At 45.4% G+C, this 144,179-nt stretch overlaps 3 protein-coding genes across 3 annotated transcripts; all 3 read right to left on the bottom strand.

Annotated features, from left to right (window-relative positions):
- Positions 1-20,229: 20,229 nt before the first annotated feature.
- LOC309553084 (uncharacterized protein) lies at positions 20,230-24,805 on the bottom strand (the record flags this gene model as incomplete). The annotated part of the gene is made up of 3 exons (XM_082253983.1): positions 20,230-20,309; positions 20,816-21,540; positions 24,738-24,805. The coding sequence occupies 3 exons, from the start codon at positions 24,803-24,805 to the stop codon at positions 20,230-20,232; spliced, it is 873 nt and encodes a 290-aa protein (XP_082110109.1).
- A 4,111-nt stretch (positions 24,806-28,916) lies between these two features.
- Positions 28,917-107,683, bottom strand: LOC309553083 (uncharacterized protein; the record flags this gene model as incomplete). Its single annotated transcript, XM_082253982.1, is given in 5 exon segments — positions 28,917-30,547; positions 30,550-30,584; positions 33,096-33,164; positions 105,885-105,995; positions 105,997-107,683. Coding segments are annotated over 5 exon segments (3,396 nt in total). The 5' UTR covers positions 107,547-107,683.
- On the bottom strand, positions 63,206-64,779 carry LOC309554207 (E3 ubiquitin-protein ligase TRIM21-like; the record flags this gene model as incomplete). Its single annotated transcript, XM_082255841.1, has 1 exon — positions 63,206-64,779. One exon carries the CDS (start codon positions 64,777-64,779, stop codon positions 63,208-63,210), a length of 1,572 nt encoding a protein of 523 aa, XP_082111967.1. The 3' UTR covers positions 63,206-63,207.
- Positions 107,684-144,179: the final 36,496 nt, after the last annotated feature.

The raw sequence follows: 144,179 nt of genomic DNA, 5'->3' as shown, positions 1-144,179 counted from the left end.
TAAAAAAGGAAAAGGATAAACTTTGGTGTACAAATACGTGTGGCATTCCACACGAAGCAAAATAGGAAACAATATGCAGATTACAATACTTCCTAACTGACTAACTGACTGTCAGTACATCCTACAGTTATATAAGGCAACACCATACTCACCAAAGGCACTGTCTCACCTCAGCCGAGAGAGAACGCTGTGGGTATGAAAAATTAGCAACATACTCATAATATCAACTACTATACTATAGACACATATACATCTGAAATGTTGTTTAACCTCAGCCGAGGGAAAACAAGATTTTAATAAGCAAACACATATTATCACATCCTAATACTCTACTCAATTTACCATGAATATATACAAAATATTGCATGTCAGAGGGAAGGTGCCTATCCCGAGGGGTTAGGAAGAGGTGCAAACCCCCAGATGAGGGCACATCCCCTGAAACATAACAATACATCAGAGAAAATGATCCACTTTAAACGATTATAACGGTAGCATAGAATTTTACTGCTCACTAGAATAGACACTCTCACGCCATCTAGTGGAGAAAACAGAAAACACCTTGCATCATCAAAAAAAACTTTTCAGTCCATGAGTTCCAAAAATGCAGGTAAAAGACTTGCCGGTTTCCTACCTGACTAACTAACTATTTTACAAGGTCTCTGTGACCCCAGAGTCCCAATAGTCTGTGCGGATTACAATAGATATGCGCAGTCACATTGTCCTTGCTAGCGAAGATTATTTCTTGCTGGCTCTGTCACACCAAAGTCCAGCAGGCACTTAACTTATTGCATTTGTTTCAAAAATAGGAAAACACACTCCTTTCTAGGAAAATTTGAGTTCAGTAGTTGTACCAAACTGACGGTAGTGTTGCAAACAGGCAACACCAATAACTGAAAGATAGCATCAACCATTTTCTCCAGGAGGCTGAGGCTAGATTTCTTCACACCTGGATGAGAAGCATGCTGGCCATTCAAAAGCATAAGCCAGCAGGTACTTAAATTGAGCTTGTTTGCATGGCTACTTCCGGAAGCAACACAGCCACTCAAAAATGCAGAGGACTGTAATCATAATGAACTTTGCTGATTCACTTTTCCAGAGCAAACACTGCATATGTAATTACATCTCACCTTTTCCATAAGCAAGACACACTGACAATGATGAGCGACAGCTCAGCATGTCTCTTTTCAGGGCACCTCCTGTAGCTGCTGGCAATTTAGATCACAGCCCAGCAGTAACATAGCACAGACAGGAGTGTCCCCAAACAGCTTTTTTTCAAAAGAGAAGCAACTTCCGGTGAGACAGATACAGCTGAAAACTTGACATCATATAGCTGTATTCCATAGGATTTTGACACAGAAATTCAAGCTTTATACATCACCAGTAGTATCGTGGATCAGGCAGTTGAATAGGCTTCCCAGAAGATCCAATAGTGGTGATGTAATGCCTTGCATCAGCTTGATTGGGTCTCCTTATAATGACACAATCCGGGTATATATGCCGACCATAGTCCCAGGTTTTCAGAACTTTAGTGTACTGCTCTGCTTGTCTGGATGATAACTCAGAGATTTTTCGGTATACAGGAATTCTCAGGTAATCTCTGATGGCACTGTCAATCCATTGAGCCCGCTTGTCTTGAATTTCAGCTACAAGAGACTCTGGCACATAAGGATACAAATAGCCATATTCCTCAGCTATTTTCTTCATCACAATTCGCTGAAACTTAGACAATTTTGACAAGATTCTAGGGTCTCCATAGCCAGGCAACACAGGTGTATCTGGAGCACACTTGACAGGATACCCTGCAACTGTATCTGGTCTTGGAGGGACACTTGCAGGACCAGATTCATGACTTGCAGGCAAAGACAAGGTAGGCCTAATACTGGAGGTAATATTGTGTGAATGGACATCCTCCTTTGTAGGCTCAACTTGCGGTTCAGTCTCACTATCAGACCAATTTTCACAAAATGACACAGTGTCAGAGAACAGTTCTGAGATTCGGTCAGACATTATATCAGAGTCTGACCCTGCGGAGAACTCTTCAGCTGGGAGCAGGTTAGGGCGGGAAATTATAGCAACAGACTCTCCTGACTCTGCTCCCAAGGAAGACACTGGTTTCACAGTCCCCACAGGTACGCCACCCTCACCCACATCAGGCTTACCAGGTTCAGGCGATTTCTTTTCCGGTTATCCCATCATTAAAGCAAGCAGGTGACCTCGACCGCGGCCACGGCGGGAGGTCACTGGGATGTCCGGCATTGCAGCGGTCACTGTAGCTGAAGAAGTAGAAAGAACAGGAGCTTCAGCAGGTAGAGCAACAGTAGTGGTGACCACTGGAGCCGGTCCGGAATCGGCAGTTGCAACACATTTGAGCCAGTCCACCTGCAGCACCCGGGGTGATAGGGCCGGTGAGACTACCTCCAACAGCAATTCCCCGCAACTTCCGCAGGTGATCCAGGGCCGAACACTAGTAGCCAGTCCAGAACACTTCACACATGTCAGCCCGATCGCTTCGTAGCCTCCAGCCGTGTACAGCACCAGGCTCTCTTTAGGTGGGTTCCGCACCCCGGTGTCAGTGACGACTTCTTTCAGCCCAGCGGGACTAGAGCCGAGGCCTGGCACAAACACTCTCAGGTCAGAAGAAGGAATTCCAAAGTGCGCCATCTTCACACTCTTACAACACGTGCAGCCAGGTAACTGCGCACACAAGCGCGGTTTAATTACCTCCACGTGGGAACAGCGACCCCTCCCCCTGCCAAGGGATTGGTCCAGCCGCTCAGCAGGATCTTCAGCCCCCGCCTCTTTTCCTTTGCGGCGCCAAAAATCTTCTGGAGTCTGCCTTAACCCCTTCAGCCCTGGCGTAAAGTGACAAAAGAACAGGCTGACACTCTCCCCAGAGCAAAGAGACAGTTAGGTTCTTCCCACGTTGTTAAAAGGACAAAACACAGTCTTTGAGGTAAAAAAGATGTTACTTGCCACTCTCCCACGGAGCCAAACGGTGATTCCTGCGCGGTTGCTATAGGCGACCACCACAAAAATACCGCTTCGCCCCACGTTGGGCGCCAGATGTAGCGGACCCCCAGAACCCCCTAGGGCCTAGTGATGACTTTTAGAGGCAGGACAATCCACACCCTGTGGGTGTGGATTGTCAGGCATGGTGGGTAGTGATGCAGGTAAAATAAATGATGGGCGCCAGTCACTTTTATGCTGAAGGAACAGGATAGTTTATTTCTTCTCAACAGGTCAAAAATAAACTGAGGGAGAGAGGGGTAGGGTCCAGGACACCCTTTAAGAACAGTCTATTAGGCAGACTCTCATTGCAAAAGACAGGCATTCAGACAGCGGTACAGGATAGCAGACCTTGAGACTTATTAGGTATCCATGAGCTTCAGATTGATCTGGGAGACATCTTCTCTCCACTAGACACAATCCCTTTTTGTGGTCTGTACTGTCTGGACAGCTGTCCTCCATGAGAAACAAGCAGGTTACTCACACAGGTTACTGGATGTCTGTGGATGGTCTTTCCCAGGTGGGTCGCTGGCTCTCCTCAGCAGAATCCCAGGCATGTGACCAGGCCTCAGACTTCAGGCCTAGTCAGCAGCAGCACAGCAATACACACCCTCCCCCAAGGGGGTCCGGGCGGGAAGAGACCGATTATTGGACCTCCCCCCTCTTAAATAAGATCTCCCAGTATGCCGTAGTGACACTGTAATTGGCTGAGAGACACATGGACATTAACAGTTTGTTTAACTGTAATCCTCACACCAGTGCCAGAGGCAACAGTGCCACCTACTGACGGAAGGGAGAAACGCAGTCAAACCAGATTAAGAGGGGAAGTTCAATGACCACAGAATAATTACAGCCAAGGCCCAGCAAACTAAATTTAACAGCAACCTTGCATTAAGACAAGGGTGCTACAATTAGAACTCTCGAAATGTGCAATAAACAAAACCCATCATGTTGAACTACACAACTTAGATCCAACCTAAGGTCCTCTTTGTCCAACAATTACGGTTTTCACCTGAGAAGACTTAAGCTCAGCTGGTACTCTCAAGGTAACAAGGCAGGAAAGTTGTCAGCACAACAGTAAAATCGAAAAATAGCACAGGCCAAAATCCCCTACCTCACAGACCCCCAAGGCAAAATTATCCACAACCCCAAGGACATAGCCAACTGTTTTGGCTCTTTCTTTTCCAAGCTGTACAACCTCAACCTATCCCCCACAGAACCTAAACCTGATCACACATCGATTCAGAGCTTTCTTTCCCCCATGTATCTCCCCTCCCTAACAGCCAATCAACTAGCAGAACTCGCTGAACCATTCTGATAGAGGATGTCCACACAGCTTAAAACCCTCCCAATAAACAAAGCCCCAGGACCACGTGGCTTTAATAATGATTACTACAAAACTTCCAATGAGCAGTTAGCTCCCCATCTATGTGACTCTTTCAATAGATTCCTAGGGAGAGGAGACATTTCACCCGAATCACTAGAAGCTACCATAACGACTATACATAAACCAGGCAAATCCCCACATGACCCCGTTAATTACTGCCCTATCTCCCTACTCAACACTGACCTCAAGTTATACATCAAATCACTTGCCACTCACCTAGCCCACCGTATGCCTCATCTCATACATACAGACCAGGTGGGATTCATCCCCTGACGACAAGCCTCAGACGGTACTCGGCGCTTCATGGCCCTAATCCACTGGGCTGAGCACCACCAGACGCTTTCTCTGCTGATCTCATTATTGGTGGAGAAGGCATTTTATAGAGTGCATTGGGGCTACTTGGAGGCTGTCTTGAGGAAATTTGGATTAGCAGGAAAATTTCTGCGGGCAATCTTAGGTCTCTATTCCAACCCAAGTGCTAGTGTCAGGGAAATGGCCGTAGGAGAACTGGAAACAATTCCAGTAATAGCAATGGATGCTCCTGGTTCAATCGACACAGCCCTCTGCTGGCCCGTCAGGGAAATGGCAGTAGGAGAACTGGCAACATTGCAGTAATAGCAATGGTCGTTCCTGCCTCAATTGACACTGCCCTCTGCTGGCCTATAAAAGGTGGCCATAGGATCAGACTCATTGCTGGATTATCTCTCAGCTTCCTGTGTTCCTGTGCTTCCTGTTTGGACTTCCTGTTGTGACCTCGGCTTGTTCCTGATTCCGTTTGATTTCCTGCTCCTGGTTTAACCCTTGGCTTCTTCCACTGACTGTGCTTCTATTACCTACCGTGTATTACCCCGGCTTGCTTCAAGACCTCGGCTATTCTGGCTATTCTCCTGTGCATGACCTCGCCTTGTACCACGGTTCCCGCTGCCTGCTCCAGTCCCAGACCTCAGCCAGTTCCTGTCTCCGCTACCAGAGACTATTCCTTGGCACAAGGTAGCCAGTCTGCTCTAGAGCCCTTGAAGACTCCTACCCTGCTGTGGTTCCAGCCTGTTCCAGTTCACCCTTGGATTGCTTCTGGTTCTACCTACCTGCCTGCAGCTGGTAACCCGTGCCACTTGGGGCACTACACCCTCTGTACCATCTCCAGGGGTGTGCCGCACTGAGCCGCAAGGGGAGCCCTCTCAGCACCTCGGCCTTGGATGAGGTAACCCTGACAGCTAGAGTCCAGATGTCAGGCATGCTTTCCGACCCATTCTGAATTTCAACTGGTGATAGAACCCCTAGCTCATGCAATCCGCTACAACCCCCTCATATCGGGAATATCACTTGGAGGCACCACCCATAAAATAATTATATACACGGTTGACATCATAATTGCACTCACCAATCCCCTGAAATCCCTACCCTCTTTATGCCAGGTACTCGCTGACTTCAGCTCGATCTCCCTATACAAATCGAACCACTCCAAATTCTCCATGCTTGGTATTGCGCTCCCACCTCTAACTAAATTGTAAATTTCAAAAATTTCTCCTGGGCTCCCTCTTCTACCATGACATACCTGGGCATTCAACCTACATCTCTCTCCTCAGTGCTACTCTGCCTGAACCTCTATTCTCTACTTCAAAAACTTCAATCCACAAACTCATCAATGCCCTATGGCAAAGCATCCTGGGCAGAACGCATTGCCATGGCCAAGATGTTCCTTCTCCCGCATATCCTCTATGTCTTTAAGACTCTGCCGCTTCCACTACTACCAGCTGACCTTGCCAAAATCCAACAAGTCATCAACTCATTTATCTGGGCAGCCCACAGACCTCGACTAAAGGCCACTCTATTAAGTACACCCAAAGCTTTTGCTGGTCTAGGAGCACCTGATATCAAGAAATACTATAAGGCAGTCCTGTTGGATCAAGCAAAGCAATGGTGGTCAACCAACCCCACCACCTCATGGTACCAAATCAAATCAACAGCAATCTCGTGTGCTCCACACCACCTATTAGCAGCTATCTCGATGGACTTTCGAACCCCACGCTCCTTTCTACTCACAGTCAACGCAACAACATCAGTCTGGAAGGCCATATATCAAACTCATAATGGAATACACCGGGACAACGGCTCCTCCCACTACTCTCTCTACAACTACTCTCACCAGACCTGGTTTTCCAACACTGGACTAAAGTGGGCATCACCACAATTGGGGACCTTTTCTGTCATCAAAACCTCAAAAGCTTTCAACAACTTTCCAGGGCCTATGGCCTGTCCAGTAAAGACTTGTACATCTTTCTCAGGGAACGGCACATCCCATCCTCACCCCCCATTAATTCAGGAATGATTACCAAGGAACTGTTCTTACTTTACATCCTCTCAAACGTTAAAACCAAAGGAATCACCTTCATTAATGACCTTTTATCTAGACCGACTGCCGCAGACAAACCCACCAGCATAAAATACAGGAAGAAATACTACAAATCTCCAGATCACCAGAAATATCGTACCGGGCCCGCCACCATCTCTATCACATTGGGAAATTATTATGAAAATCTTCTATAAATGGTATTACACACCTGATAGACTAGCTGGTATATCCCCAACACACTCTTCAAAATGCTGGAGGAATTGTGACTCAACCAGAGACATATTTCATATATGGTGGAACTGTCCTCAAATAGCTCCCTTCTGGGAGAAAGTATCAGATTTAATTATGGACACGACCCACGTGCCTAGGCACCTCTCTCCACAGACGGCTCTCTTTGGTTTAGACTGCCAATACTGGCCCACAGCCTACATCCCAATCCTACAACACATTCTGATTGCAGCACGTATTGTACTAGCACGTGCCTGGAACAACCCTCTCCCCCCCATCTATCGCTACTCTAAATAAACACTGCCAATTGGAATATCTATTCTCCAAGTCGCACCTCCTAAGTGACAAATTCCCTTGGCAATGGACCCCCTGGCTATGTTTTCACCACTATAAAACTGGAAATGCTTACTTGACCTGACACTTTCGTGTTGTCTAGACCAGACAGAGTTGGTTGCAAAACCCATATAACAAGTGTCTAAAATATAATCCTAACTCTTGACTCTCTTTACGCCCTCTATTTTCTCTCCACTACCCCCTACATACCTTTTAGCCCATTCACCACTTTAGCCTCGGAGGATTTGGCTGCTCAATGACCAGGCCCTATTTTGCGATGAATTTAATGGACAATTGCGCATTTGTGCGATGCTGTACCTAAACAAAATTGGCGTCCTTTTTTCCCCACAAACAGAGCTTTCTTTTGGTGGTATTTGATCACCTGTGCGATTTTTATTTTTTGCGCTATAAACAAAAAAAGAGTGACAATTTTGAAAAAATATTTTCAAAATTTTTTATATGAAATTCTCAAAAAAAATGTAATAATCTAATTTTTTTAACATTTTAGGGCAATTTGTTTTCTGCTACATATTTTGGTAAAAAAAATCGCAATAAGCGTATTCTGATTGGTTTGCACAAAAGTTATTGCGTTTACTAACCACGGGAAAGATTTATGTAATTTAAATTTTTATTTTTTTTTTACTAGTAATGGCGGCGATCTGCGATTTTTTTTTGCAGGACTGCGACATTGTGGCGGACAGATTGGACCCTTAACTGACATTTTTGACACTTTTGGGGGTACCAGTGACATTACTACAGTAATCAGTGCTATAAATATGCACTGTCACTGTAATAATGACACTGGCAGGGAAGGGGTTAACTGTACTGGTGATCAAGGGGTTAAATGTGTCCCTAGGGGCGTGATTTTAACTGTCAGGGGGCGTGGCTTGTGAAGTAATCACAGAGACATGCGATCCCATATAGCAGGATCGCATAGCCTCTGTCATTACTTCTGGGAGAATGACGGAGGGCTGTGTTTACATCACCGGTCCATCCTTCTCTCTCTGCTTCGGGAGATCGCGAGTGGCCGGCGGCCATCATAGCCGCCGGTCACATACACTGGCTCCCCAACCAATGACCGGGGGTGGGAGCGCGCCGCCGGTGGCGCGCCCTCGCCTCCTAGAGTCTCCTGAGCGAGCGACGTAGTACTACGTCACTTTGCCCAGTAGCGCCTGCCTGCCGCAGTTAATATATGAACCTTGAGTCCTCCTGGGTTATTTTGGTAAGAGAGAGCAAAAGGGTCAGAGAGAACGTGAGGAGCAGACAAGAAGGAAAAAAAGGGGGAAAGATTCTAGGGAATATAGGTAGGAAACCAGGGTGGAATGAACTAGTTTAAGGAAATGGTGGGACGATGGTTCTACAAGAGGAGCAGTATTTTCATATACTTTGCCCATGGTTCCCAGGTCACCTTAAACTTCTCTGAGGAGTCTAAGAGCTTGCTAACCATCTTCTCCTGGGCTATAATCCAGGAGATATTTCTCTTAGCTCTAGTAAAGGAAACATATGGTTATGGAAGAAGATAACAGTATATATCATATTTTCTAAACGTTATATTTATATAAAATAATCAATGTGGGGGGCTTTTTGTTGGGTGTAAGTTTTTTTTTTTTGGGGGGGGCAGCATTTTCTTCTTGGCCCCAGGCAGCACAATGTCTTCGGCAAGCCCTGAAGCCACCAGTATTTTATGTCCTTCTAAATAAGAGCAGCCAGCAATAGTTTATATATATCCACCGTCTCTGGATTGTGGAAGGAGATAGGTCAGTGAAAATTTGGACAAGTTGACCTTCGAAAGGATAGATGAGGCGGTGATTGAGCTCTCCACATTACTTCCTCCCTAATGGCATAAAATTGTGGTTTACCAATCACATCCCGTGGCAGGCCGTCTGTGCATGGAGGCGTAGGAGCTCTGTGGGCACGATCAAGCTCCAGCCTGTGAGGTTGTATGTCTGGGATAAGTTCCTTGATAAAAGATCGAAGAGCATCAGGAACATGTTTAATAGATTCTGGTATACCCCTGATTCTGAAATTGTATCTCCTGCTTCTGTTTTCAAGATCATCGATTTTCAACAGAGCAGCGTCCAGTTGGTTCTGGAGATCTTGTATGAGTTTTGGTTGGTTCTAGCTACTGTATGGAGTTTCTGCTTGATAGCTTCCATGAGGGACCCTATGTTTTGTAGATTAGTTTTAATGTCACCTGTGATCTTGGAGGCAATGTTATGAGGCTGCCATCTAGCAGTTCAGCAAATTTAGTAACCATTGCTGAGACATGATCTTGGTTGTTAGGTGAGAGTCCTGCAGATTGGGACAGAAAGTGGGTCTGGAAAACGCCTGCTTCCATAGGGGAACTTGGGCGGTCTTCCAATGTATGCCCAATGAGTGACTCAGTGGAGGCCAGGGACATGGGGCCTATGAGAGGAGTACTCACAGATGATCAAGGGGCTGGCCTCATCATAGGAGACGCCACCTGCGGAAGCTGTAGGAGAGTCTGTGATTGTGAGTGCCGTCCGCCATCTTGGGACCCACGGCCCAGTACTCACTCCCGGAAAAATGGCTCAAGAGATCCCGGCGTGCAGTCCCTGCTAGCATAGGGGACACCGGTGGGTTCTCCCCTAGGTCTGGCTGCTGTTGACACTGTGTTCGAGGGGTTATGTCCATCACGAGAGGCTTCAGTCAGTCAGGGGCGGGACGGAGCTCCTGAATCAAGCGGCCATATCAGGAGCCGCTGCGCATGCGCCTGGTTTTTAGTGGTTTTTGAAAAAATAAAACATTTTTACTTTCTGCTATAAAAAATATCCTATAAAAAAATGTAAAAATCTAATTTCTTAGTCAATTTAGAACAATATGTATTCTGCTACATATTTTTGGTAAAAAAAATAAAAAATAAAAAAAAAATTGCAAAAAGAGTATATTGATTGGTTTGCGCAAAGGTTATTGTGGCTGCAAACTATGCGATGTAGAGTGGAATTTTTATTTATTTATTTATTTTTTTAGTTGCTCTATAAACAAAAAAAGACATACAATTTTGAGTAAAAAAAAAAAAACATTTTTTTAACTTTCTGCTATAAAACATATATATATATATATATATATTTATATATATACACACATTTAAAAAAAATATATATAATTTCTTCATCAAAGTTTTTTATGGCTACAAACTATGCGATACAGTATAGGCTGATATTTTTATTTATTTATTTATTTTATCTTTTTTTTTTTGCTCTATAAACAAAAAAAGACCAACAATTTTGAAAATAAAATGTTTTTTTTACTTTCTGCTATAAAACGGAAAATTGTATCATACTTACCGTAATTTTCCTTTCCTGGTGCCTATCCATGGCAGCATACCAATGATAGAGCTCCGCCTCGACTCCTCCCTCAGGACTAGTGCATAGCATAAAAGACAAGAAGGTCCCTTCCCCCAGCATTCTCCTGTAATTTAGAATACCGAGGGTGGGAGCGTATGCTGCCATGGATAGGCACCAGGAAAGGAAAATTACGGTAAGTATGATACAATTTTCCGTTTTCCTGGTGCCTCCATGGCAGCATACCAATGATAAATAAATAGCTGACACGGGTGGTATAATGCACACAAAAAAGAAATTTTATTCAGACAGAGGACATGGCCGAGTTTAGTGCCTTCCTTCCAAAGTTTACAGTTGTAAGGGATCCTGGGTCAATTCTGTAATGCCTGATAAAAGTATGGCGAGAAGACCAGGATGCTGCCCTGCATACCGTCTCCAAAGAGACGTTGGCCCTAGCTGCCCAAGATACTGCTACAGCCCTTGTGGAATGAGCCTTCACCTGTGTTGGAGGCACCAACTTCTTGGATATGTACATCTTTTTGATTAGTTTTACTACCCAGGAGGCTAGAGTTCTGTTAGTGGCATCTTTCCCTCTATTTTTCCCGTGGGGAATGATGAACAATCTTTCCGATATCCTAAAAGATTCGGTGGCAGCCAAGTAGGCCTTCAGCACTCTGGGGATGTCTAATTCGTGGCACGTATCGGAATCCATGTCAGTAAAAACTGGCAATGCCCAGGGTTCTCTTAGGAAGACTGATGACGCCACCTTGGGGATAAAGCCATGAATCGGACGGAGTTCCACCCTATCCAGGAAAAAGGAAATGTGTTCCTCACCAATTCCTAGTGAGTGAAGTTCCGAAATCCTCTTCCCAGATGTTATGGCTAAGAGGAAGACTGTTTTTAAGGTAAGATTCCAAATTGAAATTTGCTCTACTGGGGCAAACGGCTGATTTGAGAGGACCTCCAAAACTAATGAAAGATCCCATTTTGGAAAGGAGCGCCTAGCCGGAGGGCGGATCTTTAATACTCCTCTCAGAAAGGTCACTAATAAGGGGTCTTCTGCCCATCTTCTATTGGATGCGGCCGATATTGCTGCTACCTGAACCTTTAGGGAGCTCAGACCAAGACCCAAATCTAGACCCGTCTGTAAAAAACTGAGAACGTCAATCGTAGAAGGAGAGATCGGGTTGAATCCTTTCCCGGAAGCAAAGGTTTGAAACTTGTTCCAAATTTTGTTGTAAACTGCATTTGTGGAAGGCTTTCTCGCTTTTGGAAGGGTAGAGATGACCTCTGCGGAGCAGCCTAAGGTCTCAAACCTCTGCCTAGCAACTTCCAAACCCGAAGGTCCAGCTTGTGGGGATTCGGGTGAAACATCCTGCCTTGGGATAACAGGTGAGGAAAGTAGGGGATCCTCGTCGGCGGTTCCAGGCTGAGATACATGGCTAGAGGGAACCATGGTCTCTTCGGCCAATAGGGCAGTATTGCTAAGACTTGGACTTTTTCCCTCAGAAGCCTCGAGAGAAAGCTCGCAATTAGTGGGCGAGGTGGGAAGGCATAAGCCGTCTTGAAGACCCATGGGCATACCAGAGCGTCCACTGCTTCGGCCGATGGGTGAGGAAAGCGGGAGAAGAAACGGGTCAGCTTGTTGTTGTTCGGAGAGGCAAACAAATCCACCTGAGGATAGTCCCAGAGATTGACTATCTGCTGGAAGATGTGGGTGTGTAGAGACCACTCGTTGCTGTCCGTGAAGTTCCTGGGCAGCATATCTGCTTCCATATTTAAAGTGCCTGGAAGATACACAGCTTTCAGGCCGAGGAGATTCTTCTCTGCCCATAAGAGTATTGGCTCCACTTCCCTGAGAAGGGATCTGCTGTGTTTGCCCCCTTGTCTCCGAAGATAAGACACTGCTGCTCTGTTGTCCAGATGCAGCAACACCCTCTGACCTTTGATGATGGAAGTCAAGGCTAACAATGCTTGAAAAGCCGCTCTGATTTCCAGGATATTCGACACAATCCCGTTGGTAGGGAAAGGCCACCTTCCCTGTACCCTTATCTCCCCACAATGGGCTCCCTAGCCCTGTCTGCTGGCATCGGACGTAATTGTGATCCATGAGGGAGAGCCTAGGTGATGTGATTTGGAAAGATTCATTGTGTCTGTCCACCAGTGTAGACTTCTGATTGTTGACGCTGACAGAATGATCTTTTGGGAAAGATGTAGTCTCTTTCACTTGGCCAGAAATGCTACTTGGAAATGCCTCAGATGCCAATGAGACCAGGGGACTAAAGGGATGCAGGCCGACATTGTGCCTATCAGACTCATACACTGAGATGCTGTCAGGAAGGAACACCGCCGAACTCGGATCATTTTCTGTATAATGGCTTCCCTCTTCTGAGGAGGTAAAGAAACTGAACCTTGTTTCGTGTTGAATAAGGCACCCAGATATATCATCTCTTGAGTAGGTATTAACTGGCTCTTCTGTAGGTTTATCAACCATCCCATTTCCGCTAGTGCCTGCATTAACATTTCTTTGTGGACTATGAGCTGGTTTGGGTTGGAGGCCAGAAGCAAGATGTCATCTAAATAGTGGTAGACTCTTAGACCTCTTTCTCGAAGTGGGGCCAAGGATGAGATTAGTATCTTCGTGAAAATCATTAACTGGACAAAAAACGAAGGAATGGACCAGATGAACAGTTTTTCGGTTAGTGTATGGCCAGCATAAGTCCCTCTGATTGTATTGCAGTTTACAGAACTATTGATAGAAGTACCGTATTTTTCGCTCCATAAGACGCACTTTTCTCCCCCCAAAAAATGGGGGGAAATGTCTGTGCATTTTACGGAGCGAATACTGACGAAATCCCTACCAGGCGGTCTGCCGACACTAATCCTGAGTCTCCCCGCGGTGTCCCCGAATCTCCCTGCAGTGTCCCCGAGTCTCCCCGCGGTGTCCCTGAGTCTCCCCGTGGTGTCCCCGAGTCTCCCCGCGATCCCGAGTCTCCCCGCAATGTCCCCGAGTCTCCCCGCGATGTCCCCGAATCTCCCCGCGGTGTCCCCGAGTCTCCCCGCAGTGTCCCTGAGTCTCCCCGCGGTGTCCCCGAGTCTCCCCGCAGTGTCCCTGAGTCTCCCCGCAGTGTCCCCGAGTCTCCCCGCGGTTTTCCCGAATCTCCCCGCGGTGTCCCGACTCAGCTGTCATTTACTAGAACGGAGCCGCTACTTCCTGTATAGGGCCGGCTCACAGGCAGAGTGATATCAGATGCACTCCGCCTGTGACAGGAGGACCCATACACAGGAAACAGCGGCTTTGCTCTATACTGCAGCCGCATGCTTCCTCCTGGGCTCAGCCACAGACAGAAAGACCGTGCCTACTACAAGCAAATATTTCCAAGTACCCACTACTATTAGGTTAATATGATAAGGTTTGTGGGCATGTCGATGTTCTATCTGACCACTAGATGGCGCTGTCTCGGGACTGTGCATGTGTGTCTATTACAGACATATATTACTAATTCTGGCCAAATGTTTATTGTCACTAATATGGTCACTCCGGAATTTATTATTCCCCCTTTGTTTCCGCATTCTAATTCAATTTAGTAGGCCTGCTGGTTACTGCCGAGTTTTGTAACATCGTTTCCGGGTGGTGGAGCGCATAGCTCCCTATTTCCGGTTACGGCTTACAGCCGTATTAGCCAATCCGCCTCGTCTGGTCCTTATTTATAGTGCGTCCCTCCGCCGTGTGGCCACGCCCCTGACGACGTCACTCTGTATGACGAAACGTACGTCGGGCGGTCCCATTGGTGGAGGCGGGCGCATGCGCGGTGGACGACGACGGCGGCCATCTTTATGGTTAGAAACATCTCGACATGCACGCTTCCAAACGCTGCTGTTACTCTGCCAAAATGTGAGTGTAATACAGTTTGATTTTGTTTAATAAATTTAATTCAAACGTACTGCACTATGAGAAGTTTCTCTTATATATTTTGGAGCATGATTACAAGAGGACTCCGGTATTTGTGATATAGTGTGCCCTGGATATCCATCGTGATTGATCCTATGTCCTGGAGGTCCATATTCTTTCATTGCCTATTATATGGTGATTTCTGGTAAGGGTATTTATAATACATATCTTGGTGGTTGTCTGTGTCACGTGGCCTTTGAAAGAAGGAAGGATTGCTTACAATAAGTTTCCATCTGCACGTGGTTATCCAGCACTTGGATTGATCTTAAAGACTTCTTTATATATATGGACCTTTTTAATATCAAGTTTTAGCGCTACAATTTTACTTGTTTTTATGTCTTGTGATTTTATCAGGGTCATTTTTTGTGTAGCTGCTTTCTATACTCATGCATTTGATTGATGTCATATAACGAGTGCTAGCTAAAATTTTAGTTAAGTGGTGCATAGCGCAGCTATTTTACACTATTTATTCTTTTTACTGATTTTCTTTGAGTTGCTGCTGTGTATTTTACAGAAATGGATATTTTTGACTATCGTACATCTTTGTCCATTAATACTGAAGGGGTGTTTTCCCCTATTGAGGAGACACCAGATACCGTTGGAGGCTTGTTTTTGAGGCTTAAAAACCTCTTGACCACTGAACTCCATGTCAACTGGGATGTGGCCTTCTTCGAAAGGTACGTCGCAGATGGCATGGTGCCTAGAAGCCTCCGATGGGAAGTGTACCCACAAAGTGATTTGGTTGACATTACTGAGTGGTATCAGTTTTTTAACAATTCGGGATTAAATCTTATGAATTTTATGTTAGCCAAAAAGAGACAAAATTTTTTAAAATTGGACGGAGAGATTAGTGCTATTAAAGAGAAGCTTAGTACTTTTAAAAATGGAGATGATTACAAAAAGAAATCGGAAGTATTAAGAAAGCATCTGGAGAAGGAAGCGTTGGAGCAAAAAAATAAGAAAAAGAAAAAGTTTTCCAGAGATGTTGGAGATTATAAGCGGGGTGAGGTTTTCAAATGGCGATCTACAATAGTTTCTAGTGCAGCGTCTGGTGAGGTGGTCACGGCGGATGCTCCAGAGGAGATGGAGATCCCCGCTGCCCAACCATCAGCAATACCAGGACCCGTTCCTATTGTTACCGGTGCCTCTGCCCCTAGGCCTCCACCAGCACAGTGGATCCAGAGGGGTAGGGGTAGAGGAAGGGGGAGAGGTAGAGGGGCGGCTAAACAACTTCCCAATAACAACTATACTGTTTATCATCAGAATAGATTTGAACCCCTGTCAGAACGGTTCGATGATCCAGATTGTTTTGTAACTTCACATCCACGGGAACAATCTGGATTTGATCGATATGATGACCGTGCTCAGCCTGGTCAGGATAGAGGATATCAGAGACCCCAGTTTTTCCATCAGGATCAATATGGTTATGATTATGGGAGTCCATATTCTGGAGCCCAGGTATATGGTGGACATAACAACCGACATAAAGGTTTTTTTCAGGAAACACCGAAAGGCAAAAGGTTAAAAAACCTAAAAGAGGGTCCAGAGGGGGGAGAAGGATCCGAAAGAAAAAGGAGGCGATTTTGAAGGATGTGGGCCTTTTCAATCTGAGTTCAGCGTCTATCTCTAATGCAGAGAAACACGTTCTGAACCATGGCCTTAAATATGCACCTCCAAAGTCTCTGAGCAAATTCGATACTTTTATCGATTTGCAAAAGTTTGTCCGGAAAATGAGCATTAAACGCCATTTTCTTATGAATCCGATTCAATCTAGGACGGACTATGTGATGGGTGTTAAAACCACCACTTTGTTGGGGTGGTTTTTTAGAGATATAGAAGCTAAGATGCATGTGTTGCCATCATCCCTGTAATAATTCAAAAAAGGAGTTTGGTTCCTCAAGCCAAAAAGAAAGCAAATGGGATTTTTTAGGCAAAATAAATATTATTCATTTATTAAGAAAATTACATATAAAGGTAGAAGACAAAGAAAAAAATCATCAAACAACAAAGTTGGTTGTATAAATGATGCATGTTACACTAATAACAATTCATGAGCCATTTTACTTATTCGATGGTGATTCCTGGTTGTAGTTCCGACGCGTTTCGGCATATATTGCCTTTATCAAGGAAAAAGAAAAATCACCATATTCTATAAAGTGAAAAGTGAAAAATGCAGAAAATTAGTGACTTATTGTGAAAAGTATATCAAAAACAAGCAAATAAACATCGTCTTTTCTGTTTGTGTACCTAGACTTCTGGAATATCTGTGCCCATAAAGGAGTGGGGGGGAGAGGGTTTCAGGTCCTATGCCCACCAGGCTTGTTACTGGATCCTGGGCCGACTGATCTGAAGAAGGGGAAAATGAGGGTTGGTTTGAAGCGGGCATGTGTTGTTAGGTGCCCTATTTTGGCTGAATAGAGTAAATTTACAAAATCGCCTCAAGTATACAAATAATACCTCTTAGAGATGAGTAGGATCCTGGGGTGTGTAGCAAGCCCCAAGCTCTTGTGTGTCACCACAACGCTCCTGGTTTCCCTGGAGAGTGGATAATAATTCAAATATAGGGTTGGCGTATATGGAGATGAGGCTTAGAAGTAAGGTGGGTGAAAAACAACACTTACGTTTGAAAAAGAGGGGGATATAAGGCACTGTGATCCTCCGATTAGTCCCAAAAGGTGTAAGCCTTTGATCCTGTGTGAGATTAATTAGAGATAAGGGGGGAGTTTTTGGCAGGTTGTAGAATGATGATGCTATAATGGAGTATGTTGACTTACTGAAGATTTAGGTAAGAGGTCCTTAGGATTGGCAGATTTTCAAGATCAATAGAGGAAGGAGAGGGGGTTTTTTGGGGGGGGCCCAGGCCCTGACCCTCTTTAGAGGATATGGGGTCCCTGGATCTTTATCTGGTGAGATAAAATTGCATTGTTTTAGTGTGGTATAAATGGTATTGAAGTTGGTCAACAGGTGGCGCTGTGCCGCAACTTACTTTTGTTTGTCCTCTGCCGAAGATGTATGAGTCTCTGTCTGACAAGAGGAAAAAAGTTTGTTGCATAATTCTAATGTGGTTAAATAATGTTAAAGTTGGCCAGTAGGTGGCGCTGTACCGCAACTTACTGTGTAGCAGATGCTTGTCCTCTGCCACAGATGCAAAGATATTTGTCTAATAGGAGTAAAGAAAGTATCTGGTTTCAGTGTGTGAAAAGGTATTAGAGTGGCCAAAAAGTGGCGCTGTAGCAAGGCTTACTTGGTATCCTGAGGGGGCTGTGGGAGGCTGAATTGTCTGGGTAGATGCAGACCGCTGGCTCCGGACGTTCACTCCTCGCTGGTTGGAGCGGAGTGAGGTCCTGTGGATCCCCGGCCTCTTTATATGTAAGTCGCGCATGCGCAGAGAGACGCCGGGCGACGCCGATGTTGAGTCATCAGCTGAGGCCGCACGTATTGCGTGCGTGTCACAGGCTGCGCGCGCAGCCTGTCAGTGAGCTGATGCGGGAATACATATTCAGATGCCGCCGACACGGGGGTGGAGTCGGACTGTCCCGGCGTGTGCTGGGTGGATGCGAGAGCATCAGATCTTGTTTGACTCCTAATGAGGCCCCCCCTGGGGTGAAGAGGGGGGGCTTTCCGTGTCGGGTACAAGGGGCTGGATGGGCAGTAAGGACCCGGTCTTCCTCCCACAGGAATGGGTCACAGAGTCACTGAGATTCTAGGGCACAATGACATTAAACATGTTTACATACATTTTGAAAGGTATTAATGTATTTATTCCAGTCAGCAAAATAATTTTGACTAAAGTATGAAGGAGAATCCTCCTAGGTAGTAAGAAGCAATCAGGCACTGAAAGGAAATGGGGGAGAAAAGAATATAATATGGTACGGAGCAGAATGGATTTGACCCAAGAGAAAGGGAATGGTTGTAAGTCCCCGCAGTGTGTGGAGTGCGGGAAAAGGAGAAGGCGGAATAGGAAAAGGCTGACAATATATAAAAAAATATGGAAAAAATAAAAAATAAAAATGAAAAAGAAAAGAAGAAAATATAAAAAATATAAAAAATGAAAAAATAAAAAAAATATGTATATGAAAGGTAAAATAGTAAGTGTTTTTTTAGTCAGTTTTTCCTGATGAAAAGCCTTCCAGGAATGCCCGGGAGCTTTCATTTTCATTTAGTCCCGGGAAGGAGGTGGCATGCAAACGTTGGATCCACCGCATTTCTCGTTGTAATAGGATTTTATTCCAGTCTCCCCCACGAGGGGGGATATGGACTCTGTCTAATGCAAAAAAGGAAATTTTGGGCATTTTATTGCCGTGCATTTGGGTCATGTGTCTTCCAAGAGGGAGATGAAAATTGCCCATGGACATGGTTTGGACATGCTTGTTAACCCGACGGCCAAATTCTTGCCGTGTTTTACCTATATAAAAGGCTCCACACTGGCAGTTCATCATATATACCACTCCTTTGGTTCGACAGTTAGCGAAATGCCTTGGCTCAAAGATTTCCCCGTTGGGGAGAACCTTTGAGACACTTCTGGGTATTACTTTGCACTGCATGCAGCTTCCACAAGGGAAGGTGCCTTTTTATCTGCACGGGTCTTGGTGGTAGCACTCTTTAAATTCGCTGTGTACGAGCGAGTTATGGATAGATCCTGCTTTCCTAAAGGTTACAAGAGGTTTGGGTGACACCAAGGTCTTAAGGAGATCATCTTCCCTGAGTATGGACCAGTTTTTTTCAAGTATTCTTCTCACTTGTTGGTGTTGGTTCGAGAAGGTGAGGATAACTCTCGTCTCATTAGCATTCTGTTGTTTGAGTTGGGTTGAGGGTTTGTATAAAAGGTCTTGTCGGTCCAACGTTCTGACTCGGTTGAATGCCCGTTTCAGGCAGGATTTAGTATAGCCTCTTTTTAGTAGGCGTGTTGTTAGGGCGTCTGCGTCTTTTTGAAAGTCTTCATACTTAGTGCTGTTTCGTTTGATACGTAAAAATTGGCTATAGGGGATAGATTGTTTGAGAGAAGTCGGGTGGAAACTCTCCGCATGCAGTATGGTATTACCGGCGGTTGTTTTCCTGAATAATTTCGTGTGGAGTTGGCCATCTGTATCCTTCATTATTGTGGTGTCCAAGAAAGTGACCTCCTGGTTGCTGTGTGAGCTAGTGAAGTATAAATTGTAGGTGTTGGTATTCATCTTGTATAGACATTCCTCGATGAGAATTTCCGGACCGTCCCACACGATGAACAGGTCATCTATGTATCTCAGCCAAAGCGAGATATATTTGCAGAGATGTGCGTTGTTTTCAGAAGCCAAAAACTCCTGCTCCCACATGCCCAGATATAGGTTTGCGTACGATGGGGCACAACTCGTCCCCATCGCAACGCCACATATCTGTAAGTAATGCGAATTGTCAAAGGAAAAGTAATTACGGGTGAGTATATACTCAAGCATTTTGATTATGAAATTTTGGAACGGTATGTCGTGCAGGCTTTCTTGGCACAGAACATGTTGTACTGCAGAGAGTCCTTTGTCATGGGGTATGTTGTTATACAACGACTCTACGTCTATGGTTAGGAGATATGCGTTGGTGGGAACGACCATTCCTTCCAGGGTTTGCAATAAGTGAATGGTATCCTTTGTGTAGGATGCCAAATTGAGGACGTGCGGTTTCAGGTATGCGTCAATTACTTGACTGACTGCCTCAGTGATGTTGCCATTTCCTGACACGATCGGTCGGCCAGATATAACTTCTCAAAAATTAATTCTAAAATGAAAGAGAGAAACAAAGGAAGGATTTGATCAAAGAAAATAAAGAGGATATACAAATGTGCTCTTAGTCATAGTAATAATATATTCACATAGTCTAGTTCAACAATATAATTGATCACAATTGTCTCCCTGGGCGGGTGACTGGCTGAACGTGTGTAGCCTGATGGGCTATTGAACCCCCAAAAAATATAAGTAAAGAAATTAACGTTCAGTCATTCAGCCAACATCACCCCCCGACATCCACATCCCAGTAATGTCTCCCTGAGGAGAAACTCTGACTGCTCATCACCTGAGGAATCCAATCCTGGAATCTCTCTGGTGTTTCTGGGTGATTCTGGTCTATATCTGACCTGGATACAGTTTTCCTGTCATCTGATATCTGTACAGAAATTGCAGCTGTGTTTCCATCCAGTAATATGTCTGCAGCTCCCTGCATATAGAAGTATACATTTACCTCTGTTATTATATCAGATAAACCTGTGTGTAAGACCCCCGCCACACCCAGACCCCCTCCATCATGGAGGAGTTCCTCATGTCTCTCTCTGTCCTCATTATCTCCATCCTCAGTATCACACAAGTCACCTGTGTCTGATTCCTGTAAGACAGTCAGTGGATCCGTCATGTTACACAGCTCCTCAATGTCCACCATCTTCCTGGACAGCTCCTCCTTCTTTATTTCCAGATCCCGGATGGAGATGGAGATCCGCTCTGCCCTTCCGGAGATCTCCCTCAGGGCTCTCTTCTCCAGGTCTTCCAGACGTCTCCTGAGATCTCTAAACAGGGCAGTGACTCTCTCGGTGTCACCAGCTGCTTCTTCTTCTACTTTCCTCCTGTGCTCCTCCAGACTCTGGACTCTTTCCTCCGTCTCCTCTCTCTTTGTCAGAAGTTTCTGCAGAACATTCCTCAGTGTCTTCTTCTTCTTCTCAGAAGCCTCATCCAGTGACTCCATCTCATGTCCTTTATGTCCTCCAATCATAGAACAAGATATACAGACACAGGTCTCATCCTCAGTGCAGTAATACTCCAGGATCTTCTTATGGACGGAGCATTTCCTGCTCTCCATGGACAAGGTGGGGTCACATAAGATGTGTTCTGGGGACTTTCTGTGGACTCTCAGGTGTTTGTCACAGAGAGAAACCTCACAGTGTAGACAGGATCTAACAGCAGGTACAGGAGAGTCCACACAGTGAGTACTAAGTAATAAGTACAGACGATCCCAAACTCCTCTTGAGCAGACAGGAAAGTCTCTGCTATGTTACGTAGTTTCATGTTCATGTGCAATAACTTGGATGTTCTATGTGATAACTATCGCAGTGTCCTATAATGGTTTCTTTACTGTTTAACCACTTTAGCCCCGGAGGATTTTCCTGCTTTACATCCAGGTCACTTTTTGCAACTTGGCACTGCGTGACTTTAACTGACAATTGCGCGGTCATGCAACGCCGTACCCAAACGAAATTTACATCTTTTTTTCCCTACAAACAGAGCTTTCTTTTGGTGGTATTTGATCACCTCTGCGCTTTTCATTTATTGCAATATTAATAAAAAATAGCGACAATTTTGCGAAAAAATTGACATTTTCTACTTTGACAGGTAAAAAATATCCAATATATTCAATTTTTGTCATATATTTAGGCCAAAATGTATTTAGCTACATGTCTTTGACAAATAAATTCTCGATGAGCGTATTTTTATCCACTTTAAGACCGGAAGATTTTACCCCCTTCCTGACCAGGCCATATTTTGCGATTCGACGCTGCGTTATTTTAACGGACAATTGCGCAGTCATGCAACGCTGTACCCAAATAAAATTGATGTCCTTTTTTTTCCCACAAACAGAGATTTCTTTTGCTGGTATTTGATCACCTGTGCGATTTTTATTTTTTGCGCTATAAACAAAAAAAGAGCGACAATTTTAAAAAAATAACAATATTTTTCACATTTTTTATATGAAATGAAAAAAAAAATTAAAAATCTAAATTTTTTAACATTTTACGCAAATTTGTTTTCTGCTACATATGTTTGGTAAAAAAAAAAAATCACAATACGCGTATTTTGATTGGTTTTCACAAAAGTTATTGTGTTAACTAACTACGGGAAAGATTTGTCATTTTTATTGTTTTTTTTTTTTCTACTACTAATGGCGGCGATCTGCGATTTTTAGCAGAACTGCGACATTACGGCGGACAGATCGGACCCCCAACTGACATTTTTGACACTTTTGGAGGACCAGTGACATTACTACAGTAATCAGTGCTAAAAATATGCACTGTTACTGTAATAATGATACTGGCAGGGAAGGGGTTAACGTTGTGGGTGATCAAGGGGTTAAATGTGAGCCTAGGAGAGTGATTCTAACTGTGGGGGGCGTGGCTTGTTAGATAACCATAGAGACATGCGATCCTACATAGAAGGATCACATGATTTCTGTGGTCATTGCAGGCAGAAGAACGGTCAGCTGTGTTTACAACATCCGACCGTCCTTCTCTCTTAGCGGGGAACGATCGCGGGTGTCAGGCAGCAATCGGAGCCGCCTGCACGCTGCATCGGCTTCCCCGCTGCCGAGTGGGGGTGGAAGCGTGCCGGCGGCGGGGCGCATGCTCGCCCCCTAGCTGCCTGCTCGCGACCGATGTAGACCTATTTGCGCAGCAGAGCCACATTGCCGCAGTAAATAGGCGGCGGCCGGTCGGGAACCAGTTAAGGGCCAATTCACACCACATGCAGTCCAGTGCGTTTGTTTCTGCATCAAAAACGCATGGAAAGTAGGCTGTATGGTTTTCAGCGGCATAGTTCACACTTCTGCTTGCAGTTCCAGAAAAAAAAGTAGAACATGCTGCATTTTTCCTGAACTTGAACACTTTAAAACACATAAAAAAGGCACCTAAACACACCAAAAACGCACTGGAACGCACCAAAAACGCACTGGAACGCACGCGTCCTTATTTAACCACTTCCGGAGCGCCCACCGTTGATTTATGCCAGTACTTTGACATTAAATCCCGGGGTTATGGCAGCAGATAGCAGATAGCTGCCATAACCCCGGTATTTTTTGAACCGGCGGGCGGTCTTCTTTCACATCAGGGTGGTGTCAGCGGTGGATTCACCGCGGGATCATCCTTACAGTGCGGCGGAAGAGGTGCCCCCCCCCCCCAGAGCGCTTCCCAGTCACTTTCCCCACTTACTGGACCCGCCGGAAGCAGGGAAAACAATCCGGTCCGCACTCCACACAGGCAGGAAGTTGAGTGAGGGCAAGATGGCCCCCACTCCACTCTATGGTCTAGGAGGACCGGAGCGACGTCCAACGTCATCTCCTAGCAACCGATTTAAAGAGCCGATTGGTGTAGATGTGAGGTGTGAGGTCTTTATGACCCCCAGATCTCACAATAAAGAGGACCTGTCCTGATTATTTCTGTTACAAGGAATGTTTACATTCCTCATAATAGGAATAAAAGTGATCAACATTTTTTTTTTTAAACTGTAAAAATAAAAAATTATAGATAAAATAAATAGGAAAAAAAAATTAGAGCGCCCCGTCCCCGTTAGTTCGCACGCAGAAGCGAATGTATACGCAAGTCCCGCCCACATATGTAAACGGTGTTCAAACCACACATGTGAGGTATCCCCGCGATCGTTGGAGCGAGAGAAATAATTTGAGCCCTAGACCTCCTCTGTAACTCTAAACTGGTAACCTGTAGACATTTTTAAAGTGTCACCTATGGAGATTTTTAAGTACCAATGTTTGTCACCATTCCGTGAGCGGGCGCCATTTTTCTACCAGACTCATCCACCTTACCAACCGCTCAGTGTCTGCTACCCCTCTCTGCCAACCCCTCCACTGGCTGCCACTCACCCAACAAATTCAATTCAAAATACTAACAATAAAACTTACAAAGCCACCCGCAACTCTTCCCCCAGTTACATCACTAATCTGGTCCCAAAATACCAACCAAATCCTTCTCTTCCTTCCTCCCAGGACCTCCTGTAGCTCTCTCTTCACCTCTTCCCATGCTCACCTCCAAGACTCCTCCAGAGTCTCTCCCATCCTCTGGAATGCTCTACCCCAATCTGTCCAACTATCTCCTACTCTGTTAACTTTCAGACGATCCCTGAAAACGAATCTCTTCAGAGATACCTCTCATGCCCCCACCTAACAAGTGTACTTTTATTTTCTCCAGCAGCCCATCCCCCACAGTTATTACCTCTTGTATCTCCTGACCCTCCCTCTTAGATTGTAAGCTCTAAAGAGCAGGGCCCTCTGATATCTCCTGTATTATACTGTAATTGTAATGTCTGCCCTCAACTTGTAAAGTGCTGTGTAAACTGACGGCGCTTTATAAATCCTGAATAATAATAATAATAATAACAATAATAATAATAATAATAATAATAACAATGGTTTCATAGAGAAGAATCTTTATTTCACATTAACATTTCCTCTCCTAATTCCTCCTCCATCACCAGGACACATATAGTGATTATAAGATACAACATCACAATGATACGTTATATTAGGATCCATTATAAAAGTAATCCCTTAGAATTATATTGGTGATCCATTCTATGGAGACACGTTATATAAGGATCCATTCTAAAAGTGATCCAATAGAATTCGATGGGTGATCCATTCTATGAGGACACATTATATTAGGATCCATTATAAAAGTAATCCCTTAGAATTATATTGGTGATCCATTCTATGGAGACACGTTATATTAGCATCCATTATAAAAGTGATCCAATAGAATTATATTGGTGATCCATTCTATGAGGACACATTATATTAGGATCCATTATAAAAGTAATCCAATATAATTCTATTGGAGATCTATTCCATGGGGACACATTATATTAGGATCCTTTATAAAAGTGATCCCACAGAATTCTATTGGTGATCCATTCTACGGGGACACATTTTATTAGGATCCATTATAAAAGTGAACCAATACAATTTTATTGGTGATCCATTCTATGGAGACACGTTATATTAGGATCCATTATAAAAGTGATCCAATAGAATTCTGTTGGTGATCCATTCTATGGAGACACATTATATTAGGATCCATTATAAAAGAGATCCAATAGAATTCGATGGGTGATCCATTCTATGGAGACACGTTATATTAGCATCCATTATAAAAGTGATCCAATAGAATTATATTGTGATCCATTCTATGGAGACACGTTATATTAGGATCCATTATAAAAGTAATCCAATATAATTCTATTGGAGATCTATTCCATGGGGACACGTTATATTAGGATCCTTTGTGAAAGTGATCCCACAGAATTCTATTGGTGATCCATTCTATGGGGACACATTTTATCAGGATCCATTATAAAAGTGATCCCTTAGAATTGTATGGAGACACATTTTATTAGAATCCATTATAAAAGTGAACCAATACAATTCTATTGGTGATCCATTCTATGGAGACACGTTATATTAGGATCCATTATAAAAGTGATCCAATAGAATTCTGTTGGTGATCCAGTCTATGGGGACACATTGTATTAGGATCCATTATAAAAGTGATCCCTTAGAAATCTATTAGTGATCCATTCTATGGGGACACATTATATTGGGGACACATTCTAGTTCTAGTAATCATACATTATTATAGTGATATCATTATATAAGTTATAAATCCCATTTTTTTCTTTCATTAGTAAATCTCGGGATCATTTCTTCATATGTTTCCTCTGAGATTTTTCCTTTGATTTTCATCTCTTTCTATCTATTTGTAGATCTATTATTCATTTCTATTTCTTCACACAATAAAATCATCAATAGAATAAACTCATTGTAAATGTATCAATAATAAGGAATCAGACCGTTTACAAATTATAATCCGATAGATAGATAGATAGATAGATAGATAGATAGATAGATAGATAGATAGATAGATAGATAGATAGATAGATAGATAGATAGATAGATAGATAGATAGATAGATAGATAGATAGATAGATAGATAGATAGATAGATAGATAGATAGAACATAACCCACCATGTATCTTACCCGGGTGAGGACTCAGGGCTCTGATATGGATTGATGGGGGAGCTATGAAAGTGGATAGAAGTGGGTTGGGGGGGAGGGGCTGTGACTGCTCTAAGTCAGTAAATGACGAGGTCTCTTTAAGGTCTCTGAATTTTGGGACACTAAAATAGTGTGACACATATAGGTTTCCATAGTAATGGGACATACTTGGGGCCGCAGACAAGGTTATATTATCCAGATTCCTGGCAATGTGACCAATTTGTGTGCTAAACAAACAAAAAAAAAAAAAGAGAGCACTGATTAGCAGCACTGATTGGCATTAATAGATGGCACTGGAGGGCACTGATTAGCAGTACTGATGGGCACTGATAGGTGGCAATGATGGGCACTACATAGCAGCACTGATGGGCACTGATAGATGGCACTGGAGGGCATTAAGGGGACTGATCTCCCGCTAACAGAAGCCTTGTAATGGCTTTTTACTGGCTACTGATTAGCAGTACTGATGGGCACCGATAGATGGCACTGGAGGGCACTGATTACCAGCACTGAAAGATGGCACTAATTGGCACTGATTAGCAGTACTGATGGGCACTGATAGATGGCACTGGAGGGCACTGATTAGCAGCACTGATAGATGGCACTAATTGGCACTGATTAGCAGTACTGATGGGCACTAATAGATAACACTGGAGGGCACTGATTGGCAGCACTGATGGGCACTGATAGATGGCACTGGAGAAAACTGATTACCAGCACTGGAGGGCACTGATTGGCACAGATAGGTGGCACTAAGGGGCACTGCATAGCAGCACTGATGGGCACTGATAGATGGCACTGGAGGGCATTAAGGGGACCGATGTCCTTCTAACAGAAGCCGGGTAATGGCTTTCTTCTTTTCTCATGCTGACAGGGTGATGAAATAAAAAGCCAGTGACCGCCTCCTGTTTACTCCTGTGATCAGCTGTCATTGGCCCATGTGGTAAAGGACTCGCTGTGATTGGCCCTTTACCCAATCAGTGATCAGCTGGGACGCATGGCCAGCGTGAGAATGGGAGGACGTCCATGTACGCCCTCCCGGTATTTTAAGCCAACACTGTAGCCCACTTTCTGTAGCCGCCTAGTGCGGGCAACAAGTGGTTAAATCTGCCCAACAACAAATTTTCAAAAAAAAAAAGAAAAAAAAAAAGGCAAAAACCACTGCAGAAACTCTCAAAAGCGAACTGCATAGATGTGGATGGAGCCTCAGGCTCAGTCACACTCATGCGATGCGAGAACCAGCGCCATTCCTATGCGGGTTCCCACATCACACCTGAATCACCAGCACTTCTCACTGACATCTGTGAACCGCTGCGGGTGTCAATGTAAAGTTAATGACCCCCCCGATCTGTGAACGCTGAGATGGTGCAGGAATCGGATTGCATTCCAGTGCGGACTAAAAAGGGTCCTGCACTATTTTGGTGTGAATGCGATTTCAGACACACAGTTTGTATTGCTGAATTCGCATCGCACAGACATGGCTGTGATCTGCACAGCACTGATCACACAAGTATGAACCCAGCCTTAGAGAGATTTCCTCTCACTTCCTGTCCTGGTGACAACGGGACAAGGATGGAGGGGAATCTATAACAGGGACACAGACATATAAAATCTGACAGGGGCTCCAATCCTTCCCCTTCCTTACTATACTAAACATAGAATTCTTATTTCAGTCTGTCTTCCTGTTGGAGAGTTCTCCTCATTTCCTGTCTAGATAAATGTTGTCACCGGGACAGGAAGTGAGAAGAAATCTCTCTAATGGAGTCTCGGATAGAAGAAAAACCTGACAGGGGATCTAATCCTCACCCACTCCTCCTAAAAACAGTCTGGGCTCTCTGATCACATTTCTTCTTTCAGTAGTAAATCTCTAGAAGACTTCTTCATATATTTCCTCTCAGATTGTTACATTTATTACCATCTCTTTGTAGTATAGATTGTATGGAGGAGGAGAGAGGAGATAGAGGAAGGGGAGGGGCAGAAAAGAGGGGGAGGGGCAGAGAGGATGGAGGAGGCAGAGGAGAGGGGACCTCATCCTATCCCACCACAGTGATTGCACCCCCCCTCTATGTCTGATCATGGTGCCCCCCAAACAGAGGGACCACATGTGGGGGAGGAGCAGAGAGGAAGGGGAGGGGCAGGAGGAGGAGGAGATGGCTGATGTCACACACTGTGATAACCTTCTGCTTAAAAATGACAGAAAAAGTATTATATAAGATGATAGATAGATAGATAGATAGATAGATAGATAGATAGATAGATAGATAGATAGATAGATAGATAGATAGATAGATAGATAGATAGATAGATAGATAGATAGATAGATAGATAGATAGATAGATAGATAGATAGATAGATAGATTTCTCACTGACCAATAGGAACATGTTCCTGGTACTCCACTATTTGGACAGATATTCTGTCCAATCACAGCGATCGGTAAGAAATCTCACATTTATTTACAGTAGAAAAACTTGCAGGAAGCCACACCCACTTCTATATACTATTGGATGAATATTAAATGAATTCCACTTCTTCGTCTGACATCACCAGACTGTGGGCGGAGTTCTCAAATCTCCCGCCTCCCCCCACATATCTTTATACAACCTCTCCTCCATACACATAACCCAGCATGGAGGGGCTCAGTGAAGGTGGTGGTGAAGGTGTGGAGGTGTCGGATCGGGTCACACAGATCATAAAAGGAGATCCGCCCGGCCTCATAATCCAGATCTATCCTGACTCTGTTACTGGAGAAATTGGTGGGTAAGGGGGTCCAATCACTGTCATGTATCACCCAATACTGATTATTATACCTGTGCAATCCCCAGGACTTCTTATTCCTTCCAATCCGTGACTCCCCCCCTTTCCTGTCTATACTGGGGTAACACATCCCGACTCTCCAGCTCTCTGACCCCCCGACATCCACATCCCAGTAATGTCTCCCTGAGGAGAAACTCTGACTGCTCATCACCTGAGAATAACCCTGGAATCTCTCTGGTGTTTCTGGGTGATTCTGGTTCCTATCTGACCTGGATACAGTTTTCCTGTCATCTGATATCTGTAGATTATTACCAGCTGTGTTTCCATCCAGTAATATGTCTGCAGCTCCCTGTATATAGAAGTATACATTTACCTCTCTTATTATATCAGATAAACCTGTGTGTAAGACCCCCGCCACACCCAGACCCCCTCCATCATGGAGGAGTTCCTCATGTCTCTCTCTGTCCTCATTATCTCCATCCTCAGTGTCACACAAGTCACCTGTGTCTGATTCCTGTAAGACAGTCAGTGGATCCGTCATGTTACACAGCTCCTCAATGTCCACCATCTTCCTGGACAGCTCCTCCTTCTTTATTTCCAGATCCCGGATGGAGATGGAGATCCGCTCTGCCCGCCTGGAGATCTCCCTCAGGACTCTCTTCTCCAGGTCTTCCAGACGTCTCCTGAGATCTCTAAACAGGGCAGTGACTCTCTCGGTGTCACCAGCTGCTTCTTCTTCTACTTTCCTCCTGTGCTCCTCCAGACTCTGGACTCTTTCCTCCGTCTCCTCTCTCTTTGTCAGAAGTTTCTGCAGAACATTCCTCAGCGTCTTCTTCTTCTTCTCAGAAGCCTCATCCAACATCTCCACCTGGTGTCCCCGATGTTCTCCAGCCAAACTGCAGGAAACACAGACACAGGTCTCATCCTCAGTGCAGTAATACTCCAGGATCTTCTTATGGACGGAGCATTTCCTGCTCTCCATGGACAAGGTGGGGTCACATAAGATGTGTTCTGGGGACTTTTTGTGGACTCTCAGGTGTTTCTCACACAGATAGGCCTCACAGTGTAGACAGGATCTAACAGCAGGTACAGGAGAGTCCACACAGTAAGTACAGACGACCCCAGTTTTCTCCTGACCTGGCTGAGCAGACAGGAAAGTCTCTGCTATGTTACGTAGTTTCATGTTCTTCTGCAGTGCAGGACGATCCGGAAACTTCTCTCTGCATTCAGGACAGGAATATCCTCCAGACCCCCCCTGTGTATCCAGCACACCATCAATACAGACCCGGCAGAAGTTGTGTCCACATCTCAGGGTTACAGGATCTGTATAAATGTTCAGACAGACGGAACATTCCAGCTCAGCTCTCAGATCTGCAGACGCCATCGCTGACAGCAGAAGAGAAACGAAACTGAAAGTCTCTGACACCGGAGAGGAATGCAGTGGGGGAGGGGTGACCTCCTCCTACACAGGGTGAGGCTGGATGAGTAATATAGGACACGGAGATCAGAGAACAGATGGAAGAAGATTATTTTTCAGTATAGACGGGAAGTTTGGATCTTTTATGTGAATCGGTTCATTTGGAACTACTCATTGAAATGAACGGATTCATGAATGGATTCTTCGGTTCTCTTGCTGAGTCGGCTGACAAGTAAGAGACCCAAAACTCTGGATCTGACTCCACCTTATTATAGGATGTGATCAGAAGACTGCGATTCACAGAAGGTTGGCAGATCCTTGTTAGGTAAAAAAAAAGAAAAAAGTGATAACAAAAACTAAAAGGATCCCCACTGACCCCGATATCTGCATGTGAATAAGCGTGCGTAGGGCGTGCACGTGTACATAAGCGATGATTGCGTCACATGTTAGGTGTCACCACAAACGTCAGAGTGAGAGCGACAATTCTAGAAATACAATTCATTGTTAACCACTTCAATACCGGGCACTTTCACCTCTTCCTGCCCAGGCCAATTTTCAGCTTTTAGCTCTGTTGCATTTTGAATGACAATTGCGCGGTCATGCAACACTGTACCTAAACCAAATTTACGTCATTTTCCCCCCACAAATAGAGCTTTCTTTTGGTGGTATTTGATCACCGCAAGTTTTTTTCTTTTTTGCTAAACAAATAAAAAAAAAGATTGAAAAGTTTGAAAAAAAAAAGTTATTTTGTTTATGTTATACAATTTTGTAAATAAATACATTTTTTCCTGCACTGACAGGCATTTATGAGGCTGCACTGATGGGGTGGCACTGGTGGGGTGGCCCTGATGGGATGGTAGTGATATGCGGCACTGATAGGCGGCACTGCTGGGCACTGATAGGTGGCATTGATAGGCGGCACTGATGGACACTGATAGATGGCACTGGTGGGCACTGATGGTCACTGATAGGCGGCACTGGTGGGCACTGATTGGCACTGACGGGCAGCACTGATGGTCACTGATAGGCGGCACTGGTGGGCACTGATTGGCACTGACGGGCAGCACTGATGGGCACTGATAGGCGGCACTGGTGGGCAATAATGGGCACTGGTGGGCGGCACTGATAGATGGCAATGATGGGCACTGGTGGGCAGCACTGTTGGAGAGGGCACTGGTGGGCAGCACTGATGGTGAGGGCACTGGGGGCTCCCTGAGCCCTGATTGCCATCCCTGGTAGCCATAGTGGGCATCCCTGGGGTCATGGGTGGGCATCCCTGGGGTCATGGGTGGGCATCCCTGGTGGTTCTAGTGGCACACCCCTCCCCCTCCCGAGTGTCTGCACTGGTAATCAATTATCTGATTACCAGTGCCTACCCCCCCTGTCAGGAGAGCCGCAGATAGGCGCTCCTTTACTCGTGCCTGTCAGGCACGTACTGAGGAAAGCCGATCAACGGCTCTTCCTGTGTACTATGTGACCAGCCGTGACAGCCGAGATCGGAGATGGGGTGTGTCAGTGTGACACGCCGCATCACCGATCGTCGCTCTTCACGCGCCCCGGGGGCGCGCAGAGCACATTATCCTGCCGCCGTCATATAACGTCCAGTCAGGATAATGCAACCACATTCCCGCCGTCATTTGCTAATAGGGCGGGCGGGAGGTGGTTAATTCTAAACTGATGTCCTGTACTGGATTTTTAAATCATCACCTATGGAGTATTTAACCATTTCCTTCCTTTTTAATCATTATGATTGGGGTTGTAATCAATTGGATGCTCTGTGTGATAACTATTGCAGTGTCCCATAATGGTTTCTTTACTGTTTAATTAACAAAAAAAAAAAACAATAACTCGCTTTTTAAGGGCCAATTCACACCACATGCAGTCCAGTGTTTTTGTTTCTGCATCAAAAAACGCATGGAAAGTAGGCTGTATGGTTTTCAGCGGTATAGTTCACACCAGTGCGTTCCAGTTCCAGAAAAAAAAGTAGAAGATGCTGGATTTTTCCTGAACTTGATCGCTTTAAAACACATCAAAGATGCACTGGAACGCACCTAAACACACCAAAAACGCACTGGAACGCACATGTCCTTATTTAAGGTTAAGAAAAAAGAGGGGGAAAAAAGGAACTGGACTGCATTTCTATGGTGTGAACTAATAGGCTGTCTGTACCTTATCACTGCTGCTACCTGATCATTCATTTACTGTATTGTTCTACTGGTGGTGACTCGTGATTCTTTGGTTCTTTCAGTGTACTGTGTTCTAACTGAGGCTCATGATTCTGTGACTCAGTAACTGTTCAGGAGACTCATATGATTCTGTGACTCTGAGCCTAATTCACTAATCTCACAGCCTAGCTCCTCAGCTTCCAAGCCACTTCTGATGTGCTAGGGTGTTCATGTTGGCGATCAAGGCCAGTTCTGGCCTTGTGCCTCCAAAAATATCCACTTGCCACAAATGAAGATGAGTGGAGGTCATGAAGTTGGGTTTCTACCAGCTTCAACCGCAAGCAGTACCACTCCTGTAAAATGACATCAATGGATAAGCCATTTCATCATGACAATCACATCTTACTGCACGCTAGCTTGAGTTTTTCTTTCAGTCTTTTCTAGATCAGGAGTGAAGTTACACATTTTGGCACAACTTACACAAACATTTAAACATTTACGCTAAGATATGAATACGCACCTGTGACGCAAGACAGCCCATCACCACAGGCTTCCCAGGGTACGTGCCATGATTCCCATCCAAGATGTTAATATTCTGAAAAATACATACACCCAGTGGCGGCTGGTGCTCCATGGGCCGGGGGGGGGCGGATAGACCGACTGCACCATACCCCCCCCCCGGACCACACCAGGCCGCACACCATAACCCCCCCCCCCAGACCGCAGGGAGAGAGGAGAGGAGAGCCAAGACAGACAGACAGACAGGATCCCCCCTCACTCACCCTGCCTGGATGCAGCAGCAGGCGGCGGCTCCCTCCTCCTCCATGCCCAATGGCATGGCTTCTCCTTTCGGCCAATTGGGAAACGTGTCTCAAAACCCGCTTCCTGATTGGCCAGGAGGAGGATCCGTGTGAAAATTCGCTATTGTCCCACAACTAGGTGGGCTGGGGGCGCACTACTCTGCACCCAGAGCCCACCCTTTTTTTGTAGCCTGTGAGAGCCTCTGGCTCTGATCACATGGCTGGAAAAAAAAAAAGCCCCATTGAACTCCATGCGTCCGGCGCCCCAAATGTAGATTGGGGGGGCGGTGCCCCTGCGCCCCGTATGACCAGCCGCCACTGCATACACCATAAGACAGTGGTTCTCAAATCCGGTCCTCGGGACCCACCAACAGGCCAGGTTTGCAAGATAACTAAATTACATCACAGGTGATCTCATTTGCTTCTCAGTGATTGCAGTATTCTAGTCTGCATCCCCCAAGGTAATACTTAAAATCTGGCCTGTTAGTGGGTCCCGAGGACCGGATTTGAGAACCACTGCCATAAGATACCTTGCAGGCTTTCATGTTTATAATTACACAGGCGGCACAGACTCCAGTAAACACCTGCCAGGTGTTCTCATCTCTCTCCACTACTTCAAATATGAACACGTTTTGGATTGGAGGTTAGTGTTATTGGTCAAGTAAACAGTTGGAATGTTGACTATGTTATACCTGAAGGGTTCCACATTTACTGTCACTTTAAGGCTGGCTCCACCCAGGAGTGATGACAAGGGTCAAGAGGTAGAGCAGCCATCTCAGAGGACATGTAATAGAAGCACAAGAGATATATGCCTGTCCCAGGGGGTACCTGATTGGAGCCATCAGCCACGTCAGCTGCGGGTAACCAGCATCCCCTGTAAAAAAAAAAAAATATATATATATATATATATATATATATATATATATATACATTAGTTCTTCATATCATGTGACCTTAGATGACTGTCAACGAAATGTGAGACAATGAGGAATTTATTGGCACAACCTGGTCATCTGTGTGTCTAGGTGTGTGCTAATATTAGCATAGGCATTGCTTCTAGAACATATCTTACACTATGTTGAGCCAAAAAATATTGACTCACTTATGAAAAGGACTCTTTGTTGATATGTTAATACCATTGTAATAACTTCTGTATTTAGCTTGTGTGGCATTAGTAGAGCATTTTCAGATTGTGTAACCACCTTAATTCTGCTTTTAGCCAACCTCTATAATGTTTCTGTTGGAAGCTGGAAGGCTGGTTGCACACAAGCAGCTCCTCATCTAGGCTTGTGTTTAAGCAGGGTGGACATATGTTGATTATTAACCACTTTTTCAACTTGGCACTGCGTGACTTTAACTGACAATTGCGCGGTCATGCAATGCTGTACCCAAAATACATTTACGTCCTTTTTTCCCACAAACAGAGCATACTTTTGGTGGTATTTGATCACCTCTGCGCTTTTTATTTTTTGCGATATTAATAAAAAAAGAGCGAAAATTTTGAGAAAAAATGACATTTTCTACTTTTAAAAAATATCCAATATACTCAAATTTTGACATATATTTTGGGCAAAATGTATTTAGCTACATATCTTTGACAAAAAAAATCTAAATAAGCGTATTTTTATTGGTTTGTGCAAAAGTTATAGTGTCTACAAACTGTGGTGTAAATACTGGAATTTATGCAGCTTTTACTTTCTGACTGCCTATCTCATTTCATGAAGTGCTAAAATGACAGGGCAGTTCAATTCCCTCCCCCCAAAATTACCACTTTTTGGAAAGTAGACATCCTACGGAATGTCCTGAGAGGCATGTTGAGCTCATTGAATATTAAATTTTTTGTCACAGGTGTTTGAAAAATGACAAAAAGAAAAAAAAAATTATTGCACAAAGTTGTCATTGAAATGATATATTGTTCACGCATGCCATGGGTATATGTGTAATTACACCCCAAAATATATTCATATATTCTGCTGCTTCTCCTGAGTACAGGGATACATCATGTGTGAGACTTTTTGGGAGCATAGCTGTGTACGGGACCCCGAAATCCAATCACCACCTTCAGAATTTCAAAGGGCGTAAATTTCTCATTGCACTTTCTCACTACCTATCACGGTTTCGGAGGCCCTGAAATGTCAAGATAGCACAAAACTCCCCCAAATTACCCCATTTTGGAAAGTAGACACCCCAAGCTATTTGCTGAGAGGCATGTTGATTCAATGGAACATTTTATATTTTGCCACAAGTTTTGTAAAAATTACATTTTTTTTTATTTTATTTTTTTTTTAAAGACAAAGTTGTCACTAAATTATATATTTTTTTTCACACATGCCATGGGTATATGTGAAATGACACCCCAAAATCCATTCTTCTGCTTCTCCTGAGTATGGAGATACCCCATGTGTGAGAATTTTTGGCAGTCTAGCCGCGTACAGGACCCCAAAAACCAATCATCGCCTTCAGGCATCCCAAGGGCGTAAATTGTTGATTTCACTCCTCACTACCTATCACAGTTTCAGAGGCCATGAAATGCCAAGATAGCACAACCCCCCCCCCCCCCCCCAAATTACCCCTTTTCGGAAAGTAGACACCGTAAGCTATTTGCAGAGAGGCATGGTGAGTGTTTTGCAGATCTCACTTTTTGTCACAAAGTTTTGAAAATTGAAAAAAGAGGAAAGAAAATGCATTTTCCTTTTTTTTTCATAATTTTTCAAAATAAATGAGAGCTGCAAAATACTCACCATGTATCTTAGCAAATACCCTGTGGTGTCTAGTTTTCGAAAAGGGGTAATTTGAGGGGGGTTTGTGCTATCTTGGCATTTCATGGCCTTCAAAACTGTGATAGGTAGTGAGGAGTGAAATCAACAATTTATGCCCTTAGAAAGCCTGAAAGCGGTGATTAATTTTCGGGGTCCTGTACGCGGCTCGACTGCCAAAAAGTCTCACACATGGGGTATCCCCATACTCAGGAGAAGCACCAGAATGTATTTTGGGGTGTCATTTCACTTATACCCATGGCAAGTGTGAGCAATATATCATTTAGTGACAAGTTTGTGTAAAAAAACAAAAACAAAAGAATAATAATAATAATAATAATAATAATTTTCCTGTAACTTGTGGCAAAATAAAATATTCCATGGACTCACCATGCCTCTCAGCAAATATCTTGGAGTGTATACTTTGAAAAATGGGGTCATTTGGGGGGGTTTCTTCTATATTGAAATTTCAGGGCCTCCGAAACTGTGACAGGTAGTGCGGAAGTAAAATAAGCAAATTACGCTATTAGAAAACCTGAAGGTGGTGATTTGTTTTGGGGTCCCGTACACAGCTAGGCTCCCAAAAAGTCTCAAACATGTGGTATCCCTGTATGCAGGAGAAGCAGCAGAATGTATTTTGGGGTGTCATTTCACATATACCCGTGGCATGTGTGAGCAATATATCATTTAGTGACAACTTTGTGTAAAAAAAACTCCCCCAAAAAAAACACAAATTGTCATTTTCCTGAAACTTAGGGCAAAATATAAAATACTCCATGTACTCAATATGCCTCTCAGCAAATAGCTTTGGGTGTCTACTTTCCAAAAAGGGGTCATTTGGGGGGTGTTTGAACTGTCCTGGCATTTTATGCTCAATCTTAGCCACACATCACCCACTCTTTTAACCACTTGAAGACCAAGCCTTTTCTCTGACTTTTTGTTTACATGAAAAAATATTTTTTTTTTTTTTTACTAGAAAATTACTTTGAACCCCCAAACATTATATATTTTTTTAAAGCAGAGAAGCAGAGGCCCTACAAAACAAAATGGTGGATGTTGCAATTTTTTTTGTCACACGGTATTCTTAATTGTTTGGTAAAATTTAAAAGATTATCTTATGCCGAGTACATAGATACCAAACATGACATGCTTTACAAATTGCGCACGCCTGTGCAGCGGCAAAAAGATACGTACATTTTTAAAAGCCTTTAAAAGTCTTTACAGGTTACCACTTTGGACTTACAGAGGGGATCTACTGCAAGAATTACTGCCCTCTACCTGGCGTTCGCGACGATACCTCACATGCATGCTGCCATTGTGGTTTACATATGACACTAGACCAACGCTTGCGTGCGCCTTTGCGCGCAAGCACGGGGGGAAAGGAGGGCTTGATTTTTATTTATTTATTTTTTTTATGTTATTTTGACACCTTTCTTTTAATTTTTTTTTTTTTAATCATTTTTATTGTTATCACAGTGAATTTAAATATCCCCTATGATAGCAATCTGTAGTGGCAGGTACTCTTTTTAAAAAAAAAAAATTGGGGTCTTTTAGACTCTAGATCTCTTCTCTGACCTTAAGGCATCTAACCACACCAAGATTAGTGTGATAAGATGCTTTCCCAATTTCCCAATGGCGCTGTTTATTTCTGGCGAAACAGAAGTCATGAAATGCTCATAGCTTCTGGTATCTTAGGCCATAGAGATGATTGGAGCCATTCTCGTCTCCAATCAGCTCTATGGTTAGATAACTGAACCACTGGCTGCACTCTCGGGTTAACCGGTGGGACAGGAGAGTCTAAGAAAAAACGCGGAAGCCGGCGGGGGGGGGGGGGGGAGAGGGGGAAGTCCACTCCCACTCCTTGTAAAAGCAGTCTAGCAGCTAATTATCTGCTAGGATCGCTTTTACATGTAAGCCGACACCTGGCTATAAAAAACGATAGCTACAAAGATGATACCTAAATCTTCAGGCATCATCCCGGAATAACCACTCCAGCAACGTACCAGTACATTGCTGGTCCTTGTTTGCTTGTTTGGTATATAGTGTCGTTTTTTTTTTTTTTCATGCAGCCTGTGGGCTGAACGAAAAAAGAGAACCTAACAACAGATTCCTTCATCCACATTGATTGAGGTGGATGAAGAAATATCCTCCAGAAAAGGTGTAGTACACCCATCATTAGCCACCCAAAACATCCAAACCCACTTTCTAATGATGGGTATACATGACAAATTCCATGTATACCTATTGTTTTCTTTAACTTTGGTGGTGAAATCATGTCCTACAGTGCTGCCATCAGAGATCTCCATATATGCTGAGTGCAAACACTGTTTGTGTCAGAATATATAAAATCAGTGTGGCAGCTGATGAGTGTACCTGCAAGGCAAACTGCTTAACAATAGAATAGAAATAAAAGATTACATTGGTACCTGAAAAGTAAAAAATGGATACCAATGAAAAACAGTAACAAAGTACAGTAAAAGTAAAGTAGGAAGAGTAGAAGTAGAAGAGCAGAGTAAGAACAGAAAAATAACCCAAACGAATACTATTTTTGACTTTTTTATTTTATATTTTTTTTTGTAATTTTTTTTTACACTTTTTTTTTCTTTAACTCAACTGTAACATTCCACATTAGGGTCTCTCAAAATGATGATAGCCATCGAACATCTTTCGAGACCCTGTGTAAGTGTGCCCTAGACTGTGCCGTGCTGTACCCTACGTTAATACTTCACTAGTGTGTGGTAGCGTTGGAAACATTCCCCAATGCAGAGACCAGGTTGGTCAGGACATCTGGGACAATAATAGCAGGTGTCACGCCTAAATCCACGCCTGCTACAGACACAACATCTTCTATGGGGGTTTCTTTTGGCAGGGGTACTCGGGAGGACATGTGGAAAATGCCTCTCATGCAGCCGGCTCACTGCATCTGGTAGGGGAAGTTTGGCCGGAGCACCTCCTGGATACAGGTAGGCACTGATGATCTATTCTTGGAATTCTAGGAAGGATCCAGTTTGTCCTGACGCTTTGTATAGCACAAAAGCGTTCAGCATAGCCAATTGGAATAAATAAATAGACACTTTTTTGTACCAGCGTCTGGCTTTACGGGCAACTAAGTATGTTGCCATAAGCTGGTCGTTGAGGTCCACCCCTCCCATATTAAGGTTATATTCATGGACACAGAGGGGCTTCTCCAAAACACCAGTTGCCGTATGAATTTGGACCGTCGTGTCTGCGTGAAGGGAGGACAGAACGAAAACATCCCGTTTATCCCTCCACTTCACTGCATGCAATTTGTCAGTTTTTTGTCCGTTTTCAAGCAGGCATCTACAAGCCGTTGGGGGAAGCCCCGGCGATTAGGTCGCACGGTGCCACATGCGCCAATTTGAAATTGAAGATGACTAAAAAGTGGCACACATGAATAAAAATTGTCCTCGTACAAATGGTACCCCTTTCCGAATAAGGGTTACACCAAGTCTTGCTGCTGCTCCCTATGTAGTCTGGGCAGTTGGGGGGCTCCACAGTGCTATCTTTTCCCTCGTAAACTTGTAAACTAACTGTATAGCCTGTGGCCCTGTCACACAGCTTATACAGCTTGATTCTGTATGTGGCACACTGGCTGGGGAGATACTGCTTGATAGCAAGGCGGCCAGTAAACTTAATCAGGGACTCCTCAACACAGACAACTGGCGGGTAAAAAAGGCTGCAAACCGCTGATTGAAGTGGTTTACAAGGGGCCGAGTTTTGTGGAGCCGGTCATATTCAGGTTCTCCCCGAGGACGACAGAATTCATTGTCGTTGAAGTGCATGAATTGCAGAATTTGCTCTTATCTCGCCCTGGACATGGAAGCAGAGAACACGCGCATATGGTGAATTGGGTTAGTGGACCAATATAACCGCAAATCACTCCTTTTAGTTATGCCCATGTTAAGGGAAAGGCCCAGAAAAGTTTTAAACTCAGAAACCGTTATAGGTTTCCAGCCGAATGGTCTGGCAAGGGACGAATTTGGGTTGGCGGCGATGAATTGATCAGCATATAAATTGCTTTGGTCCACAATAGATCTGAAAAGAGCTTCCATGAAAAACAGCTCGAAAAAATTAAGGGGAGTAAAATTGGCTGTTTCCACCTGAATTTTGGGTTGGGCAGTGAATGGGGGAAGTACAGGCGCTGTAGAATCAGTGGGCTGCCAATTAGCATATGCCAGCGCTTTAGGGAGGGCACTATGGGCTCTACGGGCCTGTCTTCAAATTTGCAGTGACTGTGGGACACTACATGTGCTAGCCACCGCACCAGCTTCAACTGCACTTATGGGACTCGCCACGTCACCAAGTGATACTGCAGTGCTGGTATGTCTAGGTCCAGGGTGTACTAGGCCGCTAGTGCTTGCCAGTTCTCCAGAAGTGTGAGCGGCACTAGTACTGAAACTTTGCTCCATACGAACACCCTGCCATTCCTGCACCTCATCAACTCCAGAATGGGGTCGGGTATGCCTGACCTTAGCAGGGACCCATCCGTCGTCAGAGCTATCTGTCAGGGAGCCACTGCTGTCTACAGGCTCATATACTAACCCTGATTCTGCCAGTGAGGCTTCCCCATCGCTCTCATCTGACATGGTCAGTATACTGTAGGCCTCTTCACTACTGTACCAACGTTTGGACATTTTAGCAACCAAATGTACAAGTACAGTACTGTGACTCACAGGTAAAAAAGCACCTGGTTGTCAAGGACTATTTCAACCGCGTCCAAAAAACTGCTAATGCTAGCAGGGATCAGGCCTGACTCTGCTAATGCAGCGGTTTTGTGTGTTGTGTTTTTTGTAAGTGACAGTAATCTATTGATTACTGCACTTGCCTGGGTGGGGTGGGCTGGGCGGAGGGCCTAAATGCAGGTGCTGGCAGGTGTTGTGGTCGATCCTGCTAACGCTGCGTTTTGGGAACCCTAAACTATTGGGGACGCTAGTATAGTTCTGATCAGATCAAAGATATTGATCCGTTCAAATACTATACTAGTAATGGAGGTGTATGTGTGTGTGTGTATGTATGTGGTAATCAAGGGGTTAACTAATATTTCTAACTATGTGGCGGGGATCTGGGCTGTCCTACACTGACGTTAACGCTAACTAATTTTACCTGTGACACTAATAATAGTGATCAGAAAAAAAAAACTGTGCACTATAAAAGTGACACTGTGACAGGGCAATGAAGGGGTTAACTGGGGGTGATCAGGGGTTGATCAGGGGGTTAAATCTTTATTGGGGGGGAGGGTGGTGGGTATCCTAAGCCTACTTGGGACAGAAACGAAATCGCTAGCGCTAACTGAAGTCACAATCACACTAATACAGAAAACTGCTATATTCTGTATATAGTGTGCAATGTGACAGGGGGTGAAGGCATTAACTGGGGGTGATCAGAGGGGGATCAGGGGGTTAAATCTTTATGGGGGGTGACCGATATCCTAAGCCTAAAAGTAACGGTCGCAAGTGCTAAACCAAGTCATAAGTCACACTATTACAGATATATAGACAAATGCTATATACTGTCCAGGTGCGGACTGAGCATTCGGGCATTTCGGGCAATGCCCGAGGGCCCTCTGGCCAGTAGGGGGCCCCATGAGCCGGGACAGTCACACTCTCTAGAAAGGTGTCCCACTACAGCTCATTCGGGGGTTTGTCAGCAGCAGTGTTACTGCTTCGAAATACATACATCGCCCGGCCGTGTCTGTATTTAGAAGTTCTGAATCTCCTTTCTGTCTCCACAGCCAGCAGTCTGCACACTTTCTCTATGCCTCTCTCACTCAGATCCCCCCTCCCATCTTCATTGCCGTGTGATGGGAGAGCCCAGGGGAGGGGCATAGCTACTGCACTCTCATTCTTCATGTAGGAAGAGAGTTTGTAGGTATAGGGAGGTAAGCTGCATAATGTCTGGAAAAGTGTCCTGTCAGGAGGGAAGTTTTTATGGTACCATATGAAGGGTTAATGTGACAAGAAGGGTGACAATAGCAGCGTGTGTGTTTTGGAGCCGGCAAAGTTTGCAGCCCCCTCCCCCCCCAGCTGTAAGAAATCTAAGCAGGCACACATCATATCCCTATCTACATAAACCTTCCCCAAGCACTCTGTATGTCCAGATAATGTGTAGTTTATTCTTTCCATTTATCCTGTATTATCCAGACTCTATGCTGTGAAAAGTGTAAACCCACCAAATAAACTATATACACACACACTATATACACACACTATATACACACACACTATATACACACACACTATATACACACACTATATACACACACTATATACACACACTATATACACACACTATACACACACACTATATACACACACTATATACACAATTAGGCCCCTTTCACACAGCCCGTCCGTTTTTCTCAGCGGGGGATCGATCCACCGATTCCCCGCTGAGCAGGCGGATGACAGCTGTATCTCCGTGCTGTGTGCGGAGACACAGCTGTCAGAGCCCCATACATCTCTATGGGGGAATCGGATGGGAACAGACCGTCGGTCCATTCTCATCCGATCCCATCCGCTGGACGGATGGAAAATAGGGTTTCCATCCGTCCAGATTTGACAGATCGGATTGGATGTCAGCGGACATGTCTACGCTGACATCTGATGCCCCATAGGGATGCATGGGGGGACCGTTCAGATCCGCCAAAAAAAAAACGGACAGGTGGATCTGAACTGTGTGAAAGGGGCCTAATAATCCCCAATAAACATATCATGATTTTCAAGGCTATATGCATGAAAGTACAATGATATGAACATTGATCATTTAGAGAAATATTTCTGTTTATTGTTATTTTTATGTACTCATGGTTAGGCTTGGTTCACAACTACAGGTGCCACCAAGTGTGAGCATGTTTTTCACACACGAGCAACATGGAAAAGTCATGAAAAGTCCAGTATGGAGCGCACATTTGCAGATGCATTGGGGGGCCCTTAATTATTAGAACTGCTGTGCATCTGCTGAAGTGCAGCACATTTCTGCGCCTGTTGGGAAGGCATGCAATTTTACATGCATTCCTCACATGCATAGCTGTGAATTTAGCTTTAGGGTCCTTTCACACAAGCGGTGCGCTCAGTGGACTCAGTTTTTCTCGGCGGGGATCGATCCACCAATCCCCGCTGAGTGAGGACTTACTTTGTAGAGATGGAGCTGTCAGATCGCCGCCTGTCCTCTATGTGAGATCGGATGACAACAGACCACCTGTCCATTTGCATCCGATCCGATCCTCCAGATGCATGGAAAATAGGGTTTCCATCCATCCAAATTTCACAGACCATAATGGATCGGAGAGCAGCGGGTCTCAGAGGACATGTCACCGCTGACATCCGCTGCTCCATAGAGGTACATGGAGCATCCGATCCGGTCCACCTGAAAAACTGACAGGCGGACCAGATCAGTAATCTCGTGTGAAAGGGCCCTAAGAGTGTTTACTTTATGTGCTGCATTTACACTTTTGATTGAACACAGTTTGGATAACGCAGGGTAAATACAATGGTCATAAAATAACTTTACATTATTTGGACATACACAGAGTGCTTGGGGTTTTAATATTATATCTCTTATAACAGGAGGTTGTTCTCTTTGAGCCATACTATTGTATTTTTTATTGATTTATCTATTAGTGGATGAGCGCAGTAGTCTTTGATTATATCTGAATACTTCTCAGCCCCTGACTCCCCCCAGCTGGCATCACCCCCAAGCCACTTCATACATCCAGCTAACAGATATCACTTTCAGCTACTGCCTACCTCCCAGCTGGGAGACATCACTTTCCATTCTCTACTTTCCCAACATCCCCACAGACACTGCCATTGAAAGAAATCCCTCCCCAACTGACTCACCCCCACCAACTGTCATCCCCCCACAACTGCCTCACACCCCCATCCCACTGGTGCATGGGGGGGCTGCAGTTACCCACCCTCCCCCAACAGGAGGATGGTAAGTGGATAGAGCAGGTGATCAGTGTGCAGCAGGTGGGGGAAATTAGTGGAACCAACCTTGTGTGGCTCTCACTGCAGCAGCTGAAAGCCAACATCTCCTGCTCCAGCTGCTACAGTGAGAGCCACAAAGAATCGGTTCCAGTTATTTCCCCCACCTGCGGCACTGATCTGAATTTCTCTCACTTCCTGGGCCTCCAACCCCCACAGCTTTGCCGGCATCCCTCCTTTCCTCTCCCACTGGCAGTAGTTGGGGGTACACATGGAGAACCTCAGGATGGAGAGCCGGAAAGGGGCTGGAAAATTTAATTTACCAGCTCCTTCCTTTTCTAAGTGAACACAGTGAGTGATTGATACTGATCACTTACTGTGTTAACTGTGTTTACTATGCTTCGGTTTATGAATGGGGAGGAGCCTCTGTCTCCTGTTCATTCATCTGCAGTGCAGCTGAGGCTACAGAGAAAGGGACTGGGGAATGTGTCCCTTTCTCTGTCTCAAAAGTGAGACTGATACCCCACCAAAGCCACCCACCAACGTTGTGAAAAACATTAAAAAAATTATATTAAATTTAGTTAAAATAAAAAAAAATTGTAAAAATCAGACTTACCATTCTAATCAGAATAAAAAGCTACACCCAATATGTGGCATTAGTTAGCCACACCCACTATGTGCCACAGTGCACTATGCACGCCACAGGCCACCTTTTCCCAGAAAGGGGCCTACAGTGCTTTACTTTGCCCATGATGCTGTTTAGGTGGCACTGCCTATGAGAGGCTCCTGGTACCTTTACTGGGTCACCAGCTTTAGGTCTCCTGACACTCTGCATGTCGCCAAGCTAGGTGCCCCTCCACTAGGGCCTACCACATTAAAGGATTGCAAAAGCGGAAGGTTTTTTTTATCTTAATGCATTCTATGCATTAAGATAAAAAGCCTGTGTGCAGAGGCCTCTCCAGCCCCCCTAATACTTACCTGAGCCCTATCCCTGTCCAGGGATGTCCACGAGTCCCTCGGCCATCTGGGACTCTGCCACATGATTGGCTGAGACACAGCAGCAGCGCCATTCCCTTCTACGGCTCTCAATCAAAGTAAGTTGGCCAATGATGAGAGAGAGGGGGCAGGGCCAAACCACAGCTCTGTGTCTAAATGGACACACGGAGCTGCAGCTCGGCTGGCCCCATAGCAAGCTGCTTGCTGTGGGGGCATTCGACAGGAGGGAGGGTTTAGGAGCAGAGAAGAGGGACCTGAAAAGAGGAGGATCTGGGCTGCTCTGTGCAAAACCAACTACACAGAGGAGGTAAGTATAACATGTTTGTTATTTAAAAAAAAAGATGGCTGCCGTGCGGTGGCCATCTTTAAACCTGGGGGCCCCATTAACCCCTAGTGCCCGGGGGCCCCATGAGTTGTCAGTCCGCCCCTGATACTGTCTATAGTGTGCAATGTGACAGGGGGTGTAGGGGTTAACTGGGGGTGATCAGGGGGTTACATCTTTATTGGGGGGGTGGCAGGGACCCTAAACCTACTTGGGACAGAAACTAACTCGCTAGCGCTAACTGAAGTCACAATCACACTATTACAGGAATACTGAAAACCACCATATACCTGTATATAGTGTGCAATGTGACAGGGGGGAAGGGGTTAACTGGGGGTGATCAGGGGGGATCAGGAGGTTAAATCTTTATGGGGGGGTGGCAGGTATCCTAAGCCTAAAAGTAACGGTTGCTAGCGCTAAATGATGTCACAAGGCAAACTAATACATTAACATAGAAAACTGCTATATATTGTATACAGTGTGCAATGTGACAGGGGGTGTAGGGGTTAACTTGGGGGGGTGATCGGGGGTTAAATGTGGCTATCTACCTGTGTGTGTATGTGTTGTGTGCAGTACTCACGTTTTGATCCTCTCTCTTCTCTCGATGAATCCAAAAAGGATTTTGGGAGGAGAGAGAGGGTCATTTCTGTGCCTGTGTTTATAGTTCACAGGCACAGGTCGGTCTGTGATTGGTCAGGACCGATCAGCAGGTCCAGGCCAAAAATCATGGGTCTGGACCTGATGACTGATCAGTTTTGAATCGAATCAGACCATTGGCGGGGCCACGACACGCGGGAGCGCACCCCAGGGCCCTGGAACGAGCGCCGTACATGTACGGGGCTTTGTCTGTACGAGCCAGCCTGCCGCAGTACATCTGCGGCGGCTGGTCGTAAAGTGGTTAAAGTCAAACTCTAGACACCACAAATACCGGAATGTTTTCTATAATAACCTGTACGTCTTCCATTCAATTCCTTAAAATCTGTTTGGTAAGTTTGAAATTCTTTCAAAGACCCATCCCGAATCATTTCCTCATTCTCATCCTTCTTTAATTTAGGATTTTGGAATGGGACCCATGATCTAGGCTGTTCATTCTTATTACACCTAGGCCACGTTGCAAAGCATGCTGAGTACACTTCAAAATCACATCTCGTTGTCCTATATGGATTTTGTTTCTCTACTTTTTCAATGGGACGTGATAGACAGAATCGAGCTATGTGGCCAAATAGTCCACAACCATAACATTTTATCTTATCTAAAGTTGTACAGCATCTCTTAACATAAGGCTTTGTTTTAGATGACTGAGAATGTTCGATGGCTACGACTGGAAAGGCTCCAACTAGATTAGAAGCTTTTTCTGGTACTTTACAAGATATAGGGGCAATTTTGTAAGAACTCCTACCTTCCATGGATTTATCTTTATTGGTACATACATTAGGTGTGGATGTCCCACTGAATTCAGACATAATCAAATCAGTTGCTTTGTTATCCACTCTTTTTGAAGACTGAGCAAGCTGCTCCTGGCAGCTGACAGATAATGATTTTACTTCATTTTCTGCATCCTTCAGTCTTTTTACCAACTGATGAACTTCTTCCTGCAATCTCTGGTTTTCTAGCACTAGGTGGCGGTGGCTAGCATCAGAATTTGACTTAGAAGCTTCTAAAGTACCGATATCACTTTTGGCTATATCTAGAGCTTTTGCCGTTTCAAATGTTCATACTGTACAATGCAGATCCTTTGGGGTTTCAGTGACTCCCAATCAGCTATATTCCTTTCAATAGCAGCTGCAAGTGACAACAAGGAGGAGAGGGGCTTATCTCTCCAGTCTGGATTTGCATTCATCAATTTTTCCCTGATTATTCCTCTTAACCCAGTAATGAAGCTGTGTATTAATACGGATGACAGGGCGCTGTTAGAAATGTCCCCACCAGCTGATTCCACGGCATGTTTAAAGTGATTGTAGTAAGTCAGACAATCTTCCTTTGGTCCTTGGATCGCTCCTGACACCTTGGTCCAAGACTGAGGGGGGGGGGGGGGGATAGACTGTTTTAATCAGTTGGGTTTGTGGAATATTAGTTTTACTGAGGATTTCATCAAAGTCCCCGTCTCCACAAACCCTTTTCATTATGTGAAGCACATCACCCCAATTTGCATTGTAGCTTGCCTGGATGCCTAGCAGCTCTTTTGCAAATTTAATGGGATCAGTCCTTGGATGGGGGATAACACTCAGAAATACCTTCATCTCAGAGGGAGTCCAACATACGTGATGTGTCATCTTTCCAGTGGATCTCCCATTATAATCATAAACGACCTGCTCTCTTACAGGATAGACAGATATGTCATATGAAAAAGATATTAACTGTTGATTGGTCTTTTGGGATTGTGCCACAGAATCCCAATAAGACTGGGAAAGATTGTTGCTGCCAGGTGGGGGCACTTTATCTAACTGCAAAGTGTCTTGAAGGGTGGCATTAACAGTTCCATGGTATACAGGTGTGCCCACATTGGGTGTTACCATTTCCCTGTTAGAGTGACACCACACAGGTCCTTGCTGGGAAGTACTAGTCACTCAGGGGCATAAAGGTACATAGGCAGTGTACTCAGTAACAGAACTACCAGTGTTGCTTTCAGCAGCAGCATTGCTCTTTTTTTGGGGGTTAAAAACGTTTATTAAAGGTTTTGTCAAATACAAAAAAAGTAACAGTAGTATAAAGGTTGGATGTAAAATACATTCCTGAATTAACAACAATTCAACAGTACAAATGTTGTCAGGTAACTTTGAGTAAGATATTTGCCATAAAACTTTGGATCAAAATTTGGAATCATTAAACAAACAGGTAAAAGAAAGAGAAGATAAAAAGAATAAAAATAAAAAATATTAGAACTAATACATGGTGCGGGCAACTCCTCTGCCTCTTGGGGAGGTGCCCGCGTTGAGCATCTCTTGGGATCGGGGGAGCTGTGATCTTGTTATTTATGAAAAAGTAATACATATTGTATTTGGTAAGAAGTCTGTGTTTAAATAAAATCTTGTTATGAGACCAGAGAACATTTATACAGGTACCATGGGGTCCATTTAAGATCAAATATTTTTTTGGAGTTAGTGATGGTGTGGTGGTAGTTTTCCATTGATATGATATCTTCGATTCTACTAAGTACTTGAGTAAAGGGAACAGCTGCTTCTTTCCAGTGTCTAGTGATAGACCATAACATAGCGACACAGATGGTGTGAATCAGACGGGTGAGTTGAGCAGATATATCTGGGATACCTTTAAATAATAAACATTGTAGGTTGGATAAAGCAAACTTTTCTCCCGTCACCTTCTCGATTAAGGAGAACACCTAAGACCAGGTGTTTTTTATTTTGGGACAGTCCCAAAAGATATGCTTCAGTGAACCTATCTCTGAGCAGCCTCTAAAGCAATTGGGTGAGACATCAGGGAAAAACTTGTTTAACTTTTCGGGTGTGTAATACCATCTCGTAAAGAGTTTAACCGCTGTTTCTCTCACTCCCAGTGACCTGGTTGATTTACGCAGATTGAGCCAAATAGATAACCAGTCTCCTACAGAAAGAGAGACTTGTAGCTCATTTTCCCAGTTAACCATGTACTTTAGCTTTGTCTCTGGGTCCTGAGCATTAAGTGTAGTGTATAGCGTGGATATATGACCCCTTCCAGTGGGATCCTTTAAACAAATATGCTCAAAGATGCTAAGAGAGGAGCCTGATGGCTTAATGTGATGTGTGACAAAGTATCCTTTAGTTAGTTCATAATTTAATTTTTCCGAATGGGGGATATCTTTCATGCTTACTAATTTATCAAACGTATGAAAAATACCTCCATCATAGAAGTCAAAAACTGTGGTTAATTTATTGTCTTCCCACCATGTGAACTGCTCTGGGGTGATAAATGCTTCTTTGAATCTAGGGTCACCTAGGAATGAGGTGCCAAATGGGGGTTTCGAAGCGAGGGGCCATTTCTTAATTATCTGTCTCCATATTTTAGGGGTGTCTGATATAATTGTATTGCGTGAGGAGATTTGTCTTATTGGAACCGTCTCATCCCACAATAGACCTGCTAAATGGAAGGGGGGTATTGAGTCTTTCTCAAATCTCACCAAAGGCAGATCAGAAATATATCTATGCCATTGCGCTATCTGTGCTAACCTTACACTGATATAATATGTCCATAAGTGTGGGAGGCCTAGACCCCCTGAGGAGTGGGAAAGATATAAAATGTTGTTAGCATATCTGGGTTTTTTGTTACCCCATATTAATTTGTTGAGTGAAGATTGGAGCTTAGATGTATAGGCTTTTGTAAGATATATGGGAAGGGCCCGAAATAGATATATAAATTTTGGTAGTATGGTCATTTTAATGGCTGTAATCTTACCTAGAAACGATAATTGGTAGGATGACCACATTTTAAGCATGTTGCATATTTTAGTGAATAGTGGAGGGAAGTTAAATTGGAAAAGTGACTTATATTCTTTTGTTAATTGGATACCCAAATATGAGATTTTATCTGATGCCCACACAAAAGGGAACATGGTTTTCAGATTTATAAGAGCTGGTTCTGGGAAATTAATTGGTAATGCTACTGATTTAGACATATTAATACTAAGTCCTGAGACTGCTGCAAAATTATCTAATAACTTTAACAGATTAGGTAGTGAGGAGGATGGGTCTGGGATAAATAATAAAGCATTGTCCGCATATAGACTCGGTTTGTATGTTTCAGAACCTTTGTTATATCCTGTCACCCCAGAATGGTTTTTAATTGCTATTGACAGTGGCTCAATGGCGAGAGGGAATAGCAGCGGGGATAGAGGGCATCCCTGTCGGGTTCCTCTACCCAGTGGAAAGAAAGAGGAATTACAACCAGGGATTTTAATCCTTGTTTTAGGATTTTCTTATAGGGCCATAAGTCCTTTCAGGAACTCTCCTGTAAAACCGAATCTAGGTAAAAGTGTTCTAAGATATCCCCGGGATACACTGTCAAAAGCTTTGAAGATATCTAGGCCTAGCAATAGGAGTTGTTTTTTTAACAAATTTGCATCTTGGATAATATTACAGGCAAGTCTAATGTTATCCGTAATTTGGCGGTTAGGGATGAATCCTGACTGTGATGTAGATATGAGTTTAAGGATAATATATGACAGTCTAGAGGGTAGGACCTTACTGAATAATTTCAAGTCATTAATAATAATGGATATTGGTCTAAAATGTTGCGTTTTGGAGAGGTCTTTGTTTGGTTTTTGGAGAAGCGTCATGTTGGCTAGTGACATTTCTTCTGGAAAGACGTTGCCTTGCAAAATGTGGTTAAATAACTGTGCTAGTTTTGAAGATAGAGTGGAGGAAATTTTTTTGTAGTAGAGGGCTGTAAACCCATCTGGACCGGGTGCAGAGGAGTTCCGAAGGCCTGAAATATTTTGCGCCACCTCGGTTTCAGAAATAGGAGCATTAAGTTGTTCTAGATCAGTGGAAGAGAGTGAGGGGATTGGAATATCTTCAAACCATTTTTGGGAACTTGCCGGTGCTTCTGTAGATGGTGGGGAAAGCAGAGTTGAGTAAAATTTTTCAAAAATTTTTAATACCTCTTTGGGGTGAGAGGTAGTCATACCAGAAGGTGTATTTAGTTTGTAGACATGTGGGGGCTTGATTGATTGATTTAATTTCCTGGCTAGCATCGTAGAAGCTGTGTTACCATAAAGGAGGAATTTGGATCTGGAGTATCTGAGTGATATCTCTGCGTTCTCAGAGAGAATACTATTTAGTTCAGATCTTTTATGGTCTATTTGTTGTCTGACCGTTTGTTCATGAAGGGTATTGTGGTTCTTGTATAGTTGTTGTAGTTCCTTGGTGAGTGCATTAATCTTTTTAGTGCGTTCTCTGTTTCTTTTAACCGCCAGAGTGATGAATGAATGCCTTATGAGTGACCCAGGTATTTGGTATTGTGGTGTCGTTGGTGGGGTTTAACAAGAAAAACTCCGTAATAGTGTCTGAGATCTCCTGAGATTCTAAAGTGCCCGATAACAAGGAGTCGTTAAGTCTCCATGAGAACGGTGTTGGGGAGAGACCTATAAATTTTGTGTTATATATCACCATGTGATGGTCGGACCATACGCATGGATATATATCTGCTCGGATAGAATTAGCTAGGATTACTTGTGAGCAAAAAATTTAATCTAATCTTGCAGACGAATTGTGTGGGTTTGAATAGAATGTGAACTCTTTGAAGCCTATATTTAGACATCTCCAGGCATGTTACTAAGTCTTCGTTCAAGGGCTTTTGGGAATGTCTTGGACCCAGATGAAGGGTTACTTCTACCCATGGTTGGATGAGCGACCATGTTGAAATCTCCTCCTAGAATTATATGTGAAGAGTGATAGTTTTCCAAAGTGTTAAAGAAATCTAGGAAAAATTGTGATGAGACATCATTTGGAGCGTAGATGTTGGCTATAGTTAGTTCCTTTCCCAAGATGCGCCCCTTTATAATCAGATAATGACTTTCAGTGTCTTTGCAGACCTCCTGCACTTCAAAAGGAAATGATTTGTGAATAAAAATCGCTACTCTATTTTTTTATGAAAATGTAGTATAGAAGGCTTAATTAAAAGATTTATGGAAGAATTTTGGGTGATTGCCTTCAGCAAAATGAGTTTCTTGGAGTAGCATGATTTTAGCGTTATGGCGTCTATATTGATGAAATGCTTTTCTACGTTTGTTAAGGGAATTAAAACCCTGTACATTATGCAAAATTCATTTAATAGTAATTTTTAAGGGGGATTTTTGATCTCTGGTGACAGGTTATTGGGGTGGTAGATAACTGCAATACCCTAGTTAGGGCATCAACCGTGATGGAGGTCTGCAAAGCTGATAAGGGCGCACCTTGGAGAGAGAGGACTCTGTCATGTGGTACAATTAGTACCTGTGTCCAGGTGAGGCTTGGCTGAGCACATGACCGAGAGAGAGGTTTTATGTATATGAATCTGATGAGATTAATGGACTCGAATATAATCAACAATAATAAAAAATATTTAATTAAAAATAACAGAATAACGAAAACATTAGTGCAATGGATCAGTGAACCAAATAGGTACTGATAAAGTAACAACAAAAGTAGAGGAAATCGTCCTCTTAAACAGCTGATTAAGAGCCAGTAGAACAACAAGACCAAAGGGAGTCTCAGTGTGGGAGACAACTGGGCAGTGACCGCACTGTGTGGACTGGTGGCTGGCAATCGGCTGAGTGGGTACAACATGTACAAGCGCGGGACATCACATATGGCCATTAGTATATAAAAAAAAAATTGGTGCAATAATAGAAACCATTTGAACCTGGGAAAGCCTGAATATTTTGTATAAAAAGGGAAAAATGAAGAAAAAAAAAAGAAAAAAACAGAAAAGGTGGGGATGACTCGCCTCCTTATCCACCCATTGGGAAGATGAGGTTTACGTTAACATTATAGGAGGACTTTGTAGTAAGCAATAAGGGGTGTGATAGCTATAGTGTCCATTAGATGGCAGTAAAACAGCATAAATCCAGGTTTAAAACCAGGTTTTAGAATACCCTGAGGTCTTTTCGAAAGAATGTAAATAATACTTGCATAGCTGAAAAAAGCCTCTAGGTGTCACCAGCCGTCCAAAAACGTGGAAGATGAAGCGATATAGAGTTTCTGTAAAGGAAAAAGAAAAAGCAAACCAAAAGGGAAAAAATTATAAAGTTAATGATTTAAAGGTTTCTCAGGAGATTCTTGAATTGCCGCATAGTTTATAAAAACTTTTAAGCGTTGGGATGTGTTGGAGAGATTAAAGACCCGTGAAAAAAAAAATGAAGTGAGCCTAATTGGGTATCTTCAGCCTATGTCGTTGCGTGTTCTTCTGCGTCCTCTTCTAGAAGCAGCTGTCTGCCATAATGGTGATGGGCGAGGTGATGGACGAGGTGACGGAGGGGGCAGGAGCTGCAGTGGGATCAAGCAAACCCAATTTGATGAGTGTTTCTTGTCCTTCCTGGATGTTGGTGACAACGTATGTAGATCCGTTATGGGGGATGATCAGTTTGAAAGGGAAACCCCATCTGTAACGCAGACGGGCGGATTGTAACACTGTGGTGATTTCCTTCATACTGCGTCCCAAGTTGTGTCTTTCCCTTTTTATCATCTGATGAAAGATGACAATTCATACCAGTTTTTGAGTATTTTGCTAACAAGGACCGGGCGATTGCATAAGGCCCTAATCCTGACAAATCCTCATCTTCCCCCTGTTCATCACGGTCACTACTCTGGGGATTTGACTTGTGTGACAGTTTCTGCTTCTCCCTACATTGAAGTGTTACTTGGAAAGATTTCTTCATTGAAGTCCTTGAGGGGTCATATTGCAAAGAGAGTTGGCTTGGGGGATGGTACATTCTAAATACCACTGCCCAAGCTGCTAAGAGCAGTCCCACCTCCAGAGCAGCACCATGTAACATGCAAGCGTCTGGTTGGATTACCTGTCCACGCCTTAACTTAATAAGGGACCCGTGGAAACAATCAACTTTAGTTAAGTATTCTTGTTATATTTTCTTTATCTGTATCTGTCATTACTTTTAATAAATGTTGTACTTTCAAGTATTTGTGTGATCTCTCTCTGCACGTATTGAACACAACCCCAAAAACGGGACAAAATACTTGTCCAGCAGTGGCGTAGCGTGGGTTGTCAGCACCCGGGGCAAGGCAAATAATCCCCCCCCCCCCCACCCCGTGGCCAATCAAAACTTAAGACTGTAAATATCAGTATCTACCACCCTCCTTACATCAGTGACAGAGAGGGGGGAGAGAGAGAGATGGATGGAGGAGTTTGTTTTCTTTTAGGTACTGCAGAGGTCTGTACTTGCTCTATACCTGGGATTATGGGGTGTCTGATTTTAGTACATAGGTCTAATCTGCACTGTGAAGTTTACGGTAAGGACTCATTCACACAAGTGGTTGGGGGATAGTGAGACTCTGCAGTGGGATCTGCACCTTTACTAAACCGATTCACTACTCCCTTTAGCTAGAGGCCGCCATTGGAGGTGTATATACACTGCAGCACTTTGCAGCAGGAGTTATACCCCCTGTCACTTTCTGCAGTGAAAGGGGTCACTCTGCAAGCGCTGCACAGCCACAATCAAAGGGTTAGGCAGGCAGTAAGGAGGTAATACAGCTCTTCCTCACCACCTGTAAAATGCTCTTTAAAGAGCAATCTGAATGTAGGTCACTCTTCAGAGCACAAAGCTTGTGGAAACTTAGGGATGCCCAGAACAGAGCAACCATTCCCACAGAGAGAATGTCACCACAGAAAAAGACCACACCCCACAGAAAAAAAATGAACCCACAGACACCTTGCACAGTCACTGCACCCCACAGACACACTGCACCCCATAGACACACCACACCGTCTGTGCACCCCACACAAACTCACCACTCCCCACAGACACACCGCATCACACAGACACATCACATAGTCACTGCACCCCACTGACACACAGCACCCCAGAGACACAGCACACCATCACTGCACCCCCCAGGCACACCACATAGTCTGCACAGCACACCACACCCCACAGGCACACTGCACCCCCACAGACACACCGCACAGTCACTGCACCCCACAGATACACCGCACCCCCACAGACACACCGCACCCCCACAGACACACCGCACAGTCACTGCACCCCACAGGCACACTGCACAGTCACTGCACCCCCCCCCCCCTTCTGGACTGGTCCTTCTCCAGATAGTACAGGAGGACAAAGGTAAGTCACAGCTGAAGGTACACACCAGCCATTTACACAGCATGCAGTGGAGAGTCTCCCTACCATGTGCCTGGCGGTGTTGTTCAGGAGGGAACTCAAAAAGCTGCTAAGATACATGATCACTCACTGCCACTGATTTGAAAACAGCGCGCAGGAGGTCTGGTTTTTAACTGAGAAAATGCACAGCCTGTGCAATACTCCTCCACTCTGCCCGCCCGCCCCTTCCAGCAGATACATGGCACACCTCCCCAATTGCTAACTCCTATTGCCACAGTGGCTGGACAGATGGGGCAGGGAAGGCTCCTGCAAGTCATGGGAGACTTGTCTGTAGATAGACTAGAAAGAGAGAGGATAAATTGGCAGACAGAGAGAACAAAATATATTGCTAGATAGATATGTAATAAATAGATCCTCTTTCTCTCGCTCTATGAAACAGTTCTGAGAGTTCAGAAGATCAGAGATGAATAATTTTGCTATGTAAATGGCATTAGTAATCCTTTATACATGTACAGTTTACTAACAAGAAATAATAAAGACAGAGGAAAAAAGGTGTGTATTAAGAATTGTAAGCAGTCAACTTCTATTGGGAAATACCTTTTTGTTAAGCTTAATATTTTATTTCCTTACTAACACACATATCTGCTGATTTATAATAGAATTGGTAAGGGTGAGACAAAGAATATGATTGCTGAGTGTTATGTTGGTGTTCATACCTCTGTATAGGAGGAGGGTAGAGGAGGACGGATCGCACAGTCCGATCTTCTGCTGCTGTTTTCTGTATGGCTCCTCCTGTCACAGGCGGAGTCTATTTCATATCCTTCCGCCTGTGACAGAGCCGGAACTATACAGGAAGCAGCGGCTCTGTCACTGACATTCTAAGTCTCCTGCAGCAGCTGGGAGATCACACGGCACTTGCAGGAGACTTAGGATGTCTGGTAAGGTGACAGTCTGCAGAGACAAAACTGCACCCCTCTGAATATTGCGCCCAGGGCGGCCCGCACCGGCAGCACCCCCCACGCTACGCCACTGTTGTCCAGTCAAACAATTTGTGTAAGTCTGCCATCTTAACTATATACATCTTGTTAATTATTAAGATCCTCCAACGTTTAGTACAGAATAACTGAAAATGATGATTTATTTGTCATGAACATCAACATGAGAGGTGACAATGACAATTATAAGAGGATAACCACATGACAAGGCATTGATATTCTCATGGAGTAACTAGACAACCAAACATTGTAAAGAAGATTCTTAATGATGAAAGCTTATTGAGTCCTAACATGAAACTCCTTTCCTGAGATATATGAGTGTATCCAATTATTGTTAAATTATGATTCCATTACATACAGTATAAATACATTTTATATTTATTGTTCAGCATTGAAAGCTTTGATCTGTAGCAGTAATGATCTTTGTCTGTTTTCTTCTCTAGATTTGGAGGGTAAAGTCTTTGTCTTCCCCAAAGAAACCTACACAGCTCATGTCATTCTAAGACCTACAATTACAAAGCCATTGCAGAAAGTCACCATTTGTCTACATTCTTAAACCGACCTTTCCCGCCCCTATACACCCTTCTCTCTTACTACTCCGGGGAAGGACAATGCCTTTCTTATATACTTACAGCCTCCAGACATTTGTTCTATACATATCAACCAGGAAGCCACAAATTTTAAAACAGTCTCCGAATCTTTGGACTGGAGACACATCTGTGTGACCTGGGAATCCGACACTGGAGTGATCCAACTTTGGGTCAATGGGAAACTCTACCCTGGAGGAATCTCCATGAAAGGGTCTTCTATTGCAGCAGGAACCAGTATTGTTCTGGGGCAGGACCAAGACTCTTTTGGTGGAGGCTTTGATGCTAAGCAGTCATTAGTTGGTGAAATAAGTGCTTTCCACATGTGGGATCATGTCCTGTCTCCAGGAGATGTACAAATGGTCATCTATGGTTATCTCCATGGAAATGTAATCAATTGGAGGTTTCTAGTCTACGAAATCAAAAGAGAAGTTCTTATCCAGCCCAAACCTTAATGTCAGTCTTATAATATACACCTCGGGGTTGATTTACTAAAGGCAAATAGACTGTTCACCTTGCAAGGGAATTTTCCTTAGTGTATGAGGTGCATCTCTGCTGACTTCCATCATTTGGTTTGGAGCCTTGTGGCCTAGAACTCCGACACTGAAATAATCCAACTTTGGGTCAATGGAAAATTCAGAGGTGAACTTCCATCATCCAATCATCTGCAAGTAAAAATACTGATATTTTCCTTCCCTGCATGTGATTGCTTTGTTTTAGCAAAGTGAATTGTCACCACATTGGCTAAGTTAAGTGAAAATTCTCTTTCAAACTGAACCACCTGTTTGCCTTTAGTAAATCAACCCTTCTGTTCTTAAAATGCCCCCAACTACTGGATCTGAATTACATTATAAATGATAATTTGTTTGTCATCCACAACAACAAGGAGAGTCCTCATATACTCAACTGTATATATACACTATATTACCAAAAGTATTGGGACAGCTGCCTTTATACTCACATGAACTTTAATAGCATCCCAGTGTTAGTCCGTAGGGTGCAATATTGTGTTGGCCCACCCTTTGCAGCTATAACAGCTTCAACTCTTCTGGGAACTCTGCCCACAAGGTTTAGGAGTGTGTCTATGGGAATTTTGACCATTCTTCCAGAAGTGCATTTATGAGGTCAGGGACTGATGTTGGAGAGGAGAGAAGCCGTGGCTTGCAGTCTGCGCTCTAATTCATCCCAAAGGTGTTCTATCGGGTTGAGGAGCAGGCCAGTCAAGTTCCTCCACCCCAAACTCACTCATCCATTTCTTTATGGACCTTGCTTTGTGCATTGGTCCAAATCATTTGATGGAGGGGGGATTATGCTATGGGGTTGTTTTTCAGGGGTTGAGCTTGGCCCATTAGTTCCAGTGTAGGGAACTCTTAAGGCATCAGCATACCAAGACATATAGGACAATTTCTTGTTCCCAACTTAGTGGGAACAGTTTGGGTAAGGCCCCTTCCTGTTCTAACATGACTGCGCACCAGTGCACAAAGCAAGGTCCATAAAGACATGGATGAGTGAGTTTGGGGTGGAGGAACTTGATTGGCCTGCACAGAGTCCTGACCTCAACCGATAGAACACCTTTGGGATGAATTAGAATGGAGACTGCGAGCCAGGCCTTCTCACCCAACATCAGTGCCAGTCCTTACAAATGCGCTTCTGGAAGAATGGTCAAACTTTCCCATAGACACACTCCTAAACCTTGTGGACAGCCTTCCCAGAAGAGTTGAAGCTGTTATAGCTGCAAAGGGTCAGCTAATTCAATATTGAACCCTACGGACTAAGATTGGGATGCCATTAAAGTTCATCTGCGTGTAAAGGCAGGCGTCCCAATACTTTTGCTAATATAGTATAGGTCTGAATGGGTTCTAACTATACAAAATGTTAACAATTGTGCAAGAATCCTGTATTATTGGTGGTGATTGTTCAGTGATGGTGTACCAATTAAAATCCATTATAAAAGTGATCCAATAGAATTCTATTGGGGATCCATTCTATGGGGACACATTATATTGGGGACACATTGCAGTTCTAGTAATCATACATTATTATAGTGATATCATTATATAAGTTATAAATCCCATTTTCTTCTATCATTAGTAAATCTCGGGATCATTTCTTCATATGTTTCCTCTGAGATTTTTCCATCGATTTTCATCTCTTTCTATCTATTTGTAGATCTATTATTCATTTCTATTTCTTCACACAATAAAATCATCAATAGAATAAACTCATTGTAAATGTATCAATAATAAGGAATCAGACCGTTTACACATTATAATCCGATAGATAGATAGATAGATAGATAGATAGATAGATAGATAGATAGATAGATAGATAGATAGATAGATAGATAGATAGATAGATAGATAGATAGATAGATAGATAGATAGATAGATAGATAGATAGATAGATAGATAGATAGATAGATAGATAGATAGATAGATAGATAGATAGATAGATAGATAGATAGATAGATAGATAGATAGATAGATAGATAGATAGATAGATAGATTTGTTTTTAAAGGGCCAGTGCACCTCTATCTGTAGTTTCCACATTGGGTCCCTCGGCAGCCATTTCTCTACTATGACATCACAGCTCGGACACAGACAATAAGTCATATTACACTCTGTGCTCTGTCTCAGGTCCGGCACTCTTCACAGTTCTTCACCGTCCCATCTCCCTATACACAGTGCTCAAGTACTGGGAGGAGCCATTTAAATGAATGCCCCACCCCCTTCTGCAGGTGACACAAGAGCCGTACACACACCCACTTATACTTTCCTTTGTTGTCCCTCCTTCAAAGTCCTCACTAAGTCCCCAGTTTCCCGGGTATGAGGGATCATGTGATCTTCTCCCAGCATACAGTTTTCAGGCCTGAGTGGCCAATCACAAGACTTAAATACTGTCACATGATAGAGGGGGTGACATCATCAGTCCTGTGTAATCTCTGACATAACCCACCATGTATCTTACCCGGGTGAGGACTCAGGGCTCTGATATGGATTAAGGGAGGGAGCTATGAAAGTGGATAGAAGTAGGTTGGGGGGTGGGGGGCTGTGACTGCCCTAAGGGAGCAAATGACAGGGCCTCTTTAAGGTCATGTGGGACCCTAAAACAGCATGACACATATATAGGGTCCCTTAGTAATGGGACATACTTGGGGCCCCCAGGCAGTTCTGGGACAAGACAAAAAGGCCAACATGTGCCCCCACGAACTGTGAACTACTTCCGCAGCATAGATTGCAAGTCTTGCCCTTTTCTGTGCCCCTCCTGATGAAGCACCCAAGGCAGCCATCTCTTTTACTAAACCTTTGGCCCCACCCCCAGACCTTACAAAATAGGTGGGGACCCCAGACAAGGTTATATTATCCAGAATCCTGGCAAAGTGACCTATTTGTGGGCCCCAGACAATGTCAGGTACTGTGGGGCCCCAGGCCATGTGACATTTGTCCCCCAGCTTCCCTCTGAGGCTACAGATAAGATAAAGTGACAGATGAACCGCCGTCTTCTCCTCTCTCTCTTCTCCCCTCAGTGCCGAGTGTGAGACCCGGAGCAACCAATCAGAGGGTGTGACTGCAGGCAGCACTGTGATGTATATTACTGGTCAGCATGTTCCCCACTCTCACCCTCTTCAGCTTCCCGTCTATTCTCCGTATTAGCACACTAATGTATGAGGTGTTGCACTGATGGGCACTGATAGATGGCACAGGAGAGCAGTGATTAGCAGCACTGGAGAGCAATGATCAGCAGCACAGGAGGGCATGATTAGCAGTACTCATGGCCACTGATAGGTGGCACTGGAGGGCACTAATTAACAGTACTGATGGGTACTGATAGATGGCACCGGAGAGCACTGACTAGCAGCACTAATGGGCACTGATAGATGGCACTGGAGGGCATTAAGGGGACCGATGTCCCTCTAACAGAAGCCGGGTAATGGCTTTCTTATTTTCTCATGCTGACACGGTGAGGGAAAAAAAGCCGATGACCGGCTCCTGTTTACTCCTGTGATCAGCTGTCATTGGCCCACATGGTAAAGGGCCTGCTCTCATTGGCCCTTTACCCAATCAGTGTTCAGCTGAGTCCCAAGAGGCCGCACGGGCAGCACAAGAATGGGAGGACGTCCATGTACGTCCTCCCGGTATTTTAAACCAACGCTGTAGCCGTATTTCTGTAGCCGCCTAGTGCGGGCAACAAGTGGTTAAATCTGCCCAATAACAAATTTTCCCACCCAAAAAAGCATAAAAAAGGCAAAAAGCAAATTATGGTAAAAAAAAGCCGCAAAAATCACTGCAGAAATGTTTAAAAGAAAACTGCATAGATGTGGATGGAGCCTCAGGCTCAGTCACACTCATGCGATGCGGGAACCAGCGCCATTCCTATGCGGGTTCCCACATCGCACCTGAATCGCCAGCACTTCTCACTGACATCTGTGAACCGCTGCGGGTGTCAATGTAAAGTTAATGACCCCCCCGATCTGTGAACGCTGAGATGGTGCAGGAATCAGATTGCATAAGTGTGAACACCCATGTGATCCGATTCCAGTGCGGACCAAAAAAAAGGGTCCTGCGCTATTTTGGTGTGAATGCGATTTCAGACACACAGTTTGTATTGCTGAATTCGCATCGCACAGACATGGCTGTGATCTGCACAGCAATGATCACACAAGTATGAACCCAGCCTTAGAGAGATTTCCTCTCACTTCCTGTCCTGGTGACAACGGGACAAGGATGGAGGGGAATCTATAACAGGGACACAGACATATAAAATCTGACAGGGGCTCCAATCCTTCCCCTTCCTTACTATACTAAACATAGAATTCTTATTTCAGTCTGTCTTCCTGTTGGAGAGTTCTCCTCATTTCCTGTCTAGATAAATGTTGTCACCGGGACAGGAAGTGAGGGGAAATCTCTCTAATGGAGTCTCGGATAGAAGAATAACCTGACAGGGGATCTAATCCTCACCCACTCCGCCTAAAAACAGTCTGGGCTCTCTGATCACATTTCTTCTTTCAGTAGTAAATCTCCAGAATACTTCTTCATATATTTCCTCTCAGATTGTTACATTTATTACCATCTCTTTGTAGTATAGATTGTATGGAGGAGGAGGGAGGAGAGAGAGGAAGGGGAGGGGCAGAAAAGATGGGGAGGGGCAGAGAGAAGGGAGGGGAGAGAGGAGAGGGGACCTCATCCTATCCCACCACAGTGATTGCACCCCCCCCCTTTATGTCTGATCATGGTGCCCCCCATACAGAGGGACCACATGTGGGGGAGGAACGGGGAGGAGGGAGGGGAGAGAGGAGAGGGGACCTCATCCTATCCCACCACAGTGACCATACCCGACCCTCTATATCTGATCATGGTGCCCCCCCCCAAACAGAGGGACCACATGTGGGGGGAGGAGCAGGAAGGAAGGAGGGGAGAGAGAAAAGGGGACCTCATCTTATCTCACCACAGTGACCGCACCCCCCCTCTATATCTGATCATGGTGCCGCCCCCATACAGAGGGATCACATGTGGGGGTGTGAGGGGAGGAGCCGAGAGGAGGGGGAGGGGTAGAGAGAAGGGAGGAGAGAGAAGAGAGGTGACCTCATCCTATCCCACCACAGTGACCGCACCCCACCTTCTATGTCTGATCACGGTGCCCCCCATAGAGAGGGACCACATGTGGAGTTGTGGGGGGAGGAGCAGAGAGGAGGAGGAGGTGTAGAGAGGAGGCAGAGGAGAGGTGACCTCATCCTATCCCACCACAGAGACCACACCCCCCCCTCTATGTCTGATCATGGTGTCCCCCCCAAACAGAGGGAACACATGTGGGGGAGGAGCAGAGAGGAAGGGGAGGGGCAGGAGGAGGAGGAGATGGCTGATGTCACACACTGTGATAACCTTCTGCTTAAAAATTACAGAAAAATTATTAGATAGATAGATAGACAGACAGACAGACAGACAGACAGACAGACAGACAGACAGACAGACAGACAGACAGACAGATAGACAGATAGACAGATAGACAGATAGATAGATAGATAGATAGATAGATAGATAGATAGATAGATAGATAGATAGATAGATAGATAGATAGATAGATAGATAGATAGATAGATAGATAGATAGATAGATAGATAGATAGATAGATAGATAGATAGATTTCTCACTGACCAATAGGAACATGTTCCTGGTACTCCACTATTTAGACAGATATTCTACCCAATCACAGCAATTGGTAAGAAATCTCACATTTATTTATAGTAGAAAAACTTGCAGGAAGCCACACCCACTTCTATATACTATTGGATGAATATTAAATGAATTCCACTTCTTCGTCTGACATCACCAGACTGTGGGCGGAGTTCTCACATCTCCCCCCTCCCCCTACATATCTTTATACAACCTCTCCATACATATAACCCAGCATGGAGGGGCTCAGTGAAGGTGGTGGTGAAGGTGTGGAGGTGTCGGATCGGGTCACACAGATCATAAAAGGAGATCCGCCCAGCCTCATAATCCAGATCTATCCTGACTCTGTTACTGGAGGGATTGGTGGGTAAGAGGGTCACTTTACTGTCATGTATCACCCAATACTGATTATCTTCCCTGTCCAATCCCCAGGACTTCTTATTATTTCCAATCCGTGACTCCTCCCCTCTCCTGTCTATACTGGGGTAACACATCCCGACTCTCCAGCTCTCTGACCCCCCGACATCCACATCCCAGTAATGTCTCCCTGAGGAGAAACTCTGACTGCTCATCACCTGAGACCAATCCTGGAATCTCTCTGGTGTTTCTGGGTGATTCTGGTTCCTATCTGACCTGGATACAGTTTTCCTGTCATCTGATATCTGTAGATAATTATTAGCTGTGTTTCCATCCAGTAATATGTCTGCAGCTTCCTGTATATAGAAATATACATTTACCTCTGTTATTATATCAGATAAACCTGTGTGTAAGACCCCCGCCACACCCAGACCCCCTCCATCATGGAGGAGTTCCTCATGTCTCTCTCTGTCCTCATTATCTCCATCCTCAGTATCACACAAGTCACCTGTGTCTGATTCCTGTAAGACAGTCAGTGGATCCGTCATGTTACACAGCTCCTCAATGTCCACCATCTTCCTGGACAGCTCCTCCTTCTTTATTTCCAGATCCCGGATGGAGATGGAGATCCGCTCTGCCCTCCCGGAGATCTCCCTCAGGACTCTCTTCTCCAGGTCTTCCAGACGTCTCCTGAGATCTCTAAACAGGGCAGTGACTCTCTCGGTGTCACCAGCTGCTTCTTCTTCTACTTTCCTCCTGTGCTCCTCCAGACTCTGGACTCTTTCCTCCATCTCCTCTCTCTTTGTCAGAAGTTTCTGCAGAACATTCCTCAGTGTCTCCTTCTTCTTCTCAGAAGCCTCATCCAGGGACTCCATCTCATGTCCTTTATGTCCTCCAATCAGACAGCAGGACACACAGATAAAGGTGTTATCTTTAATGCAGAAATACTTCAACACTTCCTTATGGACGGAGCATTTCCTGCTCTCCATGGACAAGGTGGGGTCACATAAGATGTGTTCTGGGGACTTTTTGTGGACTCTCAGGTGTTTATCACACAGATAGGCCTCACAGTGTAGACAGGATCTAACAGCAGATACAGGAGAATCCACACAGTAAGTACAGAAGACCCCGGACTCCTCTTGACCTGGCTGAGCAGACAGGAAAGTCTCTGCTATGTTACGTAGTTTCATGTTCGTCTGCAGTGCAGGACGATCCGGAAACTTCTCTCTGCATTCAGGACAGGAATATCCTCCAGACCCCCCCTGTGTATCCAGCACACCATCAATACAGACCCGGCAGAAGTTGTGTCCACATCTCAGGGTTACAGGATCTGTATAAATGTTCAGACAGACGGAACATTCCAGCTCAGCTCTCAGATCTGCAGACGCCATCGCTGACAGCAGAAGGAAGTGAACGTCTCTGATATTCTCTGAGTTTATCTCTAAGTTGTTTCATCGACCTTTGAACTTTGTTATAAACTGAAAAACATTTCACTCCTGGTTGGCTGTTCTTACAGGACATAAATACCAGAAACATGACATCTCTTTCTATAGTGAGGAGTCGGCTGATCACACTTTTCTCCCATGTTTTACTGACTCATCACTGCACTATGCAGGTTCCTGGTCAGTTTAACCACTTGCCGACCGCTCACATGGAGCGCACTGCGGAAAAGTGGCTCGTTCCCGTCCAGCGACGTAGACCTACGCGCTGGACTCCTCCCCCTGTAGGCGGCGCTCGCGCGCTGCCGGAGGCGCGCTCCCGCTGTTTTTATTCACAGCGGGAGTCGGGCCAGGGGAGGAGCAGCGGCAATCGCCGCTGCTCTGCCACGATCGTCGGGGAATCTAGTGAGGAGATCCGCCCGCCTGTGTAAACAGAGTGGGCGGATCTCCCAAGTGACAGGGAGTGACAGATCGGAGTGTTCAGCATAGCTGGACATCCGATCTGTCCTTCTGTCACTCAGTCACCTCCCCCCCCCACACGTCAGTAAGCACCAGGCATACATTAACCCCTCCCTCTCCAATAAAATTAACCCCTTCCCTGCCAGTGTCATTTTTACAGTAACAGTGCATATGTATAGCACTGATTACTGTAGTAATGTCACTGCTGGTACCCCCAAAAGTGTCAAAAATGTCAGTCAAGGGTCCGATCTGTCCGCTGCAATGTCGCAGTCCCGCAAAAAAATCGCAGATCGCCGCCATTATGCGTTAAAAAAAAAAACACCAAAAATGACAGAAATCTTTCCCTTAGTTAGTAAACGTAATAACTTTTGCGCAAACCAATCAAAATACGCTTATTGCGATTTTTTTTTACCAAACATAGGTAGCAGAAAAAAAATTGGCCAAAAATTTTTACATTTTTTTTGGGGGGAATTTCATATAAAAAAATGTTAAAAATATTGTTATTTTTTCAAAATAAACGCTCTTTTTTTGTTTATAGCGCAAAAAGTAAAAATCGCACAGGTGATCAAATAGCACCAAAAGAAAGCTCTGTTTGTGCGAAAAGAAGGACGTAAATTTCGTTTGGGTACAGCGTCGCACGACCGCACAATTGTCAGTTAAAGTCGCACAGTGCCGAATCGCAAAAAGTGGCCTGGACGGAAGACAGCAAAATCCTCCGGTGGTCAAGTGGTTAAGGAAGCCTTTTTCAACAGGAGAGTCCACACAGTGAGTACAGAAGACCCCGGACTCCTCCTGATCTGGCTGAGCAGACAGGAAAGTCTCTGCTATGTTACGTAGTTTCATGTTCTTCTACAGTGCAGGACGATCCGGAAACTTCTCTCTTTTTTCCAGCGGGAACGCAGTTCCAGCCCCTCCCCCACACAATGTATGTAATGGGAAGGGGTACTAGAGTGTGCCGGAGGGTCTTCTGATGCTGGTGGATTTATGGTTGCTGGGGGATCTGTTGTTGTGAGTGTCTCTGATTGCTGGGGAGGTTTATTGTCACTGGAGTGAGAAGGGTGATTCATTGTTGCTGGGAGGGATCTACTTTTGAGGGAGGGGTCTATGATTGCTGGCTCCTAAGAGATCTATTGTAGCTGGTTGGATCTATTGTTGCAACGGGTCTATTACTGACAAGGCTTTTTTCTCAAAAAATAGGTTTTGGAACTCACTCCTTCTGAGTCCCCCCTTGTCTCCGCCCTCTACCTACCTCTGAGGGCCGTCACTTGGTTCCACCCATACCCACCTCCCAGTACCGCCCCTTTTAGAGAATACAGAACCAAGTATCTTTTTGTGGTGCTAAATAATTTGTATAGAATTTGTTAATGATAACAAGAAAATCAGTAAAATAGATCCCCTGCAGCCAGCAATAATGGTCCCCCCAGCAACAATAGACCCCCACAAAACAATAGACTCCCCCAGCAACAACCAACTCCACCCCAGAAACAATAGATTCCCTGCAGCCAGTAATAATAGACTCCCCCACACAACAATAGACTCCACCCTAGCAAAAATAGATCCCCTGCAGCAACAATAAATCTGAGCCCAGCAACAATAGACCCCACACAACACTAGACTCCACCCTAGCAACAATAGATTCCCCCACACAACAATAGACTCCACCCCAGCAACAATAGATCCCTGCAGCAACAATAAATATGATCCCAGCAACAATAGACCCCACACAACACTAGACCCCACCCTAGCAAGAACAGATCCCCCACACAACAATAGACTCCCCCCAGCAACAACCGACTCCAACCCAGCAACAATAGATCCCCTGCAGCAACAGTAAAATCCCACCTCAGCAACAATAGATTCCACACAATAATAGACCCCACCCTAGCAACAACAGATCCCCCACACAACAACAATGGACCACCCACAACAAAACACTGAACCCAGCAACAAAGGTCCACCCCAGCAAAATTAGACCCCCCTCCAGCAGCAACAACAGATCTTCCATCAGTCAGCAACAATAGACCTCTCCCTCAACAGTAGATCCCTCCCAGCAACCTAAGACCTTCCAGCAACAATATATCGCCCACCAGAAACAATAGACCCTCGCACAAAAAAAAGATCCCCAACAGTGACAACAGATCCCCCAGCAGTCAGCATCAGCATATGACCAGTGCTGGAGGTGTGGGAACTTTGCAGGGAAAAAAGCCTGATTATTGATGGGGGGGGGGGTGTATTGTTATTGGCTGCAGGGGATCTATTGTATTGCTTTTCAGAGGTTGGGTAAGGGGTGGAGACAAGGGGTGATTCAGAAGGAGGGAGTATTTGCAGCTACAGTATCTCACAAAAATAAGTACACCCCTCACATTTTTGTAAATATTTTATTATTTTTTTCAAATTTCTTTATTGAACAAAAACCAGCATACAAAGTATGTATTAGAACACGAGTCCAGAATATAGTACATGAAACATCCGAACAAAATGTCTGCACAAAAACCAATATTACAGAATAGGGCAATTCAAATAGTACAACAGTGGCACTGTAGCAAAGAGTGGAATAACAAACCCCAGCATGACTTTACATGGGGCGTGAGTTGTGTCAGAAACGATGCTCATGTGAATAAATGGAACAGTAACCTTATGAGAACCAGAAGGATGATGTTCAGAAAAACTGGACCACGGAGGTCATATGCGGAGAACAGGTGTGGGAAGGGGAAAGACAGGTGGGAGGGGAGCAAGAGAAAGGAAGAGAAGAACAGGAGAGGTCAGGGGAGAGAGAAAGAAGGAGGATCAGTGCAGTGGAGCAACGGGTGAAACCTGTGGCTAACACAGGGTACATGGTTGGCTGATGGTGGGAGGGCAAGAAGTATTCATCCCGTGTGGGCGACCCCACCCCCAGTCAGACAATAGGCGAACCAGGGGCACCGTCCAGAGCCAGGCCTTCAGCAGACAGGATAAACGTGTTCCAGCATGCCCAGGTTTTGGTATATTTCTCTTTTCTACCCTGCGCAGTGAGCACCAAGTCCTCCAGATCATTGAGCCATTTGACTCTACGTAGCCAGAGTGAAATCGTAGGGGGAGAGGTGCTTTTCCAACAGAGGGTGAAGCAGGATTTTGTCGCATCAGTAAGGTGGCTGAGCACAGAGCGTTTGTACCGCTTAGGGGCAATACCCGTACAATGCAATAAGAAGAAGGCCGGGTCATCCGGGATGACACGTTCCGTCATCAATTGGGCGACCCTACGTACCTCCGACCAGAAGCCCCGAATCAAGGGACAATGCCAGAAAATGTGGGACATGGTGCCTCTCTCCTGCTGGCATCGCCAACACCTATCCGCCGACTCCGGGAAAATACGACTCAGTTTATCCGGGGAATAGTACCAGTGCATGAGAATCTTGTAGTTGCATTCTTGAATGCGGGTACATATAGATGACTTAAGGGAAAACCTGATAATGTTGCATCTTTCAGGAGCCGTAAACGTCTTCTGGAGCTCTCCTTCCCATTTGGAAATCCCCAGGAGGACGAAATCCTCGGACGGGAGGGAGAGGAGAGCATACAACTGGGAAAGAGTATGGGGCATATCACCGCGAGTGACTAGTAGTTGTTCCAGGGGTGTCAGGTCCCTCACGAACAGCGAAGGGGGCCCCATTTCTCAGAGAAGGTGGAGGAGCTGCAATGCTTGCCAACGAGTTAAGCGAAAGTTTCCTGTCGGCATGGTCAGCTGAGAGAGGGACAACCACTCTCGTCCCTCAAGAAAGTGGAAAACCTGGAAGGAGCCCTCCGCCATAAGAGCAGCAAATCTATCCCCAGCACACCCCGGGGGGAACCTCGGGTTCCCCAAAACCGGGAATAGCGGGGAATGTTTGTCCGAAAGACCTTTACTGACCACCACCGTAGCACACGACCTAAGCATTGGGCCAATAGTAGGATGACGCCTAACCTCCGCTGGGAGGTCCCGCAGAATCAGGGGTGCCCTTGACAAGCATAGCGAGAATAGGGAAACCTCCAAGCTCACCCACTGCTTCAGATCGGCGTGTCAAGCCCAGTCAATCCATCTTGTCAACAGGGCCGCCTGATAGTAGCGTCGGGGATCAGGCAGAGCCAAATCGCCATGTTTCTTAAGTAAGACGAGGAGTCGGCGAGCCAGTCGAGGCCTCCTCCCAGCCCAGACAAAGCACGTGAAAGTGGAGTCGACCTTTCTGAAGAAGGACGCTGGGATGAGGACTGGGAGTGTTTGGAATAAATATAGAAGTTTCGGGAGAACCGACATCTTCAAGATGTTGCAACGGCCAAACCACAAATGCAAACCCCTTGACCATTTATCATGCAGAGTGCGGATCATCGAGAGAAGGGGCGGGAAGTTCAGTCTGTACAAATCCGCCGGGTCAGGAGACAGCCAAGTGCCCAGATAGCGGAGTTTCTCTGCGGCCCAACGGAACGGAAAGTCATAGGCCAGTAAGTCCCTCAAATCCGAAGGCAGGGCCACCCCCATGACCTCCGACTTGGAGAAATTTATTTTCAGGTTGGACAGGGCTCTGAATGTCTCAAACTCCTTCAGGAGACAGGGTAAGGAAATCAATGGTTGAGAGAGTGAGAAGAGAAGGTTATCAGCGTAGGCCGAGACCTTCTAGAGGGAGACCCCCGCGCGAATCCTGGATATATTCGGGTTCGAACGGACCTTAGCCAGGAAGGGCTCAAGGGAAAGAGCAAAGGCGAGAGGGGGCAACCCTGACGTGTTCCGTTAAAGATACGGATCGGGTCCGAAAGGACCCCGTTCGCCTTCACTCTCGCCCCCGGGTTGGTGTAGACCCCCTGAATCTAAGCAATCATCTGCTGACCGAGACCGAAACGTTGAAGTATCACGAACATATAGGGCCAACTGACCCTATCGAACGCTTTTTCGGCATCGGTGCTCAAGGAAATAGATGGCGTGGGACCGACACGCGCTTGGTGAATTAAATCAATGACCTTAGTCGTGTTGTCCCTCGCCTCCCGTGTGGGGAGAAAGCCCACCTGGTCCAAGTGGACCAGACCGGGTAGATGGGATTGGAGGCGGAGGGCCAAAAGTTTCGTAAAGAACTTTAGGTCAGCATTGATCAGCGAGATCGGGCGGTAACTACCGCACGCCGAGGGATCTTTTCCCTCTTTGGAGATGACCGCGATGTGAGCGCTCAACGTTTCTTAGCGGAATACACAGGTTTGGCCCACCGCATTAAAGAGCTGCAGTAAGGGAGGGACTAGTAAGGTGTGTAGCGTCTGATAATATGAAACCGTAAAGCCGTCCGGGCCAGGGGCCTTACCCTTTTTCGCCGAGGAAATAACCGCAGTCAGTTCCTCTTGGGTAAAAGGGGAGTCCAGTTCCTCCCGGTCAGGAGAGGAGAGTCGCGGCACAGAGATCTCATCTAGGTGGGAAGAGGGGGAGCAGGCGGGATGGCGGTTGAGGTAAGCCGTATAGACGGGCGTAAAAAGCACCTGTCACAATCTGGAAGGAGGCCGAAGTGCAGAGAGGGCTTCCCTTGCAGCTCAGTGCGAGTCACCTCTGGAAGTGGTACAGGAGGTGAAGCGTCCCAAGTAGGACAGGTCGCCTGTGGTGAACACCAGATGATTTCAGGAACTCTGGGTAAGGCAGGCAACTAGAGGAGTAGTAAAAGCCAGGCCGAGGGTCAAACACCGGTGATCAGTCCAAGAGCAAGGTAAGTAGCAGAGCAGGAACGAGCCGCGGTCATACACAGGTGAGCAGGCAGAAACAGAGTCCTTAGGCAAGCCGGGGTCATACACTGGGAAAACAGGCAGGTAGTAGCAATAGCAAAGTCCGAGAGGCAAGCCGAGGGTCAAACACCAGGAGGAGATCAGATGGTTCAGAAACAAGACGGGTCACAACAGGAAGTCCAAACAGGAAATAGGAAGCACAAGAACACAGGAAGCTGAGAGATAATCCAGCAATGAGTCTGCTCCTATGGCCACCTTTTATAGGCCAGCAGAGGGCAGTGTCAATTGAGGCTGGAACGACCATTGCTATTACTGGCAATGTTTCCAGTTCTCCTACGGCCATTTCCCTGACGGGCCAGCAGAGGGCTGTGTCGATTGAGCCAGGAGCGTCCATGACTTGTACTGGCAGAAATGCCAGTACGGCTGTATCCCTGACAGTGCCCCCCCCCCCCAAGGGGCAGCCTCCGGATGCCCAGACGGGCCCGACTTTCAGGAAACCTTCTATGGAATTCTCGGATAAGCCTTGGGGCATGGATATTGCTCATGGGTTCCCATGAATTATCTTCAGGGGGATACCCCTTCCACTTAATTAAGTACTGAGTCTGTCTACCCCTTTTCCTGCAATCCAAGATGGATTCAACCTCAAACTCAGTTTCACCTTCCACTGAAACCGGCGGTGGAGGTAGCTCCTCTCTTCCAGGGAACAGGCTCTGTACAACTGGTTTAAGTAGAGAGGTATGGAATACTGAGTGGATCTTGTAGGAACTGGGCAGAGCCAGTTCAAAAGCCACTGGATTAATCACCCTCTTGATTTGAAAAGGGCCGATAAATCTGGGCCCAAGTTTCCTAGAAGGACAAGACAGTTTCAAATTCATAGAAGAAAGCCATACCTTATCTCCAATCTTGTAATCAGGATTTCCTTTCCTCTTCAGATCATAGAATCTTTTATAGTCCTTTTGGGCCTTGAGTATGGCATCCTGCAGTAACTGGTAGTTGGCCTGGATGGAACTTACTCGATCCTGGACTGCAGGGACTGATGTTTCAGGAATGACGTTAGGCAAGAAAGAGGGATGGAACCCGTAATTTGCCCAGAATGGGGTTTGATTGGTTGCTGAGTGTAGAGAATTGTTGTACGCAAATTCTGCGCAAGGAAGGAGAGAAACACAATTATCCTGGGAACCTATGCAAAAACATCGTAGATATTGCTCCAAAGTTTGGTTCGTTCTTTGGGTTTGCCCATTACTCTGTGGATGGTAAGCCGATGACAGACTTATTTCAATGGATAAGGATTTACATAGCTTCCTCCAGAATCTAGAGGTGAATTGTACACCTCTGTCTGATACGATATTGTCCGGAAGCCCGTGTAACCTAAGTATCTCTCTAATGAACACGTTGGCAGTATCTAGAGCAGAGGGTGTACTGATCATGGGTAAAAAGTGGGCCATCTTTGAAAGACGGTCAACTACCACCAGAATAGTGGTGAACACTTCTGAGGGTGGGAGATCCACAATGAAGTCCATAGAGAGCTTCTTCTAGGGTTGTTCAGGAATGGGTAGAGGTCTCAGTAGGCCCCAAGACTTGGTTTTGGACCCCTTACTACGTTGGCAAGTGACACAGGAACCAACATAAGCCTTGCAGTCCTGATTCAGGCTTGGCCACCAGAAGAGGCGTTGGACCAGTTCGAGGGTCTTCCGTACCCCGAAGTGACCGGCAAGCTTGTGGTCATGAAAGCTTTTTAAGACCTGAGGTCTTACTTGAGGGGGAACAAAAATTTTGTCTTGATGCCACAAGAATCCATCTCGTCTGCTTAAGGGGGGAGTTACTGGTTCTGTACTCTGAGCAGAGGCCTTCTTAATCGCAGTCTTCAGGTCAGGCTGGATAAGCAAAAAAAATTTTTGAGCAGAATGGTATTGGGTTCAACCATCTCTGGGTTGTCAGGAAACATCCGAGAAAGAGCATCTGCTTTTCCATTCTTAGACCCGGGCCTGTAGGTGATGTGGAAGTTGAACCTTGAAAAGAACAGAGCCCACCGGGCTTGTCGAGGTCTTAGACGTTTAGCTGTTCTTAGGTATTCCAAGTTCCTATGATCAGTGAAAATCATGATGGGATGGGCGGCCCCTTCCAGCAGATATCTCCACTCCTTTAAGGCACATTTTATAGCCAAAAGTTCACGATCACCTACATCGTAGTTCCTCTCTGGAGGAGTCATTTTCCGTGAGGAAAAGGCCACGGGGTGAAGAAGCGCCTTCGGGCCTTGACGTTGGGACAGGATTGCCCCAGTAGCAATTTCTGAAGCGTCAACTTCTAATATATAGGGCAGAGCCGGATCCGGGTGCTGAAGGATAGGTGCCGAGATAAATAGTCTTTTTAGTTAGTCAAATGCTGCTTGGGCCTCCGGTGACCAGCGGAAGCGAACCTGCTGGCGGGTCAGCTGGGTGATGGGTGAGATGATCATGGAGAAACCTTTCACGAACCTTCTGTAAAAATTGGCAAAGCCTACAAACCGTTGGACACCTTTTTTGTCGGAAGGGGCTGGCCAATCTTAAATAGATTTTACTTTGAGGATCCATGGAGATTCCATTGGTGGAGATAATCAGTCCTAAAAACTGAATGGAATCCTTCTCAAAGTCGCACTTTTCTGTCTTTACATAGAGTCCATACTTCCTCAGGGTGGCAAGCACTCTTTTAACATGAGCCCGATGGAGCTCAAGGGTGGCAGAAAAGATGAGGATGTCATCTAGATAAACTATCAGAAAGTTGTCCAGGAATTCTCGGAAGATGTCGTTCACGAGATGTTAAAAAGTCGCTGGAGCGTTGCACAGCCCAAAAGGCATGACCAAGTACTCGAAGTGGCCAAATCGAGTTCTGAACGCTGTCTTCCACTCATCCCCTTCTCGGATACGGACTAAGTTATAGGCTCCTCGGAGATCAAGTTTTGTGAAAATTCGGGCACACCGGAAGTGCTGAACAAGTTCAGGAATAAGGGGAAGAGGGTACCGGTTCTTAACGGTAATCTTGTTGAGTTCTCGGTAGTCCACACAGGGTCCTAAAGAGCCATCTTTTTTCTCCACAAAAAATATGCCAGCCCCAGCAGGAGAAGAGGAGGGACGGATGAATCCCTTCTCCAAGTTCTCATTGATGTAGACTCTGGGGACTTCAAGTTCGTTCTCGGATAAAGGGAATATCCTCCCAAACGGGATCTCAGCTCCAGGGAGTAATTCAATGGGACAATCGTAGGAGCGGTGAGGGGGAAGGACCTTGGCTTTCTTTTTATCAAAAACGTCCATGAACTCCCGATAGGCTGCAGGGATGCTGGAAAGGGTGTCGGGTACTGGTTGAACCGCCAAGCAGGTAGAAGAACTATGAGGCCCGGGAGGGAGGCAGTGATTCTGGCAGTACTCAGAAGTGAAGAGGATCTCCTTCTTGACCCAATTAATCTGAGGGTTGTGGGCCAAGGGAGTCCTAGGATGATGGGGAACATGGGTGAAGATATTACATCGAAACGAACAAACTCTTGATGGCCAGAGTCTGATGTACTTGGAACAGGACAGGTCTCCTGGGTAACTGGACTGGAGCTGGGCAGGGAACCATCGGCTAAGTGGACCTCAAGTCTTTGTTTCCTCGCCTGCAAAGAGATACCCAGTTTCTTAGCCAAAGCAAAGTCCATGAAACAGCTGCATGCCCCGGAATCAATGATCGCCAGGAGCTGAACCTTCCCTTCTTCCACCTGTAGGGAGACAGGGAGAACAAGGTGAGAGGAGGAAGGCTCAGAGACTTGACAGTTCGGAGAGCTTCATAGGTAAGACTTACTGGGTCTTACAGGGCAGTTGCGCAGGAAATGGCCGGTCCCCCCGCAGTAGAGGCAGAGGTTGGCCTACCGGCGGCGTTGTCTTTCCTCAGGAGTCAAGGAGGAGCGAATCAAGCCGATCTGCATGGGTTCCCCATCCGTGCTCAAGGTAGCAGGTGACCCAGTAGGAGGTGCAGTAGCTGATGGAACCTTAGGCAATACCCAGGTGGGTCGGGAGCCTTGGTAACGTTCGGAACGTCGTTCTCTCAGACGTCTGTCCAATTGAATGGCTAGTAGAATAAGACCCTCGAGAGAAGCAGGGGTATCGATACGAGCCAGTTCATCCTTGAGGATTTCGGACAGTCCATGGCGGTATTGATATTTGAGAGCCGCCTCATTCCAATCAGTGTCTGCGGCCCACCTGCGAAAGTCAAGAGTATAGTCCTCTGCTGGTCGTTTCCCCTGTTGTAAAGCATGCAAGGCTGATTCAGCAGTAGCGGCACGCTGGAGTTCCTCATAAAGCTGAGCCATAGCCTCAAAGAAGAAGTTCACCAAATTCAGAGTGGGACTCTTTTGTTCCAGAAGGTTATGGGCTCAAGTTTGGGGTTCCTCAGATAGTAGGGAGATTATGAACCCCACTTTCACAGTTTCGGAGGAAAAGGTCCTAGGCTGGAGGGCCAAGTACAGCAGGCAGGCATTTTTAAAGGACCTGAATTTCTTTCGTTCTCCGCGAAAATGTTCAGGTGTTGACACCCGTGGCTCTGGTGGAGGTGCCATTGCAAAATGTGGAGAACTGGGGTGCTCTTGTTGTGAGGAGGCAGAAGCGGAGCTGGCAGAGAGCTGGCTGGGATCAGCAGGAGAAGGAGAAGTTGTTAAATGCTGCAGATGTCCTTCTAACTGGAAGTAGCCATCTTGAAGCCTCTGGACTGCTTGGGTCAGGGTGGCGACTTGTTGACATAGCAACTCGAGCGGGGAAGCACCTCTGTCGGCCTCAGACATGGCTGGATTATACTGTCACAATCTGGATGGAGGCCGAAGTGCAGAGAGGGCTTCCCTTGCAGCTCAGTGCGAGTCACCCCTGGAAGTGGTACAGGAGGTGAAGCGTCCCAAGTAGCACAGGTCGCCTGTGGTGAACACCAGATGATTTCAGGAACTCTGGGTAAGGCAGGTAACTAGAGGAGTAGTAAAAGCCAGGCCGAGGGTCAAACACTGGTGATCAGTCCAAGAGCAAGGTAAGTAGCAGAGCAGGACGAGCCGCGGTCATACACAGGTGAGCAGGCAGAAACAGAGTCCTTAGGCAAGCCGGGGTCATACACTGGGAAAACAGGCAGGTAGTAGCAATAGCAAAGTCCGAGAGGCAAGCCGAGGGTCAAACACCAGGAGGAGATCAGATGGTTCAGAAACAAGCCGGGTCACAACAGGAAGTCCAAACAGGAAATAGGAAGCACAAGAACACAGGAAGCTGAGAGATAATCCAGCAATGAGTCTGCTCCTATGGCTACCTTTTATAGGCCAGCAGAGGGCAGTGTCAATTGAGGCTGGAACGACCATTGCTATTACTGGCAATGTTTCCAGTTCTCCTACGGCCATTTCCCTGACGGGCCAGCAGAGGGCTGTGTCGATTGAGCCAGGAGCGTCCATGACTTGTACTGGCAGAAATGCCAGTACTGCTGTTTCCCTGACAGCACCAAAGCATTGTGCGATGTCTTTAGGTATGGAAGAAGAGGGACAGACTCAAAAGTAGAGTTTAGAGAAATAGGCACCACGTCCCAATTGTATATGTTAGTAAAGGAACAACTATGAAAGGGGCGCATAAAGGGGACTTTTTAATAGGGTGCCGTCATATGACAAATATGCTCAGAAAATATATGTAAAAAAATAGAAATTTTTTTTATTGAAGACAAAATAGGACATAAAATATATACTATATTCAAGACAATATAGCAAATATATTTTAAAAACAAAAGCAGTCACAAGCCATATTCTAGTACACTGAATGCAGATGGTACTGTCGAATCTTACACAGGGGTTGATAGAAATAACTATGAACCCGTTACCAGCCAGAAGTGGAATCCCCTGGGTAGTTACTGTGTAAAGATCGATGATGCCCAAAACTTTTAGTCCAACATGTTTCACGGCAACGGCCGCTTCTTCAGGGGAAATTGAGGGGTTTATGCAAAGATCAGTTATAGTCACTAGAATAGAGAAAAGGGAATGTACAATAAACAGTGTGGAGAAATTAATACAAACAGTAATACAAATATCACAAATATACATAATTATGCAGAATCAAATCAATTGGTCAAAAGGAGCGCTCTAGTCAAAGGTACCACACCTGGAAGGCATGTAGTTGGCCACTCGATAGCAGAACTCCTGGACCGCAAGGTAGGGGAAGCCCCCCGGGGCGAACACGGGAACCAAACACAAAAGCGGATATGGCTGCAAACTATGGTTTGGATGTATGGGGAATCTATATAAGTATAGAAAATATGTAAATAAATAGGTGGAAGGATAAAGATATCGCCACATAAGCCTCTTGTTATGGAGGAACATGTAGACATCTACATCCATAGTTTAATCATTAAATGATGGAAAAAGCCAAAAACGGAAGGTCAAATCACGTGTCTAATACATGTCATATATAGATCTCTTACCCAAACTGCTCCAAAAGGATGTATATGGGCGGGGACCGGGTAGGATGCAACTAGTCCTTGAAAGGAAAGAAAATAGTCCAGAATTGACCGAGGCGTGTGAACAACGTTTCTCGATGATTCTGGATAAACAATGTGAATAAAGGTAGCCAGAATGAATAATAAAGCTGATTAATCTAGAAAGGGTATATGAATCAAGTGATTGGGAATAGATATGTGTATCAAATTACTTCGAGGTAGAAACATGGTATACAGTTATATGTGTATAAACTAATTGGGAAGAGGGCCGAGAGTAAAAGTTACATATGTGGCCATATTACTGAAAAATATGGCAACTAAACATAAGTTGCATATATGGACATATTACTGAAATCAAATATGGAAACTAAACATAGGAGGATAGAGATCTCCTAATATTTAGTGGAATTTACAATAGTATCTTCAAAGATAAAGACTACAGGGATTAAGTACCATAAGAGTCTTTTTCACAAAAGGAGATGTGACAAAGGAAGAATCCTGTTACCCGATATGGTCTGCAGTGGCGTGTCCCGTCCCCGCTGTGCAGTGAGGGACGCCATATTCGCCGCTCTTATAGGGGTAGACAGACAGCGTACGCGACCAGTGCATCACGACGAAAGTTCGGGCTGGCGTTGTGAATGCGCATGCGCATAGAAGTGCGCAAGCGCATTAGTCGGCGGGACCCAACGTACCTCCAGCCGCGAGCATGTGCCACAGGAAGTGACGTGACGCAAGCGTACCAGGAAGCAGCAGGATCAGCCTAACATATCTTTACACAGTCACTACCCAGGGGATTCCACTTCTGGCTGGTAACGGGTTCATAGTTATTTCTATCAACCCCTGTGTAAGATTCGCCAGTACCATCTGCATTCAGTGTACTAGAATATGGCTTGTGACTGCTTTTTTTTTTTTATATATTTGCTATATTGTCTTGAATATAGTATATATTTTATGTCCTATTTTGTCTTCAATAAAAAATATTTTCTATTTTTTTACATATATTTTCTGACCATATTTGTCATATGACGGCACCCTATTAAAAAGTCCCCTTTATGCAATGCTTTTAGGTAGGTGAACCTTGGAGCCATCAGCGTCGACCAGGTATGGAACGTAGGAAGCTTGGCTGGGACCAAGCCAGTACCTTCTGGCACTTGTCCCCCTTGTCCCTCGTAGAAGACTTTCCCACAACGCTGGAGTGCCACTTTGGCCCGGTAGCGCAATAAGTCCGCTATCTGTTCCTTGAGGCGTGTCAATGCTGCGCCATCATCCGGGTTGAGAACTCGTTTGTCTGTCCTCTAGAAGAGCTACCTCCTCAAGTAATTTGTTCAGTTTGGCCTCCCTCTCCCTTTTAAGGCACGCGCCATTCCTGACGAGGACCCCCGAATCACAGCTTTGTGAGCTTCCCAGATCACTCCCGGATCACTATCAGGTATCGAATTTGTCTGAAAATACTGCTGCAATTGTTGAGTGACATCAGCCAGCACCTCCGGCTCCTGCAGGAGGCTCTCGTTCAGCCGCCAATGCCAGTCTGAGACCCTGTTCGTGCCACTGAGGTTGATCGTCAGGGTCACCGGGGCGTGGTCCGACCAAGTTATAGAGCCCACCTCCACCTCCAAGACAAACTGGAGGAGGTGGTGGGGAATAAGGAACAGGTCGATGCGGGAATACACCTGGTGTGGAGAGGAGAAATACGAGTAATCTCGCTCACCTGCGTGCAGAATGCGCCACACATCCACCAGTTGAAGGTTATGCAGCAGGGTATGGACCTGGCGCCGCGTGCCACGCGGAAATGACGAAAAGCCCGTAGAGGTATCCAAAGACGGATCCAGCGGGATATTGCAGTCTCCGCCCAAGATGAGTTTGCCCTCTGCAAAGTCCAGCAAAGAGGTCAACGACTTGCGGAGGAAGACCTCCTGATGAACATTTGGGGCATAGATCGTAGTGAGCGTGACCTTAACCTCCCCCAGGAGGCCCTTTAGGAACAAAAATCTGCCCCGCGGGTCGGCCCTGTGGTCTAGTAAGGTCCAGGGAAGCCGACTCGAGATCAGTATAGAGACCCCCCTAGATTTGGATTGGGAGCATGATACACACATGGGTAAAACCTGTTCTCGAGGAGGGGAAAAGTACCCTTCCTGAAGTGAGTCTCCTGGATGAAGACGACATCCGCATGAAGTCGTTTCAGTTCACCTAGCAAGATACGCCGTTTCTCGGGCACATTGAGCCCTCTGGCATTGAGTGAAGTCACCCGCACGGGATCGATGGGGAACAACAAGGGTAGGAGAGTCCGAGGGGCAGAGAGGGGAGGCTAAGGAAAGGGGGGCGGGGCCTAGTGTAGGTGGAGGGAGGAGGGAGCGCAGACAGTGGGCTAAGGGCAGGGACCGGAGAAGGGGAAGTCCCCAGTACCTCAAGGGGGTAACAGGTAGAGGAAAAGGAACTGGTGCCCGTGGGGCGGGGGAAGAAGTGATCAGGGGGTAGGGAGGAGCAGAAAGAGGGAGAGAAGGAGGAAAAGTAGGGAGAACAAAGGGGAAATGATACAGACGACAAGGAAAGGTAGATGGAGGTTGTTGTGAAAAAAACGAAATTTAAGACACCCCGGGATTCCCCCTCTGAAAGGGCGGAATCACAAACAGGGGCGTAGGCCTAGTGGGGGAAAAGACCTTAAGATGGAAATGGCACCGGGAGAGATGAGCCTACGGGCCAGATTTCCCCCTGTACAACAGAGAAAAAAGGGAAGGGGGTGGGGAAGGAGAGACCCCCCCCCCCCGTAGCACTAACAAAAAGAAATGCAGAAACGTAACCTGAAGGAAATGAGCACATACAGCATTAGCCACCATCCACCCTGTAACACCAGGAAAGGGTAAGGATAAGGGCTGCCGCTGCAGCACGGGGTTCCAATCATAAGGAACTGTGCCCTCCAAGCCCCAGAATCCGAGGGGACATGCCCACACCGGGCAGTCACGAAAGGCTCCCGAAGGTGGGCAGGGACCGCCAGTATATCGAGCTCAGAGGCACAGGACTGCTGATTGTATGCCCTCCCTGAGAAAACAACATGAGACAACATTGAGAGGCAAGAGCCAACATGATCCCCTGCAAACCCGACTCCCCCCACCCCACCACTGCCCAGGGCCATAGCCGCGTCCCATGGCAGCCATAGACCGGCGCCCCCCCACTCAGCCCTCCCCTCCCCCCACACAGCCCGTAGGTCGGCATTAGGAACGGGAGGGAGGAGGGCGAGCGAACAAACGTCCCCCACATCCCCCCCACACACAGTCCCCCCACCCACACAAACCAGGCAAATACACAGTCCCCAACATGTCAGACCCATCACCCACCCCCCCCCCCTCCCAGCCAGCCACCCGCACACTGTAGTAGACATTTTCACTGAGGGGGATACCCAATGAGAGAAAGTCATAGAGATATGTTATGCTAGAGTCCACAGCAGCGAAACTGATGGTGGAGATCCAGAGGATACCTGCGACTCATACAACATGGGAAACCCCCTCCGAGGGTTACCCCAGCGGGGGAAGCAGCCCAACTGCATACGGGCAGTAGCATAGGAGGCAACTAGCAGCACCTGGAAAGTCCGGGGGAGGGCGGGCAGGGGGCCAGATCAGCAGCAGCATATCCATATGCGTGGTAATTGGGGGAAGAGGACAAACCATTCCACTCCATCCGTGGCAGAGTCCACAACGTGTAGGAGCCCAGGTGAGGGAATGGGGACAACCCCCGGATTACAGTCCCGAAAGTTCGGAGTGCGTGGACATGGGGAGACTGAGAGTCACGAGGCCGCGGGACGCGCGGAGCGGCACCGACATCCAGGGTCGCCCCTCAGAACACCATGACAGGGGGGAGGAAGGGGGGCCAGGCACAGCGGACCGAGAAAGTAACAAGTTCTCACCTCAGGGACAGGTTCAGCAGCATCATAGTAGGGCACATCAGTCCTCCCTCACTGCCCTCGCTGGTTCAGGTATCAGTCGGCGGTGGCCTCTGGGGGTACGTGGCGGGAGGTTCCGCTCCCGCGCGGGCGTGAAAGGAGCCCTGCGACCCGGGGCTGGGAGATGCTGCAGCCAGTTGGGAACATTAATCGGTGGGACTTCCAGGAAGGCGAAGAGTGCCGGGAGGTCATCCGGGTGGCGTATCGTCATCGAGGAGGATCCTTTATGGACCGTCAAGGCAAAGGGAAAGCCCCACCGGTACGTGCACGCCCAGCTGCCAAATCCGCTCCAGGAGGGGTCTCAGCAGGGCTCTGCGTTGAAGGGTGGCCCGAGACAGATCGGGAAGGATCCGGATTTTGGCTCCATCAAAATCAACCTCTCTGGCCTCCCAGGCCTGCCGTAGGATAGTGTCCTTGAGCGTGTACTGGTGTAACCGGCAGATTACATCACGTGGCCGTTCCGCGTCGGAGGACCGGGGCCCCAAGGCTCTATGCACCCGGTCAAACTAGAGGGAGGCAGGCAGGATATCTGGGGCCGGGCGATGACAGATGGCGTGGACCGTGGGCTGTAGCGACTCCTGATCAGTGGCCTCCGGAATCCCAAGCAGCCGTAGGTTGTTTCTGCGGCTGCGGTCCTCCATCTCCTCCAGGTGCAGCTGCAACTCGGTGACAGACAGCTCCTGAGCCGCACGAGCAGTCTCTAGTTGGGCAACCCGCGCCTCCAGCAATTGGACAGAGGATTCGCCTACAGTCACCTGGTTGGTAAGAAATTGGACATCCGAGCGAACCGCCTCTATATCTCTGGTGTGTGCCTCCTCTAGGCGCAGGGCCAAGGCCTCGAAGTCCCGCTTGGTGGGCAAGGCCTGTATCAGGGCTCGAAGGTCCCCTGTGTCCCCTTGAGATAGGTTTGCCGGGATAGCGTTCATGGGGGGAGCTGCGGGAGTCGGTTATTGTGACCCCAAGTCAAAGAGTGATGGCGCAGATGGGGAGGCCGGAGCCAACGCCATGGGGGCTGAGTAGGCCGCACGTGTCCAGGTCTGTCACGCGCAGGCTGAAGAGGAGCGGGTCTCGGGGAAGTAGCGGTGCAGCTCGGAGCCGGGTGAGGTGCGGAGAGGCTTCCTGGGTCCCCTCCTACGGCTGGTGCTCATTCCGGGGAAAAAATTGGCAGTTAAAGCGTAGTGGACAGGCAGCGATGGCCGTAGCTCAGGAGATGTGCGTCCTCACTCCGCCATGTTCAGGACACGCCCCCGTAAAGATTTTATTCTATCTTTTCATGTGACAACACTGAAGAAATGACACTTTGCTACAATGTAAAGTAGTGAGTGTACAGCTTGTATAACAGTGTAAATTTGTTGTCCCCTCAAAATAACTCAACACACAGCCATTAATGTCTAAACCGCTGGCAACAAAAGTGAGTACACCCCTAAGTGACAATTTCCAAATTGAGCCAAATTAGCCATTTTTCCTCCCCGGGAGAGAACTCTCTACGGCTCTGAAAAAAAGAATTGTTGCTCTACATAAAGATGGCCTTGGCTATAAGAAGATTGCCAAGACCTTGAAACTGAGCTGCAGCAGGGTGGCCAAAACCATACAGTGGTTTAAAAGGACAGGTTCCACTCAGAACAGGCCTCGCCATGGTCCACCAAAGTAGTTGAGTGCACGTGCTCAGCGTCATATCCAGAGGTTGTCTTTGGGAAATGGACATATGAGTGCTGTCAGCATTGCTGCAGTGGTTGAAGGGGTGGGGGATCAGCCTGTCAGAGCTCAGATCATACGCTGCATACTGCATCAAATTGGTCTGCATGGCTGTTGTCCCAAAAGGAAGTCTCTTCTAAAGATGATGCACAAGAAAGTCTGCAAACAGTTTGCTGAAGACAAGCAGACTAAGGACATGGATTACTGGAACCATGTCCTGTGGTCTGATGAGACCAAGATAAACGTATTTGGTTCAGATGGTGTCAAGCGTGTGTGGGGGCAACCAGGTGAGCAGTACAAAGACAAGTGTGTCTTGCCTATAGTCAAGCATGGTGGTGGGAGTGTCATGGTCTGGGGCTGCATGAGAGCTGCCGGCACTGGGGAGCTACAGTTCATTGCGGAAACCATGAATGCCAACATGTACTGTGACATACTGAAGCAGAGCATGATCCTCTCCCTTCAGAGACTGGGCTGCAGGGCAGTATTCCAACATTATAACGACCCCAAACACACCTCCAAGATGGCCACTGCCTTGCTAAAGAAGCTGAGGGTAAAGATGATGGACTGGCCAAGCATGTCTCCAGACCTAAACCCTATTGAGCATCTGTGGAGCATCCTCAAATGAAAGGTGGAGGAGCACAAGGTTTCTAACATCCACCAGCTGGATGAGGAGTGGAAGAGGACTCCAGTGGCAACCTGTGAAGCTCTGGTGAACTCCATGCCCAAGAAGGTTATGGCAGTGCTGGAAAATAATGGTGGCCACACAAAATATTGACACTTTGGGCCCAATTTGGACATTTTCACTTAGGGGTGTACTCACTTTTGTTGCCAGCGGTTTAGACATTAATGGCTGTGTTGAGGTATTTTGAGGGGACAGCAAATTTACACTGTTATACAAGCTGTACACTCACTACTTTACATTGTAGCAAAGTGTCATTTCTTCAGTGTTGTCACATAAAAAGATAGAATAAAATATTTACAAAAATGTGAGGGATGTACTTACTTTTGTGAGATACTATATTTCATGAAATAAAAGCCCTGGTAATAACTGTGTGTCAGGGATAGCAGATGGGGGTGTCATTGGGTGTATGGTGAGGGGAGGGATCAAAGATGGGGGTGTCATGGGGTGTATAGTTGGGGAGGGGGGTGTGTAACGGGGTATATGGTTGGGGGAGGGGGAGGGGGTGTACAATATATCGCAGTCTCAGAAATCACCCGGCACTCTGACAAATTATTGTAAAACCCCCAAAAGTTCCCCGATCCAGACACTGGGAGCGTCCAATAAACACCAACATACACACTAATATCTAATCTTCCCCCACCAACACATTATTTGTAAGCAATCTTCTTCCTGACCCCTCCAGTCAGTACAATCACTTAGAATAAGGTCACACGTCGGGTGCAAATTTCCCCTCCGCTGTCACTTCAAATTTCCTAATCAGCTGTTCAGCGCTTCAACTGCAATTGTAGATGCGGTTCAGATGTAAATTTCTGGAGGTGGCGACGGCCACCGGCATCTTCACCATTAGCTGGTTGTTAGGGAGAGGGCCGGGAAGACGGACGCCGCGTCCTTAACAACGGTTGATTCATCAGCTGTCAACGAGCTCCCCCCCCCCCCCCTCTGACAGAGGAATGTAAAAAAGCATGAAAAAACAGCGTGTTTAACCGCTTCCATACAGAGCAGTTAGACCCCCTTCCTGCCCAGACCAATTTTCAGCTTTCAGCACTCTCACACTTTGAATGACAATTGCTCAGTCATGCTACACTGTAACCAAACAAAATTTTTATCATTTTTTTCACACAAATAGAGCTTTCTTTTGGTGGTATTTGATCACAACTGGGTTTTTTTTTTTCCGTGATATAAGCAAAAAAAGAGCAAAAATTTTGCAAAAAAAACACTTTTTTTTAGTTTCTATTATAAAATTTTGCAAAAAATTAATTTTTCTTCATACATTTGGGCCAAAATTTATACTGCTACATATCTCTGGTAAAATTAACCCAAATTAGTGTATATTATTTAGTCTGTGTGAAAGTTATTGAGTCTAGAAGCTATGGTACCAATTACTGAAAATTGATCACACCAGATGTACTGATGGCCTATCTCCTTTCTTGAGGCCCTGAAATGTCAGGACAGTACAAATACCCCCCAAATGACCCTTTTTTGTAAAGTAGACAGTCCAAGGTATTTAGTAAGAGGCATGGTGAGTTTTTTGAAGTTATAATTTTTTCCCACAATTCTTGGGAAAATGAAGAATTTTTTTTCTTTTTTTTTTCCCAAAACGTTGTCAATTTATAAGCTATTTCTAACACATAGCATGTACACAGCAAAAATGACACCCCAAAATTCATTCTGCTACTCCTTCTGAGTATGGTGATACCACATGTGTGAGACTTTTACACAGCCTGACCACAAAAAGAGACTCCACGTCCATGTAGCACCATAAGGCGTTCTAGGAGCATAAATACACATAAAACTTTCTTACTACCTATCACACTTTTCAAGGCCCTAGAGCACCAATACAATGGAAAAGTCCACAAAATGACCCCATTTTGGAAAGCAAACACTCCAACGTATATTCTATGAGGCATTATGGGTCCTTTGAACATGTCATTTTTTTCCACAAGTTTTTGGAAAATGTGGGAAAAAAATAAAAACTTTTTTTTTTACACAAAGTTGTAAATTTATAGAATATTCCTAACACATAGCATGTACACAGCAAAAATGACACCCCAAAATACATTCTGCCACTCCTCCTGAGTATGGCAATACCACATGTGTGAGACTTTTTCACAGCCTAGCCATATAGAGGGGCCTAAACATCCAAGGAGCATCATCATGCATCCTAGCCACTTGCCTAGGCCTATTTTTGACATTTGGTGTTTACAAGCTAAAATCAGTTGTTTTTGCTAGAAAACTACTTAGAACCCCAAAACATTATATATTTTTTTTTAGCAGAGACCCTAGAGAATAAAATGGAGATTATTGCAATATTTTTTATCACACCTTATTTGCTCAGCGGTCTTCCAAACGCAATTTTTTGGGAAAAAAATCACTTTTTTTAATTAAAAAATAAGAAAACAGTAAAGTTAGCCCAATTGTTTTCCATAATGTGAAAGATAATGTTACGCCGAGTAAATAGATACCCAACATGTCATGCTTCAAAATTGCGCACGCTCGCAGAATGGTGACAAACTTTGGTACTCAAAAATCCCCATAGGCGACATTTTAAAAATTTCTACAGGTTGCTATCTTAGAGTTACAGAGGAGGTCTAGGGCTCAAATTATTGCTCTTGCTCTAACGATCGCGACGATACCTCACATGTGTAGTTTGAACACTGTTTACATATGTGGGCGGGGTTTCCGTATGCGTTCGCTTCTGCGCGCGAGCTCGCGGGGACAGGGCGCTTTAATTTTTTTTTTTTTTTTTTTTTACTATTTATTTTATTTATTATTTTTTATTTTTACACTGTTTTTTTAAAAAAAAAAAATTGACCATTTTTATTTCTATTACAAGAAATGTAAACATTACTTGTAATAGAAAAAGGCACGACAGGACCTCTTTTTTTGTGAGATCTGGGGTCAAAAAGTCCTCAGATCTCACAAGTACACTAAAAGATAGAAAAAAAAAAAAAAAAAAAATTAAAAAAAAATTAAATAAAATGAAAAAAAAAAAAGGGACCTTTAAACTGGTTGCTAGGCAATGACGTTTGCCGTAGCTCCGGTCCTCCAAGACCATAGAGTCAAGTGAGGGCAAGCTTTCCCTCACTCGACATCCTGTCTGTGAGGATCTGGGACCGAATCGTTTTCCCCGCTGCCGGCGGGTCCGGTAAACGGGGAAAAGGACCAGAATGCGGCGGGAGGGGGGGGGGCACCTCTTCCGCCACCCCGGAAGGGTGATCCCGCGGCGAATCCGCCGCTGGGACCACCCTTATCGGAAAGCCAACCGTCCACCGTTTAAAAAAATACCAGGGTTATGGCAGCTATCTGCTGCCATAACACCGGTATTTAGGTTTAAACGGACGACGTATATAAACCTTTTTGGACTTGGACATGGTGGCTGTATGAAGGGTGACAGGTACTCGGGTACTTTGCTGGGCAGGTGACAGGTACTCTGGTACTGATGAGCAAGTGGCAGGTACTCGAGTACTCCGATAGGCAGGTGACAGGTACTCGGGTACTCTGATGGGCAGGTGACAGGCAGGTGATAGGTACTGATGAGTAGTACTGATACTGATAGGTGATACTGATACTGTACTGATGATGGGTACGGATGATCAGTACTGATACTAATAGGTGATAGGTACTGATGGGTACTGATGAGTACTGATGAGTAGTGATGGGTAATGATGAGCAGGTGGCAAGTACTCGGGTACTTCAGGTGTCAGGTACTCTGATGAGCAGGTGGAAGGTACTCGGGTACTCTGTTGGGTAGGTGACAGGTACTTGGGTACTCTGATGGGTAGGTGACAGGTACTCGGGTACTCCGATGACGGGTACTCAAAGTACCAGAGTACCTGTCGTCAGAGTACCCGAGTACCTGTCATCAGAGTACCCGAGTACCTGTCATCAGAGTACCCGAGTACCCGTCATCAGAGTATCCGAGTACCCGTCATCAGCGTACCCGAGTACCTGTCATCAGAGTACCCGAGTACCTGTCATCAGAGTACCCGAGTACCCATCATCAGAGTATCCGAGTACCTGTCACCAGCCCATCAGAGTACCTGTCATCAGAGTACCCGAGTACCTGTCATCAGAGTACCCGAGTACCTGTCATCAGAGTACCCGAGTACCTGTCATCAGAGTACCCGAGTACCTGTCATCAGCCCATCAGAGTACCCGAGTACCTGTCATCAGAGTACCTGATGGGCTGGTGACAGGTACTTGGGTACTTTTTTATGGGCTAGTGACAGGTGCTCTTTATTGGGGGGGGGGGGCAATCAGTGTGTTTGGGGTGCACTGTACTTGGTAACTAGCTGTTACCACAATCTCCTCCTCACACAGGATCAGTGTGTGAGGAGGAGAACACGGTGACAGCTAGTTACCGTGTTCTCTGATGACATTTGTGACCGGCTGTGATTGGACACAGCCGGTCACGTGGTAAAGAGCCAATTTCATTGGCTCTTTACCTAGATCGGGGATCGACTCTGTCCGAGCGACGAGCCTCGTCCCCGATCGCCGCGCTGCGCGCCCCCGGGGGCGCGCATTAAGGAAGGAACGAGCGGCTCGCGCTGGAGCCGCTCATGTGATCGGCTGTGATTGACACAGCCGATCACGTGGTAAACAGCCAATTTCATTGGCTGTTTACCTTGATCGGGGTTGGGCTCAGTCCGAAGGACGAGCCTCACCCCCGATCGCCGCGCTGCGCGCCCCCGGGGGGCGCGCAGTAGCGGGGAGATCCGGGCGCCGTCATATGACGTCCGCCCGGATCGAGAAAGGATTTGTGCCGACGTCATTTGACATGACGCGGTACGGAAGGGGTTAAATAAAAATAAAGGGACAGTGTAAAAATAAAAAAAGAGTAAGAAATAAATAAGAAAAAAATGTAAAGTGCCCCCATTCCCCCCCCCCCCACCCTGTGCTTGCGCTCAGAAGCGAGCCAGCCTAAGTCGCTAACGCATATGTAAACGGTGTGCGCACCACACATGTGAGGTATCACCACGAAAGTTAGAGAGAGAGATAATTCCAGCCCTAGATCTCCTCTGTAACTCTAAACTGGTAACCTGTGAAAGTTTTTAAAGCGTCACCTATGTAGGTTTTCATGTACTGTAATTTGTCGCCATTCCACGGCATGCACAATTTTAAAGCATGACATGTTAGGTATCTATTTGCTCGGCCTAACATCATCTTTTATATTTAACAAAAAAAAATTTATTGGGGTTTTTTCGCATTAAAATTAATTAAAGTGGGGGCGTGGCTTTGCCACGGACGGAAATGGCCACCTGATTTAGGATCTCCGCTTCTCCTCAGCGATCATCGGCACATCCAGCAGCCCAATACAGCTCTGTCCCCTCCAAAAAAGGGACACGGGCACCTAGCATTCCCCGGAGCATGACCTGCAAGTCAATCGAGGGGATCACGTGGGCTCTTGGACTTCTACATGCGGTCCAAGATGGTGCCGAATGGGACAGAGGCTCCCCACCACTCTGTTTACATCACCCGACTGCAGAGAATGGAGACCCATCCTCAAACATGGATGACAAAGTGGAGCAGCACCACCTTACAGCCTCTACTCCCTCTGATAGAGGTAAGCAGTCTGCCATCTCCCCAGCACATTCCTCTACAAATCCTCCTCCTGTGAAGAAGCAGTATGGAGTAGAGGCATGAGGCTCCATAACAGACACAGCCGCTCTCCAGCCCCTAGCAGCATTCACAGCTACTGACTGACAACCCTGCATCAGGAAGCTCCATTAAAGCAATGCTGCTCTCCCTACAGGCTTATCTGCACAGGGAATTTAGAGCTGCTATAAATCAACTAAATGGCAGGGTTGATTATTTGAAAGAATGCGCCAGCCATAGAGAGCAACACTTAACAGCAGCCACAACGGCTCACAACACCATTGTGGATATACAAGACAAGCAGGCAGAGTCCCTATACCAATTGCTCCTAAAAGTCGCAGACCTTGAAGACCACTCTAGGTGGAACAATATCAAAATAATGGGGGTCCCCGAGACAATATCACCCAAGGAGATCATTCCCTACCTACATTCCCTACCTAGTTGTTCCGCAAAATTGTTTTCTGACCCTCTCAGCACAAGATCTTCTCATAGATAGAGTCCACAGGATGCACAAACCACAACACCTGCCAGAATCTTTAGCCAGAGTTATTCTAGGCCCAAATCCATTTTTTTAACACCAAGGAGCATATCATGAGCGCAGCAAGGTCGATGCAAACTTTGCCTGACCCGTTCACCAAAATCTCCCTATATAACAATATATCAGCAGCCATCACACAGGCGCGTAAATCTTTTGCTCCGGTCACCTTGACCCCTTTGGAGTGCAAGATTCTGTATAAATGGGGGTTCCCGACTAAACTTTTAGTCACCTATCAACGCCAGCAAGTCTCCATCCTGACCCCCAAAGATGGGATCAAACAGCTACACAATTGGGGCATCCTTTCGGATCTACCCCCCAAAACTCCCAAAAAGAAGCTTTCTGCTAAGATTTCAATCGCCTGGGCCCCACGAAACAATCCCTGAAACACAAGACAACTACGAACAGGGGAAAACAAGTGCCAACTGTTTACTTGCCTCGCTGGAAAACAACTGCTTATCCTTATGGAGGAGATACCGCCCTGTTGTTCGACTCACCTCACCCCCTGCTATTGACTGCTAAGCACACGGCATACCTCAGGGTTTTTTTTTTTTTTTTTATTCCTTTTTTCTTTTCTAATTTGTCATTACGACTGCTGTAATTGACCTATGAACTAAGCCTTTAAAACCTCTACGGCTCACAGTCTGGGCCATAGATGTACACTTTCTTCTACCTGTTGTTAACTGCATAAGTTATAATTTTACTTTGTTTATGACATTTGCACTTTAGACCTTGATTATCACTTGTATTACTGATTACCTTGTGCCATCTTGACATAATCCCCAACCAAAGTCATGACACTGAATGTCAAAGGCCTGACTATCCCATTTAAACAATCTCTATTGTGGGTGGGGGGAGGCGATAGCCCAACGCACAGATATACTATGTATCCAGGAAACACATTTTTCCTCTGTACACCCTCCGCAATGCACCCACAAACTATTCCCACACACGTTTCACTCTCAAGCCCACAAAAAAGTGAAAGGGGTTATGATTAGGGTTGAGCGAACCCGGACTGTATTGTTCGTGTTCGTACCGGACTTTTGGGTATTCGGTACCCGGACCCGAACCAGAACATTTCACTGTATGTTCGGGTACTGTCCGTTGTTCCGTAATTTGATGTTTTGGTGCGGTTTTAATGGCGCGCTTTCAACAGTTGCAAGGCAGACAATCAGCAATCGTTTAACTGGTGTACCCTAGAAGCCATCACAGCCATGTCTACTAATGGCATGGCTGTGATTGGCCAGTGCAGCATGTGACCCAGACTCTATATAAGCTGGAGTCACATAGCGCAGCGCGTCACTCTGCTATAACTATACTAGGGAGAGGTTCCTGATGCTTCTGCTGAGGGAGAGATAGGAATTTACTGTAGGGCGAGGCTGAAGAGATTGCTTATAGGGAAAGCATAGGATAGGATCAATCTGCTTTATCATACAGTGATCTACATTGATTGTATTGTGTGGGGGTGCAGTGCACGATCTTTTTGCCCAGAGGTAGAGATAGGAGTTTACTGTAGGATCAGCTGGAGATTGCTTTTAGGGGAAGCATAGATAGGAACAATCTGCTTTAATCAGACAGCTATCTACATTGATTGTATTGTGTGGGGGTGCAGTGCGTGATCTTTATGCCCTGACCTGAGCTAACTGAAGAGGAGAAAGGAGAAAAAAAAAACTTTTATCAGTCTGTTAGGCGTGCGGTGCTGCAAATTTAATGCAACCTCAGTGCATATGTGTCTGCTTAAAGCGGAGTTCCACCCAAAAGTGGAACTTCCGCTTTAGGGAGTCCTGACCCCCCGACATGCCACATTTGGCATGTCATTTTTTTGGGGGGGGAGCGGGTACCTAGTTTTGACAGGTACCCGCTCCCACTTCCGCTCGGAGCGCCGCGGCGCCCTGAGCGGAAGTTCTCCTCTCCCCCTCCCTCCCTGCAATCTTCTGGGACACGTCAGAGGTCCCAGAAGATTGCCGGCCAATCACGGCGCGCAGCGCGACTCGCGCATGCGCAGTGGGTACCCGGCTGTGAAGCCGCAAACTGTAACAGCCGGGTGCCCACAGCAGTGATGCCGGCGCCGAGGGAGAGGATCGAGGCTTCCGGCCGCCGCATCGCTGGACCGTTGGACAGGTGAGTAAATGGCTGGAACTCCGCTTTAATCTGCATTTAAAAAAGAAAAAATATTTTTTCCTTCATATTTGACTTTGACATACAGTCTTTAGACAGACACTGCTTTTCTAACCTGCTCTTCAAAAAGCACCAATGTGAGGGGAAAATAATTATTTTTCAGTATTTAGGGAAAAAAAATATTTTTCAGTTTTTCATTCAAATGGTTTTTTTTTTTGTATTCAATAGCGGAATAGAACAACAACAGTATCCAACCTGTTAGGCGTGCGGTGTGTAGCGGCCATTTCATGCAAGCTGAGTGCATATGCGTCTGCTTAATTTGCATTTTAAAAAGAAAAAAACTTTTTTCCTTTATATTTTACTGTGACTTACAGCGTTTAGACAGACATTGCATTTCAAATCTGCTATTCAACAAGCACCAATTAATGGGACAATTATTTTTCAGTTTTTCATTCATATGTTACAGTGCGATACACCTATTGCATACTGTTGTATTGCGCATTGCAATAATAAAAAAAAACATTTAGGGGCAAAAAAATTTGATTGCAGCCCTGTCTGCATATGTTACAGTGACATACACCCATTGCATACTGTTGTATTGCGCATTGCAATAAAAAAAAAACATTTAGGGGACAAAAGAGTTTATTGCAGCCCTGTCTGCATATGTTACAGTGAGATACACCCATTTCATACTGTTGTATTGTGCATTGCAATAAAAAAAAAAACATTTAGACGCAGAAAAAGTTGATTGTGGCCCTGTCTGCATATGTTACAGTGAGATACACCCATTGCATACTGTTGTATTGCGCCTTGCAATAAAAAAAACATTTAGGGGACAGAAAGATATTAAACTGCGGCTTAGTCTGTATCTGTACGTGTGAGATACACTCGTTGGATACTGTTGTTCTAGTCCGCTATTCAATAAACACCCATTTAGGGAAAAAATATTAAATTGCGACCTAGTCTGTATCTGTACGTGTGAGATACACCCGTTGTATACTGTTGTTCTAGTCCGCTATTCAATAAACACCCATTTAGTGAAAAAATATTAAATTGCGGCCTAGTCTGTATCTGTACGCGTGAGATACACCCGTTGTATACTGTTGTTCTAGTCCGCTATTCAATAAACACCCATTTAGGGAAAAAATATTACATTGCGGCCTAGTCTGCATATTTTACTGTGAGATACACTCTTTGGATATTGTTGTTGTATTCCGCTATTCAATAAACACCCATTTTGGGAAAAAATATTACATTGCGGCCTAGTCTGCATATGTTACAGTGCAACAAGGCACACAGGTCTCGCATGGAGGCCCAGTTACTGGTGGTGAAGTGGTGCTGTTCCGCAGAGCGACTCATGCGTGTGTGCTGCAGCTGAAACTCCACTATGGCCTGCTGCTGCTCGCACAGTCTGGCCAGCATGTGCAAGGTGGAGTTCCACCTTGTGGGCACGTCACATAGGAGGCGATGAGCGGGAAGGCCGAAGTTACACTGCAGCAGCAGGGTGAGAACGCTGAAAGTGCACACAGACTGCCCGCACTTTCTGCAGCAGCTCTGACATATTGGGGTCATTTCTAAGGAACCTCTGCACCACCAAATTCAGCACATGCACCAGGCAAGGGATGTGTGTCAAACCGGCTAGGCCCAGAGCTGCTATGAGATTTCGCCCATTATCGCAAACCACCAGGCCAGGCTTGAGGCTCACTGGCACCAACCACTCACCGGTCTGCTGTTCAATGCCCCTCCACAACTCCTGCGTGGTGTGTGGTTTTTCCCCCCCAAACAGGCAAGTTTTAAAACTGCCTGCTGTCGTTTACCCCTGGCTGTGCTGAAGTTGGTGGTGAAGGTGTTACGCTGACCGGATGAGGAGGCGGTAGAGGATGAGGAAGCGGAGTAGGAGGAGTTAGGAACAGGAGGCAAACTGAAGCGCACTGCAATCCTCGGTGGTGGAAGGACATGTGCCAAACTGCTATCCGCCTCAGGCCCAGCTGCCACTGCATTTACCCAGTGTGCTGTTAGGGAGATAAAACGTCCCTGACCGTGCTTACTGGTCCACGAATCCGTAGTTAGGTGGACCTTGCCACAGATGGCGTTGTGCAGTGCACACCTGAATTTGTCACCCACTTGGTTGTGCAGGGAAGGGATGGCTTGCCTGGAAAAGTAGTAGCGGCTGGGCACGATGTACTGTGGGACAGCCACCACCATAAGGCTTTTAAAAGTCTGCGTCTCCACCAGATGGAATGACAGCATTTCAAAGACCAGGAATTTTACTGAATGATGGGTCTGCCCCTTCAACTTCTGGGTCTCCAAATTGGGCACATGGCCTGAGCTTGCCCTTTACGCCTTGGAGGTGCTGGCCTGCCCTGCAGCCAGTGTATTATCTGAACGTGTATTTAGCACGGCTGGGGGCGTTATCACAGACAAGCCCAGCCGCCTGTCCAGAGCCAATGTGTACAAGCTCACGTTCATTAAAATGAACCAGCCATGGATCCCCCAGGACTTGTCCGTACTTTGTGCAGAATAGACATGTATACCGGTCTTATCCAGCCATTGTTGTATTTGATCTTTCTAACTCTTTTGGGGTGTACCCTAATTTAAAAAGGAATAAAATTAAAAACCAAAACCAGTGTTGGCTACCTTGTCTTCCTCCACCGCCGCTTCCACCTACATCACCACATCCACCGCCACCTCTACATCCTACTCCATATGGGCCTCTTCCTCCTCCTCCACCGCCGCCGCCGCTTCCACCTGCACCGCCATATCCACCGCAACCTCAACCTCCTACTCCATATGGGCCTTGTCCTCCTCCTACATCATTCAAAATTATTATTTTTTATTTTTCTGTTTTTTATGTTATTTTAAGTTATTTCCCTAGCCACATTTGTTTGCAGAGCACTTGCTTAAGATGATTTTGCTGCCATTTGTAGCCCTCTAGCCCTTTCCATGTTTGTTTTAGAGGCATTTTAGTGCTCAAAAGTTCAGGTCTCAGTTGACTTCAATGGGGTCCAGGATCGGGGAAAAGTTTGGGTTAAGTCCGGTTCACGAACCCGGACTTTTTTTTCAAGTTCGGCGAACATCCAGGTGTTCGCTCAACTCTATTTATGATTTCAATTCACTCTACTGCATCCCTATCGATATCACACATAGAACAAGATCCATGGGGCAGATTTTTAATCTTATCAGTCTCCTTCAAAAGCAAAACCCTAGTGATAGTGAACATCTATGCGCCCAATACACACCAAAAACCCTTCTATAAAACCGTCATGCAAAAGATTCAACATTATCCTAGAGACCAGATTATCATTTGTGGTGATTTTTTTTTTTTTTTTTTAAATAAATATTTATTGATTTTTAAAACATTAACAAGGCATTTGAATAAGCCACAAAAACCAATGTTACATAACAATGACAAGAAAATCATACAACTGTGAAAAGGGGCCCAAGGTGCCGGACCAGTGTACCAGGGTGGCAGCACCTAGGGGCCAGGAACTAGTTCAGGGTGCGCAAGGGGGAGAGAGAAGGGGAGGAGAAAAGGAGGTAGGGGAGACAAGGGAGGGATAACCGAGGAATGTGAGGAAGAAGGGGCAAGGAGAGGAGGGGAAATGGGGGACGTGGGGGAGGGCGGGGTAGGAATTTGGATGGGTTGGACTTGAATACAGATACTTCCAAGCGCTCTTTGGTGAGTAGGTTGTCCAAGTCCGATTGAACTTCCCCCACTGTAGGAGGGGAGGGGGAGATCCACTGTCTAAGGATTATCCTGCGAGCAATGATAAGACACGATGAGATCCAAGCTTTATGAGCTATCAGAAGTGATGTCTGAGTTTTAGACCGGGCGATGAAGACATTTGGTGGCCTAATCCAGTAGGCCAAAGATGAGCGGGAAAGGGCTTTTAGTTGGTAGGAGGCCCGTGACCCGAGAAACCATATGCTCCACTTCGTCCCAAAAAGAGGAAATAATTTGGCAGTTCCAGAGCCGGTGGTATAGCGTGGGGCGATGAGAGGAGCACCAAGAGCATCCTTGATAGGGCACATGGAGGGGTGAGGAGGAGAAAGGAGAGTAAGCATGGTGTAGAATTTTCAGTTGTTGTTCTCTCCAGAATTCGTTGGTGATGAATGCACACGTGGAATTGCCAGTAGGAGCTGTTTGGAACCAGTAATTTTAAGATCTTTATCCCAGGAAGATTTGGAGGAGTCCGCTGGGGCATCCAAGAGCGTGGCTTGGAGAGGGCGGTAGATGTTAGCAAGTTTTGGGTTATCCACCGAGAGGAGGGTGTCCAAAATAGAGGGCAGAAATCTTTTCGACCCATCCCTGCAAAGTGCCATGGCACGAGAGGTGACTTGATGCAGGTATAAAAAATGGTGAGCTGGTAGGTTGAACTGGCGTTGTATGGTACTAAAAGGGAGAGGAGCTCCCGTCGAGGAATCAAACAGTTGAGCAAAAGTCTTCAGTCCTATCCGAGCCCATCAAGAGTAGATTCGCTCCAGGTCCATGTCGTATATAGAAGGGTTGCCCGCAATGGGAAGGTGGCTAGAGATGTACTGAGGCAGGCCCAGTTTTTTCCTAATCTCCCTCCAAGCAACAAGAGTGTCCTGAAAAAGGATGTTCTGCTTGAGACTCGGGGGGGGAGACTGCTAAGTTTGCTATGCAGGAGGCCCGGCAATGAGAAGGGGCCCGGAATTTGAGACTCCAGTGAGTAATTTGAGAACCTGGAAGATCCATTTAGCCAATCCATATCCACTCTCAACAAGCAAGATAAAATATAAAGTCTGATGTCTGGTAGGTTGGCACCCCAAGTGGCTTGGGGGGGGCACAATTTGGGGATGGAGATCCTAGACCTTTTGTCCTTCCACAAGAATTTCAAAAGGGATATGTGTATAGTTTTAATATCAGTATGCTTAATGAGTAGGGGAAGCGATTACATCAAGTATAGTAGTTTGGGAAATGTGACCATTTTAAAGAGATGACACCTGCCTAAGAGAGACAGGGGGAGGGTGACCCAATTGTCCAGTTCTTTGGATATTTTGGAGATCAGCGGCGTGTAGTTTAGGTGGTACAGGGAGGAAGGAGATTTGCCTATCTGAATACCCAGGTATTTTATGCTAGTCTTAGCAATAGCTAAGGGAGATGTTGATGTCCAAGCTAATGAGCCCGGGTGACCGAGAGGAAGTATTTCACTCTTCGCATAGTTGATGCGCAAACCTGAGCAGAGTCTAAACCTGTCGAATATGTCCTTGGATCCGCGGTAAAAAGCAGGATATCGTCTGCAAACAGGGTGGACTTTAGTTCCTCTCGGCCGATCCGTATGCCCGTCAGGGGAGAGGTGAAGGAAAGATGTCTGGAGAGGGGCTCTAAGGCTAAGTTGAAGAGGAGAGGGGATAGAGGACAACCTTGTCTAGTACCCTTGTGCAGGGGAATGGGGTCCGACAAAATATTGGAGGTGACTACGTTAGCAGTAGGGGAAACATACATCACCGAAATGAGGTGTAGAAAGGGTCCTGAGAAGCCAAATTTAAGGAGAGCCAGACAGAGCCATTGGAAACTGACATTATCAAACGCCTTCTCGGCATCCAATGTGATAATGGCAAAGTTGTTGGTGGGATCCGCGTTTGCTTGCGACAGCACAGCCAAGACCTTGCGGATATTGGCGTTAGCGGAGAGCCCCTTGGTGAAGCCTGCCTGAGATAGATGGAGGAGAGATGGCATGATCACGGCCAGTCTGGCGGCAACAATTTTTGAGAGGAGTTTAGCATCAAGATTTATCAGGGATATGGGCCGGTAGGAACCGGGCTCTGTGGTGTCCTTGCCTGGCTTCGGGATGAGCTTAATAAAAGCCTGGGAACCCGTGGGCATGTATTTCCCTCCATCCATTATGTGCTGAAAGACTTTGGTTAGCGTGGGGGTGAGTAAGTCTTTGGATAATTTGAAAAATTCGGAAGTGTACCCGTCTGGCCCGGGGGCCTTGCCAGGAGCAAGGGACGCCACGGCCGAGGCAATGTCTGCATAAGTGAGGGGGGAGTTCAAAAGGGCCAATTGGTCCGCAGTGATCAAGGGGAGGTGGACCTCATCAAGGAATTTATTGGCTTCCGTTACATTGATCGGATCAGGGCCGTAAAGTTTTGCATAAAACTGTTGCATGACAGAATTGACACATTTCGGGGTTTCAATCAGGCTGCCTGACTGGTCCTTGAGGGAGGTGATGTGGGTCGGATGAAGGGTCCCCTGCACAAGCGGGCTAAAAGCTTACCTGACTTATTGCCGTATTTGTGGTATTTTAAGTCCTGGAGGGACTGGTGAAATTGCTCGTGGGCCATAGCCCACTCGTCAAAGTGGTGCTTGGCCTCCTTCCACTGAGTCCTATGGGCGATGGAGTTTTGCTGGAGGAGATTGGAATGTGTCACCCGCAGAAGGGCGCTAGCGCTACGGTAATTTGCCTCCGCTTTCTTTTTGTACGCTGAGGCGAACGCTATGATCCTGCCCCTGAGGACAGCCTTGCCAGTCTCCCACAGCAAAATCGGGTCAGAGGAGTGAGACTCATTGTCTCGCAAAAATTCATCCCAGGTGCGGGTTATGATCGACAAAAGATCTACATTGTTGGCAAGGTAGGATGGGAATCGCCAGGGTTTACGAGCAGATACAGAGTCTGCCAAAGACAGCTCAATCGACAAAGGGGAATGGTCCGAAATTACCAAATCAGAGATTGTGGGTTTGTGTAGTGTAGGGAGTAGAAGTGAATTGCAGAGAAAGTAGTCTATGCGGGAGAATGTACCATGGGGGGGGGGGGGGAAGTAAAAGGTGTATTCCCTGTCTGTGGGATGAGCCAACCGCCAAACATCAGTAAGTTGCAGGCTGCCAGCAAAAATCGACAGAGCAGAGACTGTGGTGGAGAGATGGGCAGCGGCAGCAGGCAATTTCAACGATCTGTCCTCGGTGCAGTCCATGACAGCATTGAAATCGCCTCCTACCGTGAGCGTGTTGAAGAAGGACTGAGTCGGAGGTGTGGGAGCATAAACATTGGACAGGATAACTTCCTTAGGGCCATGGGAAAACTTGAGGATTTGGAGTCTCCCCTGATCATCGGTGAATAGGGGGGAACAGTCAAATGTGAGGCGTTTGTGCACTAGAATCATAACACCTGCTTTCCCTTTGGATGCGGCCGATCCAAAGACTCAAAAGTTTGCGCATGCGTCCGAAGTCAGCTGAGGAAAGGTGAGTTTCCTGCAGCATAGCGAAGTCTTTTCAGCTGCCTGAGGATGGCCATACGTCAGGGCCGATCCTAGGGTAACAGACACCTGGGTGCAGTAATATTTATGGTGCCCCCCCCCGTGTGGGCATGGTCATTTTACTAACTCCTCCCCTTTCCTAATGGGACCTGGAGGGGGTCTCTCCAAGGAACACAGAGAGGGCCTCTGTTAGAGAGTCTGTTAGAAAGAGCCTCCACCAGGCCCCATTAGAGACTACAATGGGGTTGTATCATGGCACCTGGAGGGGGGTCTCTCGAACAGAGGTCATCTCTGTGTGCATTTTAAAGTCTATGTTAGAAAGACCCCCCACCAGGCTCCATTAGAGACTACAACGGAGTCTAATGGGACCTGGAGGGGGGTTTATCTTATAGAGGCCCTCTCTGTGCCTATTGGAGAGTCTCCCTATAGAAAGAGTCCCCTCCAGCCCCCATGAGAGACCACATTAGAGTGTCACCGAACAATAGAAAAATAAACAATATTATATTAATTAATAGCACTTTGATGCCCAGGCCCAAGACTAGAAGACTTCACTTACCTTAAAAAATGGGTACTGGGGCTGGCTGCTAGTCCTGGGGCCTGGCTTCTGGGACTGGGTCCTGGCTTCTGGGGCTTTGCTGCTGGTCCTAAGGTCTGGCTGCTGGGGCTCGCCTGCTGGTCCTGGGGTCTGGCTGCTGGTCCTCCTGATTCCTGGCTGCTGGTCCTGGTTTTTGGGGCTAGGCTGCTGGTCCTGTATTCCGGCTGCTGGTCCTGTATTCCAGCTGCTGGTCCTAGGGATTGGCTGCTGGTCCTGGGGTCTGGCTGCTGGTCCTGGGGTCTGGCTGCTGGGGCCTTGGGGCTGGCTTCTGGTCCTGATTCTTGGCTGCTGGTCCTGGGGTCTGGCTGCTGGTCCTGATTCTTGGCTGCCTGTCCTGATTCCTGGCTCCTCTGTGGTGTGCCGGTCTCTGTGGTATGCTGGGCTGTGGTTCCAGTCTCTGTGGTATGCTGGCTCTGTGGTGCCGGTGGTGCTGGGCTCTGTGGTGCTGGGCTCTGTGGTGCTGGGCTCTGTGGTGCCAGTCTCTGTGGTATGTTGGGCTCTGTGGTATGTTGGGCTCTGTGGTATGCTGGGCTCTGTGGTATGCTGGGCTCTGTGGTATGCTGGGCTCTGTGGTGGTGGGCTCTGTGGTGCTGGGCTCTGTAGGCTCTGTGGTGTAAAGCTCTTGTGTGATATCTCAGCGGGGCTGCGGCTGTCATTGTGAGAACGGCGCCTCCATAGTCCTGGCTCACAGACGGAGTGATATCAAATGCACTCCGCCTGTGAGAGGAGGAGCCGTACAGAGAAAGCAGGCGGCTGCAGTAGAGAGCAAAGCCGCTGCTTCCTCTGTACGGCTCCTCCTCTCCAGGGCTGGTGCAAGGATTTTTAGCGCCCTAGGCAAAATAAAGATTACTGCCCCCCCCATATGCTCGTGAATGTGCGGCACAATGCGCATTATTAGTACACATACACTTCCAAAAGCTTAAAACGTTTTACTATGCATTAAACTTCAGTCTAAGTTACAGTCAGAGCATGTAATGTAGACTCACCATGCCTCTTAGAAAATATATTTTCCAAAATGTGGTAATTTTGTGGGTCTTTCTCCTGTCCTGGCACTTCAGTACCTCAAGAAATATGATAGGTAGTCAAAACATTAGATACAAAATGTATGCTGCTTAAAAGCCAAAAGGTGCTCCTTGGATTTTGGGCCCCTCCATGCTTCCAAGCTGTGAATAAGTTTCACACAAAGTATGAGATATATACCTATGTTAGGTAACCCTGGCATGGGGAAAAACTTTTCAGTGAAAGGGAATTTAAAAAGACATGGGCCATTCACTAAATGTGGAAGAGAAGGTGTTTAACCTTAAACTGTGTAGAGGGTTCTTTACAGTCAGAGCGGTAAGGATGTGGAATTCTCTTCCACAAACAGTGGTATCAGCAGGGACTGTTGATAGTTTAAAAAACTTTAAGATGGGCACCTTAACGAGCACAACATACAGAGATATACAATGTACTATTGACATAAACACACACACACTCACACACCACAGGCTGAGCTGGATGGACTGGTGTCTTTTTTCAGCCTTACCAACTATGTAACTATGTAACATGTGTCATCCCCTTACTTGGGAGGTGTAGAATGTATTTTGGGGTAGAATGTATTTTGGGGTGTAATTATAAGTATGCCCATGCTGTGTGTGAGAAATAACTTGTTAAAATGACAACTTTGTGAGAAAAAAAACACATTTTATTTAATTTCTTCATTTTCCAAAAGAATTTGGGCAGAAAATTACAACTTCAAAAAACTTTCCATGCCTCTTACTAAATACCTTGGACTGTCTACTTCCCAACAATGTGTCATTTGGGGGTATTTGTACTGTCCTGGTATTTTAGGGCCTAAAGAATAATGAGATAGGCCGTCAGTACATCAGTTTCATTCATGTGGAGTCTTTCCGTTCTTTTCTATTATGGAAATCTGCCCTGTTCCACTCTTGTTGGCAATCAGCATTTCATGGTTTTCAACCTTGCACCTAATTAACGGAAATTGGCTTTTTGGTTGCAGTCCACTATTAAGGCAGCATCTCCACATGTATCCCCACGGTTATGACTAAGCGAATATGATTTTCGTGAAACGCGTTAACGGTGTTTGTCCCCTGTCTCTGATTTTTGTCACTATGGATTTTTTGAATCTTCAATAAATGGATTTTATTCATTTCAAACTCTCAAGTTGGAGTGCGGTTGCCTAACTTCTATCTGTCAGTACATCAGGACTGATCAATTTTCAAATACGAAAAGTTCTTCAAAAACTTCCCGCTCTTTTTTTTTTTTCTTTTTTTATAAGTTTCTCAGCCATCTTCACCACAGCGTGACAACTCTTATACTAAACTGCAGGATCAGCCGACCTGCCAGACAGACGAGTCACATGACACTCTCAGACACGCCCAATGACTACTCCTCCCGCCCTCACCATTTCCAACAAAAATATAAAAGTGCGGAAACTTTTTGAAGACCCCTCGTATATATCCCATAGTCTGTAGACTCTACAACTTTCACATAGACTAAATAATATACTAATAATTCTACTACTAAGACTGAATAATATACTATAATAGGGTCTATTTTTACCAAAGGAATTCAGCAGAATACATTTTGGCCTAAATTTATGAAGAAAGATTATTTATTTGCAAAATTCTATAACAGAAATTAAGAAAATTTTTTTTTTTCAAAATTTTTAGTCAGTGGTGAATAAATATCACCAAAAGAAAGCAGTATCTATTTAAAATAAATTATATAAAATTAATCTGGGTACAGTGTTGCATGACCGAGTAATTTTCATTCAATTTATCACAGCGCTGAAAAATTTGCTAAATTTTATAACAGAAATTAAGAAAACATTTTTTTTTTCAAAATGTTGTTTTTTTTTCCCTTATATAGGAAAAAAAATCAGTGGTGATTAAATATAACCAAAAGAAAGCTCTATTTAAAAGACATTATCTAAAATTCATCTGGGTACAGTGTTTCATGCCCGAGTAATTGTCACTGAAATGTGATAGCACTGAAAAATTAGCTACATTTTATAACAGAAATTAAGAAAAACTTTTTTTTTTCAAAATTTTTAGTCTTTTTTCTCTTATATTGGAAAAAAAAAAACAACAGCTATTAAATATAACCGAAAGAGAGCTCTATCTATTTCAAAGAAATTATATAAAATTAATCTGGGTATAGTGTTGCATGCCCGAGTAATTGTCATTCAAAGTGTGACAGCGCTGACAAATGTGCTAAATTTTATAACAGGAACTAAGAAAGAAAACATTTTTTTCAAAATGTTTTGTCTTTTTTCTATTATATTAAAAAAAAAAAAAAAAAGAAAAAAAAAAGTAGTGGTGATTAAATATAACCAAAATAAAGCTCTATCTATTTAAAAGAAATGGTATAAAATTAATCTGGGTACAGTGACTGAGTAATTGTCATTCAAAGTGTGACAGCGCTGACCAATTTGCTAAATATTTATAAAAGAATCTAAGAAAAACTTTTTTGTTTTTCAAAAATTTGCACCTCCATCACCCTCCACCATAATATAATAATACCTCGCTTTACATTTCAATGTAGACTTTTGTATCAGCATTATGTGATAAAGCGGAGATAAGATAAGACAAGCCAGGGAGAGTCCCAGCTAATGGTCTGCTATTATCATATAACAGGAGATTGGGCAGACTCATTCCTGCTCATGTTTTCTGCCAGAGATTTCCCAGAATTCTCTCCTGTATGAAGGAGACGTGTATTTCCAGGACTGAAAACTGCCGGTGTTCCGTGAGAAAAACCTACCCCTCGTCACTTCCGGTTCACGGCACTGTATGTAATGCAGCGGTTACATTAAAACAGCTGTGCTGCAATATGAATAATCTCGGCTCCTGTCCCTGTCACTTCCCTGCTCTCGGCAAGCAAATATTAAAGCGGCGGCGGCTGTATGAAAACATAAATCACGGAGCAGAGACCCGCTTTTATATTTACTAGCCCTGATCAGGGAAGTGACAGGGACAGCAGCGGAGATGATTCGTATTGCAGCACAGGTGTTTTATGTAACCGCTGAGTGGGTAGGTTTTTTCCACGGTACACCGTGATCTTTTCATACCAGTGCACATGCGCACTAGTCAGCTCCTCAGTTGTTCTATTAGGTATCCGGGGCTGTGAGCATGCGCACTGCTGCGCTGCTCAGCTGTTCCTGGCCGGAAGTGACGAGGGTAGGTTTTTCTCACAGGGTAGGTAATTCTCACGTTACACCGGCATTAACCACCTAAGTCTATTTCTGACATTTGTTGCTTACAAGATAAAATCAGTATTTTTTGCTATAAAATTACTTAGAACCCCCAAACATTATATATATATTTATTAGCAGAGACCATGTAGAATAAAATGGCGATCGTTGCAATACTTTATGTCACACCGTATTTGCGCAACGGTCTTACAAATGCAATTTTTTTGGAAAAAATACACTTTCTTTAAAGAAAGCAGTAAAGTGAGCCTAATTTCTATAATGTGAAAGATGATGTTATGCTGAGTAAATTAAAACCTAACATTTCATGCTTTAAAATTGCAAACGCTCATGGAATGGCGACAAATTTTGGTACTAAAAAATCTCGATAGGTGACACTTTAAAAATTTCTACAGGTTACCAGTTTAGAGTTACAGAGGAGGTCTAGGGATAGAATTATTGCTCTCACTCTAACGATCGCAGCGATATCTCACATGTGTGGTTTGAACACCGTTCACATATGTGGGCGCAACTTGTGTATTCGTTCGCTTCTGCGCGTGAGCTCGGAGGGACGGGGCGCTTTAAATTATTTTTTTCTCATTTATTTTCCCTTTTATTTTTTGTTTTTACACTGTCCCTACAAAAAAAAACAAAAAAAAAAGATCACTTTTATTCTTATTACAAGAAATGTAAATATCCCTTGTAATAGAAATAAGCAGGACAGGTCCTCTTTAATGTGAGATCTGGAGTCAAAAAGACCTCACATCTCTCATTTACACTTAAAAACAATATAAAGTAATTTTTTTTTTTTCCACAAAAAAAAAAATGGGCCCTTTAAGACCAGAGGGTGGAAGTGATGTCACTCCGGGCCTCCAAGGGCATAGAGTAGAGTGGGACCATCTTGCTCTCACTTGACTTCCTGCCCATCTGTACACAGGATTGGATCCTTTTCACTGCTACCGATCTCTCCGATATCCAATGGAAATGAGCAGAAAGCGGCGGGAGGGTAGAGGGGGGTACCTTTCCCACCACCCATAAAAGTGATCCCATGGTGAATCTGCCACTGGGACTACTTTTATGGTAAAGCGGACCGCCCGCCGTTTATAAATATAACGGGGTTATGGTGGATATCTGCTGCCTTAACTTCCGGTATATAACGTCAAAGTAGCGATGTAAATAAACGGTAGTCGGTCTGGAAGTTGTGAATAGAAACAGTAAAATGAGGAATAAAGTAACCATCACTGGTTGGCCCCCTTGTGGTAGCTTTTGGCAGGTGACAGGTCCTCTTTATGGAGAGATCGGGGGTCTAATACACCCTCCAATGTTTCCCCTGACCTCTAGAGGGCAGAGGAGAAGCTCTGAAACTGGAAGTGATTAAATCATTATCACTTCTGGGTTCATTCATCCCAGAGGAGATCACAGAACTGGTGTTCCTCCGTCTCCTCAGTGTGATCCTGTCCTGGCCACTTACCACAGTCCCGGTCTCCTGGGAGGACTGGGAGAGCCTGGGAAGCACTGCAGGCAGTGACGGGGGAGGGGGGTGATCCTTCACTGTGCTGTAAAAGTGATCGGTCATTGTAAAGCCACCCGGATTACTTTTACAAAACAGTCGATTGCCGGTTTCTGCGGCCATGACCTTGGTATAACCTCTTCCTGATGGGCCGTATATATACAGATGATGGTCAGCAAGGGGTAAAAGGACATCTGTCAAGAATTATGGGGGTTATCATTGCTAAACTCTTTCTTTGAGAATGCGAGTTCCCTGGATGTCATGTCTATGCTTTGGATTCAATAGTGTCCCAGTGTTTGAGCAAGTACACAGCCAGGTAACTAGCATTCTCAGAGGGAGGCCTGCAATGACAGCCCTCATACTTCTCCCAGGAGTCACAACTTCCTCCAATCATTGGCTGATCAATGAACCAATCCCACCACCGATCAATGTGATGCCACCAGACTATGGGCCGAGTTCTCACATCTCCCCCCACATATCGTTATACAACCTTTCAATACATTAAACCCAGCATGGAGGGGCTCAGTGAAGGTGGTGGTGAAGGTGTGGAGGTGTCGGATCGGGTCACACAGATCATAAAAGGAGATCCGCCCGGCCTCATAATCCAGATCTATCCTGACTCTGTTACTGGAGAGATTGGTGGGTAAGAGGGTCTCTTTCATGTCATGTATCACCCAATACTGTTTACCATCCCTGTCCAATCCCCAGGACTTCTTATTATATCCAATCCCTGACTCGACCCCTTCCCTGTCTATACTGGGGTAACACATCCCAACCATCCACCAATCTGACCCCCCGACATCCACATCCCAGTAATGTCTCCCTGAGGAGAAACTCTGACTGCTCATCACCTGAGGACAATCCTGGAATCTCTCTGGTGTTTCTGGGTGATTCTGGTTCCTATCTGACCTGGATACAGTTTTCCTGTCATCTGATATCTGTAGATAATTATAAGCTGTGTTTCCATCCAGTAATATGTCTGCAGCTCCCTGTATATAGAAATATACATTTATCACTGTTATTATATCAGATAAACCTGTGTGTAAGACCCCCGCCACACCCAGACCCCCTCCATCATGGAGGAGTTCCTCATGTCTCTCTCTGTCCTCATTATCTCCATCCTCAGTATCACACAAGTCACCTGTGTCTGATTCCTGTAAGACAGTCAGTGGATCCGTCATGTTACACAGCTCCTCAATGGCCGCCATCTTCCTGGACAGCTCCTCCTTCTTTATTTCCAGATCCCGGATGGAGATGGAGATCCACTCTGCCCGCCCGGAGATCTCCCTCAGGACTCTCTTCTCCAGGTCTTCCAGACGTCTCCTGAGATCTCTAAACAGGGCAGTGACTCTCTCGGTGTCACCAGCTGCTTCTTCTTCTACTTTCCTCCTGTGCTCCTCCAGACTCTGGACTCTTTCCTCCGTCTCCTCTCTCTTTGTCAGAAGTTTCTGCAGAACATTCCTCAGTGTCTCCTTCTTCTTCTCAGAAGCCTCATCCAGCATCTCCACCTGGTGTCCCCGATGTTCTCCAGCCAAACTGCAGGACACACAGACACAGGTCTTATCCTCAGTGCAGTAATACTCCAGGATCTTCTTATGGATGGAGCATTTCCTGCTCTCCATGGACAAGGTGGGGTCACATAAGATGTGTTCTGGGGACTTTTTGTGGACCCTCAGGTGTTTATCACACAGAGAAACCTCACAGTGTAGACAGGATCTAACAGCAGGTACAGGAGAGTCCACACAGTAAGTACAGAAGACCCCGGACTCCTCTTGATCTGGCTGAGTAGACAGGAAAGTCTCTGCTATGTTACGTAGTTTCATGTTCTTCTGCAGTGCAGGACGATCCGGAAACTTCTCTCTGCATTCAGGACAGGAATATCCTCCAGACCCCTCCTGTGTATCCAGCACACCATCAATACAGACCCGGCAGAAGTTGTGACCACATCTCAGGGTTACAGGATCTGTATAAATGTTCAGACAGACGGAACATTCCAGCTCAGCTCTCAGATCTGCAGACGCCATCGCTGACAGCAGAAGAGAAACGAAACTGAAAGTCTGGAGCTAGAAATACAATTGAACCGGTTAGAACTGGTCTGCACAGGGCGAGGCTGAGCTCAGCTCTTAGCTTACTTATTCAGGATCCTTGTGATGTCAGAATAAGACACGCCCCCATGATTGTTTATATTTACACTCATAATTCATTTAAAAGACAAAAAAATAATGTTTTAATATTTTCTTTTTTAGCGTCGAATGTCCATAAACTACATGAATAAAATAAATGCTAAAGAACTTTAATATTGTTGTTATCATTATTATTATTATTATTATTATTATTCAGGATTAATAGAGCGCCAACAAGGTGTGCCGTGATTTACACTACAAAGGGGGACGGTAGAAGGAGAAAATAATGGAGGAGAAGAGAATTAGGAGGAGCTGCTCATGGGGGGTTTCCATATAAAAGAAGAAGAAGAAGTTCGGAGTGTAATAATCGCCTTTTTTCCAGTGGGAACGCAGTTCCAGCCCCTCCCCCACACAATGTATGTAATGGAAAGGGGTACTAGAGTGTACTGGAGGGTCTTCTGATGCTGGTTGATCTATGGCCGCTGGGGGATCTATTGTTGTGAGAGTCTCTGGTTGCTGGGGGGGGGGGGGGGGGTTACTGTTGCTGGTGAAAGATCTATTGTTGCTGGAGTGAGAAGGGTGAATCATTGTTGCTGGGAAGGATCTACTGTTTAAGGAGGGGTCTATGGTTCCTAGTTCCTAGGAGATCTATTGTTGCAGGGGGTCTTTTACTGACAGGGCTTTTTTTTCTCAAAAAATAGGTATAGGAACTCCCCTTCTGAGTCCCCCCTCGTCTCTGCCCCTACCCACCTCTGAGTTCCATTCCTTGGTTACACCCCCTACCCACCTCCTACTACCGCCCCTTTTAGAGAATACAGAGCCAAGTATAATTTTGTGGTGCTAAATCATTTGTATGGAATTTGTTACTGATAACAAGAAAAGCAGTAAAATAGATCCCCTGCAGCCAGCAATAATAGACCCCCCCCCAGCAACAATAGATCACCCACACAACAATAGACCCCTCACACAACAATAGATTCCCCATCAACAGCCAACTCCACCCCAGCAACAATAGACCCCCCACACAACAATAGATTTCCCAGCAACAACCGATTCCCCCTAGCGACTATAGACTCCCACAGCAACAAACTGACTGCACCCCAATAACAATGGTTCCCCTGGAGCCAGTAATAATAGACCCCCCACAACACAATAGACTCCCCCAGCAACAACCAAGTCCACCCCATCAACAATATATCCCCTGCAGCTAGAAATAACAGACCCCCACACAACAATAGACTCCTCCAGCAACAACCGACTCCACCCAAGAAACAATAGATCCCCTGCAGCCAGTAATAATAGACCCCCCAGCAGCAATAGACCTACACAACAACAACAACAGACCCCACCTTAACAACAATAGATCAGCCACACAACAATAGACTCCACCCCAGCAACAATACATAGATCCCATGTAGCAACAATAAATCTGAGCCGAGCAACAATTAGACCCCACACAACAGTAGACCTCATCCTAGCAACAATAGATCCCCCACACAACAACAATGGATCACCCACACCAAAACACAGCACCCAGCAACAAAAGGTCCACCGCAGGGTATTAGCCCCCCCCCTCCCAACCCCCCAGCAGCATTAACAGATCTTCCAGCAGCCAGCATCAATACACCTTTCAGTAGTCAGCATCAATAGATCCTCCAACAACCGGCAAAAATAGACCTCTCCCTCAATAGTAGATCCCTCCTACAAATCTAAGACCGCCCAGGAACAATCGACCCTCACACAAAAACTGATCCCCGAACAGAGATATCAGATCCCCTAGCAGTCAGCATCAACATTTGTCCAGTGCTGGAGGTGCGGGAACTATGCAGGGAAAAATAAAGACACTCAAATATTTGACAAGTCCTTTATTAAAGAAATGAAAATCTCCCAATAATGTCCCTGGTTGTAAATCCATCATCAATCACGTTGTCTAGCAATGCAGATCCACATCATCTGCTGTGTGTTAACTGGGATCTAGTGCCTGCAATTGCTACCAGCAGGGGGGCTATAAATATGTCCCCTTTCTTTTCTGAATGAACACAGGGAGTGATCGGTACTGATCACACACTGTGTCCATTCACAAATGAAGCATAGTAAACATTGTTACTTTACTTCAGTTTACTTCACTTCAGTCTCAACGGTGAGTCTCAGTCTGTTTGAACCCCTGAAATTTCCCCAAAGCCCCCTCAACAGTATCCGTAGTACAGGGCCCTGTGATTTATAACAGCAGCCCTGGACATAAGTAAGGATGGGTGAACGGTTCAACCCGAGCATGAGCTGGAGCCAAACATTTGCCTGTTCATCCATTCACTGAACCCCCAAATTTACAGGGTGTTCTCCCCAATGAACCCCCAAATTTGCAGGGTGTTCCCCCCATGAACCCCCAAATTTGCAGGATGTTCTCCCTGATGAACACCCGAATTTGCAGGATGTTCTCCCCGATGAACACCCAAATTTGCAGGATGTTCTCCTCCATGAACACCTGAATTTGCAGGGTGTTCCCCCCCACCATTAACATCCGAATTTGCAGGATCTTCTCCCCGATGAACACCCAAATTTGCAGGGTGGCCCCCCCCCGATGAACCCCTGAATTTGCAGGATTTTCTCCCCGATGAACACCCAAATTTGCAGGGTGTTCTCCTCCATGAACACCTGAATTTGCAGGGTGTTCCCCCCCACCATGAACATCCGAATTTGCAGGATCTTCTCCCCGATGAACATCCAAATATGCAGGGTGGCCCCCCCCCCCCCCTCCGATGAACCCCCGAATTTTCAGGATTTTCTCCCCGATGAACACCCAAATTTGCAGGGTGTTCTCCTTGACGATGAACACCTGAATTTGCAGGGTGTTCTCCCTGATGAACACCCAAATTTTCAGGGTGTTCGCCCCAATAAACACCCGAATTTGCAGGGTGTTCTCCCCGATGAACACCCAAATTTGCAGGGTGCTCTCTTTGATGATGAACACCCGAATTTGCAGGGTGTTCTCCTCGATGAACACCCAAATTTGCAGGGTGTTCGCCCCAATAAACACCCGAATTTGGAGGGTGTTCTCCCCGATGAACACCCAAATTTGCAGGGTGTTTTCCCCGATGAACACCCAAATTTGCAGGGTGTTTTCCCGATGAACACCCAAATTTGCAGGGTGTTCTCCCCGATGAACACCCAAATTTGCAGGGTGTTCTCCTCCATGAACACCTGAATTTGCAGGGTGTTCCCCCCCACCATGAACATCCGAATTCGCAGGATCTTCTCCCCGATGAACATCCAAATATGCAGGGTGGCCCCCCCCCCCCCTCCGATGAACCCCCGAATTTTCAGGATTTTCTCCCCGATGAACACCCGAATTTGCAGGGTGTTCTCCTTGACGATGAACACCCGAATTTGCAGGGTGTTCTCCCTGATGAACACCCAAATTTTCAGGGTGTTCGCCCCAATAAACACCCGAATTTGCAGGGTGTTCTTACCGATGAACACCCAAATTTGCAGGGTGTTTTCCCCGATGAACACCCAAATTTGCAGGGTGTTCGCCCCAATAAACACCCGAATTTGGAGGGTGTTCTCCCCAATGAACACCCAAATTTGCAGGGTGTTTTCCCCGATGAACACCCAAATTTGCAGGGTGTTCGCCCCAATAAACACCCGAATTTGGAGGGTGTTCTCCCCGATGAACACCCAAATTTGCAGGGTGTTTTCCCCGATGAACACCCAAATTTGCAGGGTGTTTTCCCCGATGAACACCCAAATTTGCAGGGTGTTCTCCCCAATGAACACCCAAATTTGCAGGGTGTTCTCCTCCATGAACACCTGAATTTGCAGGGTGTTCCCCCCCACCATGAACATCCGAATTTGCAGGATCTTCTCCCCGATGAACATCCAAATATGCAGGGTGGCCCCCCCCCCTCCGATGAACCCCCGAATTTTCAGGATTTTCTCCCCGATGAACACCCGAATTTGCAGGGTGTTCTCCTTGACGATGAACACCCGAATTTGCAGGGTGTTCTCCCTGATGAACACCCAAATTTTCAGGGTGTTCGCCTCAATAAACACCCGAATTTGCAGGGTGTTCTCCCCGATGAACACCCAAATTTGCAGGGTGTTTTCCCCGATGAACACCCAAATTTGCAGGGTGTTCGCCCCAATAAACACCCGAATTTGGAGGGTGTTCTCCCCGATGAACACCCAAATTTGCAGGGTGTTTTCCCCGATGAACACCCAAATTTGCAGGGTGTTCTCCCCGGTGAACACCCTGCAACGCATTGAGTGCTCCACAGTGCATACTGCGCCCTGTTTGGTCAAAGTTTTGCCCAATCAGGGCCCAGTGTAAGCTGGTTGTTAAGGAGCGGGGCCGGAAAGCCAGCCGCAGCGTCCTTAACAACTGATGAATTATCAGCTGCCAACGGGTTTCCCCTGCTAACAGCTGAATGAAAAAAAAAAAGTGCTGGTAAGAAACGGCATGGGGCAACCCCACCCCCTCCCCCAGTCCATACCAGGCCCATTGGGTCTGGTATGGATTTTAGGGGGAACCCCACACCAAAATTTTAAAGAAAACTGGTGTGCCCCCCCAATTCCTGACTGTAGAGGATCTATTTTATTGCTTTTCCGAGGTTGGGTAAGGGGTGGAGACAAGGGGGGGATTCAGAAGGAGGGAGTACTTGCACCTATTTCCTGAAAAAGAATCCCTGGTAATAACTGTGTGTTAGGGATCACAGATGGGGGTGTCATGGGGTGTATGGTTGGGGGAGGGGGGATCACAGATAGGGGTGTCATGGGATGTATGGTTGGGGGAGGGGAGGGGGGATGACAGATGGGGGTGTCATGGGGTGTATGGTTGGGGGAGGGGAATGAGGAGGGATCACAGATGGGGGTGTCATGGGTGTATGGTTGGGGGAGGGGAGGGGGGAGGAATGACAGATGGGGGTGTCATGGGGTGTATGGTTGGGGGAGGGGGGATCACAGATAGGGGTGTCATGGGATGTATGGTTGGGGGAGGGGAGGGGGATCACAGATGGGGAGTGTCATGGGGTGTATGGTTTGGGGAGGGGAGGGGAGGGAGGAGGGATCACAGATGGGGTGTCATGGGATGTATAGTTGGGGGAGGGGAGGGGGGATGACAGATGGGGGTGTCATGGGGTGTATGGTTGGGAGAGGGGAGGGAGGAGGGATCACAGATGGGGGTGTCATGGGTGTATGGTTGGGGGAGGGGAGGGGGGAGGAATGACAGATGGGGTTGTCATGGGGTGTATGGTTGGGGGAGGGATCACAGATGGGGAGTGTCATGGGGTGTATGGCTGGGGGAGGGGGGTGTCATTGGGTGTATGGTTGGGGGGGGGGAGGGGGGTGCACAATGTATCGCAGTCTCAGAAATCACCCAACACCCAAACACCCAAAACACAAATTATTGTAAAACCCCCAAAAGTTCCCCGATCCAGACACTGGGAGCGTCCAATAAACACCAACATACACACTAATATCTAATCTTCCCCCACCAACACATTATTTGTAAGCAATCTTCTTCCTGACCCCTCCAGTCAGTACAATCACACTTTGGGTGAAAAGGATAAGGTCACACGTTGGGTGAAAATTTCCCCTCTGTTGTCCCCAGTGGCTACTAGGGGGGAGGGGGTGGGGGGCGTCAGATGGACCGCACCGTACCCCCCCCCCCAGACCACACCAGGCCGCACCCCCAATGCACCATCCGCCACTGGTTGTCACTGCAAATTTCCTAATCAGCTGTTCAGCGCTTCAACTGACATTGTAGATGCGGTTCAGATGTGAATGTTTGGAGGCGGCGGCCACAGACATTTTCACCATTAGCTGGTTGTTAGGGAGCGGCCGGGAAGACGGACACCACGTCCTTAACAACGGATGACTCATCAGCTGTCAGCGGGCTCCCCCCCCCCCCCCCCCACTGACAGCTGAAGGAAAAAAAAAACATTGCCGGCAATAAAATTCATGAAAAAAAAAAACAGCGTGGGGTCCCCCAATCCATACCAGACCCTTATCTGAGCATGCAGCCCGGCAGGCCAGGAAAGGAAGGGGGATGAGAGAGCCCCTCCCCCTTCCTGAACCAAACCAGGTCACATGCCTCCAACATGGGGGGTGCATTGGGTCAAGGGGGCCCTTTTTTATCAGATCTAAGGACCTGGCACAGATTTTAAGGGGAACCCTATACCAACATAAAAATGGCATGGGGTCCCCCCCCCAATCCATACCAGACTGTTATGTCTTATAAAACATCCCCCCTGCCCCAAAGCACCCCTCCCCCATGTTGAGGACATGTGGCCTGGTATGGTTCAGGAGGGGGAGGAGCCATTCGCTCCTCCCTCTTATTTCCTGGCCTACCACGCTGCATGCCCTGAACTTGGGGGGGGGGGGGCTTTGTGGGTGGGGGGACTTTATTTTGTCTGGTATGGATTTTGATGGATTTGGGGAAGGGGGGCCCACACCATTTTTTTTTTAAATTTTGGCATGGGGTTCCCCTAAAATCTGTACTTGACCCGAAAGGGCCTGATATGGATTGGGGGGGGGGGGGCTGTTTTTTTTTTTTTTTTAAAGGAATTCAGGTGATGATTTGAAAAATCATGGAAAAAAAAACAGTGTGGGGTCCCCCCCTCCCCAATCCATATCAGGCCCTTTCAGGTCAGGTACAGATTTTAGGGAAACCCCATGCCAAAATGTAAAAAGAAAACAGTGCGGGTCCCCCCCAAAGTCTATACCAGACCCTTAAGTCTGATGAAAAAAAGGGACCCCCCATGTTGAGGGTATGTGGCCTGGTATGGTTTGGGGGGACCCCAAACTGTTTTTTTTTTGGATGGAATTCAGATTTCCATAGAAGGTAATGAGCCTGGAATTCCCATCTGAACCGCACCGCAGTGCTCAGAAAACGCACAGGACTCTTTATATCGCTGCACCGCACACACTGTATGTGACCCCCATCCATAGAAAGACGCTTTCATTCACACCTCATGACAATCCGATGCACCTCAACATGCATCCAATTCACACATATGTAAATGGAGCCATACACTGATATTAAAGGAAATGTTTTTATTTATTTTTTTTGTATTTTTTTTCTGATGCTTTCAAGGGTAGAGGAGAGATTTGGGGTCTTAGAGACCCCGGACCGCTCCATAAAGAGGACCTGTCACCCTTTATTCTTATTACAAGGGATGTCTACTTTTCTTGCGATAGGAATAAAAGTTATAAAAAATAAATAAAAAAACTAAAAAAAAAAACTAAACTAAATGGACAGTGTAAAAAATAAATAAATAAATAATTAATAATACAAAAAAAAAAAATGAAATTAAGCGAGTTATTAAAAAAAATAATAAATAAAAAATATAGAGGGGTGGTGTAAAAAGAAATACATAAATAAAATAAATAATAATAAGAAAAAAAATTAAAGTGCCCCATCCCTCTGTCCTCCTAGTCAGAAGCAAACGCATATGTAAGTCACGTACACATATGTAAACGGCGTTCGCACCACACATGTGAGGTATCCCTGCAATCCGATGGTTCAAACAGCTGGACATAGAGGTGAACAGAGTACCAGACTGTCCCCCATCATCTCTATGATCTAGGAGGACCGGAGCGACGTCATGACGTCACTTCCAGTCTAGGGCAGAAATAAACTATTTATTTATTTATTTTTAAACCAAAAGATTATTATTATTATTATTTTTTGTAATCTTTTCTTTTCAAAGGTAGAGGATAGATTTGAGGTCCCAGATGTCTCCATAAAGAAGACCTGACATCCTTTATTTCTTTTACAAGGGATTTTTACATTTTTTGGCAATATTAACCACTTACCGCCCGCCCACCGTCATATGACGGCGGGACGGTGCGGCTATTATCCTGGGCGGACGTCATATGACGTGACCCAGGAAATGCAGGGCAGGCGCGCGATCGCGGGCGCGCCGCCGTGCACTGCCGGTGTCGGCGTGTCCCCGGGACACAGCCGGTCACCGGCAGGGGGGAAACAGCCAATAGGCATGGCTGTTTCCCACGTGATCGGCTGTGTTCCAATGACACAGCCGATCACAATGGAGGCGCCCGGGAGATGACCGCGCATGCACGATCGGGAGCGCGCAGCGCGGTCATGTCGGTGGCACTGTGTTCCGTAGGAACACAGCTGTCACCGGCAGTAGTAAACAGTCACTGACAGTGACTGTTTACTATGTGATCGGCTGTGAATCCATTCACAGCCGATCACAAAATGTAAACAAAGAGCAGTAACTGACTGTTACTAGCTCTTCTCTCCTCATACAGCTTCCAGTATGAGGGGAGAAGAGCTAGAAACAGTGAGTTACTGCTCTGTACACATGTCACAAAGTAAAAATCACACCAATAAAGGTCCCCCCACACAGTCCTCAGCCCCCCCCAATGTCACCTGTCACCCAACAGTCACCTCATAAGTGCCCAGAAATTGACACCCATAACGTTCACATGTGAGCGCAGCGATCGCGGGCAGAATCACGGTGATTCTGCCCGCGATCCGGAAATCATTGCAAATTGCGGGACGCCTGTGCGTTGCCCGTTTTTTGCAATAGCACCCCAAACGCTGTGCGATGTTGCCGCCATTTCCGCCTGCCGAATCGCGGTAACATCGCGCAAACAACGCATGATGCCCAAAAAAGGTACAAGAGTTTCTTTGGGGCGTCATTTGTGTTTGTGCGATGTTACCGCGATTCAGCAGGCAGAAATCGCAGCAACATCGCACAGCGTTTGGGGTGCTATTGCAAAAAACGGGCAACGCACAGGCCTCCCGCAATTTGAAATGATTTCTGGATCACGGGCAGAATCGCAGTGATTCTGCCCGCGATCGCTATGCTCACATTTTTTTTTTTTTTTTTTTTTTTTTTTTTTTATATATATATGTTTTCCTGTTTTTTAGCGCTGGGTTGAGTGGGTGTTTCAGTGCTTACTCCTATTATCCACATGTGAACGTAGCCTAAAGTTCACCGGTCACCAGAGACTGCCATCAGTACCGCCGTACACCATCGCCCGTCACCTGTCACCCATCAGTGACCATCGCCCGTCACCTGTCACCCCATCAATCACCGTCACCTGTCACCCCATCAATCATCGTCACCTGTCACCCTATCAATCATCGTCACTTGACACCCCATCAGTGATCGTCACTTGTCACCCCATCAATCATCGTCACATGTCACTCCGTCAGTGATTGTCATCTGTCACCCCATCAATCATCGTCACTGGTCACCTCAACAATCATCATCACCTGTCACCCCATCAGTCATTGTCACCTGTCACCCCATCAGTCATTGTCACCTGTCACCCCATCAGTCATCGTCACCTGTCACCCCATCAGTCATCGTCACCTGTTTGCCATATACATGCAATCACTTACTGACCGCCTGACGACTATATGCGTCGGCCATTCAAAGCTAAATACTGGGGTTATGGCAGCAGATAGCCCCCATAACCCCGGTATTTTTTGAAACAGCGGGCGGTCGGCTTTCAGATAAGGGGGGTCCCAGTGGCGGATTCGCCGGGGAATTACCCTTACGGTGCAGGGGAAGAGGTGCCCCCCCCTCCTGCCGCGTCCCAGACGTTTTCCCAGCTTACCAGACCCGCCGGCAGCGGGAAAAACTATCCGGTCCCGGATCCTCAGAGACAGGAAGTCGAGTGAGGGCAAGATGGCCCTCACTCGACTCTATGGTCTTGTAGGACCGGAGCTACGTCAAAAGACGTTGCCTAGCAACCGGTTTAAAGGGCCGTTTTTTTTTTTCTTTTTTTTTTTCCTCTTTCAACAATTTTTTTTTTTTTCTTTTTTAGTGTAGTTGTGAGGTGTGAGGTCTTTTTGACCCCAGATCTCACAATAAAGAGGACCTATCATGCCTATTTCTATTACAAGGGATGTTTACATTCCTTGTAATAGGAATAAAAATGATCAAAACATTTTTTTTTTAAACTGTGTAAAAATAAAAAAAATAATAAATAAAATAAATAGGAAAAAAAAAAATTCAAGCGCCCTGTCCCCGTTAGCTCGCGCGCAGAAGCAAACGCATACGCAAGTCCCGCCCACATATGTAAACGGTGTTCAAACCATACATGTGAGGTATCGCCGTGATCGTTAGAGCGAGAGCAATAATTTGAGCCCTAGACCTCCTCTGTAACTCTAAGCTAGTAACCTGCAGAAATTTTTAAAATGTTGCCTATGGGGATTTTTAAATACCAATGTTTGGCGCCATTCTGTGAGCATGCGCAATTTTGAAGCATGACATGTTGGGTATCTAATTACTCGGCGTAACATTATCTTTCACATTATGGAAAAAAATTGTGCTAAATTTACTGTTTTCTTATTTTTTAGTTCAAAAAAGTGAATTTTTTTCAAAAAAATCGCATTTGGAAGACTGCTGCGCAAATATGGTGTGATAAAAAATATTGCAATGATCTCCATTTTATTCTCTAGGGTCTCTGCTAAAAAAAATATATATAATGTTTGGGGGTTCCAAGTAGTTTTCTAGCAAAAAAAATGATTTTAGCTTGTAAACACCAAGTGTCAAAAATAGGCCCAGTCTTAAAGTGGATAAATGGACAACTTTGTGTAAAGCGCTACTTGGATGTTAGGCCTATGTATGTGGCCAGGCTGTGAAAAAGTGTTACACATGTGGTATCGCCATACTCAGGAGGAATAGCAGAATGTATTTTGGGGTGCAATTTTTGCTATGTACATGCTATGTGTTAGAAATATTGCATAAATGGACAGCTTTGTGTAAAAAAAATGTGTTTTCATTTTCTTTCCACATTTTCCAAAAACTTGTGGAAAAAAATGACATATTCAAAAGACTCATTATGCCTCAAAAATTATACGTTAGGCTGTTTGCTTTCCAAAATGGGGTCATTTTATGGGGGTTTCCATTGTCCTGGTGCTCCAGGGCCTTCAAAAGTGCGATAGGTTGTCAGGAAATTATATGTGTAATTTATGCTCCTAGAATGCCGGACGCTGCTACTTGGATGTTAGGCCTCTGTATGTGGCCAGGCTGTGAAAAAGTCTCACACATGTGGTATCGCCATACTCAGGAGGAGTAGTAGAATGTGTTTTGGGGTGTAGTCGCAAGTATACATGTGCTGTGTGAGAGAAATAACCTGTTAATACGGCAATTTGTAAAAAAATAAATAAATAAATCTTCATTTTGCAAAGCATTGTGGGAAAAAATTACAACTTCAAAAAACTCACCATGCCCCTTATTAAATACCTTGGAATGTCTACTTTACAAAAAGGGGTCATTTGGGGGGTATTTGTACTTTCCTGACTTTTTAGTGTCTCAAGAAATGAGATAGGCCTTCAGTACGTCAGGTGTGATCAACTGTGATCAATTTTCAATGATTCGCACCATAGCTTGTGGACTCTATAACTTTCACAAAGACCACATAATATATACTTACTTGGGTTATTTTTACCAAAGATAAGGAGCAGTATAAATTTTGGCCAAAATTTGTGAAGAAAAATGACTAATTTGCAAAATTTTATGACAGAAACAAAGAAAAATGCGTTTTTTCACGATATTTTCAGTCTTTTTTTATTTATAGCACAAAAAATAAAAAACCCAGTATTGATCAAATACCATCAAAAGAAAGCTCTATTTGTGTGAAAAAAGCACACAATTTTTGTATGGGTACAGTGTTGGATGACTGAGTAATTCTCAGTCAAAGTGTGAGAGCGCTGAAAGCTGAAAATCGGTCTGGGCAGGAAGGAGGTGAAAGTGCACTGTAGGCAAGTGGTTAATAAAACAAATTTTAAAAAAATAGATAAATAAATAATAATAATAATAAAAATTTAAAAGATCAAAATAAATAAATAAATAAAAGGAACAGTGTAAAAATAAATAAATAAAATATTAATAATAAAAAAAATGTAAGCGCCCCATCCCTCCTTCCTCTTAGTCAGAAGCAAACACATGTGTAAATAACGCACGCATATGTATATGGTGTTCGCACCACACATATAAGGTGAACAGAGACCAGACTGTCCCTGAACATCTCTATGATCTAGGAGGACTGGAGCAACGTTATGACATCACTTCCGGTCTAGAGCAGAAGTAAACTATTTAAAAAAATATATATATATATTTTTTTTTTTGTAATTTTTTCCTTTCAAAGATAGAGGAGAGATTTGAGGTCCCAGATGTCTCCATAAAGAGGACCTGTCATCCTTTATTTCTATCACAGGGGATGTTTACATTTCTTGCAATAGGAGTAAAACTGATACAAAATAAAATAAAAATAAATAAATAATAAATGAAACAATAAAAAAAAAAATGAAAGCAATCAAGTGATCAAAAAAAATGAAAAGGACAGTGTAAAAATAAATAAATAAATAAAATAATAATAATTAAAAAAAAAATGTAAGTGCCCCATACATGGCACAGCCATGGCTGCAGCTATCATCACATCCCTGGGATGAGACAGAGTCTGCTTCAGAAAATGAGCTCTGAAGGGAGGGGGAGGGGTGAGTACATAGAAGTGGCCCACCCCCCCTCTGCTATACCTCCAGTCTGTGTACTGTGTGCCGATCACATTGGGGTTTTTTTCTTTCTAGTTCTTCCTGAGATTTCCCTATAAACTTCCCCACCTGGAAACATCCACTTACCTGCATGTAGTATACCTGAAGAGAGAACGCCTTCCTTTCTTCTCCCATTGGTGGCCGATATTCTATAGAAGTTTCTGCCAAAACACTCGCCAATGATTTGTTAAAGTGATACTAATGGGTATTATTATTATTTTCTATAAAATACAAAAGATATCATACTTACCTGCTGACTGTCTCCTGTACTATGTCTGCAGTCTCTGACCATCTCCTGTACCATGTCTGCAGTCTCTGACCATCTCCTGTACTATGTCTTCAGTCTATGACCATCTCCTGTACCATGTCTGCAGTCTCTGACCATCTCCTGTACTATGTCTTCAGTCTATGACCATCTCCTGTACCATGTCTGCAGTCTCTGACCATCTCCTGTACTATGTCTTCAGTCTATGACCATCTCCTGTACTATGTCTTCAGTCTCTGACCATCTCCTGTACTATGTCTGCAGTCTCTGACCATCTCCTGTACTATGTCTTCAGTCTCTGACCATCTCCTGTACTATGTCTGCAGTCTCTGACCATCTCCTGTACCATGTCTGCAGTCTCTGACCATCTCCTGTACCATGTCTGCAGTCTCTGACCATCTCCTGTACTATGTCTGCAGTCTATGACCATCTTCTGTATCATGTCCGCAGTCTCTGACCATCTCCTGTATCATGTCCGCAGTCTCTGACCATCTCCTGTACTATGTCTGCAGTCTATGACCATCTTCTGTATCATGTCTGCAGTCTCTGACCATCTCCTGTACCATGTCTGCAGTCTCTGACCATCTCCTGTACTATGTCTGCAGTCTATGACCATCTCCTGTACCATGTCTGCAGTCTCTGACCATCTCCTGTACTATGTCTTCAGTCTATGACCATCTCCTGTACCATGTCTGCAGTCTCTGACCATCTCCTGTACTATGTCTGCAGTCTCTGACCTAGTGTGTCTGTGGTCTCTGCTTCTCTCCTGTATTGTTTAGGGGGAGCCTGGAGCTCATTTTTAAGTCCTTTTTAAGTTGTTGTCTGCTGTGTTTAGACTTTCCTACATGCAGGCAGTGATTTTTTATTTTTATTTTTAAGAACAGATAAAATAAATAAAATGGAGTTCTTATGACTGCTTGAATTTTTTATTAAAACCATGGGTGTTAATCGTGATGCTTTGTGGAATCAAATCGAATCGCTATGCCAGTGAAGATGCGCACCTCTACTATTTACTCAGTGTAACTTCATCTTTCACATTATACAAAAAAATTGGGTTATATATTGTGTTGCCCAAAAAAGGGGGCGGGAGCTTTTTTTGGGTAACAAACATGCATTGAAGTGAATGGGCTTTCCAATGTGTGACACGCGGAGTCACATGAAAATCACACAACAAAAATCGCTCGTTCCCACTTTACGATATATGACCGGGACCTAAAATCTCATATATTGTACATAGTAGTAGCTCCGCCCACTTCCATGTATTTCTTTGTCTTGTATTGAACTGCATGAGGTTATCTTTTTTTTTTTTTTTGGTAGTATGCTGACATCTAGAGGCGGTTTTAGGTCACTGCAACTTATTTCTAATGTGATTTTAATGTCTTCATCTCTTCCTGTTAAGCAAATCTCCCAACTGTCCCTGATTTGGAGGGACTGTCGCTGATTTGGAGGGGCTGTCCCTGATTTGGAGGAACTGTCCCTGATTGGGAACAAAGTCCCTTTGTCCCTCTTTAATCCTCATTTGTCCCTCATGTTGGTCTGATCTATATAGTTGTATATAAAATGCACTTTTTATCTCCCAGTGCTAAACCTTTCACCAGTTTCTAATTTGCTGCATTTGTAAATTCCAAAAAACAATATAAAGGAATAATAGTGGTAAAAAAACTTGTGGGTTTTATAATCTTTTTTTTGCATAATTCTCCTTTTGGGGGCGTGTCAGGGGGTGTGTCCTATGCCTGCATACTTTTGCTAATAGGGGTCCCTCATTCCCATCTCAAAAAAGTTGATGTGTGTGATAAGGGAGAGTTTAGTGTTATGTAGACCCTCCCGGTGTCTTCCATGTCCCCTCATTGGTAGCACTTCACAGAGACGGGGTTCAGGAAAGTCAATAGGGTGGATTTACTAAAGGAAAATAGACTGAGCACTTTGCAAGGACAGTTACTCCAGAAATAAGGAAATAACAAGAAGCTTCACTTGCATAACAAAGAAAATAATGACGTGCAAAGAAAAAAAGAAGCAGCATTTTTTCTTGCACATGATTGGATGATGGAAGTCAGCAGAGCTTTCCTTCAATCACTAAGCTCTGGAGAAACTTCCCATGTACAATGTAACTGCATGGTCTATTTGTCTTTAGTAAATCCCCCCATTGTCTCCTTAGACTTCCAATGAGCAGGAAAACATTCTCTGTACTGCAATTATTTGAGGTGAGATTGTGTTCTATTCAACTTCTGCCTCTTATTGAAGAGTTAAGCTGCCTGTGGATGGTGCCAAGTCAGCAGGTGACCGTACTGTCCGGACAGACTGGGTTGAAGGAGGAATGTCAATGCAGAAAGTGAGATTTGAAATAGAACAGAAATGGAATTCAATATTTTTATATTTGCAGCTATCAGTAAATAATCCCTGGTGATCCTGCCATAAAGGTCTTACCAGGTGTATCACCTGAAGGGGGTATTACCGTGTGTATTACCTGAAGGGGGTCTTACCATGTGTATTACCTGAAGGGGGTCTTACCATGTGTATTACCTGAAGGGGGTCTTACCATGTGTATTACCTGAAGGAGGTCTTACCATGTGTATCACCTAAAGGGGGTCTTACCATGTGTATCACCTGAAGGGGGTCTTTCCATGTGTATTACCGTCTGTTGACATTTAATGTGGGGCTGTTGTGAGAGTCAGTGTTGGATCTGCTGGGACTAATGATTCAAGAAGTCCTCAAAATCTCACATTGTTCCTCCTGGAGCGTTCTTCCAAGTCAGCAGACTCAGACTTGATGTAGGTAATAAGTCACTTCATTGTTGGAGTCCCCAAGTTCATTACGAGCTTATCAAGGCATTGTCCAGAGCTGAGGTGTGCATGCACAAAGACACAGACCTGGCACATGTCAGTATCCTACATGGAGGTGGATGTTTTCACATAAATGTGCACAGATGCCTTGTGTGTGCACACGTCCAATTCCAGAACTGGCACCAAACACCATATTTAAGGAAGCAGTGACAGAGGATTGCTGGATGATCTTCAGCATTCCTGTGCTCCTTGGTCCTGTGTATCCTTTGTTATCTTGATTCCTCATTACTGAACCTGCCTCTTGACATCCCTCTGCTTGACCTCTTGTTGTGACCCTGGCTTGTGTAAATAACTCTTCTGACTGCTCATGTATGTCTCTGGCTTGCCTCCTGACCACTCTCCTGCCTTCTCCTCTTGATTCCGGCACATGACCTTGGCTCCCTTCCTGACTACGCTTCTGCTTCACATCCTGTTGACCTCCTGTATATGACCCCCAGCTTGGATCTCAACCTTGACTATGCTTCTTCAGTTCCACCCCACCAGTCTGACCATTCTCCTTTGATGGTGGTTATCATATCACTTGCTGAGCATTAGGCCTACTCTACCACAAGTGTTTGCTTTGTTCCTGTAGTCACTTCTGACCACCAGACTTTGAACTCCTAACTAGAGTTGAGCGGACACCTGGATGTCCGTGTTCGGCGGGTTCGGCCGAACTTGAAAAAAAAGTCTGGGTCCGTGTCCCGGACTTTTTCCGAACTTTACCTGGACACCGAACCCCATTGAAGTCAATGGGGACCCGAACTTTCAGGCACTAAAATGGCTCTAAAACACCAATGGAAAGGGCTAGAGTGCTGCAAATGGCAGCAAAACGTAGTTAAGAGCAGGGCAAGTGCTCTGCAAACAAATGTGGATAGGGAAATAACTTAAACAACAAAAAAAAACAGAAAAATAAAACAATTTTCTTCATCTGTGAAGGACGAGGCCCATATGGAGTAGGAGAAAGGTTGAGGTGGCGGTGGATGTGGCGGTGTAGGTGGAAGCGGCGGTGGAGGGGGATGAGGTAGCCAACACTGCTTTTTTTCAGTCATTTTAAATTAGGGTACACCCCAAAAGAGTGAGAAAGATCAAAAATATAACAATGGCTGGGTAAGGTCGGTATCCATTGCTATTCTGCACAAGGTACGGAAAAGTCCCGTGGGATCCATGCCTGGTTCATTTTAATGAACGTGAGCTTGTCCACATTGTCTCTGGATAGGCGGCTGCGCTTGTCTGTGATAACGCCCCCAGCCGTGCTAAATACACGTGCAGATAATACACTGGCTGCAGGGCACGCCAGCACCTCCAAGGCCTAAAGGGCAAGCTCAGGCCATGTGCCCAATTTGGAGACCCAGAAGTTGAAGGGGGCAGACCCGTCATTCACTACATGTAGGCGTGTGAACACATAGTGCTCCACCATGTTGCTGAAATGCTGCCTCCTGCTAAGACGTTCCATATGAGCTGTAGAGATGTATAGAACTGTTCGCCGGGGGACAGTTCCCGGCGAACTTAGCATGTTCGCGTTCGCCGCTGCGGGCGAACATATGCGATGTTCGGTCCGCCCCCTATAATACATCATTGAGGCAAACTTTGACCCTGAACTTCACAGTCAGCAGGCACATTTCCAGCCAATCAGCATACCTCCCTCCCAGACCCTCCCACCTCTTATAAATAAGCAAGGGCAGCATCCATCTTAGATCATTCTGAAGCAGTGTGTGTTAGTGAGAGCAGGGAGAGAGCTGCTGCTGCTGCTGCTGTTAAGCTAGGGACAGTTGTTAGTCAGTGTTCCTGGTCTTGCTAGTCAGTGTTCTTGGTCAACTACTGCTGTAAGGACAGCATCCTGACAGCACCCCAAAAAGCCCTTCTAAGGGCTGGTATTTGGGTAATTTTTTTTTATTTATATATATATATATATATATATATATATATATATATATATATATATATATCTAGTGTCCCCTAAAGCCCTTTTAAGGGCTGGTAATTGAGTATTTTTTTTATTTATTTATATATATATATGTCCCCAAAAGCCCTTTTTAGGGCTGGTAATTGAGTATTTTTTATTTATATATATATATCTATTGTACACTGCAGTTGCTTGCCCGCTGTGTGTGAGAGGCCACAGACCCACCACAGACTGTACTGTGTGCACACCACACTCATTTCGGGTGGCACAGGCACAGTACCTGGCATTTTAAAAAATATTTTTTTTTCCTCTGTCATAATTGCAGTGAGTGCTGTGTCAGGTCCACAGAGTGTACTGTACCCACTACAGTTCACTGCCCACCACTGATATATATACGGTGGCACAGCATCTTGTTGCAAATTGAAAAAAAAATATTTTTTATTATTGCAGTTGCCTGGGTGCCAGTGACTGTCAGGTCCACAGAGTGTACTGTACCCACTGCAGTGCCACTGCCCACCCACCACTGATATATACGGTGGCAGGCATGACTTTTTTTGGATTAGTGTCTGGGGGGGGGGGGGTCTAAAAAGCGTACCTGTGAAGTTTCAGCTCTGTAGCATGTCCAGAACCAGAAAAAAAAGATCATATAGGTGTAAAAGGGGTTCCCACCATCCCTGCTCTACTGAAAAATGATCTTTTTTTCTGGTTCTGGACATGCTACAGAGCTGAAACTTCACAGGTACACTTTTTAGACCCCCTAGACACTAAATCACACAAAAAAAGTTCTTAAAAATTGTCATTTTTTGATAGAGAGCCAATTATTGGAAAACTTAAAAAAAAAAAAACTTAAAAAAAAAAAAAATTCTTTGGATTTATTGTCTGGGGGGGTCTAAAAAGTGTACCTGTGAAGTTTCAGCTCTGTAGCATGTCCAGAACCAGAAAAAAAATAGAATTAGGGTTAGGGTTAGGGTTAGGGTTAGGGCTAGGTTTAGGGTCAGGGCTAAGGTTAGGGTTATTTTTAGTGCTTAGGGTTAGAGTTAGAGGGGTAGGGGTAGGGCTACTAACTCTAACCCTAAGTATCTCACCGTAACCCTAACCCTAGCCCCTAACACTAAACCTAACCCTAACCCTCTAACCATAACCCTAACCCTCTAACCTTAACCCTAACCCTCTAAGCCTAGCCATAAAAATAACCCTAACCCTAAACCTAACCCTAACCCTAGCCCTAACCCTAACCCTAACCCTAGCCCTAACCCTAATTCGTATTTTTTTCTGGTTCCGGACATGCTACAGAGCTGAAACTTCACAGGTACACCTTTTAGACCCCCCAGATGCTAAATCCAAAGAAATTTTTTATTTATTTATTTTTTTTAATTTTTCCAATCATTGGCTCTCTATCAAAAAGGACAATTTTTAATAACTTTTTTTGTGCGATTTAGTGTCTGGGGGGGGGGGGGGGGTCTAAAAAGTGTACCTGTGAAGTTTCAGCTCTGTAGCATGTCCAGAACCAGGAAAAAATACGAATTAGGGTTAGGGCTAGGGTTAGGGTTAGGGCTAGGGTTAGGGTCAGGGCTAAGGTTAGGGTTATTTTTAGTGCTTAGGGTTAGAGGGTTAGAGGGGTAGGGGTAGGGCTATACTCTAACCCTAAGTATCTCACCGTAACCCTAACCCTAGCCCCTAACACTAAACCTAACCCTAACTCTCTAACCATAACCCTAACCCTCTAACCTTAACCCTAACCCTCTAAGCCTAGCCATAAAAATAACCCTAACCCTAAACCTAACCCTAACCCTAGCCCTAACCCTAACTCGTATTTTTTTCTGGTTCCGGACATGCTATAGAGCTGAAACTTCACAGGTACACTTTTTAGACCCCCCAGATGCTAAATCCAAAGAATTTTTTATTTATTTATTTTTTTAATTTTTCCAATCATTGGCTCTCTATCAAAAAGGACAATTTTTAATAACTTTTTTTGTGTGATTTAGTGTCTGGGGGGGGTCTAAAAAGTGTACCTGTGAAGTTTCAGCTCTGTAGCATGTCCAGAACCAGAAAAAAAAGATCATATAGGTGTAAAAGGGGTTCCCACCATCCCTGCTCTACTGAAAAATGATCTTTTTTTCTGGTTCTGGACATGCTACAGAGCTGAAACTTCACAGGTACACTTTTTAGACCCCCCTAGACACGAAATCACACAAAAAAAAGTTCTTAAAAATTGTCATTTTTGATAGAGAGCCAATTATTGGAAAACTTAAAAAAAAAAAAAAAAACATAAAAAAAAAAAAAATTCTTTGGATTTATTGTCTGGGGGGGGGGGGGGGTCTAAAAAGTGTACCTGTGAAGTTTCAGCTCTGTAGCATGTCCAGAACCAGAAAAAAATAGAATTAGGGTTAGGGCTAGGGTTAGGGTTAGGGTTAGGGCTAGGTTTAGGGTCAGGGCTAAGGTTAGGGTTATTTTTAGTGCTTAGGGTTAGAGTTAGAGGGGTAGGGGTAGGGCTACTAACTCTAACCCTAAGTATCTCACCGTAACCCTAACCCTAGCCCCTAACACTAAACCTAACCCTAACCCTCTAACCATAACCCTAACCCTCTAACCTTAACCCTAACCCTCTAAGCCTAGCCATAAAAATAACCCTAACCCTAAACCTAACCCTAACCCTAGCCCTAACCCTAGCCCTAACCCTAACACTAGCCCTAACCCTAATTCGTATTTTTTTTCTGGTTCTGGACATGCTACAGAGCTGAAACTTCACAGGTACACTTTTTAGACCCCCTAGATGCTAAATCCAAAGAAATTTTTTATTTATTTTTTTTTTATTTTTCCAATCATTGGCTCTCTATCAAAAAGGACAATTTTTAATAACTTTTTTTGTGTGATTTAGTGTCTGGGGGGGGGTCTAAAAAGTGTACCTGTGAAGTTTCAGCTCTGTAGCATGTCCAGAACCAGAAAAAAATATAGAATTAGGGTTAGGGCTAGGGTTAGGGTTAGGGTTAGGGTCATGGCTAAGGTTAGGGTTATTTTTAGTGCTTAGGGTTAGAGGGTTAGAGGGGTAGGGGTAGGGCTATACTCTAACCCTAAGTATCTCACCGTAACCCTAACCCTAGCCCCTAACACTAAACCTAACCCTAACCCTCTAACCATAACCCTAACCCTCTAACCTTAACCCTAACCCTCTAAGCCTAGCCATAAAAATAACCCTAACCCTAAACCCAACCCTAGCCCTAACCCTAGCCCTAACCCTAACCCTAGCCCTAACCCTAATTCGTATTTTTTTCTGGTTCCGGACACGCTATAGAGCTGAAACTTCACAGGTACACTTTTTAGACCCCCCAGATGCTAAATCCAAAGCATTTTTTATTTATTTATTTTTTTTAATTTTTCCAATCATTGGCTCTCTATCAAAAAGGACAATTTTTAATAACTTTTTTTGTGTGATTTAGTGTCTGGGGGGGTCTAAAAAGTGTACCTGTGAAGTTTCAGCTCTGTAGCATGTCCAGAACCAGAAAAAAAAGATCATATAGGTGTAAAAGGGGTTCCCACCATCCCTGCTCTACTGAAAAATGATCTTTTTTTCTGGTTCTGGACATGCTACAGAGCTGAAACTTCACAGGTACACTTTTTAGACCCCCTAGACACTAAATCACACAAAAAAAGTTCTTAAAAATTGTCATTTTTTGATAGAGAGCCAATTATTGGAAAACTTAAAAAAAAAAAAAAAAACTTAAAAAAAAAAAAATTCTTTGGATTTATTGTCTGGGGGGGGGGGGGGGGGGTCTAAAAAGTGTACCTGTGAAGTTTCAGCTCTGTAGCATGTCCAGAACCAGAAAAAAAATAGAATTAGGGTTAGGGCTAGGGTTAGGGTTAGGGTTAGGGCTAGGTTTAGGGTCAGGGCTAAGGTTAGGGTTATTTTTAGTGCTTAGGGTTAGAGTTAGAGGGGTAGGGGTAGGGCTACTAACTCTAACCCTAAGTATCTCACCGTAACCCTAACCCTAGCCCCTAACACTAAACCTAACCCTAACCCTATAACCCTAACCCTCTAACCTTAACCCTAACCCTCTAAGCCTAGCCATAAAAATAACCCTAACCCTAAACCTAACCCTAACCCTAGCCCTAACCCTAACCCTAACCCTAGCCCTAACCCTAATTCGTATTTTTTTCTGGTTCCGGACATGCTACAGAGCTGAAACTTCACAGGTACACTTTTTAGACCCCCCAGATGCTAAATCCAAAGAAATTTTTTATTTATTTATTTTTTTTAATTTTTCCAATCATTGGCTCTCTATCAAAAAGGACAATTTTTAATAACTTTTTTTGTGTGATTTAGTGTCTGGGGGGGGGGGTCTAAAAAGTGTACCTGTGAAGTTTCAGCTCTGTAGCATGTCCAGAACCAGGAAAAAATACGAATTAGGGTTAGGGCTAGGGTTAGGGTTAGGGCTAGGGTTAGGGTCAGGGCTAAGGTTAGGGTTATTTTTAGTGCTTAGGGTTAGAGGGTTAGAGGGGTAGGGGTAGGGCTATACTCTAACCCTAAGTATCTCACCGTAACCCTAACCCTAGCCCCTAACACTAAACCTAACCCTAACCCTCTAACCATAACCCTAACCCTCTAACCTTAACCCTAACCCTCTAAGCCTAGCCATAAAAATAACCCTAACCCTAAACCTAACCCTAACCCTAGCCCTAACACTAGCCCTAACCCTAATTCATATTTTTTTTTTCTGGTTCTGGACATGCTACAGAGCTGAAACTTCACAGGTACACTTTTTAGACCCCCCAGATGCTAAATCCAAAGAAATTTTTTATTTATTTATTTTTTTTATTTTTCCAATCATTGGCTCTCTATCAAAAAGGACAATTTTAATAACTTTTTTTGTGTGATTTAGTGTCTGGGGGGGTCTAAAAAATGTACCTGTGAAGTTTCAGCTCTGTAGCATGTCCAGAACCAGAAAAAAATATAGAATTAGGGTTAGGGCTAGGGTTAGGGTTAGGGCTAGGGTTAGGGTCATGGCTAAGGTTAGGGTTATTTTTAGTGCTTAGGGTTAGAGGGTTAGAGGGGTAGGGGTAGGGCTATACTCTAACCCTAAGTATCTCACTGTAACCCTAACCCTAGCCCCTAACACTAAACCTAACCCTAACCCTCTAACCATAACCCTAACCCTCTAACCTTAACCCTAACCCTCTAAGCCTAGCCATAAAAATAACCCTAACCCTAAACCTAACCCTAACCCTAGCCCTAACCCTAGCCCTAACCCTAACCCTAGCCCTAACCCTAATTCGTATTTTTTTCTGGTTCCGGACATGCTATAGAGCTGAAACTTCACAGGTACACTTTTTAGACCCCCCAGATGCTAAATCCAAAGAATTTTTTATTTATTTATTTTTTTAATTTTTCCAATCATTGGCTCTCTATCAAAAAGGACAATTTTTAATAACTTTTTTTGTGTGATTTAGTGTCTGGGGGGGGGGGTCTAAAAAGTGTACCTGTGAAGTTTCAGCTCTGTAGCATGTCCAGAACCAGAAAAAAAAGATCATATAGGTGTAAAAGGGGTTCCCACCATCCCTGCTCTACTGAAAAATGATCTTTTTTTCTGGTTCTGGACATGCTACAGAGCTGAAACTTCACAGGTACACTTTTTAGACCCCCTAGACACTAAATCACACAAAAAAAAGTTCTTAAAAATTGTCATTTTTGATAGAGAGCCAATTATTGGAAAACTTAAAAAAAAAAAAAAAAAAAACTTAAAAAAAAAAAAATTCTTTGGATTTATTGTCTGGGGGGGGGGTCTAAAAAGTGTACCTGTGAAGTTTCAGCTCTGTAGCATGTCCAGAACCAGAAAAAAATAGAATTAGGGTTAGGGTTAGGGTTAGGGCTAGGTTTAGGGTCAGGGCTAAGGTTAGGGTTATTTTTAGTGCTTAGGGTTAGAGTTAGAGGGGTAGGGCTACTAACTCTAACCCTAAGTATCTCACCGTAACCCTAACCCTAGCCCCTAACACTAAACCTAACCCTAACCCTCTAACCATAACCCCAACCCTCTAACCTTAACCCTAACCCTCTAAGCCTAGCCATAAAAATAACCCTAACCCTAAACCTAACCCTAACCCTAGCCCTAACCCTAGCCCTAACCCTAACACTAGCCCTAACCCTAATTCGTATTTTTTTTCTGGTTCTGGACATGCTACAGAGCTGAAACTTCACAGGTACACCTTTTAGACCCCCCAGATGCTAAATCCAAAGAATTTTTTTTTTTTTTTTTTTTTTATTTTTCCAATCATTGGCTCTCTATCAAAAAGGACAATTTTTAATAACTTTTTTTGTGTGATTTAGTGTCTGGGGGGGTCTAAAAAGTGTACCTGTGAAGTTTCAGCTCTGTAGCATGTCCAGAACCAGAAAAAAATATAGAATTAGGGTTAGGGCTAGGGTTAGGGCTAGGGCTAGGGTTAGGGTCATGGCTAAGGTTAGGGTTATTTTTAGTGCTTAGGGTTAGAGGGTTAGAGTTAGAGGGGTAGGGGTAGGGCTACTAACTCTAACCCTAAGTATCTCACCGTAACCCTAACCCTAGCCCCCAACACTAAACCTAACCCTAACCCTCTAACCATAACCCTAACCCTCTAACCTTAACCCTAACCCTCTAAGCCTAGCCATAAAAATAACCCTAACCCTAAACCTAACCCTAGCCCTAACCCTAAGCCTAACCCTAGCCCTAACCCTAATTCGTATTTTTTATGGTTCCGGACATGCTACAGAGCTGAAACTTCACAGGTACAATTTTTAGACCCCCCAGATGCTAAATCCAAAGACATTTTTTATTTTTTTTTTAATTTTTCCAATAATTGTCTCTCTATCAAAAAATTACAATTTTTAAGAACTTTTTTTTGTGTGATCCCTCTCCGGCATGCCACAGTCCAGGTGTTTGTCCCCTTGAAACAACTTTTCCATTACTATTTTGGCCAGAAAGAGTCCCTGTGGGTTTTAAAATTCGCCTGCCTATTAAAGTCTATGGCTGTTCGCAATGTTCGCGAACATTCGCCGATGTTCGCGTTCGCCGTTCGCGAACGACAAATTTTATGTTCACGACATCACTAATGAGCTGCTGTTGTGGCGTGCTGACAAAGCTTTTCCACATTTCGGCCATGCTAACCCTGCCTTCTGAGGTGCTGGCGGTGCCCTGATTGCGTTGGTTCCTTGTGCTTCCACTGTGGCCCCGCTGTCAGGTGGGAATGCCAGCAGCATCGCGTCTACCAGCGTGCGCTTGTACTCACGCATCTTGCGATCACGCTCCAGTGAGTGAATTAAGGACGGTACGTTGTCCTTGTAACGGGGATCCAGCAGCGTGGCCACCCAGTAATCAGCACAAGTTAGAATGTGGGCAACTCGGCGGTCATTGTGGAGACACTGCAGCATGTAATCGCTCATGTGTGCCAGGCTGCCCAGAGGTAACGAAAGGCTGTCCTCTGTGGGAGGTGTATCGTCTGTGTCCTCTGTATCCCCCCAGCCATGCACCAGTGATGGCCATGAGCTGGCCTGGGTGCCACCCTGCTGTGAACATGGTTCCATCTCCTCCTCCATCTCCTCCTCCTCCTCATCCTCCTCATCCTCCAGAACTGTGCCCCTGCTGGACAATTGTGTCCCTAGCGTTTGTGTGTGCAGGAACCCACCCTCGGAGCCACTTGCGAATGACTGCCCTGAAAGCCTTGGAAATGTTACCTCTTCATCCTCCTCCTCCTCCTCATCCTGTGCCACATCCTCTTCCATCATCGCCCGAATCGTTTTTTGAAGGAGGCATAGAAGTGGGATAGTTAAGCTGACAACGGTGTCATCGGCACTGACCATGTTGGTGGAGTACTCAAAACAGCGCAACAAGGCACACAGGTCTCGCATGGTGGCCCAGTTATTGGTGGTGAAGTGGTGCTGTTACGCAGAGCGACTCACGCGTGCGTGCTGCAGCTGAAACTCCACTATGGCCTGCTGCTGCTCGCACAGTCTTTCCAGCATGTGCAAGGTGGAGTTCCACCTTGTGGGCACGTCACATATGAGGCGGTGAGCGGGAAGGCCGAAGTTACGCTGCAGCGCTGACAGGCAAGCAGCAGCAGGGTGAGAACGCCGAAAGTGCGCACAGACGGCCCGCACTTTCTGCAGCAGCTCTGACATATCGGGGTAGTTTTTAAGGAACCTCTGCACCACCAAATTCAGCACATGCGCCAGGCAAGGGATATGCGTCAAACCGGCTAGGCCCAGAGTTGCTATGAGATTTCGCCTGTTATCGCACACCACCAGGCCGGGCTTGAGGCTCGCTGGCAGCAACCACTTATTTGTCTGCTGTTCCACAACTCCTGCACGGTGTGTGGTTTTTCCCCCAAACAGGCAAGTTTTAAAACTGCCTGCTGTCATTTACCCCTGGCTGTGCTGAAGTTGGTGGTGAAGGTGTTACGCTGACCAGATGAGGAGGCGGTAGAGGATGAGGAAGCGGAGTAGGAGGAGTTAGGAACAGGAGGCAAACTGAAGCGCCCTGCAATCCTCGGTGGTGGAAGGACATGCGTCAAATTGCTATCCGCCTCAGGCCCATCCGCCACTACATTTACCCAGTGTGCCGTTAGGGAGATATAAAACCCCTGACCGTGCTTACTGGTCCACGTATCGGTAGTTAGGTGGACCTTGGCACAGATGGTGTTGCGCAGTGCACACCTGATTTTTTCCCCCACTTGGTTGTGCAGGGAAGGGATGGCTTGCCTGGAAAAGTAGTGGCGGCTGGGCACGACGTACTGTGGGACAGCCACCGACATAAGGCTTTTAAAACTGTGCGTCTCCACCAGACAAAATGACAGCATTTCAAAGGCCAAGAATTTTGAAATGCTGGCATTCAGGGCCAGGGATCGCGGGTGGGTAGGGGGGTACTTCCTCTTCCTCTCAAGTGTTTGGGAGATGGAAAGCTGAACGCTTCCACGGGACATTGTGGAGATGGTTGGTGACCCAGGTGGTGGTGTTGCTGACAGATCGTCTGTTTGCGGGGTGGCAGGTGCCGGTATCACTACAGAGGTGGATGAAGAGGCCGAGACTGCAGCAGAAGAGGAAGCAGGAGGAGCCAGAGACCTTTCTTGATTTTGAAGGTGTCTACTCCACTGCAGCTCGTGCTTTGCACTTAGATGCCTGATCATGCAGGTTGTGCTCAGGTTGAGAAGGTTTATGCCTCGCTTCAGGCTCTGATTGCACAGGGTGGAAACCACTTGTGTCCTGTCATCAGCACATTTTCTGAAGAACTTCCATGCTAGAGAACTCCTTTGAGCTGGCTTTGGTGCGCTCGGTCCCTTGCTGCTTTGGGAAGTAGCAGGCGTAGTGTCTAGGGCATGGCCGCTCCGCTTCTGCACCCTGCTCCCTCTTCTGCTGTGCTGGTGGCTCTGTGCGACCACGGCCTCTTCCTCCACACTACTCAGGTCACCTGCATGACCTTCATTCCATGTGGGGTCGAGGACCTCATCGTCCGCCACATCATCTTCCACCCAGTCTTCACCCCTGCCCTCGTTGTCGGTCTCCACAATTCTGAGTGCCGCAGCAGTTGGCACCTGCGTTTCGTCATCATCGGAGACGTGCTGCGATGGTCCTTCCATGTACTCATCTTGAGAAATAAGTGGTCAGGCATCGCTGCACTCAATCGCTTCCACTTCTGGGGCAGGGCTAGGTGGATGGCCCTGGGGAACCCTGCTGACAGAGTCATCAAAAAGAAGAAGAGGCTGCTGCATGACTTGGGGCTCAGACTGCTTGCCTGATTTGCAAGGGGGTGAGGTGAAAACGGTTGGACATCGGCTGCAGGTGCCAACTCTGACCTTTCTGCAGTAGACTGGGTGGGAGACAATGTGAAGGAACTGGAGGCACTGTCAGCAGCAAACCAATCTACTATCGCTTCTATTTGTTCTGGCCTCATCACTTCTAGAGGCGCATGATGCCCTACCAAATACTGCTGCAGGTTCTGTCGCCTATTCAACACTTGAGGAAGGTGTTTCACTTATGCGTGTAGCTGGCACAGATCGACCACGTCCTCTCCTTGCAACAGGAGCTCTACCAGCAGCACCACGACCCAGGCCACGGCCCCTATTTGACGGTCTCCTCATATTTCTGTAATTTATGATCTTGCCCTAGAAAGGTGTTTATTGAATAGCGGAACAAAACAACAACAGTATCGCACGGGTGTATCTCACAGTCAAATATGCAAACTATGCCGCAATTTAATTTTTTTTACCCCAAAAGGGTGTTTATTAAATAGCGGAATAGAAAAACAGTATACAAATACAACGGGTGTATCTCACAGTCAAATATGCAAAGTATGCCGCAAATTTAATTTTTTTCACCCCAAAAGGGTGTATATTGAATAGCGGAATAGAAAAAAGGATATAAAACAGTGTATCTCACACTTACAAACACAGACTAGGCCCCGATTACAATTTTTTGTACCCTAAAGGGAAGATGAGGAAGAGGAGTAGGAGGAGTTCGGAACAGGAGGCAAACTGAAGCGCCCTGCAATCCTTGGCGGTGGAAGGAGATGCGCCAAACAAATTTAAAAGGTGTATCTCACACGTACCGATACAGACTATGCCGTAATTTAATTTTTTTCACCCCAAAAGGGTGTATATTGAATAGCGGAATAGGAAAAAATTAATAAAACGGTGTATCTCACACGTACAAACACAGACTAGGCCCTGATTACAATTTTTTGTAGCCTAAAGGCAGGATGAGGATGAGGAGTAGGAGGAAATCGGAACAGGCAGGAGGCAAACTGAAGCACCCTGCAATCCTCGGCGGTGGAAGATGCGCCCCAAAAATTGGAAAGGTGTATCTCACACGTACCGATACAGACTATGCCGCAATTTAATTCTTTTTACCCCAAAGGGTGTAGATTGACTAGCGGAATAGAAAATATGATATAAAAAGGTGTATCTCACCTGTACAAACCCAGACTAGGCCCCGATTACATTTTTTTGTACCCTAAAGGCAGGATGAGGAGTAGGAGGAGTTCGGAACAGGCAGGAGGCAAACTGAAGCACCCTGCAATCCTCGGTGGTGGAAGATGCGCCCCAAAAATTGGAAAGGTGTATCTCACACGTACCGATACAGACTATGCCGCAATTTAATTTTTTTTACCCCAAGGGTGTAGATTGAATAGCGGAATAGAAAATATGATATCAAAAGGTGTATCTATCTCACACGTACAGACCCAGACTAGGCCCCGATTACTATTTTTTGTACCCTAAAGGCAGGATGAGGAGTAGGAGGAGTTCGGAACAGGCAGGAGGCAAACTGAAGCACCTTGCAATCCTCGGCGGTGTAAGATGCGCCCCAAATATTGGAAAGGTGTATCTCACACGTACCGATACAGACTATGCCGCAATTTAATTCTTTTTACCCCAAAGGGTATAGATTAAATAGCGGAATAGAAAATATGATATAAAAAGTTGTATCTCACACGTACAAACCCAGACTAGGCCCCGATTACAATTTTTTGTACCCTAAAGGCAGGATGAGGAGTAGGAGGAGTTCGGAACAGGCAGGAGGCAAACTGAAGCACCCTGCAATCCTCGGCGGTGTAAGATGCGTCCAAATAATTAGAAAGGTGTATCTCACACGTACCGATACAGACTATGCCGCAATTTAATTGTTTTTACCCCAAAGGGTGTAGATTGAATCGCGGAATAGAAAATATGTTATAAAAAGGTTTAACTCACACGTACAAACCCAGACTAGGCCCCGATTACAATTTTTTGTACCCTAAAGGCAGGATGAGGATGAGGAGTAGGAGGAGTTCGGAACAGGAGGCAAACTGAAGCACCCTGCAATCCTCGGCGGTGTAAGATGCGTCCAAATAATTGGAAAGGTGTTTTTCACACGTACAGATACAGACTATGCCGCAATTTAATTCTTTTTACCCCAAAGGGTGTAGATTGAATAGCGGAATAGAAAATATGAGATAAAAAGGTGTATCTCACACGTACAAACCCAGACTAGGCCCCGATTACAATTTTTTGTACCCTAAAGGCAGGATGAGGATGAGGAGTAGGAGGAGTTCAGGAAAGGGGGCAAACTGAAGCATCCTGCAATCCTCGGCGGTGAAAGATGCGCCCCAAAAATTTGGAAGGTGTATCTCACACGTACCAATACAGACTATGCCGCAGTTTAATTTTTTTACCCCGAAGGGTGTAGATTGAATAGCGAAATAGAAAATATGATATCAAAAGGTGTATCTATCTCACACGTACAGACCCAGACTAGGCCCCGATTACTATTTTTTGTACCCTAAAGGCAGGATGAGGAGTAGGAGGAGTTCGGAACAGGCAGGAGGCAAACTGAAGCACCCTGCAATCTTCGGCGGTGTAAGATGCGCCCAAAAAATTGGAAAGGTGTATCTCACACGTACCGATACAGACTATGCCGCAATTTAATTGTTTTTACCCCAAAGGGTGTAGATTGAATAGCGGAATAGAAAATATGATATCAAAAGGTGTATCTATCTCACACTTACAGACCCAGACTAGGCCCCGATTACTATTTTTTGTACCCTAAAGGCAGGATGAGGAGTAGGAGGAGTTCGGAACAGGCAGGAGGCAAACTGAAGCACCCTACAATCCTCGGCGGTGGAAGATGCGCCCCAAAAATTGGAAAGGTGTATCTCACACGTACCGATACAGACTATGCCGCAATTTAGTTCTTTTCACCCCAAGGGTGTAGATTGAATAGCGGAATAGAAAATATGATATCAAAAGGTGTATCTATCTCACACGTACAGACCCAGACTAGGCCCCGATTACTATTTTTTGTACCCTAAAGGCAGGATGAGGAGTAGGAGGAGTTCGGAACAGGAGGCAAACTGAAGCACCCTGCAATCCTCGGCGGTGGCAGATGCGCCCCAAAAATTGGAAAGGTGTATCTCACACGTTCCGATACAGACTATGCCGCAATTTAATTCTTTTTACCCCAAAGGGTGTAGATTGAATAGCGGAATAGAAAATATGATATATAAATAGGTGTATCTCACACGTACAAACCCAGACTAGGCCCCGATTACAATTTTTTGTACCCTAAAGGCAGGATCAGGATGAGGAGTAGGAGGAGTTCGGAACAGGAGGCAAACTGAAGCACCCTGCAATCCTTGGCAGTGGAAGATGCGCCCCAAAAATTTGGAAGGTGTATCTCACACGTACCGATACAGACTATGCCGCAATTTAATTCTTTTACCCCAAAGGGTGTAGATTGAATAGCGGAATAGAAAATATGATATCAAAAGGTGTATCTATCTCACACGTACAGACCCAGACTAGGCCCCGATTACTATTTTTTGTACCCTAAAGGCAGGATGAGGAGTAGGAGGAGTTCGGAACAGGCAGGAGGCAAACTGAAGCACCTTGCAATCCTCGGCGGTGGAAGATGCGCCCCAAAAATTGGAAAGGTGTATCTCACATGTACCGATACAGACTATGCCGCAATTTAATTATTTTTACCCCAAAGGGTATAGATTGAATAGCGAAATAGAAAATATGATCTAAAAAGGTGTATGTATCTCACAGGTAAAAAACCCAGACTAGGCCCCGATTACTATTTCTTGTACCCTAAAGGCAGGATGAGGAGTAGGAGGAGTTCGGAACAGACAGGAGGCAAACTGAAGCACCCTGCAATCATCGGCGGTGGAAGATGCGCCCCAAAAATTTGGAAGGTGTATCTCACACGTACCGATACAGACTATGCCGCAATTTAATTCTTTTTACCCCAAAGGGTGTAGATTGAATAGCGGAATAGAAAATATGATATCAAAAGGTGTATCTATCTCACACGTACAGACCCAGACTAGGCCCCGATTACTATTTTTTGTACCCTAAAGGCAGGATGAGGAGTAGGAGGAGTTTGGAACAGGCAGGAGGCAAACTGAAGCACCCTGCAATCCTCGGCGGTGGAAGATGCGCCCCAAAAATTGGAAAGGTGTATCTCACACGTACCGAAACAGACTATGCCGCAATTTAATTCTTTTTACCCCAAAGGGTGTAGATTGAATAGCGGAATAGAAAATATGATATAAAATTGGTGATTTTTCAATAGCACATGTGAACACAACAGTGTCTTATGTTTTATGTCACGGTCAGTTCTGCAGCAGGCTATGAAGGGAAAAAAAAAGAAAATTCCCCTTTAAGTTTGTAATTTTTAAATAGATTAGTACAGACTATGCCACAATTTAATTTTTTTTAACCCAAAAGGGTGTATATTGAATAGTGGAATAGAAAAAAGTATATAAAATTGAAAATCACTCAATAGCACATGTGAACAACACAGCAGTGTCTTATGTCACGGTCAGCTCAGAGAGAGTCAGCAGCAAGCAGGCTATGAAGGGGGAAAAAAAATTTCCCCTTTAACTTGTAGTAAAATATAGCTGATGAACGCTTCACACAACTGACTGATAAAAATTGATTTTTTTCTCCCTCCTCATCCTCCTCCTCAGTGGGCTCAAGTGAGGGCAAAAAGATTGTTCGCTGCACCACCCCCCCACACAGCAAAATCGATGTAGACTGTCCTTGCCTAATCTCTTCACTCTCCAGCCTGTCCCTGAAATGCTCAAAAAGATCGTTCACTGCACCACCCCCCACACAGCAAAATCGATGTAGACTGTCCTTGCCTAATCTCTAGACTCTCCAGCCTTTCCCTGAAATGCTCAAAAAGATCGTTCACTGCACCATCCCCCACACAGCAAAATCGATGTAGACTGTCCCTGCCTAATCGCTCCAGCCTGTCCCTAATATGCTCAAATAACTTTCCCTGCCTACACTCCGACCTGTCCCTGCATTATTTTCGGACACAATACAATTTTTCACTGTCTGTCCCTAATCAGCAGTCAGCACGTATGATGTGTGCTCTCTCCCTAAAGTACAGCAGAATGACGCAGCGCGCTAGGGCTCTCGAACTTATAAAGACATGGTCACATGCTTCAGATGGCCAATCACAGCTACTAATACATTATTAGGCATGGCTGGGATGGCTTAAGGCACACCAGTTAAACGCTTGTTGATTGGCTGTTGAAAGCCCGCCATTAAAAGCACCCCATTACATACAAAACAGGAAATAAAATGACCGAACACGGATTTTAAACCCGAACATACAGTAAAGTTTTCGGGTCCGTGTTCGGGTAACAAAAATCCAATTATTCGGTACGAACACGAATAATACAGTCCGTGTTCGCTCAACACTACTCCTAACCACATAGCTTGACAATTTCTGAAGCAGCTCTCGGCAGACCAACCTAATGGCAGCCACACTTCTATGAGTCTTGCACTCCCTGTCATTGCATCCAGGGTTGCTTGGATCTTAGATGCAAGGAAAGCCCTTTTGTCCCCTTGGCCTCCAACCAGGTATGTGACTGGGCTGCTCTATTGAGTTGAAGTTCATATCCTGTTTAAGATTCACAATCATGGATGTCATATCAGTATGCAGTGAGCTTTTTCATGATAAAAGCCTCTCTTTCAGAGTAGTGTCTGATAGAGGCTGGTCAGAAGTTTGAAAATCTTGCAGGCAGAGTAACACCCTGGTGTCATCCCATGAGTGTAAAATATGTCTGGCCTCTTAACTTGGTTTTCTCTTGGCTGCTGGTGGAGGGTGACCTCAGCGGTTGTGGGGATCTCCTCACATTTGGTCCTCCTTCCCTTTTGCTTCTACTCAGCTAGTCTGCATGGCCACTGCTAGAGGCAGGGGAGAACAGCCACTGCTCAGCATGCTGACCACCGGTGCCATCTTGTCTTCTCCTGAGTTCTGGATGGAGAAGAACTCCATAAGTTGCGGTGTCCTTCCTGCATTTTCCACTGTCATAGGCAGTAGCTGTAGGTGTCCTGGTGTTGCTGCTTTCAAACTTGCCCTGGACAGAGCTCGGGTGTTATTCACCTGTCTCACTCTGCTGCAGGCCAGCCCCCAATGTCTGGCATGTATTTTATGAGGGAACCCTATGCCATATTTTTTGCTTGGGGTCCCCCTTTATTATTTATAGCATACCATTATTAATCACCTTCCACCTGGCATTGTAGATAAACAACCACTAGGATATTCCTATATTCCTGAGGGAGTTTTAGAATGTCTTCCTGATCCTGCACCTGTAGGCCTTCAGGCAGAGCGGATGAGAGAGCGGGTCACAGAGCGGGGTACATAGCGGATCACAGAGCGGGATACAGAGAGGGGTACAAAGTGGTTTACAGAGCGGGGTTTAGAGAGGGGTACAGAGAAGATCACAGAGCGGGGTACAGAGAGGGCTACAGAGGGGGGTATAGAGCAGGGTACAGAGCCAATGAAATCACAGCGATCACACATGCCTGCAGCCTCTGATGTGTTTTTCCTCTCACAGTGATCGACTGTCAAAGGAAAGTGAATGTTTCTTACAGTGACTGAGACTGCATAGTGTCACTATGATGACATTGTACTGCTATGGTGGTAATCATGTATAGTGGCTGGCTTCTCTGATATCACTTTATGTCAATGCAGCCGGCCACTATCTCTGATTACAGCCACAGCAGTGCAGCCAGCCACAGTGTTCCCATTCACCACCACAGCAGTCCCAGTGTCACCTAAAGGCCAGGCTCATATGTGCGGTGCTCTCTAAAGAATGATCTGTGTTTGGATCACTCTTCAGAGATCATTTGTCAGGCAGTGGGGAGGCTTTGTATCGCCTCCTTACTGCCTGCTTTAACCCTTTGGAACCCACACAAACACCCCCGTTCATTTGCAGCAGGAGGTAAAATTCCTGCCAAAACTGCAAAGCAAAGTGTCACAGCTGCGGCATGTGTACACCCCCAGCTGCTGTATTTCCATCTAAAGTGGGTAGCGGTTGGTGGGGGGGCTATAAAAAAGTAGCTCAACTGCATGATTTTACCTTCCCACTACCTCATGCGTGAACGAGCCCTAATAGTGCAGCCAGTCACAGTAATCCAAATCAGTGTAGCTAGAAACAGTGTTCTTGATTGCCACCACACAAGACCAATGCAGTCCGCAAAACAGTGTTCCTGATCCCCAGTAGGCTAGGTTTGCTTGGATTATAGGAACTGGTACTGCTATAGGTGACGCTACACTGAGCTTTATTCCCTGACCACTCATACAGAGGGGACCATTACAGTACATTGGTTTTGATACAAGTTGTTACATTGTGTGATACACAAGATACAATGTACTGTACATAATCATTTCAAACATTGAAAAAGTCTCACACATGTGGTATCCTGAATCTGTATCCTAAAATATCATATTAAATTGACAACTTTATGTTTTTATTTTCATTTTCTTTCTGCATTTTCCAAAAATGTGTTTTAAAAGACTCACCAGGCCTCTTAGAAATACCTTGGGGTGTTTATGCTCCAAAATGGGGTCATTTTGTGGGTGTTTCTCCTCTCCTGGTGTTCTAGGGCCTCCAAAAATTGAATAGGTAGTCAGGAAATTAGAAGTGTAATTTATGCCCCTAGAAAGCCTGAAGGTGCTCCTTGGATTTTGGGCTCCTTTATGTGGATTACCTGTGAAAAAGTCTCACACATGTGATATCCCCATACTCGGGAGCAGTAGAAAGTGTTTTGGGGTGTAATTTTATGTCCATGCTGTGTGTGAAAAATATCTTACTGACAACTTTGTGCAAAAAGTACATATTCATTTTCTTTCTGCATTTTCCAAAAACTTGCAGAAAAAAAAATATATTTTCAAAAGACTCACCATGCCTCTTAGAAAATATATTTTCCAAAATGTGGTCATTTTGTGGGTGTTTCTCCTGTCCTGGCACTTCAGTACCTCAAGAAATATGATAGGTAGTCAAAAAATTAGATACAAAATTTATGCTCCTTAAAAGCCAAAAGGTGCTCCTTGGATTTGGGGTCCCTCCATGCATCCAAGCTGTGAAAAAGTTTCACACAAACTATGAGATATATACCTACAGTATGTTAGGTGACCTTGGCATGGGGAAAATCTTTTCAGTGAAAGGGAATTTAAAAAGACACGCGGCCATTCACTAAATGTGGAAGAGAAGGTGTTTAACCTTAAACTGTGTAGAGGGTTCTTTACAGTCAGAGCGGTAAGGATGTGGAATTCTCTTCAACAAACAATGGTATCAGCAGGAACTGTTGATAGTTTAAAAAACTATTAGATGGGCACCTTAACGAGCACAACATACAGAGATATACAATGTACTATTGACATAAACACACACACACTCACACACCACAGGCTGAACTGGATGGACTGGTGTCTTTTTTCAGCCTTACCAACTATGTAACATGTGTTATCCCCTTACTTGGGTGTTGTAAAATGTATTTTGGGGTAGAATGTATTTTGGGGTGTAATTATAAGTATGCCCATGCTCTGTGTGAGAAATAACTTGTTAAAGTGACAACTTTGTGAGAAAAAACACATTTTATTTAATTTCTTCATTTTCCAAAAAAATTGTGACAGAAAATTACAACTTCAAAAAACTTTCCATGCCTCTTACTAAATACCTTGGACTGTCTACTTCCCAAAAATGTGTAATTTGGGGGGTATTTGTACTGTCCTGGCATTTTAGGGCCTAAAGAATAATGAGATAGGCCGTCAGTACATCAGGACTGATCAATTTTCAAATACGAGAGTTCTTCAAAAACTTCCCGCTCTTTTTTTTTTTTATAAGTTTCTCAGCCATCTTTACCACAGCGTGACAACCCTTATACTAAACTGCAAGGTCAGCCGGCCTTCCAGACAGACGAGTCACATGACACTCTCAGACACGCCCAATGACTACTCCTCCCGCCCTCATGGTTTCCAATGATAATATAAAAGTGCGGAAACTTTTTGAAGACCCCTCGTATATATCCCATAGTTTATAGACTCTACAACTTTCACATAGACTAAATAATATACTAATAATTCTACTACTAAGACTGAATAATATACAATAATATGGCCTATTTTTACCAAAGAAATTCAGCAGAATACATTTTGGGCTAAATTTATGAAGAAAGATTATTTATTTGCAAAATTTTATAACAGAAATAAAGAAAAACT

This window comes from Pelophylax lessonae, assembly GCF_965119305.1.
Source record: "Pelophylax lessonae genome assembly, chromosome: 4".
Taxonomy (NCBI): Eukaryota; Metazoa; Chordata; class Amphibia; order Anura; family Ranidae; genus Pelophylax; species Pelophylax lessonae.
The sequence above is the reverse complement of the archived record's forward strand: the minus strand, read 5'-3'. Positions and strand labels throughout refer to the sequence as shown.